Source organism: Pinus tabuliformis, chromosome 4_1, assembly GCF_031772625.1.
Source record: "Pinus tabuliformis cultivar Carrire ecotype Pingquan chromosome 4_1, CPIR1, whole genome shotgun sequence".
Classification (NCBI taxonomy): Eukaryota; Viridiplantae; Streptophyta; class Pinopsida; order Pinales; family Pinaceae; genus Pinus; species Pinus tabuliformis.
The window spans coordinates 555,055,586-555,199,764 of NC_142303.1; the positions used below are offsets into that span (position 1 = coordinate 555,055,586).

General features: G+C 39.3%; 1 protein-coding gene across 1 annotated transcript; it reads left to right on the top strand.

The window, feature by feature from the left end:
• The first annotated feature begins 31,807 nt into the window (after positions 1-31,807).
• LOC149177046 (pentatricopeptide repeat-containing protein DOT4, chloroplastic-like) lies at positions 31,808-97,322 on the top strand. The gene is made up of 3 exons (XM_089421654.1): positions 31,808-32,550; positions 52,286-52,439; positions 97,287-97,322. The coding sequence occupies exons 1-3, from the start codon at positions 31,808-31,810 to the stop codon at positions 97,320-97,322; spliced, it is 933 nt and encodes a 310-aa protein (XP_089277780.1).
• The last annotated feature ends 46,857 nt before the right edge of the window (positions 97,323-144,179 follow it).

Consider the following 144,179-nt stretch of genomic DNA (forward strand, 5'->3'; position numbering starts at 1 on the left):
GAATAGTGTGAAATCCAACTCGAATTGTGAGGCCAAAGCTTCACCTTCAGATCCTTCCACGGATCCCTTCTTGGATTTCCTCAGTGGACAATTTGTAGCAAAATGGCCCATCTCATGACAATGAAAGCATCGCACTTTCGATTTGTCAAACTTCTTCCCACCATGGGAAGAACTCGAATTAGAAAGAGAATCCTTCTCCTTCCCCTTCTTTTCCTTAGATGCTAAGGCACAGTTTTCTTCATCCTCCATGGATGGACAACCATCTTTGGTGCTTCTTCTTATCTCCTCCTGCATTAGATCTGACCAAAGTCATTCCCAATATGGCAGTTTCTCTCTTCCATTAACCGAGTCCTGGTAGCTATGCCAGCTCTTAGGAAGACTGAGGAGTGCAAGACTAACCATGTCATCATCAGGTGTCACGATCCCTACACTTCCAAGCTCATCCCTACATGTGGTGAGCTTGTTCAGATACATAGAGATTGTGTCACCCTTTTCACACTTCATTTTCGGAAGCTTGTCCTTCAGTGCCAACTTCCTCTGATCACTGCTATTCTGATATAGATCTTTCAATGTTTTCCACATTGAAAACGGTGTCTCCTTCCCATGGAGACTCGAGACTATCTGATCTCGAACTCCCTCCAGAAGGATTCTCCTTGCTCTAGCCATGCATTTCTTCCATTCAGCCAATTCAGTAGCACCAATCCGCTTGGGGACTTCTTGATCAATGAAGTCCTTTAGACCATTATCTTCTAGTACTGCTTCCATGCGATCCTTCCAGGCTATATAATTTGAATTGCCATCAAGGGCATATTTGAATCTCAAACCATTGAACACCATAGGTGAAATAGAGATGTGATAAAAGCTCGATTTCTATATTCAGAAATCACAAACTTCAAACTTCTACCTTCTTGTATATTGTTCTTCCTTAATCACCTTTGCTCTGATACCATGTAGAAATTTCACACTGTAGATCACCTGATAATGCAATATACTAAAGCAAAATACTTGATCTACTTCTACAAACAATTATGCGTAAGCTTAATTGAATATGAGAAACATCAATAAGAACACATATAACTAATATGGAGAAATCAAACACACATAACACAGAAGATATAACCAGGGGAAAGCACCAGCCTAAAACCCCATCTCTATATTATCATACAAGTGGAAATATAGCCAGTATTACAAAAAGAATTAGCTCAAAAGCTATCCTGCTCTCTCCGCAATACCTCTGTTGCTCATAGACAGTCAAAGGCCTCTATCTAACCTCTGGTCTGCCCTCCAAGCCTCCTATTTCTTTGCGCAATTCTGATTGGGATCCGGTGTAGCCACTTGTGTGAATTGGCCTCTTCACACACTCACAAACCTCTGATCCAACTACGCAGTCTTGAAGGAGATAAATCCTCATCATGGATGAGCTTCCTTTATAGGAAAAATATTCATCCAACTGATAGTACATTGTCCCTTCTCTGATCTCAACTGGGTCTCTGTCTGAACTGACATGCATGGGTTATTCATGAGAGAATATTCAATTATCTGAAGTGCAGCAGTTATATGCAAGCATGCATTAACTAACTGAACTCACATTAATTTAAACAAACTGTTTAAATCAATCTAATTGGACTTGACTCAGTTAACTGAGCCAACTAATTACTACTCAAATTAGAACTCATCATTATCTCTTTAACTAATAGATAAATCCCTCAATCAATGGAAAAATTGTTGCATGTCTTCACATAGACTTCATGTTTGATTTTTCACAACTAATTAACTCATGGAGAATTAATTAATTTATTTTCAAATAGCTATTAAGTTCAAATTCGAATTTTACTTCCTATGTTTAGTCTAGGGACTAACTAAAATAGGAATCCATCTTGAACTGCTAAAAATAGAACGCTATTTTTAGCACTTCCATTTTTCATTCCCTGTTGCTCAATCTAGCGCTGGTACCCAAACAGCTATTTCTAGCAGTGCTATTTTTAGCATTTCTTGTTGCTATTTTCAACACTAGGATTATATGTGTTATGAGGGACTATTAAAAATAATATGAAGCCATAGGGGTCATAGGGGTAAGAGTAATTAGTATGGATACCATAGGAGTCATAGGGGTGGAACACTAACCATAAGAATTATTATCACAAGGACCATAGTATTTATTAGCATAAGAACCTTATTATTTATAAGACTCATTACCACAAATATCATAAGCATATGGTACCATCAAGGCTAATGACATGGGGACTAAGGGATTGTATGTGTTATAGGTAATATTAACATGAAAAATAAAAATAAATATTATATAGGTTATGAACACAAAGACCATACAAGTCATATATATATTTTTTTGGTGCTTAAAGGAATCGACAACTAGGTCAATCTCATATTTTCATGGAACAAGGTCAATTCCTACTACTACAACTATAAACTCTAGGTATCACCACCTTCTCCAAAGATGACAACACATTTCTTCTCTAGGGAATTGAACATGAGACCTTGATTACTCATATTATTTTAAATATCACAAGCTTTCCACAGTGAGATACCCTAGCCCCTATTTTGACATGATTTTGAAGCTCATTTTACCTAATATTTTATAAATTTCCCTTTATTCGTCATTCATTATTACCTTCATTACCATATATTTTTCAATTATCATATCATAAAAAATTCATAAGACATATGAGCATTAATATGGTTGATTTCCATGATTTATGGTTACTGAGAAGGGTTATTGTTTTTTCCTAACTTTCTTCTAAAAGTTTGGTGTTTTCGAGATTTTTTATAGCTACAAAAACCTGTAGCAAATAGTTGAAGAGGTAGTTTTTCCACATCATTTATAAATTGATGAAGATGAATCAAGAAAATCTAAAACATGGGCTTTGTGTATAATATGGTTGTTTAGATGACTTGTGAGAAGAACACTTTAAAAGCACAAGATAGGGGATAATTGGATAAAGTTTCAAAAGGCTTTTTTATTATTAAAGTTGTCCCCTAAAACCTACGCCTCCATGTTTGACCAACAATTATTGTGTATAACTTTGGGCACATGGAATTTAGGAGGTTTGATGTCATTTTACCTTATTATGATCTCCACATGATCTGCATATGATCTCCACATAATCTTCAGATGATCATCATATGATCTCCATTATCCTACATCTAAGATAGACCGTTTGTAGATTCACTTATTTTTAGATTGGTTATATTTTGTTGTAACCTATTTCCTTTTATAAAGGATCAGTTATATATATATATATATATATATATATATATATATATATATATATATATATATATATATATATATATATATATATATATATATATATATATATATATATATAGATATAGATATATATATATATATATATATATATATATAGATATAGGTTATATCTTGTTGTAACCTATTTTCTTTTATAAAGGATGAGATATATATATAAAACCTATTTCCTTTTATAAAAGATGAGTTATATATATATATATATATATAGATATCTATCTATATATATATATATATATATATATATATATAAATATATATAATTAATTTGGGAGGATGGAGGAAGGCAAAGCATAAAGAAAGGTTGAGCGTTAAGCATTTGTTTATGAATCAAATGTAAAAAAATTATATTATGTTCCTTTGATTTATGTCAACATCATCTTTCTCTTTTTCATATGACTTGAGTTTGAATATGTGAGTCCTTATTCAAGTTTAATTTTGTAGCATATTAGCAGTGTTCACTAAGCCAAGAGGGCCCCTAGAGTGAGGAGTCTGTTGTTTTCTATTTTTCTACTATTTACTTGCTTATTTTAGTAGTGTGGTTTACTTACTTTAAATTCCTTTATGTTTTGCAACTTGTGATTTATGTGACTACGATGCATAGAAATATTATGCATAGGAATTGTTGACTAAATAAGATATCATTATAGAAATAAATGGTAAATTCTATAATTTCCCTATGACAAGGAATCTCCTAAGATTAATGATCTAAAAGTGTTAGAATCAATATTTCTCTTTTACTTCTTTACTTTCTTGGGATAACTAAGATTTGATCCTGCACATACTATGCATAATGTCTCGTAAGTTTACAAACTCATATTGATGATTTAAATGTGATATGATTCTAAACGCATTAGAATTGACTAATAGTTTTCGCATTATTTTCGGGGAGATACCAAATGGATTAAAAACTAGGTAGTGTTGTAACCACTACAACAACACCCAAAATTTGTAGCCTACATATCTAAATTTTGGGTCCCCTTGTGCTTTTCAAGGTCTTAATGATTATCCATGTGGCTTGAACTGGTCAAGATCCTTTAATAACTCAACTATCATCTAAGCTATAATTGTTATAGTTTCATGAGGCACATTTCTTTTGCTTGCCTATCTTGCCTCACCCTCAACATTACGGTTTATGGCATTTTGCATTCAATTATTTTTCAAAGGATGTTTCGACTCCACCTCTCCATTTTTGTTAAGTAGATTAAAGGAATTAGGTTTCTAAGAAGTTGTCGAAATTATTCTTATGTATACCTTTTGTATGTCTGGGGTTTTGAATGAATCTGCAAGTAGCCCTTAATGGGAAGAAGATTCTTAGGTCAATGAGTTTATAAGATGCATCATAAGCCAACTATGGACTAATTTCGGCTTATTGATCTAGCTTCATTCAATACTTGAGTTCACAGGTAACAATGAGTTTTGACTCCCCTCTACCTGGAATATTCCCTAGGCTCTTTCTCTTGTGATTTCCTAAGACTTAATCTCTCCTTTGGCCTAGTTATGGCTTCATTGAATTCTAACAAGCTTAGCTTTAAAGCTTTGAAACTTGTATTTTTCTACTTCTGGCACGTCACAATCGCAACTTGTAGATCTAATCTCCATAGCCTTTGAAAGAGCAACTTGTGACCTATAGTAAACATCTCACTCTCATAAGTTGCAAATCACATCCTTAACTTTTAGTGGTTTGGCATGGTCGACTAAAAGTGTGATCTGTGATCCATCTCTATCCCATCACAGAAATATAAGTCCCATTCTTAATGTGAAACTTGTCCACATGTGCCTCCTCTTATATATCGAAGTTGCCCCAATTTTTATTTTCACTCTCCCTTCAGTGCTAGATGAGAAAACCCCTCCTCCAAGTGAATTTTTCAACTGCAACCACCTAGCAAGTAACACGTGTCTTGTGTCATCATCACTCTCGTTTCATTTTCCAAGTTCCCAATCGTTTCAACTACCCTATCCATACATACTTATAATTACTCTCTTGCATATCGACTTATCTTTATTTACAATTGTTTTCTTAACTAAATCCCTACGCAAATACCCTAAATTTCACTCATCTCTTGACCCGAGACTCCATGTCCCAAACCCTTGACTACCATTCCATTGCCAAGGGTTTCTACCCTATGATTAGCTTGAATTTCATTCAGATTGCCTATAATGAACATATTGAATACCTCAAATCGTAATTTAATTGTATGCACCCATTAATGGCTAGAAACGTATGATTTAGTGGCTTGAAACTATGTAGATTCATTTGGAGGGGATTGTACTTGATTTTTGTGTTTTGAATCATGTGATATATTGATCAATGTTATTGTAATATTTATGTTTTAAAATAGTATTGAATTTATTTGAAAGGGGAACGTATTTTTTTCTATGGCATAAATCGTACGATGTACAAATAAAACCATCATACAGTTACTCCAATCCTTTCATCGATACATTTCAAAACCCCACATTGTTCTAGAATTTTGTTAATATGGAAGTTTCTTTCAGCCAATTGTAAATTGACACTCCCCTTGGTATGCAGACCCACTAAGACTGTGAAATGTGACTAGCATGGTATCTCCCCTATGGCAAATTACGAGTCACATTTTTAAGCCGTAATGTCACAAGGATCTAAATATATGACTAATGTATTCTCTTTTTCCCTTTGAGTTGTGAGTTGTGTTTCTAGTCCACACTAAAATGTGATTTCCATTGGAGATGTAATATGTGATTGTGCTAGACTATACTTTCCCTTCCCTTAGGTCACAAATCACAGTTACATTCTTTAGTGGCACTATGAATTTCAAATGTGGCTCGCTCTATGTCTTCAATTTGTGACTTGCATAGAGGCTTCATCCCTAAAAAGTGTTATCATCATAACCCTATTACCTTCTGGAATGCTCATATTTGGCAGCCAATGCACTAAAGAACAAGAATGATGGAGACTAGGTCCCATATGACAAAGGTTATGTTAAAAGCAATGATAGATATATTAAAGCAATGTGATGAAGGATAATACAAATGTTGTGATGGCTAATATATTGATATAGTAAATGGTGTAATAAAGGATCATGTAAGAATTATTACAAGCATTGCAGTGAAGCCTATGTGAAAGTGTTATTTTATTCATTACTTATCAATATGGTTGAGGAAGTCCACCATATGTTTTTGTTTTATCTTTGCTCATGGATTCTGGCATGTAACCAAGTATTAAACATGGGTAACCCATTTAAATAATGTTTTATCTATTTATGGACCCATTTTCTAGTCTATGGAACCTTGGAGCATTGAAGGATGGTCACACAGAAATGTCAAATGTTGCATGCAAAGGAGTACATATTAAACTCTACTAAAGGATCATTATATCCAACGCGATGCAACATAGTGCTATTAATGAATCATGTGACTGAGATAATACAATACAAGGAAATTTTGGATTGGACAAAACTACTTACAACACATTTTTGGCTTTTAGTGGGAGAGTGGGTAAATGGAAAGAGATGCATCTGTGGGAAAAATTGAAGCAAAAAATTGCAAAAGGATAACAATAACCTCTCACCATTTAATGAGAGATTATCAAATTGAGCATACAATGGAAGCATACCATATTATAATGTGTGGAAATCCAATTTGTGTGAAAAGAGGACATTGAGTATTAGCTACGAACATCATCCAAAACATGGTTGGGGAAGCTCAGAATGATCATGCACAGGATACACATACCTTCGCAATATTGCAATGAAAAAAAGGACTATATAAGGGTCCAAAATTGATGTTTTCTTTTTGTTAATATATCATATTTATAGTATTTTTCTTTGACTGCAAATGTGTATGACCAATGTAATTTTCTTGCAGGTCGAAAAGAGGGAAAAATAATGTGGAACTATGCATAAACAAAGGAATATGGGATCAAAATGGTGGAAAATTATAGGGTAGTGCCATGAGGATTGTGGACAATAATTAAAAATATTAGGTGAGATTGATTATCAAGAGGGAATGATGTAAATTTCCTTAAGCGAGTGGAGCCTAAAGAGAAAATATTTTCAGTGGTATCAACAACAAGGTCATGCTTAGTCTCAAGAGAAATTTAATAGGAAAATAATGTAGAAGTTAGTGAGCAAGTCTCCATCATAGTTGGCATATGTCCTAGTTCTTACCCAACATCTCATACAAGTTCAGAATTATCAATAGAAATATTTATCTCTCCAATATCACAATGTACTTGGGAGGTTCATGATTTACTATTATATCTTTTGAATCTTTATTATCATAATGTAAATATTCTTTTGTCACGTTTATAAAAATAATAAATGAAAATCCATGTAAAGTTATTAAGAGTGAAAGAGTCATTAGGGAGTTGAGTCATGAGGGTATCTATAAGGTCATGGTAGGTGAAAGGCCACCTCACTTCTATAAATATACCCCCGTGCCTAATTTGTAAAGGAATTTAACACTTGAGCTAGGCTAGGAATTAGATAGTTGATTTGTTCTTAAGGAGTTAGAGGCATTATGCTCTTGGTAGATAGTAGGAGGAGTTGTAGTGAGGCTGGGGCTTGGTCTTGGGGATGGTATGTATTTCTCCCATCCTACTATTGGGTTTTTATGGGCTTGTGGCACATGTATTTGAATTGGCAATTAATGTTATGAATGATAAGTTCTTCAATTCTCGCATAGATTCCCATGCATTCATTTGTTGTTTGCTAATCCAAAATGGATTTTGTATAGACTCCTAAGTCTAAGTGGTCCTCATTGAGGAAAAATGAAAGCCCAAGGAAGTTCTTGGAACTAGCCCCATTGCAGAGATCGTCTCATTCTGAATCTACTGCAACTTGAATGGGAAAAAGCTGACTTAGGATGCATAAGTTATCATAAAATGAAGTTGCTTCTATCCTTTGGAAAAACGAGCAAAATCCCTTTCAAATGGGTCCTAAAAACCCTTTAAATCGTCAATTCTTTTAAAAATCCAAAAATCCATCGCAAAAGGAGAAGTTTTGGAACAGGCGGATAACACTATCGGGCCTTAAAAACATGAAGAAAATCATGAAATGAGGCCTATCGAAGGCTTGAATAGTGGTTGAACAGGAGCTGTCAGATCTAGCCAATTAACAGTCCAGATCCGATCGGCAATCGCAATCGGCGAAGGTAGTCGGAGGCAATTGGAGGCATGCATGTGATGGTACCGGTCGATGCGATACCACGATCGCTGATATCGACAGATCATAATCGACGATCACAGTGGAGCGCACACTAAACGGCCCAGGGATATGTGCAATTTGCGATTGCGACAAGTCGCATCGCAATATCGCAATTGGCGAATGCAAAGGAGCAAGGCTGTTATATATATGTATTGCAATGCGATAGTCGGACCCGACAAGGATTATAAACATGATTTAAAAAGATTTGAGGTCTGTCAAATGACGAATTTCTGTGTATTTTTGCATATTTCATTTTTAAACGAAATACAAAGGGGAAGCGCAATGGGATGAAAAACGGACCTGAAAGGGTTCCGAAATGAAATTTCATAATATTTCAAGTCCACAAGAAGGCCATTTTAACGTATTTTCAATGTTTTAACGTGGTTTCCAGATACAAAGGAAAATCATGGAACGGGCCAATTGTGATTGCGATATGCAATGGAAGGTGGACCTGATGGGGATTTTAGGGGTGATTCCATGGACTTTCACGTCCAGATTTCACGCTCCATAATGTTTTTCTTGTGTTTGAACACATTTCTCTATGTAAACAAAGAATGCCAAAATTTGGTGATTTCAAGTGCCGATGCACTCTTCTGTTGTGGAATAGGTGGCATTCATCCCAGGAAGCATTTAGCAATGATTGCTAATGCTCAGAGAGGGATTCAAGCGGGACAATACAGGAAGATGAAGAGGCAGTGGCTAGAAGCATAGATCTCGAGATGGAAAATGAAAAGAAAATGCCGATTTGGCTTTAAAATCCATGAACAGAACGTTGCTGCGGTAGTTGGTTGCTGTTGGGTTGTTGATCAACATGGGGAGCTGTTGCTGAAGCCAAAGCAGGAAACTAAGGCCAAGATGCAGCGCAAAAGCCAAGAAGGCAGCGCTGAGATAACACAGAAGCAAAGGTGAATGCGCAGAAGCTGAGACAGAGCCAAAGAGCCAGAGCGCTTGACAAAGAGGAGCCACCAAAGGTTGGAGGTGTGGTAAAGGTAGAGCTGCAGAGACAGAGAGCTCAAAACTAACTTCTATGAGCCATGAAGCTACGAGAAAGTTGCAGAACAACAGAGAGACCAAAATGATCTAGCTATTGCTAGTGTTGTCTGAGTTGAAGATAGAAGAAGGAGTCCAGGGATAGTAAAAAATTCTGAGGAAGTCAGAAGCCAGAATCTCAAAGGAGTTCAGAGCATTGACTAAAAGAATCAGTCCAGAGAGGCCTAGATCTGTTTGCAACTAAAGGACAACCAGGGGTAAGATGGTATTCTAAGCCCATTGGTTCATTTGTAAACCATATGGAGTTGAGTCACGGACTTGTAAAAGAATTCAACCATAATCCCAAAGAGCCTAATCGAGTTGATTAGAGCTCAAGGAGACGTAGCCCAAGATATCAGGGTGAACTCCATATTACATTATTGTCTCATGTGTTTGTTTTACTGCTGCATTATACACTGTTATATGCATTTATATATATGTTCAAGCACATTTAAATATTAGCATACACAATAGATTTTAAAGCTCATAAATAACCAACAATAAATATAAGCATATGCCTATACTTTAAAGAATTTCTTAATTCTGCATTGGTTAATCAAATTCAAGCTTTGGAAGTGGGAGAGGTTCTTGTAAGCTAGACAAGAAGCCTAAGAGCCCCATTTTCAGATCAGGTGGTATCAGAGCTCAAGATTGATTAACCACACCTTCAAGGAAGGTTATATTAGAATGCTTGATTGACAAAGCAAAGATTGCTTGTCTGAAAGGTGTTTAAACAGTCAGAGGTTGATTGTATGCTTGTTTTGTAGACTAACTATTGTTTAAGTTTGCAGAGGTGAAGAGAAAGCTATTGATAGCTTAGTCCAGGAAGGACAAGAAGAAAGAAGAAGTCATTGGCATAATGACAACTTCTACAAATGAGTCCTCGAATTCTGCTCTCTTCACAAGATTCTTTGATGAAGACATGAAGCAAGAATTGTCCACCATGATGGATATGGTGAGAGAAATGTATGAGGATGGAAGGAAGAGCAGCATGCTTAGAAAGCAGCTGAATTCCATGAAGGAAGAGAAGCAGTTGCTTTCTCACAGATTGCAGGAAATGGAGAGGCAACTTCATATTGCAAATATGAACTTGAAAAGGATGCATGAGTTGGAGTCACAACTCTTTGTTGCCAAAGAAGCCTTAGTCAAGTATCAACTTGAAGAAGAGGTAAGCCATTCTAGTTTGTCTTCAAACTCTTCTAAGAATGCTCATATTGGTTCTTTTGAAAAACATACTAGAGGTATAGGTTCCAAGCTAATGTCCAAGATGGGCTATGAAGGCAAGGGCTTGGGAAAGCATGCACAAGGTATTATTGAACCAATAATGGTTGAGGAAAGGCCTAAATATTTGGGTCTTAGCTATGGATAGCCTTATGGGGAGAGTTCCAAAGCTTCCATGAAAGCCATTGAAACCATTCCAAGAAGTAGTTTCATTGCAAGTCCTCCATCTCAAGAGTGTGAAGATTGTGTTCAGGAGGAATGCAATGGCTTGAAACATCATTTGCAAGGTGTAGGTGTTCATAAGCACACCCTTGAACTAGAGAGTTGTGGAAACTCTGATAGCCTTGAAGAGATTGATGGTGTTCCAAAGGGAGCTACTTCTTCATTCAATTCACCTCGTCATGAAGGCAATAAAGGTGAAAGAGAAAGGTATAAATCGAGTTCTAACCATATTCATTTTGATTTTGCAAAGCATGGTAAATTTCCACATAGATATGGGAAAAGAGTTGCTTATTCCTTTTGTGGTTTGGATAACCATTATGTTTCTAGATGTTGGAAGAGAATGGCCACATATAGGAAACTTTTGAAGGAAAAGAAGCAAGTAGCCAAAGGCCCATTGGACAAGGCAAATCATGCTGTCAAGAGGATGCATATGTGTTGCACTTACTGCCATAAGCAAGGGCATCTTGCTAAAAGGTCTTGGACTCTGAATCCAGCAATGCTTCCACTAAAGCTGAGGGAGAAGGTGGAAAGAGAAGATGGAAGAAATGGAAAGGAAGATTCCATGACTGATGTGTCTCATAATGATTCACATATTGATGTTGATGTGCAGACAAAGGAAGGACCTTTGAAATGGATTGGTAAGAAATGGTTAGAGTTATTATCCAATTAAAGATTTCATGTCTATTGATGCATCTCGTTGCATTTCTCTGTTGAATGAATGCAAGTTGAAGGTTTCTACCAAGAAGGTGAATGGAGAAGTTGAGTGAAAAGCTCACTTTGTTGTTGCAACATTATATTTTATTTCAGCTTTGAAAGTACAATGTGCTTAAGCGAAAGTTGAAGGATGAAATGCATGCATGAGATGATGTGCATTAACATAGGGATGTTGATGTTTTCCTTGTTTTCGGAACATGTGTGTGATTGACTTGAAGGGTTTATTACTTTAAAGGCATGTTTTGTGGGCTTGTTATCTAGTCCATCATTTGTATGCAGATGTAAGACATGGAGATGTTCACGAGATGTGAAAATCTGTTTCTTTTTTTGAAGCAGGAGTTTAGTCCATCCAGTTGTTGTCTGTATGCCTATTGTTGTTAACAGTGTTGTTGGTAGCTTGTCAAACAGGTACAAATGAAAGTTTTGTGGAGTAGATGTACTTCACATTTGTTTGAGCCACCTTGGATCAATGATCAAGGCAAAGAAGTTCAAACTACCTTCTATGGCCATTTCAGTAGAAGTTCTGTAGGAAGGCAACTAGGAAGACAACTCTTCCCAGGAAGACCAACCCATTCAGGAAGGGAGGGGGTTAGAAACTTTGGTTCAGAGGCACTATGCAAAGGCAAGTGTAGGGAGGCTGAAAGAAGAGGGTGAGTCACTCTCATTTACTATTCAGATCAGCATATCAGTCTTTTGGAGACCAAAAGTTCTTTTAGTGGGAAGGCATGATCCAAAATGGATTTTGGATAGACTCCTAAGTCTAAGTGGTCCTCACTAAGGAACAATGAAAGCCCAAGGGAGTTCCTGGAACTAGCCCCATTGCAGAGATCATCTCATTCTGAATCTACTGCAACTTGAATGGGCAAAAACTGACTTAGGATGCAGAAGTTATCATAAAATGAAGCTTCCTCTATCCTTTGGAAAAAGGAGCAAAATCCATTTCAAATGGGTCCTAAAAACCCTTTAAATATTCAAGTCTTTTAAAAATCCAAAAATCCATCGCAAAAGGAGAAGTTTTGGAACAGGTAGATAACACTATCGGGCCTTAAAAACATGAAGAAAATCATGAAATGAGGCCTATCGGAGGCTTGAAAAGTGGTTGAACAGGAGTCGTCGGATCTGGCCGATTAACGGTCTAGATCTAATCGAAAATCGCAATCAGCAAAGGTAGTTGGAGGCAATCGAAGACATGCATGCGATGGGACCGGCCGATGCGATACTACGATCGCTGATTTCAATGGATTGCAATCGGCGATCATAGTGGAGCGCACACTAAACGGCCCAAGGGTATGTACGATTTGCGATTGTGACAAGTCGCATCACAATATCGCAATCGGCGAATGCAAAGGAGCAGGGCCATTATATATATGTATTGCGGTGCGATAGCCGGACCCGACAAGGATTATAAATGTGATTTAAAAATATTTGAGGTCCGTCAAACGATTGATTTCTGTGTATTTTTGCGTATTTAGTTTTTAAATGAAATACAAAGGGAAAGTGTGATGCGATGAAAAATGAACCTGAAAGGGTTCCAAAATAAAATTTCATAATATTTCAAGTCCACATGAAGGCCATTTTAACGTATTTTCAACGTTTTAACATGGTTTCCAAATACAAAGGGAAACCATGGAACGGGCCAGTTGTGATTGCGATATACAATGGAAGGCAGACCTGATGGGAATTTTAGGGGTGATTCCATGGACTTTCATGTTCAAATTTCACACGCGATAATGTTTTTCCTGTATTTGAACGCATTTCTCTGTGTAAACAGAGAATGCCAAAATTTTGGGATTTCAAGCGCTGATGCACTCTTACGTTGTGGAATAGGTGGCATTCATCCTAGGAAGCATTTAACAATGATTGCTAATGCTCAGAGAGGGATTCGAGCGGGCCAAGGCAGGAAGATGAAGGGGCAGTGGCCAAAAGCAAAGATCCCAAGAGGGTAAATGAAAAGATAGCACTAGTTTGGCTTAAAAAGCCATGAACAGAAGGTTGCTGTGGTGGTTGGTTGCTGTTGGGTTGTTTATCATCATGGGGAGTTGTTGCTGAAGCCAAAGCAAGAAACTAAGGCCAAGATGCAGTGTAGAAGCCAAGAAGGCAGCACTGAGACAGCGCAGAAGCAAAGGTGAATGCACAGAAGCTGAGACAGAGCCAAAGAGCCAGAGCACTTGACAGAGAGGAGCCACTAGAGGTTGTAGGTGTGGTAAAGGCAGAGTTGCAGAGCTAGAGAGCTCAAAACTGACTTCTATGAGCCATGAAGCTACGAGGAAGTTGCAGAACAACAGAGAGACCAAAATGATCTAGCTGTTGTTGGTGTTGTCTAAGTTGAAGATAGAAGAGGGAGTCGAGGGACAGTAAACAATTCTGAGGAAGTTAGAAGCCAGAAGCTCAAAGGAATTTAGAGCATTGACTAAAAGAATCAGTCCAGAGAAGCCTAGATTTGTTTGTAGCTAAAGGACAGCCAGGGGTAAGATGGTATTCTGAGCCCATTGGTTCATTTGTAAACCATATGGAGTTGAGTCATGGACTTATAAAAGAATTCAGCCATAATCCCAAAGCGCCTAATCAAGTTGATTAGAGCTCAAGGAGACATAGCCCAAGATATCAGGGTGAACTCCATATTACATTGTTGTCTCAGGTGTTTGTTTTACTGCTGCATTATACATTGTTATATGCATTTTTGTATATGTTCAAGCACATTTAAATATCAGCATACACAACAGATTTTAAAGCTCATAAAAAGCCAACAATAAATATAAGCATATGCCTATACTTTAAAGCATTTCTTAATTCCGCATTGGTTAATTAAATAGACTTGGGAAAATTCAAGCTTTGGAAGTGGGAGAGGTTCTTGTAAGCTAGACAAGAAGCCTAAGAGCCCCATTTTCATATCATTTTCACTAGCTAATTTGTACTCCAATTAAGTCTGCATGCATGATTTCATGTTGGATTTAGGTCAATGAACTAATTCGTGACTATGGATTATATGTTTTTTTGAGTCTTTTCTTTCCTTATTTCATGTAATGCTAGGAATTAGTTGTGAACTAATTTATAGTTAGTCTCTAGTATCTTCTCACTTGTATGTTTTAAGATGATGTTAGATAATTGGTCTCTATTAAGGCACATAATTCTTATTGTTTTGTTGTTAGGTCCTTATACATCATTTAACTAGATTGGCAATTGAGAGTCAATTTCATCCTCATTCTTTAGGCATATTGTACTTGGTCTCACACTCATCTCTACATTGGAGAGCCAAGAGAAAAACTTACATGGTGGTAGTCAGGCCCACATACCAGATGGGGCTCCTATCCCAAATAGTGTAAGGTCTAATTTGGACTTCACACCCGGGAGACCCCATAACTATTGGCAATGAATTCTTCACAATCAATGAAGGTGCTGCTAAAAGGAGAGTCAATTGACAAGCTAAGCCTGTGGAGCCATATCTAAACATCATATCTTCAAATGGCTCTATCCTAAATCTTTATCCCGAATTGTTTTTATAAAAGTATAAATCTTTCAATCCCCATCGAAATAGTTCATCACTTGTCACAAAATAAGTTTTGATGACTAGGGTGAAATATTTGTGCTAGAACATACATGTCAATTTCTTCAGTTTTGTGATTTTAATGAAGTACATTGTGAAGATGTTTCTTGCAAACTTTTCACCCTTACGCTTGGAGGTCATGTCAAAGAATGGTGCAAAATATTTCCAGTTACATTTATCCATTCTTTCAAGCAATTCATCAAGGAACTTCATTGTGCTTTTGACATGTATGATTGTCAAAGTTTGTTTAAAAGGATCAATGAGCTTAGATGGAACCACATGAATCATTGAAAGATTTTTTTGATAGGTTTGTCCATATTTGTTATCAATTTCCTAAGAGAGACATGGATTGGATTTACTTGGATGAAAAATTTTGACGATTGGTTTTCCTTTCTCTACAACAATTTGAATCTGAAATGAATGTTGATTCTGGTGATAATTCTAGTAATTTGTAAGTGACAAATCAGCCAAATCTTAACCCTAATTTTATCGCCCACGGGGCTTTGGATTGACGGTGAATGGGTGCGCTGTTAAGGCACTCCTTGCGATAGGTCACTGGTTCAATTCCCCGTGGGTACTTAGTTTAGTCTTAACCTAGAAAAATTTTATCTTGCCAATTTTTGTGAGTCGGAAAGAGTCTCAAGCCTCTAAGGAGGAAAGTGTGATCTTTGAAATTCCTCATCCTCCTTCATCTTCATTACCTAATGAAAATTTTGTCATTAATACTTTAGGTAATGAAGAGAGTTTTTAGAAAAAGGAACCAAGTTGTCTTTATTTCAAAGCTCCTATAATTTTTGTTGAAATAGGACGACTTGAAAATCAAGTTTATAAAACACCTCTTCCTATTGATGAGACCCAACTCAATCCTATTGAATATATTCTAATATTTATTCATCAATCTTCTCATAATATGCTCCCACCTTCATCTATTTCCAATGACCAAGGCCCTATTTTGGATGATATTCAATGTGAAATCAACCCCACTGAGCATAAAATAGATGTGAATTTGTTGAATCAAAATCTTGAATTAGATGTGGTAGAATGTAATATTTCTTCAGGGTATTCTTTGCATCCTTTTTCACTCATGACTCACTCTTTGTATCTTGATCTACTTGATTAATCTTATAACCAACAACCACTCAAGATCTTAAGAATATCTATTGGCGCATCCTCCCCTGATGATGGACTCACTTGGTAGTCCGAAACGTTGGGTTCATAAAACTCTACAACAGGTCATTCCTCCTCTACCTAAAACTATCCTCACCTGTATGGATTCATTATTTAAAAACCACTCCAAATGTTATTGATTCTCATTATGTTGGGTTAGGTAGCGACCAAGTATAAGATAGGAACATATTACATGTGGAGGAAGTAAAGAATATGAATAATCCTCATCCTTATACTAAATTTCAATCCTGAACAAGTCAGGATGATGACTCCCCCACTCAAGTCATTCATGAAAACCCTCTAATTAATGACTCTCCATTGATTGTCAACAATGAATCTCATGTTTTGCACGATCACTCAAGTGAAATAGAAATGCGTAATCAAACCAATGGTTATAGAAACTATCATCATGTTCACAATTACCTCACTAATGTATGGGATGATGGATGTCCGTAGTCATTTGTTGATTTGGGAATCCCTCGAGAACATGTGGATGTGCTAAATTTAGATCTAGAATCTAAATTGATTATAGAATAATTTTTTTATGGGAATTGATGCTTCTTCCCATTGAACCCACCACTCCTTGTGTCTTGCCTTGTTTAGTGAATTAGTTACCATTGATAATAATTTAAATTCTTAAGACAATTATTCTAGAAAATTTGATTTTAAGCAAGCACAAGGCCATAAATATCACACACTAAAGAGGAAAAGAATGAAATTATTTTCCAACACTCATTTGGTTTGAAAACTTTAGCATGGGAAAAGGACAACTCTTTCTATATCACTCATGAAACCCTTTCAGCTGAGTCATCTCCATTTATGGGAATAGGAGAATATTTTATCTTGAATGATCAAATTGATAATTCTAACAGTTGCCATTCAATCAATGATGATCTTGCTAATGTAAATGATGATGGATTACTACATACAACTGTTGATTTGACTGAGCCGCCAAAATTTGATCATCCTACATTTGAAGGTTTAGGGACTTTTCAAGAAAGTGAGGCACTTCGACCCTCGCTCATGGTTATGTTAGGTTCTCACAATCCTGATGATATACCTAAACTAGGTCACACTAGAGTTTCCTCACAAGATTCTCTTTTTAACACTGTCATACCAGATCAAAGCTCATATTTGAAATATTATAATTTGAGTGATGTTCCTTTGGGAGAATCTTTTCATATTATGTTAGCCATTATGCACTACTCCTTGTACTCTGATTTGTTTGTTGAATCAAGTGCACCAACAATTGTTTTAAATCCTTTAGCTTCTCACCTTACTAGCACAGATTGTGACCATGTACAAGTTGGTTCTATCTTACATTTAGAAGATGAAAAGAATAAGAATATTTCCCATCTTTCTTTTGCTTTGTAATCCATTGTATGTAAGGGAGGAAATCACATGAATCATCTCTTTCATGAAACTCATTTAGTTGAGTCCTCTGCATTTTTAAGACTAGAAGAATATTATGTCTTGGGTAACTAATTTGTCAATACTAGAACATCTGATCAAACCAAAAATATAATCAATAACGATTTTGATGTCACAACTAATAGTGATTGTATGCATTCATCAGTTGATCTTTTGAAGCCACTTATACTCGATGATCTACCATTTGAAGGTTTGGAGGTTTGTTAGAATGATGAGGCACTTCAGCCCTCATTGATGGCTATGTCAAGTCCTCACTTCCTTAACAAGAGCCATGAACAAGAGCGGATTAGGGTTCTGCACTAGATTCTTCTCATATTACAGTTACACCAAATGAATGCTCATGTTAGAAATATTTTCATGGTTTTCAAGTTGGGCATTTTGAGTATCATGATAGGATTGTTGACTGGTTGGAAGAGTCTTATTTAGTGAAATCCTCTGCAAATAGGTGACATCTTCTCTAATATTGTGCTTTGTTTAGGGTTAAAAAAGAATGAATGCATACCATGGATAAATGTTCAGGATTTTCAAGTTTATCATTCTATTTATCAAGACAAAGTTTCAACCTAGTTAGAACAATCTTGTTTGGCATGCTTTCATACTAGAAGGTGTGACCTTCTTTCTCTTATGCACAATTTAGAGGTAAATATCTTAGTTTTTGCAAAATACTTTATACTTGTCTTCATAGTTGTCATTTTTGTTTTTGTAGGTCAAGAAAAACTATGATGGTTGCATTGAAAGTTTGACTTCATATTACCTAATATAATATGAGGTTAAATTAGGGTTTAGGTTTAGACTAATTAAGGTTTTCTTGTTATAATAATCATGCATACAATTTTTTGTTGTATTTTCTTTATTACATGTATTTTTTTTCATTTCATAATATTATGCACTTATTTGCCACTCATCCTTGTATAAATTAATGTGTAGATTCAAAATTGCTCACGAAATTTACAAAATCACAAGACTTGAAGCTACTCTATTGATTTGTGGAAGTTAATTCACTATCTAGAGCACAAATCATAGACATAAAAAAAGGAAACATCACACATGCATAAATACTTATCTAGGGGAAAGCAACTTCTCAAAACCCCTTCCTATCTGCATTGCATTAATCAGAGAATAGATATGAAATACATATGCTTTCTCAAGCATAAGCACACCCTACAAGTGTATAGTCTATCCCTCTACCTGATTGACTGACTCTGGCCAACACTTAGCCAATTTTCAAGCCATCCAAGCTCCTATTTTCTTGCATTGATCCTTGAAAAAATTATACCCTATTATTTAGGAAATTCCCGCTATTGAATTGCACAATTCCTTTAAGTCCTTCCTCTGACTGCATGCACCACCAATACACATGGGAATATGCTACAACTGATAATACATTACCTTGGAATCAGTTAACTGGTTGATCATTGAGTGTGGTTGAAGTTCCACTTCCACAACTTGACCTCCACTAGTTCTTCTGACGGTTAGAAATAGTTTAATTGAAATATATTGCTACAAATTTGCAATAAATCATACTGAACTAAACTCAAGCTTCCCAAAATCAAATTAAATGAGTTTACTGAGGGACAAGTGCCATGTCACCTTAGTTAACTACCTCCAATATTTTTGCTGAAATAAAAATTTGAATTTTCTCTAGTTTGACCAAGGCAAAGTCAAACTGAGATTTTCTTGTTGCATTTTCAACACTCCCTATTAGAAAGAAAGGGATTATCAACCACCCCTATCTTTCACCTATGGAAATCAAACTTCCCTCTTGATAAGGCCTTTGTCAAAATGTCAGCATCTTGTTCCTTTGTCAAAGTGTATTGCAAGAACATTATCCACCTCTGCACACAATCCTGTAAATGGTGATACCAGATATCAATATGCTTGGATCGATCATGAAAGAATAGGATTTAAAGAGATTTTTTATGCAACTCTAATTATCACAGTAAATCACAGTTGGATCCATCATCTAACCAAACAAGCCCACAAGTATCTTTCTCATCCAGATCGCCTCACATGTTGCTTGACTTGCAGCGATGTATCCTGCTTCTGTCGATCTAAGTGCCACAGATCTTCACTTCCTATTGTACCAAGAAGCTTTTACGAACCCAACACTAAAAATTCCACTTGATGTACTCTTTTGGTCTATTAAAATTCCCACCCAAATTGCATATGTGAAGCCACACAACTTCACTTCCTCTGCCTATCTGTACCATAGTCCAAACTGGGTAGTGCCTCTGAGGTACTTTAGAACATGCTTAGATGCCCTCCAAAATAGTTTGATTGGCCTAAACATAGCTTGGTTCAACTGGTTTACTACATAGCACATATATGGTCGTGTGTTCACAAGATACATGAGTGAATCCATCAACTATCGACAAATAGTAGCATCCACTTCCTCAACTGAAGTGGAATCCTCTTTCCTCTAGTTGGTTGCTAGAGGTGTCTCCATGGGTTTTCATTTTTCCATGCAGAACTTCTGAACTATCTTGTTGGCATACTTTCCCTAAGAGACAAATAGTTCCCCATCACCTTTCCATACTTCAAATCAAAGGAAGTAGTGCATGAGACCCATGTCCTTCATCTCAAAATCTCTTGCAAGTTCCTCCTTGCAAGATTTGATCAACTACTCATCACCTGTCAAAATCAAGTCATCAACATATAAGACAATCATAAATAATTAGCCTTATAACAAAATATGATAGAGGTTTGGATCTGCTTCACTTCTAGTGAAGCCCAAACCAGTGAGATATATATTGATCCTAGTGTACCAAGCACGGGGTGTTTGATTGAGACCATACAATGCTCACTTGAGTTTGCACACATAGGACTCCTGATCAAAAGTATTGAAGCCTTCTGGTTGCTCAATATACACCTCCGCCTCAATAAACCCATTGAGGAATGTTGTTTTCACATCCATTTGGTGGATCTTCCACCCCATCTATGCAAACAGAGCAAGGATTGATTTGATGGATGAGTACCTTGCTATAAGAGAAAAGGTCTCCTCATAGTCACTCCCCTCAACCTGAGAGTACGTCTTGGCTACAAATCAAGCCTTGTACTTTTCTTTGCTTTCATCTATTGCATGCTTCACCTTGAAGATCCATCTCAAACCCACTATTGATTTCTATGCTGGTCTTGGGACTACTTCCCAAACACAGTTGTTTACAATGGATTTGTACTTCTCCAAAATTACATCAACCCATATATGTCTATCTACTAATTCCTCAAAAGAGCATTGCTCAGTCTCTACTAGCTTGGTCATTAGAGCCATGTAGCTATTGTAGTGATTTGGTGACCTTCTATTCCTATGATGATTTGAAGGAGCATCCACATTCTCCCTCATATCCTGCACAAGTATCTCAGCTTCCTTGGTTTGTTTCCTGCCTTCTCTATAAGGTTCTACTTGAGTGGATGTCTCCACTCTCTGCTCCTCAACTTGTGGCTACTCCACAACATCTTGAGGCTCCTACTTTGGAGATAAAATCTCCTCCTCTGGTGGGATCTGAATCTCCCTCTCAAGAGAGCACCGCATGGCTTTGTCTTCATCAAATTTTACATCCCTTTGCACAAATTTCATTCTGAGGGATGGAAAATACACACGGTAGTTGTGGGAATTTTCTGTGTAGCCCATAAAACCCCCAACTTTGTTTTTTACTCTAGCTTCTTCCTTGATTCTTTGGAGACATGGAAGTAGATAGAGATACCAAAAATCCTGAAGTGTGACACATCCAACTTTCTCCCTGAGAAATCCTCCTTCGTTGTAATCAACCCACAAGTGTAAAGGTAGGCCTTGGCCATGCAATGTTGGGTGTGGAGCCTGATTATCTTCTTTATTCAGAGGTATCACCACATTGGACCCCATTTCGTAATGTGGTGGCAATGCCACCCGTAATATTTGCATTGCAAAGAGGGTCTAGGGGGGTGGCTGCGATCTTTGGGAGCCCACTCCCCCCCCGGCGGGGGATCAGGGGCAGCACCCTCGAAGCTAAAAATAGATGTAAAATTGCCTTGTAAAATGTTGTAATTTCATAGTCAATCTGGGTTGTCCATTAGGCAGATATTTGACAGTAGAAGTTATGTTTAATTTAGGGTTTTCTTCCCTAGAAGGAAACCCCTCGCTATATATGAGGGAATTGTATTGCGTCTATGTAGATCTATATTTTGAGCGAGAAATAGAGAGGATATTGAGCGAGAGTGAAGAGGGTATTACAATGGATCCGTTATAGGTTGTATCTCTTCAATTTGTGGATAATATAAAAGGAAGGACTGGTTGTTTCTATGTGGACATAGCCCAAATTGGGTGAACCACGTATTTCTATGTCTCTCTTGTTTTATGTGTTTTTTGTGTTTATATTTCTGCAATATATTTTATGTGTTCCATTTCTTTGTAATATATAATTTTCTAATAATTGGTATCATAGCCGAAGGTCTACTTGGATGATAAACTCGCAAGAGAGAAGGTTTCCTGGTTCAAGCGGGAGCAATGGTAGAAGATGGTAGGTTTAGGGCCGAAAATTTAATGGCCAAAACTACCAGCTATGGAAGATGCAGATGGAAGATTATTTGTACTAGAAATGTTTGTACCAACCATTGAGCAGAAAGACAAAGAAGACGACAAGTATGACAGACACAGAATGAGATATTCTCGACAGAAAGGCACTTGGAACAATACAGTTGTGCCTAGCGGCATTGGTAGCCTTTAATATTTCAAAGGAAATGACAGCAGAGGGTTTAATGTCTACATTGGCCAAACTATATGAAAAACCCTTGGCCTCAAATAAGGTATTTCTTATGAAGTGTTTATTTAATATGAAGATGTCAGAAGGTGGATCTGTTGCTGATCATTTAAATGAATTTAATATAGTTACCAATTAGTTAAGTTCTGTAGGGGTAAATTTTGATGATGAAGTTAGGGCTCTATTATTTCTATGCTCATTGCCAGAAAGTTGGAATGGTTTAGTTATGGCCATTAGTAACTTTGTCTCTGGATCTAGTACTTTAAAGTTTGATGATGTTGTCAGTGCAATCCTTAGCGAGGAAATGCGACGAAAAAGCTCCAGTGTGACATCAGCGAATGCTTTGACTACAGAGACTAGGGGAAGAAAAATGGAATGAGGAAAGAGCTCAGGATATCACAGTAAGTCAAGGAAAGGCAGATCCAAGTACAAATCGGGGATAGTGTGCTGGAAATGCAGGAAGAAAGGACACCTAAATAAAGACTGCAAGTCTCAGAAGGGAAAAGAAGGAGATGCACAACAAGAAAACAATCATGAAGTGAATGTGACAGGCGATGTGTTGCAAGATTCTTTGATTCTTTCATTAGAAAATATTATTGATGCCTGGGTGGTAAATTCAGGGGCCTCATTCCATGCCACACCTCATAGGAAACATTTTCATAGCAATGTTCAAGGAGATTTTGGACATGTTCGATTGGGTGATGATAAAACATATAAAATCATTGGAATGGGTATAGTTTTCATAAAACAACATAATGGAAATAAATGGCTATTGAAAGAGGTAAGGCATGTTCCAAATTTGAAGAAAAATCTAATTTCAACAGGGAAGTTGGGAGGTGAAGGTTGTGTAACTACTTTTACAGATGGAACCTTGAAGGTCACGAAAGGAGCCCTGGTAATAGCAAAAGGAGAAAAGGTTGGTACATTGTATTTATGCAATGTTATTTCTAATTATGTTAATGCTTTAACTTCTACAGGAGAAGATATCGCATTGTGGCATCATAGGCTCGGGCACATGAGTGAGAAGGGACTGCAGATTCTTCACTCAAGAAATCTGTTGCTAGGTTTGAAGCAAGTTGATTTAAAATTCTGTGAGAATTGTGTTTATGGAAAACAGAAGAGATTCAAATTCCTCGGAGTTGGGAAAGAAAATAAGAGAGAAAAATTAGAGCTTGTGCATAGAGATGTATGGGGACCTACTCAGGTATCATCTCTCGATGGCTCTCATTATTATGTTACTTTTATTGATGATGCAACCAAAAAAACCTAGATTTATTGTATTCGAAATAAATATGATGTATTTGATCCTTTCAAGAAATGGAAAGCTTTGGTTGAAAATGAGACAGGAAAAAGGTTGAAGTGTCTCAGATCAGACAATGGAGGTAAATATTGCAGTAAATAGTTGGATAGGTATTGTTCAGAGAATGGAATTCGCAGAGAGAAGACAGTTCCAGGAACATCACAAGAAAATGGTGTCTCAAAAAAGATGAACAGGACAATCATGGAGCATGCAAGGTGCATGAGATTGCATGTAGGATTTCCTTTACAATTTTGGGCATGTGTTGTAGATACTATTGTTTATCTAATAAATAGAGGGCCTTCAAGTTCCTTGGATTGTGGTATTCTAGAGGAGGCCTGGATAGGTAAAAAGGTAAACTATTCATTTTTAAAGACTTTTGGTTGTGAAGCCTTTGTCCACATTAATAAAGAAAATAGAACAAAGATTTAGGAAAAATCAAAGAAATGTACCTTTACTGGATATGGTGTTAATGATTTTGGTTATCACTTTTATGATTATGAAAAACTTAAAATCATTAGAAGTAGAGATTTCATATTCAATGAAATGGTTTTATATGAGGATCATATGCAGGAAAAGAAATAGGAAAAAGAAAACAGAGAATACATAGTCCTTGATGACATCACAGAAAAATTGAAGGTGCCTAAAAATCATAATGATCAACACCCAGAACAACAAAAACAACCACAATAGCAACAAGCACCTCAAACACCTGAAAGTGGTGTTAGAATATCTACCGTGATAAGTAGACCCCCTGAATGATACTCTCCTTCATTATATTATGTATTGTTGACTGATTCTAGTGAAACAAAATGTTATGAAGAAGCAGTGCAGGTAGAAACTAGGAAGAAGTGGGAGCAAGCCATGAAAGAAGAGATGGACCCCTTAGCACATAACCAGACTTGGGACTTAGTTAGGTTGCCTGCAGGTAAAACAACATTAGAGAATAAATCGGTTTACAGGTTGAAGGAAGAAGATAGGGGTATAAAAAGTATAAATCCAGACTTGTGCTGAAGGGGTTTGCACAGAAAAATGGTATAGAATTTGATGAGATATTTTCTCCTATTGTTAAAATGACTTCAATTAGAACAATTTTAAGTCTAGTAGTAGCTGAAGATTTTCATCTTGAGTAGTTAGATGTAAATACAACCTTTCTCCATGGGGATTTGGAGGAAGAGATATATATGCAGCAGACACAAGGATATGAGGTAAAAGGGAAGAAGAAATAGTGTGCAGGTTGAAGAAGAGCTTGCATGGCTTAAAACAGGCTCCAAGGTAGTGGTATCTAAAATTTGACAAGTTTATGTCTAAACAAGGTTATACTAGATGTCACTCTGAACATTGTGTTTATCTCAAAAGGTGAAATGATGGCAGCTATATTATATTGTTATTGTATGTAGATGGCATGCTTGTTACAGGTTCTAACATGCAGGAAATAAATGTGCTCAAAATAAAATTGGCAAACTCATTCGCAATGAAGGATTTGGGTGCTGCAAAACAAATCCTTGGTATGAGAATATCTAGAGACATGAAGAATCGAAAATTAATATTGTTTCAGAGTGAGTACATAGAAAAGGTGTTGAAAAGATTTAATATGCAAAATGCAAAACCAATTAGTATACCTTTGGCTAGCCATTTCAAACTAAGTAAGGAGGTGTGTCCCAAGACTCAGGAAGAAATGGCTTGTATGTCTAAAGTTCCATATGCATCAACAGTTGGCAGCTTAATCTATGCAATGGTCTGCACAAGGCCTGATATTGCACATGCAATGGGAGTTGTAAGCAGGTACATGAACAATCCATGAAAAGAACATTGGATGGTGGTGAGGTGGATTCTCAGGTATTTGAGAGGTACCACAAATCAAGCATTGTGCTTTGGTGGTTCAAACATTGCTCTACAGGGATATGTTGATGCAAACATGGCAGGTGATAGAGATAACAGGAGGAGCAGAACAGGATATGTGTTTATTGTAGGTGGAACAGCTATTAGTTGGGTTTCAAAACTGCAAAGTGTTGTTTCACTCTCAACAACGGAAGAAAAATATGTTACTGCTATGGAGGCTAGTAAAGAAATGATTTGGTTACAAAGGTGTCTGGATGAATTGGGTAAGAAGCAGGAGTTGGGCAGGTTATATAGTGACATCCAGAGTGCCATACATCTTGCAAAGAACTTTTCATTTCATTCCAAGACTAAACATATACAGCTCAAGTACCATTTCATACGGTTAGCATTGGAAGATGGATAGTTGAAGACTTCATACGATCAGCATTGGAAGATGGATAATTGAATATGGAAAAGATGCACACTAGCCAGAACCTTGCAGATATGTGAACAAAAGTTGCAACTAGGGAAAAACTGATATTCTTCTCACTTTCAATTGGTCTTCAAGTATGATGAAGAAGATGAGAAACATCCAAGTCCAAAGTGGAGTCATTGTCCAGCAAATGAAGCAGCGGTGGAGTTGCTATAATCAGTCTCCAAGTGGGAGATTGTTGGGTGTGGAGCCTGATTATCTTCTTTATTCAGAGGTATCACCGCATTGGACCCCAGTTCGTAATGTAGTGGCAATTCCACCCATACTATTTGTGCTGCAAGGGGGGTCTGGGGGTGGCTGCGATCTTTGGGAGCCCCCCCTGGTAGGGGATCGGGGGCAGCGCCTCCCAAGCTAAAAATAGATGTAAAATTGCCTTGTAAAATGTTGTAATTTTGTATTCAAACTGGGTCGTTCATTAGCTGGAGATATGACAGTAGAAGTTATGTTTAATTTAGGTTTTTTTGCCCTAGAAGGCAACCCCTCACTATATATGATGGAATTGTATTGTGTCTATGTAGATTTGTATTATGAGCGAGAAAGAGAGAGAAGATTGAGCGAGAGTGAAGAGGGTATTACAATGGATCTGTTGTAGGTTGTATATCTTCAATTTGCTGGATAATATAAAAGGAAGGAGTGGTTGTTTCTCCGTGGACGTAGCCCAAATTGGGTGAACCACGTATATTTGTGTCTCTCTTGTTTTATGTGTTTTCTGTGTTTATATTTCTGCAATATATTTTATGTGTCCCATTGCACTGTAATATATAATTTTCTAACATGCAAATCACCCTTGTTGTTCCCATAATGCTACAGTTCTTCCTCTTAGCCACCCCATTCTGTTGTGGGTTGTGGGGTGCTATCGACTCTTGTCGAATGTCTTATTTTGCACATAATTTTCTAACTCATTCTACATGTACTAACATCCATTATCACTCCTTCAGCTTCTTGCACGTTTCTTTCTCAACCAGTGCTTTGAATTCAGAGAAAGTATCATCCTTCTTTCGCATGAAGAAGATCCAACACTTTCATGAGAAGTTATTAATAAAAATGACAAAATATTTGTGCTTTCCAGTGGATTTGTTGAGAAAGGTCCACAAACATCAGAGTGGATCATTACAAGGAATGCATGTGCTCTTTTGTGCTGATCATGGAAATTGGCTTTTGTGTACTTCCCCAAAGGACACCCTTTGAATGTATCTTTCTACTCTAGTGCTCCTTTAGGGAGGCCTATGGTTATCTATTACATGATCTTCAAGGTGCCATGATGAAAATCACAAATTATTTTATGCCAAAGTCCTCTGACATCATGGCTTTGCACCTTCTCTACCTTTATGCTCAATGCAACACAATCCTCCACATCTAGTTTGTATAGGTTCTTCACATGATCCCCGATCTACTTCACCTATCCTATGGCTATGTGTCTTAGGGATCTTTTTCCTTTGCTAAATATAAAATCATAACCATAGTCTTCTAAAATTGGAATGGAGACGAGATATTTCTTTAGACCCGAATCAAACATCACATCCTTGAGTCTGAGAGGGGAGCCTAACTCCCTCTGAAAGGTGATTGTACCAATCTGGGCCGCATTGTACCTTCCATCATCTCCCATCTCAATGTGCATCCAAATATCCTTCTCCTCCAAATCACTAAAGAATCCTCTATTCCCTATCATATGGAATGAGGAATAATTGTCCAGATACCAAATTCTTCCCATCATTGTTTTTTCCTTGCATGCAATGACAGTAAATTCAAGCTAGAACTGTGAAGCCAAAGCTTCACCTGATTCTCCTCATGAGGTCTTCTTTCTTTTCTTCTTGTGTGGGCACTTTTTGGCATAGTTCCCAAATTCATGACATTGAAAGCACTTGATTCTAGACAAGTCTTTCTTATTTCCCCCTTGACTAAATTCTACTTTGGATTGGGATTTCTTCCCTTTCCCCTTCTTTTCCTTTCTAGGCAAGGTACATTTTTCTTCATCCTCACCCTTGGATGAAGTCTTGTCTCTAGTATTCCACCTTATTTCCTTCTGTACCAAATTGGACCATACACATTCCCAATTTGTAAGTTTATCCCTCCCATTCACAAAATCTTGGTAGTTGTGCCAACTCTTGGGAAGGCCTAGAATGGATAGGCTCACCAAATAATCCTTTGCTACAGTAACACCACCTTGACCAAGTTCATCATGACATTGTTTGAACCTACTCAGGTACTATTGAATGGTCTCATTCTTCTGCATCTTGATATTTTTAAGTTTTTCCTTGAGTGTCATATTCTTGTGGCCACTACTATTTTGGAATAGATTTGTCAATGCTTGCCACATTTCATACATAGTCTCTTTCCCATGGATATTTGAGACAATATGGTCTCTCACTCCCTCCAATATGATTATCCCTACCTTGCCTACACACTTCTTCCATTATGCTTGATCTTGAGCATCAGATGTTGTTGTTTTCGGGATATCATTATCAATGAATTCATTCAGTCCATTATCTTCCAACACTGCCTCCATGGGTTCCTTCCAAGCAACATAATTTGAGCTTCCCTTAAGCGCATACTCAAGCCTGATTCCATGTAAATACATCCTTCTAGCTATGAAGAACTGATCCTACAAATTTGATCCTCCTGCAATGATAACTTTGAAATCTCTGCTCTACAATGAATCTTGCTCTGATACCATGTAGAAATTAATGTGTGTATACAAAATTGCTCATGAAATTTACTAAATCACAAGACTTAAAGCTACTCTACTAATCTATGGAAGTTAATTCACCATCTAGAACAGAAATCATAGACATGCAAAAGAAAACATCACACATGCACAGATATTTATCTAGGGGAAAGAAATTGCTCAAAAACCCTTCATATCTGTAAGGAATTAATCAGAGAATAGAGATGAAATACATATGTTTTCTCAATATTGAGCACACCCTACAAGTGTATAGTCTATCCCTCTTCCTGGTTGACTGACTCTATCAACCACTTAGCCAATTTTCAAACCCTCAAAGCTCTTATTTCCTTGTGTTGTTCCTTGAGGAAAATAGCCCCTAATATTTAGAAAATTCATTCTATTGAATTGTGAAATTCCTCTAGGTCCTTCCTCTAATTGCGTGCACCACCTGTACACATGGGAATATGCTACAACTGATAGTACAATGCTTTGGAATCTCCATCTCAATTCGGTAACTTGAATTCTCTGCATGTAACAATTATTTTGGTTTGATTGATCAGTTAACTGGTTGATCACTAAGTGTGGTTAAAGTTCCACTTCAACCATAGAAAATTTTAGGGGTGAATCTTAGCCCATGGATGAAATTTAAGGGGTTTTAGGTTTTGGAGGGGTGAATTTTTTATATTACACCAATTTTCTATAGTTAGCCCAAAAATTACTTAAAAAATAGATAATTATTATATTTGAGCCAATAGAAAATAAGCACAAATAAGCCATCAACCGTTGATTCGCCTAGTTTGTAGGTCATATTTGTTTCCATCCCTCAATTTCATGTCACATTTGTTTCTAATTGCCTTGATTTCCAAAAAATGAAACTGGTCAGGGGATATTTCTCCCTATACCTCTCTAGAAATCGAGGGTAGGGTTCAAGTTATTTTTCCTCCATAGAGAAGGGTTACTAAATCTTCTATTCGGTTTTCGAAGGTTATTGTTTCACTTATTCTTCTATTGGGTTTTCGAAGGTTGTTGTTTCACTTATTATTCTATTGGGTTTTCGAAGGTTTTTGTTTCACTTATTCTTCTATTGGGTTTTCAAAGGTTGTTGTTTCACTTCCTCTATATCTAGTTGGGGGAATGGTGACTGATGGTTCTTAATATATCTGTCAATCGACCCAGTTTGCAGGATCTTAACCAAGCAACAAATAATATTATCGAATTATGGAATCCAGATGGAATGCGAGTGATAAAATTCACCCTGGATTTTAGGGGTTTTTGTTTTATTCGTTTGTATAAATTTGTATGTTTAGACTAAAGTCCTCATTGTTGAGTTGCAGGTGTGTAGGAGTCCCCTTTAGCACTATGTTTTTGTAACATAGATGCTCCTACATGTGTGATATTCTTGTTCTCTGTATATTCTATGTGATTTGAGCCCAATTCAGTAATATGAAGGAAACATAGGACTAGTGAGCCACAAAAATACGAAAAAAATTTACAGTTTAATAGTCATCTATGAATTTCACTATACCTTGAACAAAGTAATTAGGGACCACACCTTGATCAGAGTTTCCTTGGAAGCGGACTTCCTATTTCTTGCATAGTAAAACCTAGACGAACATATCCAAATTGTGTAAGAAGGTTCCTATATGTGGTGATGTTGCATAGATGTGACGGAATTATGTTCATGTACTCGCATTAGAAGGGTTTACTAGACCTTGACCTGTAGTGATATACTTGTTGGACATCACCATCAACCTGGAAAAAGCGAGTTAGGGTTTAATACATGATAGCTAGGTTTTTGTTTATTTGTATTCATTGTTTAGTTGGTTTCTTGAAGGATTAATTAATAGCAGAAATTCAGAGTATCATTGGATAGTGGATTTTAGTAACAATGGTTGTAGAATCTTATGAAATCCATATCATATTGCTGAAATTTGAAGCATATTTTCGATTTGGAAAATTGGTTTTACATTGTATTTTCAATAATACCTTATGTATGTGATGAAAAAATTGGAAGTTGTAATTTGAGCAGAATTGTAATTATGCGGATGCATAGAATTTGCATGCCAAATGTTGGATGGAATGCCAAAACGATATGTAGTTTCATGGAATGAAATGCTTGTTAGATATGCCTAGATTGGGTATGCTAGCAAAGCCTTGGATCTCTTCAACCAAATGTGTCTGGAAAACATGACAACTAGTTCAGTAATGATGGCATCTTTAATGCAGACGTGTGCTCATTTAGGAGCCTTGCCACAAGGCCAATGGATCCATGAATACATTGTTCACAATACAAGGTTTGAGTGGGATGTGTTCGTGGGGAGTTCTCTAATAAATATGTATACCAAGTGTGGGAGTAGAGAGCTCGCATGCCAAGTTTTTGACAAAATCCCTGAAAGAGATGTTGTAGTATGGAATGCAATGATTGATGGATATGTTTCACTCTTCCATGAAATGCGAGTTGCACAAGTTACACCTGTATCAGTCACCATGTTGAGTTTGGCATAGGCATGTGGTCATTCAAGAGCCCTGTGGTGTTGTAAGTGGATTCATGCTTATGTTATTAAAAGGGGATTCAACCTAGATGATGCTTTGGGCAGTACTCTAATAGACATGTATAGAAAATGTGGGAGTATAGAAATTGCATGCCAATTGTTTTACAAAATGTTAAAGAGAAATGTTGTCTCATGGACTACAATGATCATTGGGTATGCCTATCTTGGATGTGTTAACGAGGCATTAACATTTTTCTATCAAATGCAGTTAACATACATGAAACTAGACTCAATCACCATGGTGCATGTTCTGCTTGCATGTCTCCAAGTGGGAGTTTTGTGACAGAGCAAGTGGGTTCATGGCTATATAGTCAAAAGTGGATTTGATTAAGATGTTGTGGTAGAAACAAACCTTATAAATCTCTATGAAAAAAATGGAAGCATAACTACTGCATGCCAATTGTTTGAAAAAATGTCTAAAAAAGACATTTTTTTCCTAGAATGCAATGGTTGCTAGCTATGCCCAAAATGGACATGCAATTGAGTCAATAGCACTTCTTAATCAAATGAAACTGGAGTATATGAAACCTAATTTTGTTACTATGGTGAGTGTGCTCCCAACATTTTCTGATCTAGCAATTCTACATCAATGCAAGTGGATCCATGGTTATAACATTAAAAGAGGATTCGAGTCAGATGTGCATGTGGGGAATTCCCTTATAGAAATGTATGGCAAAGTGGGAAGCATAGATTTTGCATTATGTTTCTACAATAAAATTCCTATAAAATATGTGGTCTCATGGACAACAATGATTGCAGGATATGGAATGCATGTCTACAGTGATGATGCCCTTGCTTTATTTTGGCAAATGCAACAGATAAGAGTGAAACTTGATGGAATCACTTTCGTGTGTGTATTGTCTGCATGCATCCCTGCCAGCTTGATTGATAAGGGACAGAAAATATTTGATAGCACGATTCAAGATTGTTGTATTACACCCAAGGTGGAGAACTATGCATGCATGGATGACCTTTTTGGCCGCTTTGGGCTTGTGGATAAGGCATACGATTTTATTGAAAAGATGCCATTAGAACCTAATATTAGTGTATGGGGAGCCTTGCTAAATGCTTACAGAATTTATAACTATACTGATCTAGGAGTACAAGTTGCAGAACACCTTCTTGACTTGAAGCCTGAGAGTTCTGCATGTTATGTGTTGTTGTCAAACATCTATGTTGCAATTGGCAGGTGTGATGATGTAAAAAAGGTGAGAACAATAATGAAAGAGAGGGGTCTGAAGAAGACTCTAGGATTCAGCTCGATTGAGGTAAACAACAACATGCATACATTCTTTGTAGGACACAAATTACATTCAGAATCTAAGAAATTTTATGGAATTGTAGATTATTTATATGGGGAGTTGGAGGCAGTAGGGTATATGCCTAATACAAATTTTTGTTGCATGACATAGAAGAGGAAACAAAAGAAAATTTTCTCTCTAGTCATGCACAGATAATTTCCGACACATGTTTGGCTACTAAGACTCACTAACTCAAAATCGAGTTGGGTAACAAGTAACAAGTATTATCTATAATTCTAACAAATTCAAAATCAAGCTTGATGACAAATAACAAATATTATATCCAGTTTCTACAGGCTTATGTATATTGCTTCCATAAAATCAATGCTTTTGACAATAGATGGTGTTTTTATTTCTAGTAAAATATCGATGTGCATTGGATTTGACTAGGTAAATTCTTGTATGAGATGACTATATTACCTACAGCCATGAGAAATATACATAGATATCCCGTAGCATACTCAGAGGATTGCTAGTAAAGTATTTTGGACCATATCTGTAATGTAAAGGTTGCATTCATTATCATTATGTAGTTTACTAATTAATTGTATATGTTAGAGTTCCAGAATTATTGCATATGATATTTCCAAATCAAATTTTATATGGACATATTATATATATGTATCAATTGTATCACAAAAATGTGAGTTGAATTTGAATTGAGATTGTTGCCAATTTAAATAATATTAGAGACTGCAAGTTAACTGATAACTTCATTAACATTTCTATTGCGCAAAATTGTTTCAATATATGCTTCTTTATATAATCGTCTTACAACTTGTATATTTTATAGAGAAGTTATCAATGGGAAATTAAATCATCTATTCATTGGAGTAATGATGAATCTCCAGATGGTATATTATGACATTTTTCTAAAGAAATTTTAGACAGTAGAGTCATGGGTGTTGTGGAGTTTAGATGTTCTCGGATACACACAGCAACTCCCCGCTTGTCAAGGCCAATGCAATTAACATCTTCACTCAACTTTATCAAGTCATCTGCATGCAAATAGTGAGTATGAAATAAAATCATCTTTATCATCTCCTTTTATTCCAAACTAACTCTTGCAATATCTAGATTTTCTGTAATGGATTTTCTTGGGTCCCATTTAAGAACCTCATGATATTGTAAAATGAAGCTGCCTATATTTTCCTTTCATAGTCCCAAGTTTGACATAAAATCTACTATAGAAAATAATTCTTTCTCTGAATTGTTGATAAAAAGTTTAGACTTGGTATGGTATAGCATGCTTATATCATCCCAAGGGGAACCGATACTTGCCAACAACATTAGCTTTTCTAGCATACCACTACATTTGAGTGGATTTTTTTCAAACAAACAACAAATTCTGTTCTTCTCAACTTGAAACCCATTTAGACCATTAGCAAACGTCTCAAATTTTCTATGTACATCATCATTGAGAAGAAAGAGGAAACAATTCAATATTATTATAAGAGAAAACTTACCAACTCCAAGGTTCTCATAGAATTGCAATTTTGTTGCAGAACAACTGAATAATTGTGGGTGTTCTTTATACAGTTTCCCTAGCACATGCCTAGGAAACCCATTATTCTTTAAAGTTGAGACATTTTCCAATAAAACCCCCTCTTCATTGAAGTATGTATTTTCCCCGGAGGCAAGAATATATGGACCTTAGAGGTCTCTACCCATATACTTTCAGAGAAGGGCTCAAACTCATTGATTGGATTATAAAGCAGAGATCTTTCAGGGACTTTGCTTAAATGCTCTTTTGCATTGACTCTGGATACTAAATTTTGTAAAAAACAACTATGTTTATTTTTGTTATTTTAATATTTTTACAGCTTGACATTCTCTTTAGACCACCATATGTTGGGAGAGGATCTTCAGTTTCTCTCATGTGTCGTAATGGTGGTGATGTAGTAGTGCTCTTAACCACTAAGGAATTCGTCTTGTACTTAGATGATGACAAAATTGGTTATATCTTATTTCTATGAATGACTTTTACCATAATGAATATGGCCTTATTGTCTTTTCATGTGTCTTTTGTTCCATAAAAGATAGCAGATTTCTAATATGTTTTATTAGATACTAACTTGTTGTCAATGTACCAACTATACAATATTGCCAATGAAAAAAGGAAAATTTCTGATATGTTTTATTAGCCTTGAATTTGTGAGGTATTTGTCAAAGTTCCCAGTGCCACCTTCAGTTGTACCTGTAATACCACTTGAACTCTCCTTCCCCATAAACACCAAATAATTCAATCATCACTGCTATAATTGTAGAAAGAGGCTTTATAATCATATATTGAACAATGCCAAATTTAACAACTTGGAAGAACCACTGCCCAAGCCTCCTTGGATTAAATAAATAATTTAGAGGGAAGGGTTGCTTTACAAATCCATTTTCACAAAAAGGCTCCAATAGGGGTGTTGTGGCATTTGAATTCCCCTGCCTCTTCGTGAACTCAATAGTTCTTTCCTCCCCACCCAAGCAAGCTATGAGATATCTTCCAACACAATACATGGCAAAGGACTCATAGCAGTCTTGTTGGATTTCAACATCAACATCAATTGCAGGTTTCGCTATTGAGAAAAACGATTCAACTCGAGATTCTTGTAAGCTAACAAATTCTCAAAGAGAAGGAACATTCAAAGGGAGTGCAACAAGTACTTAAGTGACAGTAACAATGATTTCCCATGTGTGGAACGTATTCCCTTCTCTACTGAAAAAAGAATTCAACAATCTTCAATGAATTTGTATATTTTGCAATACTTCCCTTAATTCTGTAAAATTGTCAGTCCCCCCTCCCTCGCATTAAATCAATTGTTCACAAGTCAATATATTTATATGCACAACTCAATTTCATCATTGATCATAAATATTTGAGTTTCCTTAAACCAAATTGTACACTGAATATTAAAAGGCGTCACCACAAATTTTTTATTTTTTATTAGAAAAGTTAGCCTTTATTTCAAAAAAATAGTTGGATTTTATTTTCGCCAAACCATCAATCTACAATAACCCTAAAAAAATTAGAAAATATGGCAACATCTATAGTAACCTTCTTGTGTACATAAGTTTAGTTTGGTTTTTTACTTCCACGATAGTAGGAAGGAAAACAATACAAATCACCTACAGAAAGAGGCCATGAGTCCACATCTACACGAACAAGGGAAATGGTATTACACATATAAGATAGGGAACAACAATCAATTGTTTCAGAGATACATCTTTTCCTTTCTTTACTTGGCATGAAAGCATGGATAACCGTGGAGTACTTCCACAAATCCACTTCTATATGACCAAGGAAAATGGTATTACACATATAAGAAAGGGAACAATAATCAATTCTTTTGGAGATATATATTTTGTTTTTTTTACTTGGAATGAAAGCATGGAAACCCCGCAGTACTTCCCCACATTTCATGGATGGTAAACCGGGCAAACCATTGGCCCTGATCATGGGATCTCCCTCCAAGGGAATTGAAGAGAGTCGGATCAACAAGAAATAGCAAAAATAGTAAAGAAATTTGTTGGGTTGTGTTAAATTTTTTCCACGATTAACCCTAGTATTAGGTGGGAGAACCTACCTATTAGGTGGGAAAAACTACCTATGGTTTTGTGCATGCATTTCGCACATGGTTTTGGGCCCGATGGTTTTTTTTCCATGGTATTTTGTAGATCCGATCAAGGGAACTACGGTTATGTTCTAATCCAGGGTTAATGGATTGGGGTTTATGGATACTTTGCCATGTATATATATGTATTGTAACATTGAAAGGAACATAATGAAAAATCAATCTAGTAGTCCCAGTTTTGGGATCCAGGGTAAAATCTCTAGGTATGTTTGTTTTATGTGTTATGCTCTCACTATTGTTTATTTTTGTTTTTAGAATTCGTATGCAGGTAATTTCTGAACGGGGATAAAACATACATTTGGTATCGTAGTTGTTTTGGCTTCAAGGGGACGCCTTTGTTGCTGAGGGGTTTTTCTCATGCCTGTGGTAGACCCTATTCAATGGGAGATCTGCGGGATGATTCTGGTGGTGAAAGAAGATGGCGAGTTGTGGAAAGCTAGAGATCGAGAAATTTAATGGTTAGAGTTTTGAGTTGTGGAAACTCAAGATGGAGGATCTGTCGGTGGATAAAGATCAGTGGATCGTGGTAGAACTAGGTACTAAACCAATGGAGTGTCCGATGAAGAATGCAAGAAGTTGGATCGGAAGGAAAAGAGCACAATATGGTTGTATGTCTCAGATTCAGTATTGTTGAATGTATCAGGGGAAGCTACGGTGAAGGCTTTGTGGGACAATTTAGGGACTTTGTACCAATCTAAGTCTCTGGTGAATAAATTGTTCCTACAGAAAAAGTTGTATAACATGAGGATGAAAGATGGAGACTCGGTGACAGAGCATCTAAATGCATTTAATATTATGGTAAGCCATTTATTGTTTGTTGATATTAAATTTCAGATGAATATAAGTGCATTAGTTTGTTGTGTTCTCTACCAGATTGGTGGGATAGTCTGGTTATTGCAATAGGTAGCAATGCAATTGTCTTGCAATTTGATGAAATAGTCTCATCCTTGCTGACAGAGGAGATGAGACTGAAAAATATGGAGAGCTAGAATGGTGATGCCTTGTCTATATGAGGATGGTCCCAAAACGGAAACAGAAATAAGTCCTCGAATGAGAGATCTAAATCTAGAGGGAGATCTAAATCTCCAGGAAACTTTGTAAATGTGTACTAGCGGAAAGGAAGAGCACTACAAAAGGGACTGTAAAAATAAAGCTCCTGATAAAGAAAAGGGATCTGATTATGCTCCTTCTATAGAGGCGAAAACCACCTCAGATGAAGGTGGGGATGTGTACTTGGCTTCTTCTTCAAGTACACATGTAGATCATGAGGCATGGTTGATTGACTTAGGTGCATCCTTTCACTTCACTCCCCATAGAGAGTGGTTCTGCGAGTATGAGAAATACAATAGTGGTGATGTCTTCTTAAGGGATGATAGGAAGGATAGAATCGTTGGTCACGGAAAAATAAAGTTGAAGTTGCAAGGTGGAAGGATTAGAACACTTCTGGGTGTTCTGCATATTTTTGCATTGGCCAGAAATCTAATTTTTGTAAGCAAGTTGGATGATGTAGGTGTAAAAAATAGTGTTCGTGAAAGATACTTGCAAGATGGTTTAGGGAGCACTAGTATTGATGTGGGGAGTCCAGATTGGAGCTCTGTACAAGATGCAAGGTAGCATTGTTATTGATGGGTGCAATAGTTCTGTGGTTCCTGAAAGTGGAGCAGAAAATCTAGTGGTCCTTGGAGAAAAGACCATGCTATGGCATCAAAGGCTTGTACATATTGGAGAGAAGGGCCTTCAAATACTTCACGGTAAAGGTATGGTAGAAGGTATGAGTAATAGCTCTCTAGATTTTGATTTCTGTGAAAACTGTGTATATGGGAAGCATAATCGGGTGAGTTTCCCCTCTGGTGGTAAGAGGGTGAAACAGATATTAGAGCTTGTGCACAGTGATGTGTTTGGACCTTTGAAGGTTCCATCACTGGGTAAGTCTGTGTACTATGTATCATTTATAGATGACTTCTCAAGGAATACATGGATATATTTCCACAAGAAGAAATATGAAGTCTTTGATAGGTTCAAAGAATTTAAGGCTCTGGTGGAAAACCAAATAAAGAAGAAGATATCTCTTTCACATCTAAGCGTATTTGGATGTGATGCATATGTACATGTTCCAACGGAGAAAAGAACAAAGTTGGATAGTAAATCTGAAAAGTGCATCTTTATTGGGTATAAGGATAGTTTAAAAGGTTATAAGCTTTGGAACCTAGTAACAAGGAAGGTTGTGTACAACTGAGATGTGGTGTTCAAAGAGGTGAAATATGTTATTAAACATGAAGTCCAATCAAAGGAACATGAGAATATAGAGTTTGAGCTTAAGGAGGAAGAATCAGACTCTACAGCAAAAGAGGAATCAAAAGATGAAGAGCCAGAAACTTATGTTGTTTGAAGATCAGTTCGAGAAAGAAGGTAGCCAGAAAGGTATAGACCATCTAATTTCTGTTCAAATTTTGCTTTATCTATTACTAGTGATAATCCCAGAACTGTGAAGGAAGCAGTAGATGCAAAGGATGGCAAACTTTGAAAACAGGCCATGGTTGATGAAATGGCATCTTTGCACAAAAATGAGGCAAGGGATCTACTAGAGTTGCCAGCTGGAAGAAAACCCATTGGAAGCAAATGGGTGTTCAAGAAGAAGACGAATTTAGAAGGAAAGGTGGAGAAATACAAAGCTCGGTTGGTAGAAAAAGGTTATTCCTAGGTGTTGAGAATTGATTTTGGTGATATTTTTTCTCTTGTTGCCAAGGTAGCTTCTATTAGATTACTTTTATCTGTTGTTTTTGCTTTTTATTTTGAGGTAGAATAGATGGATGTGAAGACAACATTTCTTCATGGGGATCTAGAAGAGGAGATCTACATGAAGCAACCCGAAGGCTTTGCGGTGAAGGATAAGAAATAACTATTATGCAAAAAAATCTTTGTATCTGTTAAAACAATCACCAAGGATGTGGTATCAGAAATTTGATACATTTATACAGGGACTTGGTTTCACCAGAAGCAAAGTAGATGTGTGTATTTTAAATTAATTGGTGACTGTGTTATTTATCTGGTCTTGTATGTGGATGATATGTTGCTAGTTGGAAATGACAAAGAAATTATCTAGTATTTGAAGACCCAATTGTCCTCCAAATTCGACATGAAAGATATTGGTGTTGCAAACTATATTTTGGCTATGGAAATTAAAAGAGATTAGGAAAAGAGGAAGCTTTGGTTAAACCAGAGGAAGTATGTCAAGACAATACTGCAGAGGTTTAATATGCAAGATAGTAAACCGATGAAGGTTCCTATTCCTGTAGGTGTAAAGTTAGTTGTTGAACAGTGTCCCAAGACACAAGAAGAGGAAGAGGACATGTCTCTTGTTCCATATGCAAGTGTAGTCGGTGGCCTGATCTATGTGATGGTCTATACTAGACCATACATTGCACATGCAGTGGGAGTATTGAGTAGGTTTATGTCAAAACCAGGGAAGGAGCATTGGACAACAGTGAAGCGGGTTTTCAAGTATTTCCATGGCACTAGTGATTATGGGTTGTGCTACCAAGTAAGACCACAATTAGACAGAGTTTTGGATATCCATGGCTTTTTTTATGCAAACTAGGCTGGAGATATGGATTAGAGAAGATCTACAAGTGGGTGTGTGTTTAACCTATTTGGAGGCACTATCATTCAGATGAGTAAGAAACAATTTATAGTGGCACTATCAACTAAAGAGGTAGAATACATGGCAACCACTCATGCAAGCAAGGAAGTAGTTTGGTTGTAGAGATTGTGTTCAAGTATGGGGTTAGTACATGGAACTATAAGAATAGACTGTGAAAACCAAAGTGCAATTTTCTTGGCAAAGAACCCTGCTTAACATACAAAGACAAGCACATTGATGTTCAGTATCACCTTGTGAGGAATATGATAGAAGACATAAAGGTGTTGGTGGTAAAGGTGGACACTTTGAACAATACTACAGATGCATTAACAAAATTTGTGAGCTCTGAGAATTTCTCTTGGTGTAGAGAAACAATGGTCATTGCAAGGCTGGATAAATAACTAAGCTCTCATGTGGCCCCATGTGGAAAGAAAACAACAAGTGGGAGATTGTTGGATAAATAACTAAGCTCTCCTATGGCCCCCTCAAACCCCCTATGACCCCTCCCCTCTACACAATCAGTGCAACGAAGGGGGGATTCGCCCCCCTCTAACCCCCTGGTTAACTACGTGGGCTAGTCGTGGAAAGAATATAATACAACCCAACATTCTCCCACTTGTTGTTTTCTTTCCACAGGGGGCCACAAGAGATCTTAGTCATTTTTCCAACCCTGAAATAAAAAGTGTCTCTCTACACCAAGAGAACTTCTTAGAGCTCATAGATTTTGTCAATGCATCTGCAGTATTCTTCAAAGTGTCCACCTTTACCAGCAACACCTTTTTGTCTTCTATCATATCCCTCACAAAGTGATACTGAACATCAATGTGCTTTGTCTTTGAATGATAAGCAGGGTTCTTTGCCAAGAAAATTGCACTTTGGCTGTCACGGTCTATCCTTATAGCTCCTTGTACTAACCCCACATTTGAACACAATCTCTGCAACCAAACTACTTCCTTACTTGCATGAGTGGCTGCCATGTATTCTGCCTTTGTAGTTGATAGTGCCACTACAGATTGTTTCTTACTCATCCAACTAACTGCACCTCCAAATAGGTTAAGCACATGCCCACTTGTAGATCTTCTTTGATCCAAATCTCTAGCCCAGTTTGCATCAACAAAGCCACAAATATCCAAAACTTTGTCCAATCTTGGTCTTCCTTGGTAGTACAAACCATAATCACTAGTTCCACGCAAATACCTGAAAACCCACTTCACTGCTGTCCAGTGCTCCTTCCCTGGTTTTGACATAAATCTGCTCAATACTCCCACTACATGTGCAATGTCTGGTCTAGTACATACCAATGCATACATCAGTCTACCGACTGCACTTACATATGGAACAAAGGACATGTCCTCTTCCTCTTCTCGTGTCTTGGGACACTATTCAACAGATAACTTTACACCTACATGAATAGGAACCTTCACCAGTTTACTATCCTGCATATTAAATCTCTGCAATATTATCTCGACATACTTCCTCTGGTTTAACTAGAGCTTCCTCTTTGCCCGATCTCTTTTAATTTCCATGCCCAAAATATAGTTTGCAACACCAAGATCTTTCATGTCAAATTTAAAATAACCAAATAAATAACACGGTCACCAATTAATTTAAAATACACACAGTGATCTGCTTGGCTTCCGGTGAAGCCAAGTCCTTGTATAAATGTATCAAATTTCTGATACCACATTCTTGGTGATTGTTTTAATCCATACAGAGACTTCTTTAACTTGCATACCAATTCTTTCTTACCCTTCACTGCAAAGCCTTCAGGTTGCTTCATTTAGATCTCCTCTTCCAGATCCCTATGAAGAAATGTTGTCTTCACATCCATCTGTTCTACCTCAAAATCAAAAGTAGTAGCAATAGATAAAAGTAATCTAATAGAAGTTACCTTGGCAACAGGAGAAAAAATATCACCAAAATCAATTCCTGACACCTGGGAAAAGCCTTTTGCTACCAACCGAGCTTTGTATTTCTCCACTTTTCCTTCTGCATTTGTCTTCTTTTGAACACCCATTTGCTGCCAATGGGTTTCCTTCCAGCCAACAACTCCACCAGATCCCAAGCCTCATTTTTATGCAAAGATGCCATTTCATCAACCATGGCCTCTTTCCAGAGTTTTCCATCCTTTGAATCCACTGTTTCTTTCACAGTTCTGGGATCATCATCAGTAATAGATAAAGCAAAATTTGAATAGAAAGTAGATGGAATATACCTTTCTGGTTGCCTTCTTTCTCGAACTGATCTTCTCATACCCAGATTTTGTGGCTCTTCATCTTCTGATACCTCCTTTGTTGTAGAGTCTAATTCTTCCTCCTTAAGCTCAAACTCTGTCTTCTCAGGTTCCTTTGGTTGGACTTCATGTTTAATAACATCTTTTAACTCTCTGAACACCACATCTCGGTTGTACACAACCTTCCGTGTGATGGCGTTCCAAAGCTTAGAACCCTTTAAACCATCCTTATACCCAATAAAGATGCACTTTTCAGATTTACTATCCAACTTGGTTCATTTCTCCTTTGGAACATGTACATATGCATCACATCCAAATACCCTTAGATGTGAAAGAGAGGGTTTCTTACCAGTCCATACCTCTTGTGGAGACTTATCCTCCAACACTGATGGAGGTAACCTATTGACCAGGTAACATGTAGTATCCACCAACTCTGCCCAGAATTCCTGTCCTAACCCGGCACCACTGAGCATGCTTCTTTCCCTTTCCATCAATGTCTTATTATTTCTTTCTGCAACTCCATTTTGCTGAGGTGTATATGGAGTAGTCTTTTTTCGTGCTATACCACACTTCTTACAGAATTCTTCAAATTCCTTGTTGCAAAACTCTCCACCATGATCTATACTCAACACCTTTATCTTCTTCTCTCTCTGATTTTCCACGAGAGCCTTAAATTCTTTAATCCTGTCAAAGGCTTCAGATTTCTTCTTAAGGAAATGTATCCATGTATTCCTTGAGAAGTCATCTATAAATGATACATAGTACACAGACTTACCCAGTGATGGAACCTTCACAGGTCCAAACACTTCATTGTGCACAAGTGCTAATATATGTTTCGCCCTATTAATACTAGAAGGGAAACTCACTCGATTCTACTTCCCATATACAGAATTTTCACAGAAATCAAAATCCAGAGAGCTATTACTCATACCTTCTACCATACCTTTACCATGAAGTATTTGAAGGCCCTTCTCTCCAATATGTCAAAGCCTTTGATGCCACAACATGGTCTTCTCTCCAGAGACCACTAGATTTTCTACTCCTCTTTCAGGAACCATAGAACTATTGCACCCATCAATAACAGTGCTACCTTGTAGCTTGTATAGAGTTCCAATTCAAACTCTCTGCATCAATACTAGTGCTCCCTAAACAATTTTGTAGGTATCCTTCTCGAACACTATTTTTACACCTGCATCATCCAACTTGCTTATAGAAATCAGATTTCTGGCCAATGCAGGAATATACAAAACACCTGGAAGTGTTCTAACCCTTCCACCTTGCAACTTCAACTTTACTTTTCCATGACCAATGATTCTAGCCTTCCTATCATCCCCTAAGAAGACATCACCACCATCATATTTCTCATACTCATAGAACCACTCTCTATGGCGAGTGAAGTGAAAGGATGCACCTGAGTCAATCAACCATGCCTCATGATCTACATGTGTACTTGAAGAAGCCAAGTACACATCCCCACCTTCATCTGAGGTGGTTTTTGCCTCTGCAAAAGGAGCATCATCAGATCCCTTTCCTCTATCGGGAGCTTTAGATTTACAAACCCTTTTGTAGTGCCCTTCCTTTCTGCATTTCTAGCACACCACCTTTACAAGTTTTCCTGGAGATTTAGATCTCCCTCTAGATTTAGATCTCCCACTTGATGACTTATTTTTGTTTCTATTCTGGGACCATCCTTGTATAGACAAGGCACCACCATTCTGGCTCTCCATATTTTTTTGTCTCATCTCCTCTGTCAGTAAGGATGAGACTATTTCATCAAACTACAAGGCAGTTGCATTGCTACCTATTGCAATAACTAGACTATCCCATGAATCTGGTAGAGAACACAACAAACTGATGCACTTATCTTCATTTGAAATTTTAATATCAACAGATGCTAACTGACTTACCACAGTATTAAATTCATTTAGATGCTCTGTCACCGAGTCTCCATCTTTCATCCTTAGGTTATACAGTTTTTTCCGCAAGAAAAGTTTATTCACCAGAGACTTAGATTGGTACAAAGTCCCTAACTTGTCCCACAAAGCCTTCATCATAGCTTCCCCTGATACATACGGCAATACTGAATCTGAGACACAAAATTGTATTGTGTTTTTGCCTTCCGATCCAACTTCTTCCATTCTTCATCGGACACTCCCGTTTGTTTAGTACTCGGATCTACCATGATCCATTGATGTTTATCCACCCACAGATCCTCCATCTTGAGTTTCCACAACTCAAAAATCTGACCATTAAATTTCTTGATCTCTATCTTTCCACTGTTCGCCATCTTCTTTCACCACCAGAATCGATCTTGTAGATCTCCCACTAAAAAGGGTCTACCATAGGCCCAAGCGAAACCCCTCAGCAACAAAGGCGTCCCCTTGAAGCCAAAACTACTCTAATACCAAATGTAGGTTTTAACCCTGTACAGAAATTACCTGCATATGAATTCTAAAACACATAAAATAAACAATGTGAGAGCATAACACATAAAACACATATACACAGAGATTTTCCCCTGGATCCTAAATCCGAGACTATTAGCTTTATTTTTCATTATGTTCCTTGCAATGTTATAATACATATTTATACATGTCGAAGCATCCAATACCATGGACATAAAACCATCGCGTCCAAAAAACATGTGCCAAAATCATGCACAAAACCATAGGTGGGTCCACCCAACCTAACATAGGGTCCAAAACCAAAATTTTCTGGGGTGTTGACCCGGACCCCATAAAGTGGGGTTACGGGTAGGCCTCAAACCCCCTGTGACCCCTCCCCGCTACACAATCGGCACAACAAAAGGGGGCTTCGCCCCCCCTCTAACCCCTTGGTTAACTACGTGGGCTAGTCGTGGAAAGAATATAACACAACCCAACATGTCATTAGGGACTAGGAGTTGGAGTAGACAACTTCAGACATCTACTTCATCACTAGGCTGTCTCGCAGAGGTGAGCCAGTGAATTTGTATGGGTCACGTTCTGTCGGGGTAAGCAAATCTTCCCTGCTTGTCGCGCATTGTCCTAAGGCCCTGAAATCCAAAAGTGGGAAGATTGAGATTTCTAGTGTGCAGGATTTGACACTGAGGGTTCTTCTATTCACCATCAATAGAGTGGTGGGGTGCAAGGCGGAACATGAGACTAATAAGTTAAAGTTCCTTCATGCTATTGACTGCACAGCTCCTATGATCTTCAACTGGGCAGAGGCTATGAAGATGAATATCAAATGCTAGTTGTCGAAGGTGAAGGCAGAAAATCTAAAGCAATTTGGCTTTAGATTGATACTCGTGACCTTTTTCCTGAAATGAGTGTCATTGTTCCAGTATCAGTTGACTGAGGTTGATCCTCCTGTGTCATGCGATCCACAGATTGCCCGCTAGAGTCGTTTGATGCCCAAGATCACTGGGGTCAGCAGATGTCCTACTGAACAACATTCTTTTCTTGGCTATGACAACAGAAAATCATCATGGAGGACTAGCTATAAAGCAACACTGATTTCCATGGAGACCCAGATATGCCCTTGCCAGATGGGGAGGACTTTGATGACGAAGGTAAAAACCAAACCAAATTTTTGATTTTGATGTTTTTTTTTAGTTGTTTTTAATATATGCATGCTTATAACATTTCTCTTGTGTATGTAGATGTTGGACCAGAGTGACTAGTTGGGATGTCCCCGATAGCTAGGTGTTATCCCCATCCTATTGATGTTGTTGCCCCTTATCAGGAAGGGAGCGATAACGAGGAGGAGATTGCGAGGAACCTCAAGGGGTTGACTCATGGTATCCCTGAGTATGCTCAGATAGGAGACATGCCTCGGTGGTACTAGAGGCACACAGTGGGAGTCTTAGATCAGATCCATCGATTGCTGAGTCGTGTAGTACGAGCTATCTCGTGCTATCATGACCACCATGCTGAGTAATTCCTAGGTCCAGTACTTACATATTTTTTGAGGCCTGCGTGCCACGGATGTGCAAGGCCTGCGAGCCACCGATGTTATTATGGACATACATATTATGTTTTGGGGTTTTGATGTATCAAACATTCTCACATATGTATATATGTTATAATTTCCTGTCTATTATGGTACAAATGGTTTTTCTTATCTTTTACATGTTTCATAAATGTATATCCAACACATAATTAGCTAATGCATCTGTTAATGTATTCATGCGTCTAGGAATATGATGATATGTAATATAGTCAAAATGTTTTTCCAAAAGATGGATACGGAGATACATTCATAATATTTGAGGGTTCCTGGTGCAATATTTCCTATTGAGTTGAAGGACGACAAGCTATGAATCCAAGTTGACAACCAATTCTCCGATGCCCAGAGTGATGGCTTCTGAAAACATTTTGATGATGCACTGTATTCAGCAATGTTGTTGGTTGTACGACCTAGGAAGATACCTTGAAGGTCGATCAACTCATCGTTAGGGTTGTAGATAGCCCATGTCATGGATGATAAGTTCCAGGTACTTCGGCAAGCACCATCGGCGAAACTGACGTGAGGAGCTGCAGACATCTGCAAAGCACAAAAAGCATAGTAAACAGGAGAGTTGTTTGAAAACTTTCACATAAAACCACATTGTATAGAAATGAATCACACACTAATGTACATAAGTAACTATGCAAGATTACCTAAGCATAGTACTTTTTGAGGTAAAACCCATTTCGGGGCTTATCGAGAGGATTTCCTTCATAATCAATAAGTTCATAGGCTCCTTTCTGCAAAACACGTTTTACAATATAGGGCCCATGCCACATAGGTTCGAACTTGCATGTCCCCAGCTTGTCATTAGCTTGGTCATATAGCAAGACCAAATCACCCTTAGAGAAAGTGTGAGGGGAGACCGACTAGTCGAAATGGGATTTGACCCATTTCTTTTGTGCCTTGATGACCAAGGCAGCGAGATGGCGAGTCTCGTCCAGTCGTTCTAAATATAAGAGGCGTTCCTCTTCAGGTAATGTTTCAAGGAGGAGTTCAAAAGCTAACTTAAGTGAAGGAATCTCACATTCTATCGGCAATGTTGCTTCTAGGCCATAGACCAACTGGAATGGTGTAAAACCAACGGCGTCTTTGGTTGAAGTTCGATAGTCCCACAGAGCTAAAAAAAGCATGAGATGATAATTTGACTTGTGCATCCCAATATTACACTGAAGCATGGTGACCAAAACTTTGTTCATGGCTTCAACTTGGCCGTTGGCCTGAGGGTAATATGGGGTCGCACCATTGTGGTGCAAGCCCAATGCAGATGTCAGTTCTACCATCATGTAATCTCTGAAATGGAAACCATGATCAATCACAATGGCTTGGGGTATGCTAAACCTAGAAATAACATGGTTAAAAAGGAATTGAGCCGTCATCCTACCATCTGCCGAATATGTAGGCATCACTTCGGCCCATTTGGTGAAGTAATCCATAGCAACGATAATGTAGCCATGCCCCCTGGCCGAATGAGGGTTACATGTCATATAATCAATGCCCCATTTGGCAAAGGGACCAATGGTAATGATGGGGTGTAGGTGAGTGGGTGGGGTGTGCATCTTGCATTGGTAGATTTGGCATTCGTGACACTTGTAGATAGCAAGAATGCAGTCTTTGAAGATGGACAGCTAGAAATAACCAGCGCGAAGGATTTTCTGAGCTGTAGCATAACCAGACATATGACCACCACATGCCCTGGAGTGGCAATCATTGAGAACTCTTTCAGCTTCCTCAATCGTGAGGCATCGACGAAGAACAGAATCGACACCGACACAGTATAAAGTATCACCAATAATGTGGTAGGGTTGAGAATGATGCCAAATCCTTCGACAATCATATTTGGTCAATGCAGACCAAAACGTGGAGGTTTGGAGATACATGATGATATCACCGTACCATGGATCAAGGGTGCTAATTAGGAAAAGGGTCTCATCTAGGAATTGTTCATCTGCACCAGCAGGGAGAGATTTGGAGGGAAGGGAATAGATCAATTCCGTGAAAACAAGTGACTTCTTAGATTTGGCCATAGTGAAGACCAAATCAAATTCTTGTAGGATAATGATCCATTTAGAATACTTGCCCCCCAGCAACTAACAAGTCAGGATGTAGGTCATAGGGTTGCATTTAGAAATCACTATAGTCATTCGTAAGAGAATATAATGCCAAAAACATTGAACAACCTAGACGGTGGCCAAAGCCAACTTCTCAACATGTGCATAATGTGTTTTAGTGTTGAGGATATTCCAATTCAGGTAGTAGATCACGTGTTTAGCACCTTCGTCGTCATCTTGAACCAACACCATAGCTATGGTGCTAGAAGCTACGCCTAGGTAAAGGAAGTAATCTCAATAATAGTCTAGTGGATGCAACAGAGGAGCATTTATGAGGACAACCTTAAGATCATCGAAATATTTTTGGGATGTCTCATCCCATGTAAAGGGTGTTCCTGGTTTGAGCAACTCGGTAAATCCTATAGCTAGCTTGACGTAGTTGGGTATAAAACGACAAAGAAAATTGGCTTTTCCCTGGAGGCTTTAGAGCTGGTGTAGTGAAGATGGAGGGGGTAAGTTTAAAATGGCCTTGAGTTTTAGTGGATCCAAGAAAATCCCATCCTTGGAAATGATGAAGCTGAGAAGTCATCCTGATTCTACGTAGAAAACACATTTTTGTGGATTTAATCGGATGTTATAGTGCCTATAGCGTAGAACAATCTATCGAAGGTGGTTTGGGTGATCTTGTCGCTTACGAGGATGGGTTGGAAGGTCATCCAAGTAAGGTTGGAAAATGTTGCGAATATCATGAAACACATAGGACATTGCCACTGAGATGTGGCCCTATGTTTTTAGGCCGAAAGGGAGCTTCTTGTATGCGTACATACCCCATGGGCAGATAAAGGCTGTCTTCTCTTGGTCAGCCGGTGCAACATTGATCTAGTTGTAACCAGAAAAACTGTCCATAAAGGAAAAGATCTTGCTCCCGACACATTCATCAATGATTTGATCAATGAAGGGAGTAGGATAGTTGTCTTTAGGATAGGAACGACTAAGATCTCGATAATCCACGCAAATGCGGATCGTGCCTTACTTTTTATTCATTAGGATGATATTGGACACCCAGTCTGTAAGGGGAATGGGATAAATGAATCCAGCTTTGAGAAGCTTTTCAACTTCGTCGTTAATAGCAGGAGCCTTTCTAAGGTGCGCTGGACGAAGCCATTGGCGAACGGGTTTTGCATCCAGATACGTTGGTATTTCATGCACCACGATGCTGGGATCAATGCCAGGCATTTCTTCATAAGACCATGCAAACACATCACTGAATTCCTTAAAAAGACGAATATATGTCTTGATCTCATCTCGAGAACAAGATACTCTAATATGAACATGTTCAATGACACCGGGTTTGATAGAAATGTCAATCGGCATCGTTTGCGTAATATTACCCAAATTTCCTTTCTACCATACTTCATGAGCAATAGTCGATGGTGGATATGGAGAAGAGGACTCTTCAAAAGAGGTAGACATGACCGTCGGGCGAGGTAGGAACGAGGAGCAGTGATGGGTATCAATCCATGGTGGTTCCTCGAGAGACATGATTTCCATGATACCTTCGTCGGTGAGGAAGGTCTTGGCTAAGGGATCGGATGATTCCAAAGTGCCAAGCCAAGGGGAGTGAGAATACATGTCGAGAGAGGTCTTTGCGATATGAGAATCAAAGGATGAAGAGTTCACGACCGAAACAACTTCCATGTAGTTGACCTCGGCGGGACTAAGTGGCATGATGTCGCCCCAAGCATCAACCAAACCTAGCGTGGGTATGATCCAGGGATCATATTTGACCGAGATCATGTTGACGGAGGCAACATGAGGAGGTGGGAGTGGAAAATTTTCCATTAAGGCAGAATCTTTGAAGAGACCTACCCTCACACTCTCAAAGGGAGCACAAAAGTGCTTGACATAAGGAATGTTTCCATCAGACGAGGAAGAGGCAAAGAAATACGGTTGATCAATGGTGATAATCCTCTCTTGATGGGGAAAATGGATCACACGAAATAAAGAGGAGGCCATGGCATGCATGGCATGGGTCCAACTTTGGCTGAGTAGAAGATTATAATTGAGATTGGCGTCAACAATGTCTACTTTGAATTGCATTGTTTTGCTTTCCAGGGTGATGGCAAGGATGGGTAAGACACTGAAGGGTCATGAATCATGCCCATCAAAAGCTTCCAATGTGTTCGAAGACTGGTTTAGTGTAGGGGAACCAATAGCCTTCCAACACGCAGTTGACATGATGTAGGTAGAAGCACCTTCATCGATGACAGTGTGATGGATGGTGTTTTCATTAATGATTTCCTGAATAAGAAAGGCAATCTGATGAGGGAGTCTTAGAACATGGTTCTCTAGATCGAAATAGACCAAATTAGAATTTGTGGGATCAATACCCATGATAGTTGAAAGCAAAAATTTTCATTGCGATGCGCAGCTTTAGAGTACCTCAAGAGCCGACATGGCTGATGGCGCCTGAGCCAAATATTCAACAATATTGTAGCGTTGAGCCAGAACCTGGGGCAGAAGAAGAAGGTGGAACTTCTTTTTCTTTCCTTGTTGTGGGAGCTGGAGTTTGATAATCCTTTGATCAGGAAGCCACATTAATGGGTGTGCTCATCATGAACACTTGAGATCCATAGGAAGCAGACCGGGTTGGTCTACCATCTGAGTTTGCTGAGACGGAAAAGGCTCTTTGAGGACAGTAGGGGTCCCCTTGAGAAATCAACTAACTTTGGATCATCGTGGACAATCCTTAGTATAGTGATCCTCCTCGCAAATGAGGCAGGGATACTTAGGTTTCTATTGCGATGATTCGCCGGCAGACAATTTGGGAGGACCCTGTTTCGGGGCATCAGCTTTAGCTTTGCCTTTGCCTTTCTTTTTTCCTTTCGAGGATTTGTCCGCGGCAATAGATTGGATAGCGTGGACCTTTGAGGTTTTACCAAGGCTTGGAGTGTTTTGAGATGAACTGTTGGGTTCAGTATTCGAGACCGACTTCTATTTGGAAGAATTTTTGACAGGGTTCTGGGATACTGAACCAATAACTCCATCAATGGGAGGGACAGCGGGTGACTTCGATGTCGCAGGATCAAATGATGGCTGTGGAGCATTAGGTAATAACTCATATAAGGTGCTAGACTGAGAGGTGACCAAGTCCAAGTACTGGGCACGAGCGATGGCTTGCTCTTCAGTGACGCATTCTACCATGGCTATATCGCGAGCAATTAGGGCTATGAACAATTTGGTAAACCATTCGGTGAGCAACTAATTAGCTATCTCGAACTTGTTTAGTTGACGTCTACATCTCCATTCATGGATATGATCAAATATGTGCATTGTAGTGTCTTGCTTAAGCGATGTGAGTAGATAGGTACCTGTTTCATAACAAACCGGCAGTTGAAAATGCGTGAGAAAGGCCATGGCTAACGAATTGAAGTCATGAAAAGTACTTCGAGGTAGCTCGATGTACCATTTTGTTGCGGCACCTGTAAGGGTTCATTGGAAAAGACGAAGATGAATGGAATTGTCCACGTATGAGTTCAAAAAGCACCAGAGGTGATATGTCATCACGTGGGTTGAAGGATCTTCTTTAGATTTTCCACTGAACTTTGGGCAATCACTTGGTATCTTAGATGGCACCAAAGGCCATTATGGTGAATGAAGAATCAGATCATTCGTAATATGCGATACATCTGGCAATTCAAGTGTAACCAAGAAAGGTAATTGAGTGTTAAAATTCATGGGAGGTAGATAGGTGGGCCCATAAGGAGGAGCCCATCCATGCTAGTAAAGATTTGACCCCACAGTGGAGGATTTTAACCATATGGCATCTGACGCTGCCCCCATTATGGATTACCTTGACAAAAGGGAGGATTCAGAACTTGAATACCTTGAAATTGTCCATGCACATGTTGTTGATGGGAAATGTATGGGTTAAAAGGCTGTTGAGCCTATTGACCTTGGACATATGGGTATGGGACTTGTTGTCCTAGAACATAGGGTTGTTGGGCCTGTTGTCCCTGAACAAGAGGGTTCTGGACCTACAGTCCTTGGGCATAAGGTTGATATGCTTATTGCCCTTGGACATAGGGATTTTGTACCTGGTGTCCTTGGCCGGCAGGATTCTGAACCTGTTGGCCTTGGACAAGAGGATTCTACACCTACTGCTGTAGGACTTGACCTTGAACCTGTCCCTACAAGGGTTGCCCTTGTTGATAGGTATACAAGGGTTGCTGCTGCCCAGGTTGGTTTTGCTGACCTTGTGGTTGCAAAATTTGTCCCTGGGTTTGCAGAGGTTGGCCCTATGAGGGTATGGGTTGAGAGGTATGCAGAGCATATTGCATCTGCTGTTGTGTGGCCTGCTGCAACTATTGGAAGGGCTGACCTTGCATTTGTTGTAGGTGACCTTGCTGCGGGATAATTTTCCCTTGCTGTTGCATGGAAAGCCCTTGTTGCAACAAAGGTTGCCCTTGCGGTAACAAAGGCTACCCTGGTTGTTGTAAAAGTTGTCCTTGCTGTTGCAAAGGTACTTGAACAGTGCCTGGGAAAAAACCAAACTGAATCTGGCCATAGCTAGGCTAGATGTACTGCCCATACAAGATGGTGTAAGGTTAACTAACCAATCCTTGAGAACCATATGGAATGTAAGGATTTTGGTATTAGACCTAAGCCCCATAGGGCTGTTGATACTGAACATTGTTCAATCCAGACAGACCACCAGGATTCTGAACGTGTTCGTACTGGACATTGCTTGATCTAGTAGAACCAGCAGGGTTGTAAATAACACCAGAAGAGGGTTGGCTTATACCAAGCATGTGAACTTGTGAGCTGCTCACATTAGTGGCACCTGACACCATAGAGACATTCAGGTTCTACCACGAGGCAGTGGCACAATCTGGCCACTGACTAATGGAACAGAGGAACTTGCAAAGACAATCTTTGAAACCATTGGTTGCGACTGTTGCGTAACTAGGATTGATGGTACAAGAGTGTTCGGGATGGTAGGTTGCACCAGGACTGAAGTAACAACTGGTTGGGAGGTCATGTTTGTGACAAACGGACCTGATGTAGGTCTGACACCTGACGCCCAAACAGAGTTCTGTCAAAGTGATGAGGCACTCGGTGTGCCCAAAACTAAGTGCCCTAAAGACACATAGCCAGGTGGCAAGTTGGCAGGAATACCTTCTGAATAAGGGAAACCCTCATGAGGGAACTGCAACTACAATTCTTCCCCCTCAACAGTGTGTGTAGTTGAGACTTCAGACTTGTCCGGGAAGTGACCAAAGCATCACCTTCAGGTTACATCTCTGGAAACAAATGACGGTGAACAGCCAAACGCGTACTTGGGGATAGTCCCAAAGGAACACCCAGTTGATCGTATAGATTGTAAGGGCGCTATGGTGATATTTCAACAGCATCAAATAGATGGTTTAGAGGATAAATAACCAGTCCAAGCTGACCATCAATGGTTGGCAAGTTCTTTGGAGTTCGAACAGGGTTATCCAAATATTCCGGGTTAAGACCAGTAGATGACACTGAATCAAAAGTAGGTGGACGATGAGATGATAATGGTTGAACACTCAAAACAATTGCAAGTTCAACATTTTTGTCCTCAAATGGCTCTGATAACTCAGGAAGTGACTCCTCGAACAATATTTCAGATGGAGGAGAGGAAAAGGAAATGGGTGAACCAGATGGTTCAGCCATGATGAGCTTGTCTTAACTGACAGAACAAATAACTTCAAGACTTTAAAATTTCGTTTTAAGGGAACTCACATTTTGGTCAAAAATCTAACAAGATGTTTTGGATCACGGGCAATCAATTATTTAAGACGCATAAAAGGCTAATGTTCTTTCATTTTTTAAGAGTCGAAAAAAAACTAAAGATGACTCTATTACTTTCGATTGGAAACGAGCTTGAAAAGACAAGTGCTTAGATGATCTTCTAAGTTTAATGAGTCAAAAAGATCAAATGACTACTCTGGATGATCTAGGTAAATAGGATTACCAGGCAACCGTGAACTGCAGAATCTCTCCTGGTGAACCAAGAAGTACAAGCAGGCAATCTCCCCGAATGCTATGTTCGGTGTATCACGTTCGCAAGGTAGTCGACTCGGCTTCCTAAGGATAAAAGGGTTGTAGCCTAGTGGGGTCTCCCATTATATACATGATGGTATGGGGAGCACAAATCCATGCTAGTACTGTCTAGTGTCGAAGCTAATGACAGATGTTAGGTTTACAAATGCCAGAACACATCTCTAGTCTAGACCTTCTAGATGTGATCGTTAATGTCAAATGTGCCTTAAGTAAATTGAATTCATTTTAGAGTTGATCTTGAGTTAAATTTCAGTTTTTAGGTCTTAGCGATGGTACTCGAAAAACCTAAAATGCAACTAAATGGGACAAGACCCTTTTAATTCGATGAAATGCCTACACTAGATAGGGTAGAAACTACTCAATCAAATGCAAACAATCAAGCAACTGAAAACGAAATGATTTTTCACTACTTAACTTTTTCGAAAAATAAACTAATGAAAAAAGCATTCCAATTCCTAATTTCCTGACAAGCACTTATCTATTAGTCTCTTCGAAATGAAAAAATTTATCTTCCTTTTCAAATGTTGGTGCAATTCTATTTTTTAAGAGATGCAAATCATAATGATGCAACAAGCTAGAATTTCATATTTTCTCATGAAACAACGAAAACAAACTTTCACATACAATCTTTCAATGAAAAAAAAAAAATCGAGCCTACAAGCTCTTCAAGCAGATGAGAAAATGAAAAGAGAAGTTCATTCAGATTGACGAAATACCGACTTTGCTAAACACAAGACTAACAATGTAATCTATGTCAGGAAAATACGTTCAAACTAGTAAACAAAACTTTTTCAAACTTGTGCAAAATGAGGTCAGAGTCGTAAGAGGGACCAAAAACAAATGCAAGGAGAAAATACACCCACAACTGGAATCGATGAGTCCACAAGTTGCCAAATGGACGACTAGCTAGATGTCCTAGTGTCACTGAAATCAAACAGCAAGATGACAAGCCTACAAGAAAGCAAAACCAAACGAAAAGTAGCTTTCTAATCATGGAGAAAAATAGTCAAAAGACTCATAAGGTCAAAAACAGAAGAGCAGAACACACTGGCCAAGAGTGAGTCTAGCCCTAATCTTCACTTACAGGGATCGATGCGACTGCCTAACTGACAACAAGTGCCAGAGGTGAGTCGGCGCGATTGTTCCTCTGCAATTTGCACTGATTGGCACGACTGTCGGCCAATTAAATGCATTGTTCAAGGAAACTAAGAAAAAAAAAAAGGGACCAGATCTGCTACTATGGATTTTAGAATTAGGCCAGTAAGTAAGAGAAAAGCAATAGAACAAAAGGGAAAATTTTGAAACTAGCAAAGTTCTCACGAAATCATGAAATCTAAAACAAACAAAAGGATGGGGATCTCCCCAGTGGAGTCACCAATTTGTGGTGAAGTAAAATTATAAGTGTGAACATGAACGAACTCCTCTAGCCTGATAATGGCTCTAGCCACAACAGATACATTCTATGGAATATTTCCTTAGGTTAGAATCAATCAAGAGGGGCTACCTCTTAGTTTCTTATCCTGCTTGATGATGTCCTTGCTTGCTCGCTCCAGCGATCTCTTACTTCCTTCTTCAAGCTCCTGAAACAAGTAAAAAACAATAACACACAAAGATAACAATAGACAAATTGCAATTCAACCTACTTAATGAGTCAAGAAGCATTAAGACACGAATATGTAATATTACAAAACATCTAGGAAATCAATTGATAGTTGCATATATTAATATCAAAGAGAGATTACAACCATTCGTCTTGACGTCGCAATCTTCCTCTAACAAGACCAGGTTCCCACACACTTCTACTAGCACTTCATGATGGCTTCAAACAACAATAGTTTAAAGACTCTTCCCTTTAGGCTTCACTCCAAACCAAACACACTTCTCCCTCACACAACTAGATGGCTACAACTAGTAATAGCTTGCTTGTCTAATTCTAATTTTCACACTAATCACTAGTTTGTGCTTGGGAAGAAGGGAGGTTTATATAGGAAAGATGGATGGGAGATGGATCCTCTTCTCATAGGAGAAGGACTTATACCTTGAGGTAGTTCCATCATTGTAGGGGAAAGGAACTCAAACTATCATCCTCGACCCCATCCGGCCAAACCATTTACCAGACTTCTGTTACAGAGCTTCTAGAGATGGAAGCTTCAACTCTAATTTAAAAAAATTTCCATAACAAGATCAAAATTACTGGAACACAACTCAATCACACTGATTAGCACAGGAAATAGTGCTAATCTCTGCACATCGGCGCGGGAATAAAATGTCATTAGCATTGATCTTGTAAATTGGGCAAAACAGAAGTTTAAGGGAAAATTGTGCAAAAGGGAAATGATCTGCTCATGAAGAGGGACATGATGGGAGTTTCTCTATGAAGGCAAAGCATGCGGGTTTCACTATAGAGGTCCTCCAAGATCAAGGAATAGGGAGTACAGGGACAGTGACAAAATGTTGTGTAACAATTATCGGTGTGCAAATTTCATATTCCCATATTTAACATTTATGTCAATGAGTGTATTCTTGGTGAAAACATTCAGCTTGATCCTATTCTTCAAGCTAATTTGAGAGGCCACATGCCCCTATAATATGGCAGACCCCATGGAGGGTAGTTGATAGCTTTCTAGTATTTGAACATGTTGTGTCGTATATCTATTGAATCTTAGCCTTTTTATTGTGGGGTAGGAGGGCATTGAAGTATTCTTTCCAAACAGGGTGTGCTCAGGAAGATACAGAGGGTAAACACTAAGATCTGAGCAAGGAATAGTGGTATTAGCTAGGTCAATGCAAATTATGTATTAATTTCTTGCAAGCTACAACAAGGAAACAACAATTCTTGGTACAAATTGTTCTTTCCAAGCAGTCTAAGTTCCACCTAAGTTCAGGAAGATATGAAAGGTAAACCCTGAGATCCAATCTAGGACTAGTGGTATTAGTTAGGTCAATGTAAATTATGTTGTTGCATGCTATAGATAGGAAACAATAATGCTTGGAAAAAATTGTGGCTACATCTGAGAGGCCACATGCCCCTGTAATATGGAAGACCCCATGCAGGGTAGTTGATAGCTTGTCAGTATTTGAACCTGTTGTGTTGTATATTTGCTAAACTCTGGCCCTTGAATTGTGGGGGAGAGGAGGGAATTGAAGTAATATTTCCAAGCAGTGTGAGTTCAAGAAGATATAAAGGGTAAACCCTGAGAGCTGAGAAAGGTCTAGTGGTATGAGGTAGGTCAATGCAAATTATGTATTAATTGCTTGCATGTTACATCAAGGCAACAACAATTCTGGGTACAAATTGTTCTTTCCAAGCAGTCTGACTTTAGAAAGATATGAAAGTTAAACCCTGAGATCCAAGAAAGGACTAGTGGTACTAGGTAGGTCAATGTAAATTATGTATTAATTGCCTCTACACTATAACAAGGCAACAATAATGCTAGGCACAAATTGTGGCTACATCTGAGAGGCCACATGCCCCTGTAATATGGCAGACCCCATGCAGGGTAGTTGATAGCTTGCCAATACTTGAACCTGTTGTGTTTATTGGATTGATAGTTTGTATCCATAGCAAATTTTGGGGGTAAATCTTAACCCATGGGTGAAATGAAAAACACTCTAACTTGGAACTAGACCACACATTGCCTTACCAAAATTATGTGTGTTGGTTCCAAGTTGTAATAAACACACAATAATTTTAATATAAAAATTAAAACGATAAATGAATTGACACATACTAACTAAAGTACATGACTAACCTCTCAACCATTATGATTAGTCAATGCTAAGCACACCATCACACGAATTTGTAATTATATCATTCATCTCATATCCTCCTTTTTCTTTTTAATACATGAGAAATATCTTTATATTCCATATGAGGAATACACATATTTCATTCCTCAAGGGACTACTTAGACAACAAGGCTCATAGCCATTACAATAAATACTCATTATGAGTTCAACACATTGTCACATGTAGGATTTCTCCCTACCACCTGCGATAAACCTAGTTCACTTTCTGTGAGAAATATCTTTATATTCCACATAAGGAATATCCTTGTTTCTATTCTTGATGGATTGATTAACAAGTCTTGAAGCCATTACAAGAAATACTCATTATGAACTTTGTTAGCCCTTTACAAAGTTTTTATTATTCAGTGAAAGGTTCAGCAAGATTTTATAATTCAATGAAAGATTCGCCATGATTTTACAAGATAATATAATATGTTGAGAGATTTGCCATGATTTTATAATATAATATAATCTGGTGAGAGATTCGCCAAAAAAATTAATATACACATTATATTATTCATAAAATCGCTTTTCATTTTTCCATGTATCATGGGGATTCACCCATATATTACACATAAATTGAGAGGGGTTCTTAAAGTTTTCCTTGACACAGTTAGAACTGGTTTAACTAACAATAACTCAATTTAACTTAAATATATTGCTACAAATTAGCAATCAATCATACTAAATTGAACTCAAGCTTCCCCAACTTGAATTAACTAAGTTAATTGAGTGACAAATGCCATGTCACCTCAATTAACTACCTCCAAGATTTCTGATGAAATAGAAAATCGAGTTTTCTCTAGTTTGACCAAGGCAAAGTCAAACAGAGATTTTCTTGTTGCATTTTCAACAGTCGTCCCACATTACTCTTGAATATATCACATTCAGAAATTGTCTGCATAAGCATTCCATGACCCTTTTAGTTACAGTTAGCTTATTTCTATTGCATTGCATTGAATTTCTCCACATTTCCTTCCTTTATCACATGTAGATTTGTTTGTTGCATTGAATTTGCTTGTTTTTTACCTAACATTGCCTCTGTTCTCTACTTTTCATGGCACTGCATTAATTTTCACACTTTCTTTAATCCTTTTTCTTTGCATGTTCTTTTCAAACCTTTGATGTCGTGAAGAGCTCCCCTTATGCCTCTTTGCACATGTTGAAACCCTAAAAGTGCTTCTTTTGTTGCTTTTCCCTAATGCTGAAATCCTAATCAAATAGTTATGTGTGGCTATGGTGGTTACTCAAAGAGGAAGCCTCTCATAGATCTAGTTATTAAAACTATGTCCCGAACATACTTCCTATGAGTCTGACCCATTAACGAGGAACATATGAAGAGGTGATCTTGGGGAACCCTAATTAGTTCATATGAAGTATTTCTGTAACCTGAACCTAATGTTTGGCATGGTCTTGAATATTTCATGGTATGTTTTCACTGTCCACCTGTCAGTTGAAGATATGATGTGGAAATGTGTCATGAGGGAAAACCTAAGTCAGAAAAATCCTTTAGTTTATGAAAATAAGAAACAACCTCTCTTTCCTGTAAAATAAGTCAAGATCCCTCATTTTCCCTAGCACAGTAAATGCCTAATGAATGATGCTAATGTGAATAGAAAAAAAATTAATTAAATAGAAGGTAAAGGATTGAGAAAGGCTTGCTATGTAGAGAGGTGATGCAGGAAAATTCATCAGGGTATTGAACAAGCCTGTTGGCAGCGAAGCGATGCCTGTGATTTCTTGAGTGACTATGTCGGGGTACTAAACAGGGCTACTGGCAACTAAGCAACACCAAAAAATCACTTTAAATTTCTGACTATAATAAGCCCTATGTCATGTTCTATGCATCATCGTCAAATACTTACACATGTGAACAACTGTTTTATCATGTAAAGACTGACAGCGCCTAGCTAAGGAGACATAGGAAGGTCATATCTATAAAAGGTCAAGTAACCCAAGGGGTACCCATAGTGTTTATTCAATACTTCCTTGCATTATTAATAAGAATCTATCTATTGAAGGGACTAAGGCAAAGATGTTGGATTCTACCAGTGGTTCACCAATTGTTGTAGCCGCTACAAAAACACCCAAAATGTTTAGCCTACATATCTAAATTTTGGGTCCCCCTCTGCTTTTCAAGGTCTTAATGATTATTCGTATGGCTTGAACTAGTCAATATCCTTTTATAGCTCAATTATCATCGAACCTACAATTATGGTATGTTCATGAGTCACATCGCATGTGTCGACTTGTCCTACTTCATCCTCGACATTAGGGTTTATGGAATTTTGCATTCATTTATTTTGCAGAGATTGTTTTGGATTTTCCTCCTCGTTTGTGTTTGAGTAGATTGAAGGAATTAGGTTTATAATAATGTTAGGTTCCTATACTACTAGTGTAACACCTTATTGTTATTAGTGCAACCCCCTTATTATATTGTTGTGCCCATGTAGTCCCCATATTATTATTATTGTGCCCCATAGAAGCCCACTATTGTTATTCTTGTGCCCTTACATTATTATTATTATGTCCGCTTTGATTATATTATGACCCCTTAAACTCCTATAAATAGAAAGGAGGTCTTGTCATTTGTATCATCCAAGAATTATTCATTTGTGTAATGTAAAGTAGGTTTCCCCCTCGAAGAGGCTTATTTTGAAGGCGTTGATCTCTCTTTTCTATCTTTTTGTGAGCTGGTTTCATAACATTTGGTATTAGAGCTTTGGATTCTAGGGTTTCGCTGCTCCAAAAAGGTCATCATGGAATTTTCGCTATAACTTTTTTCTGCAACATTTCAGAAGTTAAAAAAAAAACATTTGAGAACACATCCTGCTAAACCTCAGGTCCAAATTTTAGATCTTGTCTCGCTATAGTTTCGGTGATTTGATCTGAGGAAGTTAGGGTTTTTTCAAGCTCTAGAATTCCATCTCAAACAGGCCATCATGGAATTTTCGCTATAATTATTTTTCTACAAAGTTTCAAACTCTGAAATTAAAACCCATTTGAGCAAAAAACGTGGTGAAGCATGGACCCAAATTACAGATCTTGTTTCACTATATTTTTGGAGATATAGTCCAAGACAATTAAGGTTTCTGTAGGCTCCTGAATTACATCCCAAACAGGTGACCTTGGGACAAGCATCATAATTTTCTCTCTGAGCATAAGATTTAAATTTCGTAAGAAGTTACATAAAGAGGACAGGCTGTAGTTTTTTGTTTATCAGTTTCATGTCCTAAGGTCGAAACAGGGACATGTGGAACTTCATATAAGTTTGCTCTACTGAACCAGTCTATAATCAGGTCACCGTGGGAGATTTGATATAACTCTTCCTTGCAGAATCCAATCTTGATCAGACTTGTGGGGTTAGAAAGAGGACTTAGAGGGCTATTGCAGGACACAATTTCAAACCTTGGAGATCCAAAATTATGGAGATACATTAGATTCAATATCGAGATCCTAAGATCAAGAAAAAACGATATGAGGAAGTTTGATGGCAAGGATCCGTTAAATTGGATACTACAGATGGAGAAATATTTTGATCTATATGGTGTACAACTGTTACAAAAGGTACATATTGCATCTTTATATTTAGAACCGAATCAATTTTTATGGTATAAACGGCTTTTTTCTATTAAACCACTTGTCACTTGGTCAATTTTCATGGGGGAAATGATAACACATTATGAGGATACAAAGAGTAACACCTTCTTTAGCCAATTGATAAATCTCAAACAAAAGGGTTCAATGGCAGAGAACATTGAGGACTTCCAAAAATTGAATGTAAGGGTAAATGATATTCTAGAGAAGTAAAGGGTTGATGCCTTCATAGGGACTTTAAAGGATAACATTCAACATGAGGTTCGTCTTTGGCAACCTGATTCATTGGAGAAGGAATTCAGGTTGGCAAGAACAATTGAAAGCGGAATTATGGAAACAAGGAATCCTACCACTCACAACTATAAATATGGAAGTGTTTTTGCTCCTAGCCTTCCACAACCTACAAGGTTTACATGAAAACAATTGGAAGAAAAAGAAGAAAAAGGGCTTTGTTACAGTTGTGATAGCAAATACACTAAAGGTCATAAGTGTGTTGAGAAGAATTTATTTTACAGAGATTGTAAAGAGGAGGAAGAAAAGGATTAAGAAACGTCAAAATAAGAGGATATACACCAAGAACCAACCCCAAAGTAAGAAGAAATGAATTCGGCCATATCTTGTAAATCATTAGATAGAATTACCACTCCTCAAACTCTCAAGATAGAAGGACATATCAAGAAGAAAAAAGTTCAAGAAGTGAAAGATCACATCGAGCATCAAGAAATGAATCTGACCATATATTTTAATGCATTGGTAGGAATTACCACTCCTCAAACTATCAATATAGAAGGACATATCAAGAAGAAAAAGGTAATAGTGTTGATTGATTCGGGCAGTACCCATAATTTTATTCATTGTGAGATAGCGAAGGAATTGAATTGCTTCCTATATCCAGCACCAGAGTGTCAAGTGATGGTTGCAAATGAAAGAACCATAAATTTCTTTGGAAAGTGCCATAATATCAAGTTATCCATGGGAGAGTATGTTTTGAATGGTCCAATGCTTTCCATTCCAATGGATGGTGCCAATGTTGTACTAGGAGTCTAATGGCTACAATCTTTGGGTATGCTAACTTTTAATTTTCAAGAACTCTTCTTGAAAAAATTTTCGGAAGGAAAGGAAGTTAAATTAAGGGGTATCGTAGGGAAACCAGGAAAGATAATCATCTCTAATGGCATGGAAAAGCTTCTAAAGGAAGAAAAATGTGACGTAGTTGCACAACTATGTTCACTATAGGTTCCCACGTCGAAATCATCTATTTCTCGAGATCTCCAAAAAGCCTTGGACAATCATTCTAAGGTATTTGAGACTCCCAAAGGCCTCCTACCTCTTTGTGATCATGATCATGCTATTCATTTTCCAGGAAGTGTTCCTCCAAACACCAGGCCTTACAGATATCCCTTTGCAGAAAAGAGTGGAATTGAATGTATAGTTGCAGAAATGCTAGAGGCTAGTATAATTCAACCTAGTCAAAGTTCTTTCTTTGCTCCAGTAGTATTGGTGCATAAGAAGGATGGATCATGGTGCATGTTTCTAGATTATAGAGAGCTGAACAAGCTCACTATTAAAGATAAATTTCCCATTCCTCTCATTGATGAATTATTGGATGAATTGCATGGAGAAATTTACTTCAGCAAGTTGGACCTTCATGCAGGATATCATCAAATCAGAATGAAGACTAAAGACATTCTGAAAACAACATTTAGAACTCATGAGGGTCATTATGAATTTTTGGTCATGCCTTTTGGCCTTACCAATGCACCTTCTACATTCCAAGTTTTGATGAATTCCATTTTCAAACCCTTCCTTAGAAAATTTGTGTTAGTATTTTTTGATGATATACTAATCTACAGCAAGTCTTGGAAGGATCATGTTCAACATGTTGATAGAGTGCTCAGACTATTGGACGAGAAACAATTATATGCAAAAACCTCCAAATGTTTCTTTGGAGTACCTCATGAAGGTGTTAAGGTAGACCCTCAACAACAAAATGTTCTCCAACTCTTAAAGGATAACCTCACTTTGGCACAAAATCGAATGAAACAATAGGAAGATCAACATCGCAGCAAAAGAAGTGTTGATATAGGCGACTGGATATTTTTATGAATAAAACCATACAAACAAATGTCCCTCAAGCAAGCTAAGAAGGATAATAAATTATCACCAAAGTACTATGGTCCATACAAGACGCTGCAAAAGATTGGTACTATGGCATACAAATTGAAGCTTCCTGCATCTTCCTGAGTGCCCCCGGTTTTCCATGTTTCATGCTTAAAGAATTTTATAAGTGACAAGATCCCAGTTCAAAAAATATTGTTGGAACTTGACGAGGAAGGAAAAATCATATTGGAACCTGAAGAAATCATGGAAACAAGAACCCGACAGCTACGAAATTGGTCAATTTCAGAGTATCTCATCAAGTGGAAGAACTTACCCGCTAAAGACTCCACATGGAAGGACAATATTTTTATACAGAAGCATCCATAACTATTCAAGCATTGAGGACAACACTTTTTGAAGGAGAGGGGCATGTTAGGTCCCTATACTACTAGTGTAACCCCTTATTGTTATTAGTGCAACCCCCTTATTATATTGTTGTGCCCATGTAGTCCCCATATTATTATTATTGTGCCCCATAGAAGCCCATTATTGTTATTTTTGTGCCCTTACATTATTATTGTTATGTCGGCTCTAATTACATTATGACCCCTTATACTCCTAGATATAGAAAGGAGGTCTTATCATTTGTATCATCCAAGAATTATTCATTTGTGTAATGTAAAGGAGGTTTCCCCTCCAAGAGGCTTATTTTGAAGGCGTTGATCTCTCTTTTCTATCTTTTTGTGAGCTGGTTTCATAACAAATAATTTGTCAAAACTATGCTTATGTATTCCTTTTGAATGTCCAGGGCTTTGAATGAAGTTGCAAGTAGCTCTTAATGGGAATCAGATTCTATTAGTTCAATGGGTTTATAAGATGCATCATAAGCCATATTTGGTTCAATGTTTGCGTATTGATTTGGCTTCATTCAATACTTGAGTTCACAAGCAAAAATAAGTTTACACTCCCCTCCACTTGGAATATTACCTATCCTCATTTTCCTAAGACTTAATGAGCCTAGATTTAAAGCTTTGAAAGTGGTGTTTTTCCACTTCTGACGCAAGTTGCAATTGAAACTCGTAGATCTAGTCTTCATAGCCTTTGAAATAGAAACTTGCAACTTATCTTAAACATATCACTCCCATAAGTTGCAAATCACATTCTTAACTTTCAGTGATTTTTTGTTTTCAACTAAAAGTGTGATCTGCAACCTGGTCTACTTATATCACATGCAATAAATATAGGTTACATTCTCAATCTACAACTTGTCCACATGTACCTCCTCTTATATATTAAAGTCACCCACCTTTTTCTTTTTACTCTTCCTTAAGTGTTGGGTGAGAAAACCTCTCCTCCAAGTGAATTTTGCAACTGTGACCTCCTAGCAAGTAATGCATCACTTATGTCATCATCTCTCTTGTTTCATTTTCCAAGTGCCCAATCATTTTAGCTACCCTACCCATACATAATTACATCACTCACTTGCATATTGTCTCATCTTCATTTACAATTATTTTCTTGATTGAATCCCTACACAAATAACCTAGCTTTCGCTAAGCTCTTGACCCGAGACTCCATGCGCAAAACCATTAACTACCATTTACTGCCAAGGGATTCTACCCTATGCTTACCTTGAATTTAATTTATATTTTCTATAATTACCATATCTAATACCTCAAATCATAATTTAATTGTATGCACCCATTGATGGCTAGAACCATATGAGTTAGTGGCTTGAAATTGTGTAGATCCATTTGAAGGGATTTCACTTGTTTTTGGCTTTTGAATCTTATGATACATTAATCACTACTATAGTATGATTTTGGTTTTGAAACTATATTTCATTCATTTAAAATCTAATCATATTTGTTTTATGTGGCATAAATCATATGATGTACAAATAAAACCATCATAGAGTTATGCCACTTCTTTCATTGATACATTTTAAAACCCCGCATTTTCCTTGCATTTTTTCAATAAGAAACTCCCTTTCAACCAATTGCAAATTGACACTACCCATGGTACCTAGACACACTAAGACTGTGAAATGCGACTAGCATGGTATCTCCCCTATGGCAAGTTGCAAGTTGCATTTTTAAGTCATAATGTCATTGGGATCTAAATATGTGACAAAGCTATTCTCCTTTTGTGTTTGAGTCACAAGTAGTGTTTCTAGTCCACACTGCGACTGGTATCTCAAAATGTAACTTGTGAAGGAGATGTAATCTAAGCTTGCACTAGACCATACTCGTCCTTCCCCTAGGTCACAAATCACAGTTACATTCTTCATTAGCACTGTGACTTTCAAATGTGACTTGCTCTATCTCTTAGATTTGCAACTTGCATAGAAGCTTCATCCTTAACAAGCATTATCATCATAACCATGTCACCTCCTGTCATGTTCATATTTGGCAGCCAATGCACTAAAGAACAAGAGCGATGGGAACCAAGTCCCATATGAAAAAGGCTAAGTCAAAAGCAATGATAGATATATTAAAGCAATGTGATGAAGGATAATACAAATGTTGTGATGGTTAATATATTGATATATTAAATGGTTTAATAAGGGATCATGCAAGAATTATTACAAATGTTGTAGTGAAGCATATGTGAAAGAATTATTTTATTAATTACTCATAAATATGGTTGAGGAGATCCACCATATGTTTTCGTTTTATTTTTTCTTGCAGATTGTTGTATCTTAAGAAACCAATTTCCTGACTATGTAGAAATTGTGCTTAAGACATTAATTATTATAATGATTGTCACTTGTTTGTCACTTAATTTTATGTTGTGTTCTCAAATGAAGAACCTGGGAGACTTGGTTTTTAACCTTCAATACTTACGTGACATGAAAATATCAGAATGCCATTTGATTGCTGAATATAAATGATGAATGAAGAAAGATTGAAGAAGTTAGAGACAATATGTTGTTTTACACATAATCTACTATCTGTGACACTTGGAGAAGTTAAATATAATATGTTGTCTTACATAGAAACTACTATCTATAACTTAGAAGAATTGCAGAGGTAAGAACTTCAAGTATAAGAGCGCTCTTTTAAGGGAATTTAACTTCATTTACATAAGCAAATAAAGACCTATAGCTTCAGTACCATACATAAAGGAAGAAAACATATGATGACACATCACAGAGAAGTCACAAAATCGTACCCAACAATGTGTGGAAAACTTCAGATTCTTTCATTAATCAACAGTTGTATCAGGAATACAGTGGCCTAGTATCCGAGTTCTCCAAAGTTCAAACCTCTTCTCTATAAATTTTCCTCTTTTTATACATTATGAGATAGTTGGTAATCACCAAAACTGTCAAACTACTTAACTATTCTCCTAACTGTCTAAAGTGAAAGTTATTATAGAATATTACATAGAGGATAAAAGACACCTCATAAATAAAATAACAAGAAGTAGAAGAATTTACAAATATGATGATGATTGTTCACTTTTTAGATTGTTGCTTGGCTGTTGATGAAGTTTCTCTATAGATTCTTTGATAATGGTTAAATTGTTTTAACATAACAAATTGTATTTGACAAAACCTCGTGTGTGTACTTGGGCCCACGTATGTATTGGGAGTGTTTTGATTAGCCAAAACACAAGGAAACTCGACCAATCATCGTCCCTTTGAAGTTTTGATCATATCCCTCTAACTTTGGTTATTTTGCTTAAACAGTGGAATTGGCTAATTTACGCGGAACATAGTTTACCATGGAACTAAAAAGGATTAACAGTTTGGTTCATAAACTTGTCGAGTCCACCTGAGCTATACGCGATCACCGTCTGATCACTCATTCAATAAATGGTCCGATCCTTAGGAGGTCTCGAAACTTTAAACTTGTTTGAACTAAACCTTATCGAGTCCACTTTTTCAACGCCCCTTCGACTCCCATATGGACCCGATAAGAAATAAAAACTGTTAGTTAATGATCTATCGGGTCTGATTTTAATGATAAAACCTAATTAATTTTCTACCCGATATCCATCGGATCCCATCTCTTTCGATGGACGGCTAAGATTGGCCTAGACTTCAACGAATTAAACTATATTTCATATGCCATCATGTCTAATTTACGAAATAAACTTCATTCTAGTTACCCACCCGATTGTCGTCGGATCTGTAGCCTATTAATTGGACGACCCAGATCTTCTCGCAAGTTTCTCACATTCAAAAGTCGTCAATCAAACAAAATAATTTATTTCTTTTAAACTTTGCAGGGGTAAAGAATGTACGGGAGCTTCATTGAGGTTGAACCCCCGCAGTAATTTCAGGCCACACATTGTGGTCAACCATGCTAATGTCACGGTCAACTGCGGGGGTTGAGCTATAATTAATCTTCATGTTCATTGCTTCCCTGCAACATAGCTCATCGTACTCATCAAGCTATCACTTGATCACACCTCTTGAACCTGCATGACCTTTAGACAATGGTTTGATTTTTCATTTTTTTTTTTCTTTCATTTTGTGATAAAACTGAAAATAATACTTAAATAAAAATGGAAGCTACAACATCTGGCTCCACTTGGGGATATTGCTTTTTCCACAAAAGCACTAAGAACCGCAAATCAGTGCCTTCACCTCGGGCATGGAGTCATATATTGTTTAACCAATTCAAATTCTATGGCATTTGTACACTGAATTCACTCTGGTATCTACAATGATAGGATGCTTGTGCTTTGATAGAAAAGTGCTGAGAATCATAGATCAGTAGCCTTAGTTGGGCATGGAGTCCGAAATTCTAAAAACCCTGAAATTTGAAAGACTAAAACCTGACATTCTTGAAATCTAAAACCTCTGCAAACTGGTTTCCAACTGGGATAGTCACCCTTATTTATCAGCTAAAATTAAACTAAAGAACTACAACTAGAAACCAAATGCTCAACACCTGAGCTTATTTATGTACATGTTCCTACCTATGTACATGAATGATGTCAATCAGGTGAATCCAATCTTCCAATGGTACCAGGTTAGCATTTGAGTGCCTAATCTGGAACCATTTTGCAGTGAATTTTGAAAATACAATTCATCCTGAATAGAAAATAAACTATGCATAAGGGCAACTCACAATAAAAATCAAGAATATATCCACAAAATGGATGTGTAGGCTACTAATAAATTTCTCCATGTAATCTGCCACAGGATCTTCAAAAGTATAAGAAAAAATATGGTCCTGGTCAGCTCCAAAAAAGAAAGTCTCTATGTATGAAGGTTCTTGCTCGAATAAACCTTCTATTAGGATAATATGCTCAATAGAACAATCAGCAACATCTTTAAGAAAATGATCTATGCCACTTTGATGTCTCCACTTTTCATCTTTGAGCTTTGATTGAAAATAATTTGTAATTATGACCTCAGGAAATAAAAGAAAATTTTTCACATCACTATATGACATATGGCCAACTTCAAATAGATTGTTTACCTCTGATCCATGGGAATCATTGTGTTCTTCAATGCAATGATAAACAATCTCTTTATCAACTTTATTTTTACATAAGATAGCCTCTTTTGCTATGATAAATGGCTCAACATATTGTTGTCCAACATTTCCCACTTGCTGGTTTTCTTCTCTATGCCCAACACCCAACTGATGAACTTGCAGACCTTCACCTTGTGAAAGGAAACGATCACCTATTCTTTCTTTGGAATAGGCTCCATCAAAGAAGCCCTTCCACTCCCCTTTTTTTTGCAACTTTGTATATACATAGGCTGAAGTAAGTTTCCTCTGGTTACCTTCAGCCAATTTTGTATTGTCATGTAGCATGAAGCAAGAAAAGTCATCTTTTTCCTAGCTATATACAGGTGAATTACTTGCTTCTCTATATAGCCTCCTTTCTTGCCCACCAAAAATTTATGACAACATAATAAAAATCTAGTTTCAAAACACCACCCAATTTAGCACCCCATGACCTAGATAGTAACATTCCAAACCTAGCAGGGATATCTGCTACCACTACATCCATTGCCAAACTTTTGGCTAGAATCTGGGCTAGTGACACCACCACATATTTAATCCCCCTAGACACTTGAATTTTTTTGAATCAAAAGAATACAAGTCTCTATAAGGTTTAGTAACTTGTAGATTTAGCTGTTTCATCACTGATAATGGAATAAGGTTATGTGAGGCTCCTGAATCAAACATACAATTATGCAAGAGTAAATCATGAACCAATAAAGAAATGTAGAAAGGAGGTGTTGAAGAATCTACCTCCTCCACATGTGAACCAAAAACCACTACTGGTTTATCTTCTTGCAAATTCACAATGTCATTTATATTCACATTCTGAGATAGATTGATAAACTCTATAATTTCTCTTTGATAAGCTAGTGTTTTAACCAACTCTGTGAGGGGTACCTGAATTCTGGTCTTTTCTAACTCTTTGGTGACACTAAACACATGGATCTGTTTAGTATTCCTTTCATTCTCATCTTCACTTTTCTTCATGACTGAAATTTCTTGTGGAATGGAAACAAGTTTCTCTAAAGGAATTTTTTCACTTTTGTCTTGAGAGGACTCACCTTGAAGCATTTGAGTCTTGCTACTTATATTCTATTATGGCTTTCCTTTATTCAATTGTTTTGCAGGTTGTGGTTCATGTTCTTGTGGAGTCACCTTTTGTAAGGGAGTTGGAACTTGCTGCTCACCTTCATCTTCTTGACTTCTAGATCTTTTCCTTGATCTCAAGTCGTATTTCTTATGTAGTTCTGCCTGCATAAAATTAGAAAATCGCTTCCAACATTGATCAATTTCATTATCATCATAAGTGACATTTGTTTCACTATATTCTCCTCCCTCAACACCTAGTTCATCTTCATCTACTTCATACAATGTGAAAATATGATCATCATGATCCTTGGAATGCTTTGGTACTCCATCAAGATCTGCTTCTATATATAGTGGTGCTTGAATATGATCTTGATCTTTTCTCTCTCTCTATAAAATTTGCAGAGGTTGTCTTCTATATTGAGGATTAAAATTTCTATTTTTGTTGTACTTGTCTCTGAGAATTCTTACTCTCTAATTCCAATTTAATCAATTTATTAGACAAATTCCTAATTACATTATTCATATCCTCTAATGTTTGATCTTGAGAGGATTCTACTTTAGCCTTTCCCTTATCTTGGATAGGTTGTGTATCTAGTGTTTTACCTGCAGCCACCAGATTTGCTTCTATCTCTAATGCATCTATTTGGATCTGATCAAGGGTTAGGGATCTCCTCTCCCTCAATGTGAATCCAAAATTTGACTCAAAAGCCCCTGCAAAATTTATTTTTGCACCAGCAGGAGGGGCTTTAATCTCCATTGGAAGACTATTTACAATTTATTGAACCTTCTGATGAATTCAACAACACCTTCATCGGATTTCTTCTTGATAGCATTAAACTCTGTGAGTGAATACCCATGATCTTTTTTTTCTCCCCATCTCTGGGTGAATAGGCCTACCATCTCCTCCCATGTTGTAATAGAGCTATTAGGAAGCCCTTTAAACCATTTTCTTGCTTCTCCATCCAAGGATTGAACAAAAAGTCTTAGAAAAACATCCATATGTTCAACATTTAGGTTTTCTGCAAAATCACAAAATAATGATACATGATTCTCTATTGTTTGTTCATCTTCCCCTGTAAAATGAGGAAGAATATTCAAGTATTCTTGTGGCATTTGATTCAACTATTGTGGCAATTGAATAGGTGAATACCTATTCATCAAAAATGTAGGTGCTGCCATATTTGCTCCTGAATTTACTGAACCTTGATTACCAGCAGATGTGGAACCTGACTGAGGAGTAAATTGTTATGAGACCAGCTCAAGAAAATATAGAAAAGATAGATCAATGCCTTAGAATTCAGCTTCTTCGAGGGGGCAACCTCCTTTACATTACATAAATGAACAATTCTTGGATGATACAAATGACAAAACCTCCTTTCTATATATAGGAGTCTAAGGAGTCACAATATAATCCAGCCGACCTAACAATAATAATATAAAGCCACAAAAATAACAATAGAGGGATTCTATGGGGCACATTAATAACAATATGGGGGCAATAGGGGCACAACAATATAAATAAGGGGTATAACTACAATAGTAATGGGGTAATCACTAGTATTATAGGGACCCAACATGCCCCTCGCCTTCAAAAAAGTGTTGTCCTCAACGCTTGAGTAGTTTTGGATACTTCTGCATAAAATTCTCATCCTCCCATGTGGAATCTTCAGCGGATAAGTTCTTCCACTTGATAAGATACTCTGAAATTGATCGATTTCGTAGCTGTCGAGTTCTTGTTTCTATCACTGCTTCTGGTTCCAATATAATTTTTCCTTCATCATCAAGTTCTGGTAATATTGTTTGAACTGGGAGCTTGTCGCCTATAACCTTCTTTAAACATGAAACATGGAAAACTGGGTGCAATCGAGAAGTTGCAAGAAGCTCCAATTTATATGCCATAGTACCAATCTTTTGCAACACCTTGTACGGACCATAATACTTTGGTGATAATTTATTATCCTTCTTAGCCTGCTTGAGGGACATTTGCTTATATGGTTGTAGCCGTAGGAATACCCAATCACCTACATCAAAGCTTCTTTCACTGCGATGTTGATCTGCCTGTTGTTTCATTCTATTCTGTGCCAACACAAGGTTATCCTTTAAGAGTTAGAGGACTTGTTGTTGATGTTCGATGTGATGTTCCACTGCCTGAACCTTAGAATTTTCTCTCAAATATGATGTGATGGATGGTGGTTGATACCCATAAAGTGCCATAAATGGGGTCATTTTTGTTGCTGTATGGAAGGAAGTGTTATACCACCATTCAGCTAGAGGCAACCATTTGACCCATTGTGTCTGTTTATCAGATACAAAGCAACGAAGATATCCTTCCAAACATTTGTTTACTATCTCAGTTTGCCCATCAGATTGAGGATGATAAGATGAGCTATGAGCTAACTGAGTACCAAGACAAGAAAATAATTCTGTCCAAAAATTTCCAGTGAAAATGGGATCTCTGTCACTTACAATAATCTTTGGGTTTCCATGTAGCTTTTGAATTGTTTCCATAAATGCAGTAGAAACTGTACTGGCTTTAAATGGATGTGATAATGCACAAAAGTGTGCATACTTGGTAAGTCTGTCAACTACCACCATGATGACACTCTTTCCCTCAGACTTGGGTAAACCTGTGATAAAATCCATTGAAACCTCCTCCCAACATTGGCTTGGAATGGATAAAGGTTGTAATAGACCCGGTGTCTTAATTGTTTCAACTTTATTTTGTTGGCAAACCAAACATTTCGCCACAAACTTTTGAATATCTGATCTAAGGCCATCCCAAAAAAATTCCTTCTTAACCCTGTGGTAAGTTTTTAAAAATCCTGAGTGCCCTCCTAAGGGAGAAGTGTGCAATTCCAAGAATATTTTGTTTTAGCTGGGAATTCTTACAGAGGTATAAGTGATCTTTGTACCATAACGAATTATTTTTCCAGCTAAATGTATCAGACGTACTGGAATCTTGTTGTAGCTTTCGAATAAGTGCCCACACTTGTTCATCATTATTCCATTCCTCCCTTGCTTCGTTTATCCAATCTGGTTGGGTAATAGAAATGGCGCACAACAATGCTTCCACATCCTCATCCTTTCTTGAGAGTGCATCTGCCACCATATTTTGCTTCCCTTTTTTGTAGATGATTTCAAAGTCATAACCCAACATCTTTGTGACCCACTTTTGTTGATCTTCAGAGGATAATCTTTGTTCTAAAAAGTATTTAAAGCTATCATGATCCATTTTTACCTTGAAGTGTCTTCCCATTAGGTAGGGTCGTCATTTCTTAAGTGCATGGAGTATTGCCAACATTTCCTTCTCACAAATAGCTTTTCTTAAAAACTTTCCCTTGATTGGACGACTTTCAAAAGCAATGGGTCTTTCATCTTGCATTAGAATAGCACCAATTCCATTAACTGAAGCATCTCATTCCACAATAAAGGTTTTTGTGAAGTCCAGTGTAGCTAAGACCAGTGCTTGGCACATTGCCTCTTTAAGATGTTCAAAGGCCTTTGTTGCTTCTGGAGTCCATGAAAATGCATCTTTCTTCAATAATGTTGTTAGAGGTGCTACTATTCTCCCATAATTCTTAACAAACTTGCGATAATACCCTGTCAACCCAAGAAATCCTCGCAGATGCTTTATGGATGTGGGGATTTTCCATTCCTTAATGGCTTTAATTTTGCTAGGGTCTACCTTAACTCCTTCATGAGATACAATATGACCCAAATATTCCACCTCCTGGACTCCAAAGAAACATTTGGATCTTTTTGCATATAATTGTTTCTCCTCCAATAGTTGTAGCACCCTGTCAACATGTTCAACATGATCCTTCCAAGACTTGCTATAGATAAGTATATCATCAAAAAATACTAACACAAATTTTCTAAGGAATGGTTTGAAAATTGAATTCATCAAACTTTGAAATGTTGAAGGTGCATTGGTAAGGCCAAAAGGCATGACCAAAAATTCATAATGACCCTCATGAGTTCTGAATGCCGTTTTCGGAATGTCTTCAATCTTCATTCTAATTTGATGATATCCTGAACGAAGATCCAACTTGGTGAAGTAAATTGATCCATGCAATTCATCCAATAATTCATCAATGACAGGAATGGGGAACTTGTCTTTAATAGTGAGCTTGTTGAGCTCCCTATAATCCTTACACATGCTCCATGATCCATCCTTCTTGTGCACCAATACTACTGGAGCAGAGAAAGAACTTTGACTAGGTTGAATTATACCAGCCTCTAGCATTTCTGCAACCATACGTTCAATTTCACTTTTTTGGACATAGGGATATCTATACGGCCTGATGTTTGGAGGAACACTTCCTGGAATCAGATGAATAGCATGATCATGATCACGCATAGGTGGGAGACCTTTGGGAGTCTCAAATACCTTGGAATGATTGTCCAGAACTTTTTGGAGATCTGGAGAAATAGATGATTTCGATGTGGAAACATCTAGCGAACATAATTGTGCAATTACACCTCTTTGCTCCTTTTTTAGAAGCTTTGTCATACCATTAAAGCTGATTATCTTTCCTGGTTTCCCTGCAATACCCCTTAATTTGACTTCCTTTCCTTCCGTAGAAAATTTGATGAAAAGTTCTTGAAAATTAAAAGCTATTGTACCCAAGGATTGTAGCCATTGGACTCCTAGTACAACATCAACACCTCCCATTGGAATGGAAAGCATTGGGCTAGTCAATACTGTTATAGACATTTTTGTGCCTTACAGCTCTAAGCATGAAATGTCCATAATCCAAGGGATCCAAAGTCCCTAAATATGTTGTTCCTACCCCTAGAGGAACAAGGCTGACAAACCACAGCAATTCACAAAAGTTCTCCACCAAAAAACACTCAGAAACAGTCAATTCAGGATCAATTCAGAGGCTCCACTAGCTACCTGCGTTGAAATGCAGAGGCTACACTGGCTAGTTGCATTGCAACGCAGGTGGAAGCACTACCAGGGTGCGTTGAGCGGGAAATGAAAAATGGCAGGGTCCTTTGTGCGAGGTGTAAAGACTGTGGAAGCTTCCAGAATCTTCCTCCATGACACTTGCCTTGCTGAGTTCGACTAGGTGATGAGTAAGAGGCTCTTAGTCTCCAAGTGGAAGCAAGAACTGACAGAGGGAGAGGACACTAGTCAGATCTCAATTTGACTCATCCTCTCTCCAAACATCTATATATGGATCTCTCCTCCATGAGATTGAGAGGCTGGAATTTTGTTATTGCAAAGAATTGCTGTTGGTTTGAGATTGAGACCATTGGGTGCTTAATGCTTTGAAGGGAGGTGAAGGAAGGATTTCGTTCGCTGGGAGGTAGATGCTGGATTGGAACTCTCTTGGTTGTATCTCCTCCTGAACCTTGTTATTTCATCAATAAAGCTATCTTGGTTTCTCCTATATGCTGATGTGTCTTTGATGTATGATTGCATTAGTATGTTTAGTTTATTTCTAATCCTGAACTAGTTATGAATATGAATCTATGTCTTTGTGTAGTGTTCCCTTCTTGTGATCTTGCAGGAACCTGTTGAAGCTGGGCGAGCGAGAAGGCAAGTAGCTGGGAGCTCTCAAAGAGAAGAGAAACCGGATCGAGGGACAAACGGAAGACATCGGTTAGTCCATCCATCTCTCTTCATTCTTAATTCATAAATGAAGAATACTAGAATAACTGTTTTTGTTTGTTGCTAAGGCACTGTCACACCTTAGGTGGATAGGATCATCCTGCATAGGAATTTTTCCCCACAACAAATTAGCGACTCCACTGGGGAGATCTGTTTAGTCATTTTATTTATGTTTCTATCATTGTTTGTTTCATAGACCCAAGTGCAGCAATTGAACTGCATCTGCTATTTTCAGATGCAAAATAGACAGCTGCTGCTTTGATCCAATCACTGGATTTGTCTATGATCTGAACGATGGACTCACAAATGATTTGATGATCCTTTGTGATAGATCTTAGCCCTCCTTCAAATCATCCCTTTTATTATACCTTGCTTGTTGCTTTTATTTGGCCTGAAACTGTAGATTAAATTGCAAACCGTGACCCAGAACCCGGAGAGAACTCTTGTTTCTGCTCCAGCGCAGGCTCTGTGAAGAGACTCTGCATTTCAATGCAGTTCCCGTGAAGGCTACCTGCGTTGCAATTCAGTTTCTTTGTTATACAGCTGCGCTGAACTAGCTTATGCCTTGTGCAGCTGGGGTTCTTTGCTCTGTTTTGCCTTGTTTTGATCTCTGATTTTTGCAGCCTATAACCAGCATAGGTACCTGTCTGATAACCCCTTTTCTCTGCCTCAATTCCGCCTCCTTTTGTACAAAAAGACTGTGAGTGTTTTTATGTGTTTGTGGCGTCATTTACAGTTTTCCTTTGCAAGAGTGAAATAGTCGACCTGTAGCCCTTGATTCAGATCCGTTGTTTTGATCTTAGGAGAGAGTTCATTGGCTGTTTACAGTTGATTATACATTTACTTTTGCTTTTGGTTTGAGTTTGTCTCTTTTAAGTGTTGAAACAAGTGTTCATGTCGAAAAATCGTAAAGTGTTGTATTCTCTTCTACCCTTTTTGATTTCGAAAAAGTAAACTTGTTTGTATTTGTCATTTAAAAGCAAATTCAAAGTTGTGCAAAAAGCTTTCTTTTTAGGCATCAATATTAAGAAAGCGGAAAACAAACACTTGCATTGTGCATTTGCATCTTGATAGTTTGCATGCTTGATTTAGGAAAAGTGCATTTAGAGTGTGTTGATTGCTCTTTGAGAAAAGATGGTGTCTTTCTTTTCCCTTTGTAGCTAGGATTTTCATTGTTGAAAAAGAGATAAAATTTGCTTATCATCTTTTAGATTGCATTTAGGAGTTGTATCTACATCTCGTGGTGAACCTCAAAAGGCAAACTTCTAAGAAAGATCAACATAAAATAAACTGAATGAACTTAATAACGCTTTGTAACATAACGCACAACATAGAGGTCTAGGCTAGAGACGTGTTCCGGCGTCGTAAAACCTGGTATCTGTTGGCCTCGCTGACGGTTGGGTGATTCCTCCTGAGAGACCAAAAGTGCCAGTACGGATTGTGCTCCCACGTACCGTCGCGTATATATTGGGATACCCCTATAGGCTTAAAACCTTTATCCTTAGGAAGCCGTGTCGACCGCCCTACTGATCGCAATGCACCGAACACAGCATTCGGGAAGATTGACTGCCATACCGTAAAACGTATTCTGCAGTTTTGTGATTGGTTTGGCACACCCTCTGCCTAGATCTCCAGAGCAGTTCCTTTTGGCCTTTTTCAGACTCTATAACGGAAAAAGTCCATCCGAGCATTTGTCACTTCAGGCTCGTTAAAACATCGAAGGCGAATAGAGTCATCTTTTGTTTTTTCTCGACTCTTTAAAACTGAAAAAACAAGTTGTGTCTAAAGAGTCATTAAAACTTATTTTAAACGGAATAATAAATCACCCTTATTCCCGCGTTGATCTTTCAGTTGAGAAAATGGAGCCCTCCAACCAAGGAATTCCCCTTGGTGGAAGTCCTAGTCCCTTCTCCTCTTGGGGAGATGTTGGAGCGCCCCATATGGCCACATTGTCGCTTCCAGGACTGACAATCGGCTTACCTGTCTGGCTCTTCTCAACCAATGTTGTTCAAAACACCACTACTCCTGAACAATCGAATCAGCAGTTAGACCAGTCCAGGGCTGCCCACCAACCTTCCACTTCCTATAATTCTTCCTCTCCTCCTTCCTCTTCGCTTAACGGAGCTGGCAAAGCCAAAATCCAAGCTCCTAAGGAGAAGAAGGAAAAGAAGAAGAAAGAGAAGAAGAAGAAGGAGCCAAAGGCGACTGGGGGCAAACGAATGGCGTCTAATGAAAATCCACACACTGCACTGACCAGGCCTAAATCGCCATGTGTCATATGCAAGGGAGACCACTTTCACAGAGATTGTCCTTGCATCCCTCGGATACTAAGGGACTGGTCTCCCCGCTTGCACAATTCGGTGGCGTCAACCTCTGATAGCCATGTTGACAGCACACCGTCAACTAGTGAAAGTGAAGCCACAGAACAGAGAGGGAAAGCTAGATTTCCTTGCAAACTGTGTGAAGGCGACCATGCCATCCACCGTTGTCCCTTCTTAGATGAGGCTAAAAGAGTTTTGGAAGATCGCCCGGTTTTACCAGCACGACTTCCTCCTGGATATCAAAAACTCCTGCCAAGTCCTTCACCAGTTGAGAACCCGGCTGGCCCGCTCAGGTGGTCAGCCGAAGCACCTATCATTGAGGATGAACCGTCTGAATCCATACCTGACGAAAGTCAAAAGGTCGAGGCGGCAGTTGACCCGGTCTTGCCTTCAGAGGTTCTATCTTCGAATGATACTATCACAGAAGAGAATAAAGATGACACCGTCCAAATTCTCTTCATCAACACAGACTCCGACGAACAAGGGGGCAATTTGCCCATTCCTTTATCGCAGGAAGGAACTTCGTCAGAGTCATACCCGGCCGTATATTCGGTCCCACCTCCAAGCAACCTAGTTGTCTCCTTCGACTGGAATCAACTAGGCAAGCCCCGTTTACTAGCAAGCATACCATTCAGAATTATCGTCCAAATATACAGAATGGTAATGGCTGGCACCATCATTGATGAGGGGGCATCTATGAGTATCCTTTCCTCTATTGCTTGGAAAGCGCTTGGTTCGCCATCGCTTTTGCCTGAAATGAGAAATCTGACAGGCTTCGATAAAGGAACCAGTCGACCTTTAGGGATTCTTCCCAATGTGCCAATAACATTGAAAGGGAAGACCGTTCAAATGAACGTGATGGTCGTTCAAGGACCCTTGGATTATAACCTACTCCTTGGACGAGACTATATTTATTGCATGGGAGCTATAGTCTCCTCACTCTTTAGAGTAATGTGTTTTCCGCATGAAGGAAGAATGGTCAAGCTCGTGGACCAACTTTCATTCCCCGGATCACGCATCGCAAATAGTCATATACCATCCCTAAATGGTCTCTTCACTAAAGAAATGTCTCAACCCATAGTACGTCCTCCTGATGAGCGCGAGTAATCCGGGAGGATATGACTGGAACCCAGGGAGCATGCATCCTGGTCTGCTTCGGCAGGAAAACTTTGGGTATAGAGTAGGTTTCCGCGGGAGAATATGACTAGTCTGTACCCCGTCTGTGGTTGGAAGAGGGGTTATTCTAGAATAAGATTCTCTTGTCAAAGTTATGTGAGAGGGCGGGCGTCGTCACTCACCTTTGTTTGTTTCTAGAAACATCGCCGAAGAAGTGTTTTGTTTGAAAGATTAACAGAACAATCTTTGGGTAGCCTGAAAGAGGTAGGCCTTTCCCGGTAGAACAAATGTTCTATCTGCAAATTGAGGGGTAACCTTGAAATCATATTTTATACTTGGGGGCATGCAAACCTTTTGGAGTGCAAGCAAAGAGCGGTTATTTATCTGTTTTTTGGATTAGTCGTTTCCTAACTTGCATAAAGAAAGGGGTGTGGGGCAATGCTCGAAAGATTGCCTGGTTTTGCAATGAGACATTCTTATCATATGACTGGATAAGATCGAGCAGTTTTAGCACACAGTTCATGCTCGTTAAAAAATAAACGCAAGATCCGAGCAGTTTTAGCGCATAGTTCATGCTCGTTAAAAAATAAACATAAGATCGAGCAAATGTTTCCACCCGCGTTTAAGCTCATTAAAAAATGAACTATTCCGATAAATAACCACCGTGAATGTAGCGACATCAGCCATTAAAGCCTTGGTCGTGTTTTCCCATCACCTCCACTTTTCCATTGGCCGATCATTCACCTCCATATGATTGTTTACCCATTTTGAGGAACAGCTGCGAAGAGTGATTTCACTAGCCATCCTTGTGACACTGCCGTGATTTGGAAATTCCAATCCTTCCCTGGAATCAGCTGCTACCCTTTTTATCACTCGTTCCTCAAAAGACGAGTCTTCTTTAAGCTCTTTTCATCTGACTCGTAAAATATGAAAAGATTGCCGAGTTTTGGCCTTCCAGCTCGTTAAAGTGACCGGAAGAGCTATCCCTCCTTTAGATTTTAATCTTTTTGGACCTGAGGGATTATTGCACAAAAAGATCGAGCGCTTGTTTTGTTCGGCTCGTTAAAACTATCGAAAATCCATCCCTTCTGTATTGTTTTATACTTTTTCGGACTTAAGGGATTAGATGACGAAAAAGGACTTTTGGATTTAACTTTATGTACCTTTTCAGACTCTCTAAAAATGAAAAGGACCGAGTTATCCTTGTCGTTAGACTCGTTAAATGCATTAAATAGCGACAAACTTGTCTTTAGACGAGAACGAGTTTCACTATCGCTAGGCTCGTTAAAACATAGCGATGGGTTTGCTCGAAGGGCAAATTATAGAATAAGCATATGTTATCCTCCTCAAGCTTGACAAAAATAAAGAGGTACTGGTCAGTAATGACTGGGGAAAAATTGGGAGAAACTCAAAGAAACTTTGATGGTAGCAAGTCGCTCTTGAACATGACACTTTTCCTCCGTACCACAATCGGGTTGGGTTGTTTCATTCACCGGTCACATCACCATGGTCTCGCCATACCATCCATATTTGGGGTAATGCTACCGATCCATCACATAAGTGTCGCCATATGTTCAAGAGAAGTCGTTCAGAGAAGTCACCTGTGTCCCATCCACTACCATACATTATACTCTTTCATGACCACCACCCTGAATCATATGTCATCAGATCGTTTTCACCTCCATTAAAATCATTAGCTCCGTTCCGTGTCATCGATGTGGGATTCATTAAGGCCCTCCTTTGACGGATCGCTTCTTGTCGACATCAGCTCATTATCCAAGAAGTTGATCTAGGAACACCCCCTTCAGTACTTTGAAGCTTGCATGCCTCAATGGCAAGTTTCTCACTTCCGGTGACAGGTATACATCAATGACCTTCGACCGAAAGATTTTGCGTGGTGTTCGACGCCAAGTCCTCTATTCACACCACGTGAATTGTACTGCAGTACCTTGAGGGTCATCATCATTATCGGTGATTCCTCTCGCGGTTGTTAACAGTTTGCATCATTGACTGGTAATCAAGCGATGTCTTTCCATGTTCGACTTCAGAGCAATTCTCACATGGATCGACTTGTACTTAGAGTGAAGATCGGACGAGATTGAAGACCCCGGATCTAGTTTCATCCATCCGGGCTGCGATATATATTCAGAAAATAAAGACATGGAAATGTACAGCTTTGCAGCACAGATAATCATCCTACCAAAAGGATGATGGCTCTATCGGAATCATCAGTCTATCATCAGACGATTGTCTGTTATATGTACATGAAAATGAATTTATAAAGCTGAGCATGGGAATGCCCGACTCAGCTAGATCATGAAAAAAGTATGAAAATAATGTATTGTATTGTATTGTATTACAGGTCTCCTCCCAGCATTGAAAGAACTTCGGATCCTCCTAATAAAGCATTTCACCCGATAAACGGCCTCATACTTTAGGGGGCAATTGTTATAGACATTTTGGTGCCTTACAGCTCTAAGCATGAAATGTCCATAATCCAAGGGATCCAAAGTCCCTAAATATGTTGTTCCTATCCCTAGAGGAATAAGGCCGACAAACCACAGCAATTCACAGAAGTTCTCCACCAAAAAACACTCAGAAACAGTCAATTCAGGATCAATTCAGAGGCTCCACTAGCTGCCTGCGTTGAAATGCAGAGGCTACACTGGCTAGTTGCATTGCAATGCAGGTGGAAGCACTACCAGGGTGCGTTAAGCGGGAAATGACAAATGGCAGGGTCCTTTGTGCGAGGTGTAAAGACTGTGGAAGCTTCCAGAATCTTCCTCCATGACACTTGCCTTGCTGAGTTCGACTAGGTGATGAGTAAGAGGCTCTTAGTCTCCAAGTGGAAGCAAGAACTGACAGAGGGAGAGGACACTAGTTAGATCTCAAGTTGACTCATCCTCTCTCCAAACATCTATATATGGATCTCTCCTCCATGAGATCGAGAGGCTGGAATTTTGTTATTGCAAAGAATTGTTGTTGGTTTGAGATTGAGACCATTGGGTGCTTAATGCTTTGAAGGGAGGTGAAGAAAGGATTTCATTCGCTAGGAGGTAGATGCTGGATTGGAACTCTCTTGGTTGTATCTCCTCCTGAACCTTGTTATTTCATCAATAAAGCTATCTTGGCTTCTCCTATATGCTGATGTGTCTTTGATGTATGATTGCATTAGTATGTTTAGTTTATTTCTAATCCTGAACTAGTTATGAATATGAATCTATGTCTTTGTGTAGTGTTCCCTTCTTGTGATCTTGCAGGAACCTGTTGAAGCTGGGCGAGCGAGAAGGCAAGTAGCTGGGAGCTCTCAAAGAGAAGAGAAACCGGATCGAGGGACAAACGGAAGACACCGGTTAGTCCATCCATCTCTCTTCATTCTTAATTCATAAAGGAAGAATACTAGAATAGCTGTTTCTGTTTTTTGCTAAGGCACTGTCACACCTTAGGTGGATAGGATCGTCCTGCATAGGCATTTTTCCCCACAAAAAATACATATTCTCCCATGGATATCTTGATATTATGACACTTTCCAGAGCAATTTATTGTTCCTCCATTTGCAATCATCACTTGACACTTTGGTGCTGGATATAGGAAGCAATTCAATTCTTTTGCTACCCTACAATGAATAAAATTGTGGGTGCTTCCTGAATCAATCAACACTATTACCTTTTTCTTCTTGATTTGTCCTTCTATCTTGATGGTTTGAGGAGTGGTAATTCCCGCCAATGCATTACAAGATATGGTCGGATTTATTTGTTCTTCATCTAGGCTTTGTTCCTAGAGTATATCCTCTTCTTTTGACCATTCTTGCTCCTTTTCTTCTTCCTCTTCACAATCTATGTAGAATAATTTCTTCTCAGCACACTTATGACCTTTAGTGTATTTGCTATCACAACTGTAACAAAGCCCTTTTGCTCTTTTTTCTTCCAATTTTTGTGGTGTCAACCTTATAGGTTGTGGAAGACTAGGGGCAACAACACTTCCGTCTTTATGGTTTTGAGTGGTATGCTTCCTGGTTGCCATAATTTTGCTTTCCATTTTTCTTGCTAACCTGAATGCCTTCTCTAATGAATCAGGTTCCCAAAGGCGAACATCATGTTGGATATTATCCTTTAAAGACCCTATGAACACATCAATCCTATGCTCCTCTGGAATATCTTTTACCCTTATGTTCAATTTTTGGAACTCCTCAATGTGCTCCATTATTGAACCCTTTTGTTTGAGACTTATCAATTGGCCAAAAAAAGTGTTTCTTTTTGTATCCTCATAATGTGCTATCAATTCTTCCGTAAAAATTGCCCAAGTGATAAATTGTTTACGAGAGCAAAGCCATTGATACCATACAAACTGATTTGGTTCCAAATATAAAGTTTCCATACGTACCTTTTGTGTGTTTTGCACATTATTGAGATCGAGGAACTGCTCCATCTGTAATATCCATGTGGCGGGATCCTTGCCATCAAACTTCCTCATATCGATTTTTGGAATATGGTGGGTCTTCGATCCAACATTAGAGTCTATGGAATCATGATTAACAATTCTTTTGTTCACATCATGAGTTTCCTTTACAACTTTTTCACCATTAGTAAGTATTTCTTGTAGAAAATTTGTCAAATATGTCTTCAAATCTGCCATGTCTGTCTTCAAATCTGTCTTCAAATCTGCCATGTCTGTCTTAGCTTCCACGTCAATCATCTTAGCTTCTACGCCTTTCTTTAAACAGTCCATCTTAGCTTCTACACCTTTCTTTAAACCATCCATCTTAGCTTCTACATCTTTCTTTAAACCATCCATCTTAGATTCTGTTCCTTTTTGTGCAAGGGACAGTTGTTGCACTTGGTCTTGTAGTTTTGATATATCATGTTGCATTTCTTCCTCTTCTTCATGAGTCATGCTAGAGCTTTCAGGTTCCTTACTAGGTGTTTGCATTTTCTTTCCTCGGGGCATCAGTTACCGATAATAATGCTTTACTATGCCCTTTGAATTCTTTCAAACCAAGCTTACGCAAAAATTTAAAAAAAAAACTACACACCTTTTTTCACTTTGTAGAAGCCTGATATTGAATCTTGAGCTGTACATGATCACCATCCGATCACTCATTCAATAAACAGTCTGATCCTTCGAAACTCATGAAACTTTAAACCTGTTTTTACTAAACCTTATCGAGTTCGCTTCTTCAACGCCCCTTTGACTCCCATACAAACCCAATAAGAAATAAAAATTACCAGTTAATGATCTATCAGGTCCAATTTTAACGATAAAACCCGATTACTTTTCCACCCGATATCCATCGGGTCCCATCTCTTTCGATGGACAGCTGAGATTGGCCCAAACTTCAGTGAATTAAATTGTATTTCATATGCCATCATGTCTGATTTCCAAAATAAACTTCATTCTAGTTACCCACCCCATTTTCATTGGATCTGTGCCCTATTGATCGGGCAGCCCAGATCTTCTCGCGGGTTTCTCACATTCAAAAGCTGTCAATCAAACAAAATAATTTATTTCTTTTAAACTTTGTGGGGGTAAAGAATATACAGGAGCTTCATTGAGGTTGAACCCCCGCAGTGATTTCAGGCCACACATTGTGGTCAACCATGCTAACATCACGGTCAACTGCGGGGGTTGAACTTTAATTAATCTTCGTGCTCATTGCCTCCCCACAACACACCTCATCATACTCATCAAGCTATCGCTTGATCACACCTCTTGAACCTGCGTGACCTTTAGAAAATGGTTTGATGTTTCATTTTCTTTTATTTTTCTTTCATTTTGTGATAAAACTGAAAATAAGACTTAAATAAGAATGGAAGCTACAACACAGACAGTGGCACATAACCAAGTATTAAACATGTGTAACCCAATGAAATAATGTTTTATTTGTTTATGGATCCATTTGTTGGTCCGTGGGACCTTCCAGCATTAAATGAAGGTCACACATATATGTCAAATGCTGCATGCAAAGAATTACAAATCAAAATCTACTAAAGGATCACTATATCCAACGTGATGTAATGTAGTGCTATTAATGAACCATTTGATGGAGATAATAAAATATAGGGCCATGTGGGACTGGAAATAACTACTTACAATAGATTGTTGTCTTATAGTGGGAGAGTAGGTAAATGGAAAGAGATGTGTCTGTGGGAAAAATTGAGGCAAAAAATTGCAAAAGCATAACGGTAAGCTATCACCATTTTCTGAGAGATGATAAACGTGAGCATACAATGGAAGAATACCATGTTATAATGGGTGGAAATCCAATTTGTGCGAAAAGAGGAAAATGATTATTAACTATGAAATTCTTCCAAAACATGGTTGGGGAAGCTCAGAATGTTCCTGCATGGGCTACACATACCTTGACAATATTACAATGTAGAAAAGAACTACACAGGGGTCCAAAATTGGTGTTTGCTTTTTTTGAATGTATCATATTTCTAGTATTTCTCTTTGACTGCAATTGCATATGACCAATGTAATTTTCTTGCATGTAGAAAAGAGTGAACAAGAATGTGGACCTATGAATAAAAAAAGGTAGATGGGATCAAGTTCGTGGCAAATTATAGGGTAGTCCCATGAGGATTATGCACAAGACTTAAAACTATTAGGAGAGATTGATGATCAAGAGGGAATGATGCAAATTTATTTAAGCAAGCAAAGCTTAAAGAGAACATGTTTTCAGCGGCCTCAACCTCAAGGTCATGGTCATGTGCAATGTCAAGAGAAATTTAATACGAAACTAATGCAACAGTCATTGGAAAAATCTCAATCATATCTGAAATATGTCTCAATTCTTGGGACTTCGTTTAGAATCGAAACATCAACAATAGAAATGTATACTATGGAGCAATTTTAGACATCATAATTTCAAGATCATCGCCACAAAATATGCAAACACTAAAGTTGAAAATTATCAACAACAATATTTATCTCTCCAAGATCATAATGTACTTGGGATATTCATGATTTATAAAAACATATTTTGAAGCTTTATTACCATAATGTAAATATTATTTTGGCACATTTATAAAAATAATAAATGAAAATCCATGTAAAGTTATTAAGAGTGAAAGAGTCATTAGGGAGTTGAGGAGTCAGGAGGGCATATGAAAGGTCATGATAGGTGAAATTTCACCTCACTTATATAAATATACCCTCATGCCTCATTTGTGGAAGACCTTAGCTCTTGAGCTAGTCTAGGAATTAGATAGTTGATTTGTGTTTAAGGAGCTAGAGGCATTCTGCTCTTGGCAGACAGTACGATGATCTATGGAGAGCTAGACTTTTGTCTTGTGGATGGTATGAATTTATCCCATCCCACTATTGGGTTTTTATGGGACGATGGCACATGTGTTTGAATTGGTAGCATTATCAATGAAAATTTCTTCATTTTGGCATAGATTCCTATGCATTCCTTTGTTGGTTGTACTAGCTAACTAATACTCCAATCAAGTTTGCATGTGTGCTTTCGTATTGGCTTTATGTTGATGAACTAATTCGTGGCTATGGATTATATGTTTGTTTCGAGTCTTTTCTTTCCTTATTTCATGTAATTCTAGTAATTAATTATGAACTAATTTACAGTTGGTCTATCTTATCTTCTCGCTTGTATATTTTAAGATGATGCTACCTAATTGGTCTCTCTTAATGTACATTGTTCTTTTTCTTTGTTAGGTCCTTATACATAATTTTACTATCTTATCAATTAAGAGTCCATTTTTTCCTCATTCTCCAGGCATCTCGCACTTGATCTCACACTCATATCTACATTAGATAGCCAAGAGAAAAAATTGCATGGCGGTAGTCAGGCCCACATACAAGATGGAGCTCCTATCCCAAATTATGTGAGTTCTAATTGGGATTTCACACTAGGGATACCCCTAACTATTGGCAGGATATTTTTCTTCGTCTCTAGGTAGGTAGATTTCCTTTAAATTAAAAAACATGGAGGAGGAGGAATTGTAAGTTAGAAGGTAAAAAGAACCAATGTCACTCAACCACTATTGTTAGTTTATCCAAACCCTTGATTGTTCCTTTCATGAAAATATGTTTCTTTTCATGCATGTGTGTTACTTTTCATTCAAGTGTGATGCCTTAATTTTGAAATTAGTTTTAATTAATTTTCTTTCAAACTTAAGATTTTAATCTACTTTGGGTATTGTAAGCACTCCCACGTACTAATCCATGTTCTATACAGGGATTGTCAGTCAAAAATTCAAGCATGTTCAAACATTCGTTGAGTAAAGAAAAATTTTACTCTAAGAACTTTCTCAAATCCTTAGTAGCAACTAGTGTCACTGCCTCTTATGAAGAACAAATATTGACTGCCATCAAATGCACACCTACACCACAGGAAGAAATAGAAAAGAAAAAAATTCATTAACAACATCTGGAAGAAGATCTAAGGGAGACCAAAAAATCATGGAATGCATTTGATGGAGAGTATCAATTAGAACTTGAGATCAAGGAGTCTCTAACATACCTATCATCATATCCTTTATGCATCCTAGAGATCGACCATCCAATAAGAGAAGATATGAATGGCATGGAAAAAGAGGACATTCAGAGTGGTCTAAATGAGAAAGTGAACCAAGGGCATCATAACTATATTGAACTTTGGTTCCAAATAATTATTAGGTTGGAGCATCATTCTCTTCTTCAACAACTCTTTCCTTCGAATCAATTAAAGAAACTAGTTCCTCATGTTCCAATATACATTAATGCATATCATTTAAACTTAAATATGGGCACATTTGAAATTGTGCTATGCACTTGGCTCTGTTGAAAATGCTCCTACACTTAATAAAAGGTTTATTTTTCCAAGTAAATTAGGATAGTAGAATAAATAAATGAATAAAATAATAAGGAGAAAAATAAGTTCTATTGTGAAAACCAGTTTACTACCACAAGTGGACGCGAGCTTCCCTTGAAAACTAGACAATTGGTAAGAAAAATTCATAGCAAGCTCTATAATTTCAGGTTGGTTCCAATATTTTATTATGGTTCTTCAAAATATTTTTGGTTTTATGCTCGAGTTGGCTAATGTGTGATTCCTTAAATCCCACCTTCCATCAAATCTTGTGCCATCAACTTCAACACCTTATTTTAGGACAAATATCAAAGATTATTTTGAGTGCCTAGGAATTTGTATACATCAATGGAAAAATTCCTTGCTAACAACAAGGGAATACCTCTTTTCCCCGATGGGGTTGAGGAGTCAGGCACACTAGGTAATGCGTGGGAAATTATGAAATCCACCTAGATGGTGGTATGAGGACTGACCTCCTTATTCTCTCATAACTACTTGTGGACTGGAGCCTGTTATCACCTGGTTTGACCTCAAGCTGAAGGAAGGCTATTCCCAGGGTAACCACAAACCAAGCTTATCCTGGTAGCTAGCCCTACCAAGCCAGAAGAGGGCTCTTTCCTTATTGATCTCAGTCAAGATGATTGGATCAGAGACAAGATTTTATGCAAGGTATAGTAGCTCTGGGGTTTTAATTGAAATTGTTGGTGTTTTTGCCAGATCAGGAGGAGCTGGGAAATTTTGGGTCTGGGAAACTAAGTCAAAACTGCAGGGGATTCTATGGGGCAAGATAGGTATGAGCTTCAGCACCTTAGGCTTGATGGAGTGAAAAGCTAGACTGGTGAGGAGCTAAGAAGGGCATGAGCAGGTCATGAGTCCTTCCTAAACAGTAGAAAAACATGAAATACTGGTGTTTTCCCAAGTTAGAGCATTGAAACCTAATGTATTCCACCTATCTAACTTGAAATCAACCAATCAGAAGATATTATATGGAAGAGGCATACATAAATGACATGAGAACATAATCACATAAGAAAAAACATATGCTAAAGGCCATACCACGGGGATCCCATAAACATAGCTGCAACTTTATTAGTTTCCTGCCAAAATTGCTACAAAATGATATGTGTTCAGTACATGAGCATCCAACTGAATCCAACCTCAACAAATGTCTAAGAAAATACATAATAAAGGCATCAAAACAACCCATCCTAGCCTCAGGGGTTGAATCCATGAGAGGAGGATCAGTTGCACAACAAACTGAACTGAAATCTAAAGACTAGGGAGGTCAAACTAACTCATCCCTAAGATGATGAAAACTGATTCATTTCATGCCATCTAGGCTATTTATTTGATGTATCTACCCTAGGTAACCAAAATATACATTAATTACATCATGATTTCACATTTCATCAATGAAAAGATCAAAATCCCATAGCTGAAAAGTAAATTCTAGAAGAAACAGTGAAAAAATAGGCAATATGTCAAGTGCGCAGCACCAGTGTCAAACATGCAGTGCTTGAAGGGAGTGCGCAGCGCCAACTTCCAGCTGATTTTTGACTACCTTCCTGATCTCCAAATCTGGCTCATGATAGCTCATTGGAAAGCTTGTCCTGTCTAGTTTCCAAAACTGCTCTTGGTTCCAATTTGAGATTGATTGGCCCCTCCAAAATTACAATCTCCCAATACTGCTCAAACATGCAACGCCAAGCTCAAAAAACAAGAAGAAACATGAATTTTAGGTGGATTTTTGGCCTTTTCACCTAGTAAATTTGACTTTCACACCTGGAAACATGGTTTTTCTGAATGTACATGGCCTTTTGAATCCAATGGTGGTGGCCATTTCTCCAAAACGTGCCCCAAAAAAGTGCACAGCGCCCTAGGTGCTACGCGTTTGACCAGTGAACTCATAGAAAAATTACCTCAAAATGACGGAAAATGCTAACACTTTAAGCCAACTTTTGACTGCCTTCCCGGTGTCCAAATTAGGCATGGGATAGATCGTTGGAAAGCTTGTTGAGTCTACTTTCCATAACATCTTGAATTTTTCAATTTGGATTTCATTTTCCCTATCAAAGCCCAATCTCCCAAGACTGTTTAAACGCACAGCGCCTGAAGGGAGTGCGGAGTGCCACTTTCAAGACAATTTTTGGAGGTCTTTCTCAACTCCACATTGAGCTCATGATAGCTCATGTAAAGGTATCTGTGTCTAGTTATCATTTTACTCATCAAGCAAGTCATTTGGTCACCCTAGCTAGGAGAAATATTGATTTTCCCAAGGTCACACTAGAAGTGCATCAACTCTCCTGAGGCAAATGATGTTTTGGACATTTCTCCCTCACCATGAGACCTGTGTAAAAACTTAAAAAGGTTTTTCTTCTTGAGTCTATTATGGACAAAAACCTCTCTCATGTTTGTCAAATGCATCTTTTCTTGCTCAGAAACATCATTTGAATAAAACTTATCCCGATGTGTGGAATAGGGGATTTGTAGAAATGAAGGGAAATGAAGGGGATGAGGGGCTTCTAATTTCTTGAGAAAATTTTTTGGAAGTAAGGAGGGATGTTAGGAAGCAGGGGAAAGTGGAATTTCAAATATTGAGTGAGGGGAAGGGGTCCAAAAGGGAAAAACATAGGCCTAACCCTAAAAAGTGTCAAATTGTAGCAATAGGCTAGGGTTTGTGGGAAAATGATGAATTTAAGGGATATCAGTGATGGAAAGTGTTTAAGAAGGTATTTTAAGGGTAGGAGAAGGTGTATGAGCATCAGGATACAAGTTTTGTTGATGATTTGATCATCCAAGAAAAATTACCTTCAAAACCCTAGGAGAGGAAAATGAGCCTTGCCTAAGTACAATTGAAGCACGAACAAGGTGTAAAATGACCCATTGGAACTTGAAATAATTATGAAAACTCTTTGAATGATGGTACACTAAGCCGAATGGTGACATGGATTGACACTTAGAAAACTTTGGAAGGAGTGAAAACAATCCTAGACCTAATACCTAGTGACCAAATTTTACTTGAAGACTCAGTGAAATGACAAAATTTTGACTTTGACACCCCCAGACCACTTTATAAGAGCATATTTTGATCACTGGTGGAAGGCTGCAAAGACTGACACTAACATTGGCTCCAACGAGGATGATAGCTCCTTGGAGGTGCCAATAACACCATAGACCAAGTAGCCTTATCCATTGGGCATGGAGTAAAAAAAACTCAATCTGAAATACATGACTAAATACTAATGAATCAAAGACACAAACTGACTTTTACTCAACTAAAAACTGACTCAATACTAAAACATAACTGACAAACTAGAAAAGATGTTCAAAATGGAACTTATTCAATAAAACCTACTCTAACTGTTCCATTCTTCACTTAGCTAATGAAGAAGGACTTTGACTATAGACATCATCCAACACATTAGCTATTGGATTGTGAAAAACTTGAAAAGACTGTTGCAACCCATTTTCTATTGGTCCCAATGAGATTGCATGATTTTCTATAGGCTGCTCATTTGAAGATATACTATGAAAAATTCCCTTCAAAAATTGATTCAAAACATAATGGTACAAAATCATCTTACATCATTTGATCATATGTTCCAGATTCCAAGTCTTCATCTGCAACTTGACAGTCAATGGCATTCGGAGGTTGCAAATATAGATATGGGAAGCCTTGAACAAGGATTTCATTGCCCTCTAGATGGTCAAGATCAAAACTTATCGACGGTTGATTTCTGATTGCACGTAAGTTGTCTCTGATGATCTAAAACGAAGTAAAACAAAAAGGCAAAGATCCTTCACTTACTTCATAATTTTCTGCACTTTCCTCCTCACTTCCATCGCTGATATGCAATGGCTGATCACTGTATTTGAGCTGCTGAAAGTGAACTTCCTCCTTCCACAAACCAGTTCCTAATTTGTCTGCTAGACTAGATTCTGTTTGGAGAACATAACCATCATCATACTGATCAAACTTAGGAAAATCATCAACATAAAACACATCATCAAGCATACATGTCAGATCAACAGATCTCTCTTCTCCAAGATGATCTATAAAACAATCATTATCAGATCTATGACAACTAGGATAAGAAAGGAAATGTTTTGGATCAACCACTTGTTTTTCTTCAATCAGCGAGCCATGGTCTTGAACATCATACTCATTCCTTGTGGTGATCTTTTGCATCATCTCTTCCACTGCACTTACCAAAATGTTGAGCTTTACCTCTAAAGATGTCAATTCCTCTAGTTCTATGTTCTTCCTCTCTTCTTCCTTCAACTTTGCCCTTCGAATCAGCAGATTAGCCTCTACATCTACTGCATTGTTTTGCATCTCTTCAAGTGTCGCAAGGTTCCTTTCCCTCAGCTGAAACTCCATTTCCGAATCAAAGGCTTCTAGATAATGCAACAGAGCTGAATCAGGAGGAGGTCTTATATTAATAGGCATCGAACAATAAACTTGGTTAAATTTGGCAGAAAATTGTTGTACTGTCTCCCCTAGCTGTATTTTCAGCTGGTTATATTATTCTAGAATCGAGAAAGGGTTCTGTCTGACCACCCACTTGTCGAGGAAAAATTTGACAAACTGCTGGAAATCTGAGATGCTCGCATCAGGCAGGATTTTGAACCAACTCTTGACTTTGCCTTCCAAAGAAAGAGCAAAAAGCCTAATACTGACATCCTCTTCATCAACTTCATAAAGGTCAAGAAAAGACTCAAAATTCAGTACATGTCTCTCAGTAGTGATGTTGTCACATTCACCATCAAATCTTGGTAGATATAGGTAATGATTTTTAGGGAAAGCATGGAGTATAGGAGGTAAGATGAGTGGTTTGTATCGATCTGGAATTTTACAAGGTATAGGAGTATGTACAGAAGTTGTAGAATCAGTCTTTGTCTCTTGAGACTCATCAGTTTGAAGACGCTCATCATAAGATTTATAAGAAGGGTCTTGATCAAGATCAAAGGCATGTGAATATTTTGTAATCTTCAAAGGGAAAGAATCAAATGCAGGTCTAGGATATTTTCTCAAATACAATATACTTTGTAAAGCCTTCTTGACATTCTCGGGAAAAGAGAAGAAATAATTTATAACAAAGAACATAATGTCTTGGATGAAATACCAACTTGAATACCTGATCTTTCCATGTTGTCCTTTCATGTTTTTGCTGGTTGGGTTCATTCTCCAGTGGAGTCCTTGGATCTGATCTCGAAACTAATTTAGAGTTGCCAGGTGAATGATTTTAGCCTTCCGGTGTCTGATCATTGTCCACCATCAAAAATCATATCTAAACTTGATACATTTTTGCTGAGGAACATAAAACTACGTTCCCCAGTATGGTCACCACTATGTTATCACCTATTTTGACCACAGGCTGAAGGAAGGCTATTCCTAGGGTAACCACAAACCAAGCTTATCCTAGTAGCTATCCCTACCAGGCTGGGAGAGGGCTCTCTCCTTATGGATCTCAATCAAGAGGACTGGATCAAAGACAAGATTTTATGCTAAGTATAGTAGCTCTAGGGTTTTGATTGAAATTGTTGGGGTTTTTGCCAGATCAGGAGGAGCTAGGCAATTTTAGGTCTGGGAAACTAAGTCAAAACTGCAAGGGATTCTATGCGGCAAGGTAGGTATAAGCTTCAGCACCTTAGGCTTGATGGGGTGAAAAGCTAGATTGGTGAGGAGCTAAGAACGGCATGAGAAGCTCATGAGTGCTTCCTAAACAATAGAAAAACATGAAATACTGGTGTTTTCCCAAGGCAGAGCATTGAAACCTAATGTATTCCACCTATCTGACTTGAAAACAACCAATCAGAAGATATTATATAGAAAAGGCATACATAAATAACATGAGAACATAATCACATAAGAAAAAACATATGCTAAAGGCCATACCACAGGGATCCCATAAACATAGCTACAACTTTATCAGTTTCCTGCCAAAACTGCTACAAAATGATATGTGTTCAGTACATGAGCATCCAGCTAAATCCAACCTCAACAAATGTCTAAGAAAATACATAATATAGACATCAAAACAACTCATCCTAGCCTCAGGGGTTGAATCCATGAGAGGAGGAGCAGTTGCACAACAAACTGAACTAAAAGCTAAAGACTAGGGAGGTCAAACTGACTCATCCCTAAGATGATGCAAACTGATTCATTACATGCCACCTAGGCCATTTATCTGATGTATCTACCCTAGGTAACCAAAATATACATTAATTACATCATGATTTTACATTTCATCAGTGAAAAGATCAAAATCCCATAGGTGAAAAGTAAATTCTAGAAGAAACAGTGAAAAAAATAGGCAATCTGTCAAGTGCGCAGCACCAGTGTCAAACGCGCAGTGCTTGAAGGGATTGCGTAGTGCCAACTTCCATCTAATTTTTTACTACCTTCCTGATCTCGAAATTTGGCTCATGATAGTTCATTGGAAAGCTTGTCCTGTCTACTTTCCAAAACAGCCCTTCGTTTCCAATTTGAGTTTGATTTGACCCTCCAAAATTTCAATCTCCCAAGACTACTCAAACGCGCAGCACCAGGCTCAAAAAACAGACAGAAACATGAATTTTAGGTGGTTTTTGCCCTTTTCACCTAGGAAATTTGACTTTCACACCTTGAAACATGGTTTTTGGAATGAACATGGTCTTCTGAATCCAATGGTGGTGGCCATTTCTCCAAAAAGTGCCCCAAAAAAGGGCAATGCGCATTTGACCAGTGGACTAATAGAAAAATTGCCTGAAAATGACAGAAAATGCTAACACTTCAAGCCAATTTTTGACTGCCTTCCCGGTGTCCAAATTAGGCATGGGATATCTCATTAGAAAGCTTGTCAAGTCTACTTTCTACAACATCTTGAATTTTTCAATTTGGTGTTCATTTTTTTGTCAAAAGCCCATTCTCCCAAGATTTGTCAAACGTGCAGTGCTTGAAGGGAGTGCACAATGCCACATTCAAGACAACTTTTGGAGGTCTTACTAAACTCCAAATTGATCTCATAATAGCTCATTGGAAAGGTATCTGTGTCTAGTTATCATTTTATTCATCAAGAAAGTCATTTGGTCACCCTAGCTAGGAGAAATCTTGATTTTCCCAAGGTCACTCCAGAAGTGCATCAACTCTCCTGAGGCAAATGATGTTTTGGACATTTCTCCCACACCATGAGACCTGTGTAAAAACTGAAGGAGGTTTTTCTTCTTGAGTCTATTCAGGACAAAAAAATTCTACACTTTTGTCAAATTCATCTTTTCTTGCTCAGAAACATCATTTGAATAAAACCTAACCCGATATGCAGAATAGGGGATTTGTAGAAATGAAGGGAAATGAAGGGGATGAGGGGCTTCTAATTTCTTGAGAAAATTTTTTGGAAGTAGGGAGGGATGTTAGGAAGTAGGGGAAAGTGGAATTTCAAAGATTGAGTGAGGGGAAGGGGTCCAAAAGGGAAAAACACAAGCCTAACCTTAAAAAGTGTCAAATTGTAGCAATAGGCTAGGGTTTGTGGGAAAATGATGAATTTAAGGGATATCAGTGATGGAAAGTGTTTAAGAAGGTATTTTAAGGGTAGGGGAAGGTGTATGAGCATCAGGATACAAGTTTTGTTGATGATTTGACCATCCAAGAAAAATTACCTTCAAAACCCTAGGAGAGGGAAATGAGCCTTGACTAAGTACAACTTAAGCATGAACAAGGTGTAAAATGACCCATTGGAACTTGAAATAATGATGAAAACTCTTTGAATGATGGTACACTAAGCTGAATGGTAAAATGGACCGACACTTAGAAAACTTTGGAAGGAGTGAAAACAATCCTAGACCTAATACCTAGTGACCAAATTTTACTTGAAGACTCACTAAAATGACAAAATTTTGACTTTGACACCCCGAGATCACTTTCTAAGAGCATATTTTGATCACTGGTGGAAGGCTGCAAAGATTGACACTAATAGAGACACTATGGCAGTCTATGCAATACCTCCATCAACCTCAAATCAAGTGGGAGGAGCTGAACGACGAAGGTTTATGGAGGGTGGTGTGCATTGCAAGGTATGGTATCAGTTCAGTGAATGCGATTGGAATTCTATGAGTGGGAGGTGGAAGAGGCGAGGGGTTCTTGCTTGGGAGAGGTGGTGACTCCGACGTCAATGTCCCCTCCCTGACTTTTGGGTCTGTAAATTGGTCACTTTCTTCTTTGGTGTGTGGAATTTAGTATCTTAGCGCGAGAGTGGAGTGGAACCTTGTTACAGATCCATTTGGGCACATCAACCCCAACTTATAGATCATTACTATTAGGGCCCATCAACCCCTAATTCAATTGTTACATGCCCTAAAGAAGTCAATCATCAGAATGCCTAGCTTCCCAAGAAGTTCCATGAATGAAATCATCCAGAAACAGCCTCTAAGAAGATCAACGCAAGTATGCCTTCGTTAAGGTGCATTGCAGTGCAGCCAATACACTGTCAGTGTGCATTGTAGCACACTTGGTCCCTATTTGGCCTACACTAGGCAAATTTGAGCGAATTTACGTGAGGGTTTGAAAGATTCCTTATCCATTGGGTACCCCTAAAAGTTTCTCAAGGCTATCCACTCCTTTGGGTTCGTATTTGGATGAGGAAGGGAGTTAAGGAACATAAATCCCTTTATACCTTCCTCCATGGAACTAAATTCTAAGTTTGGGAGGGCATTCATTATCACCATTTATGGCATAACTTCCTTCATTCACCTATAAAAAACCACTCATCTAAGTGATCAAGGGCTAGCTAGGCTGGAAATTATTGAATTATAGGGAGATGTTGTTCATATGAGACTTGAGTTTATTGCAAGTGTTGTAATGATGTCAAAGTGTCTTGCTTGTTATGAGGAGAGGATGGGATTAAACTAGAGGAGTGATGCTAAATCAAGCAATGGGTTGTAACTCTTCCTTTTACTAATAAAGTGTTCAAAGCTTTTTCCATATGCTTATGTTATTCATTGATGCTTTCATATGTTTATCATGTACTTGATTCCATGCTATGTTTAATCAATAGATCATTATCATATGCTTTGATGGATTCTTGTTTATGTTTGTGTGCAGGTAATTCTCAAGCAGCTTAAGTACGGGAAGGAGTGACAGAATCGATCAGGGGAGATAAGGAACAAGCAGAAGCTACAAGTAGGTTCTATGTACTCTTATTTTATCTATTGCTTATAGAAAGGGTAGAGAATACTTTAAACTGTTGTTCTAGACTTAGCTACTAGTCTAGGGGTTTAAGCATTTATCCATAGACACTAAAACTTCCCAAAACAAATTGGTGACTCCGCTGGGGAGCGATCATCCATCTTAGTAGCTTATCAGCCTCTTAAGGCATTTCTACATACTGTACTTGTGGTCATTGATTGAAATTCAGTCTTCTTTCATTGAAAATTGAGCCGAAATTGTGTCAAAATTGCCTTCAGAATGGCTTACTGTCACCAGCATAGTCCAATGAAGGACACAGTGCACTTCCCACATAGAACCAATGCACTTCAGCACACTGTCTCTAATTGCTGCCTACGCTGATCCCTTGAGGATCAGTTTCCCATCTAGGAACTGAAAGTTTTTACCAATTTTCTCTTGTTTGAATGAGTTGCTGAATGTCAATGATGTTTTGTCTCTGAAAATAGTTTTTCATCTCCTTAATTTGGCCCTACTTAGACTAGGATTGATAAATGTTTCTTATGTATTTAATTTATCATTTTCAATCTATAGTCGAAAGTTAGTTTTGATCGATTAATCTTTAGCCAAAGAAAGTTTCGTAAAATCGTATTTTCCTTCGAAAGTTGAATTGTCATCAATTCTTCATTCATAAAAGATCAATTGATTGATATGTGCATATGATTAGCCTTTTCGTTGAAAGTGTCGTAATTCCTCATTTCTTTGAAAACGAAAGTGTCGTAGAGTCTTCCTTTCCTTGAAAAGAAATTGTCGCAAAATCATCATTTTTATGAAAAGAGTTTATTGATCGATGATGCATTAGTTTTCCTTTTTGTTCATTCACATTAAGGGAAATCAAAAAGAAATACATGCATGTTGCATTGAAAAAGTTTGTGAATTCTTGAAAGGAATATCTAGGGAAATTGCATTAGATGTGCTCTTTGCTCTTTGTCAATGTTCTGATTTCTCTATCCCTACTAGCTAAGGGTTTTCATTGTTAAATTGAATGGAAAGAATACTTATCATATTACTTTTAGTTTAGGAATTTCAAACATATATCACGTGGTGAACCTTGAAAGGCAAATTCCTAAGCAATATCAACTTAAAATAAACATCAATTTACCTAATGAAGCATTGTCATTAACAAGAACATTTAGTGGTTCTAGGCTAGAGACATGTTCTGGCGTCGTTAAACAAAGTAGTTGTCACTAACTTGTCTGCAATACATCCCGAGTGTGATACCTCATTCCACGTACGTAAGTATATCATAGCTCGTCCACATACCTTTGGGTATATAGGGTGGTGTTACAGTATGTAAAGTATATGGGAATGCTCTCACTGTGCGATTTTGAATTAGACAGCACTTATGCGGACTGGGCCTCCACGTACCTTCGGGTATATATGGGAGGAAAAATCTAGGTTGCTATCCATCCTTAAGTAACCGAGTCAACCACCTTGTAAACTGTGATACACCGAACACAGCATTCAGGGAGATTTCCTGCCTGTACTTCTTGGTTCACCAGGAGGTATTCTGTAGTTCACAGTTGCTTGGTAAACCTTTTGCCTAGATTATCCCTCTTTTGTTTTTTTATGTTACTTTGATTAAAATAAAATTAATTGACCATGGATAACATCCTCCATGCTTGCTCCTTAGTTGATCTTAGGTTGAAACATATGGCGACAAATCCGAAGTCCACTGATCAAGGAATTCCTTTTGATGGGAATCCTAGTCCTTTTCCTCCTTTTGGAAATATTGGTGCTCCATATATGGCTACATTGTCCCTTTCGGGATTTACCATTGGCTTGCCAGTATGGTTGTTTTCAACCTCCTTGGTTCAAAATGTCGTGATTTCTCCGCAATCGAGTACTTCTCCAACTGGACAAAATCAACCTCCAGTTGATCCTAAAGTTGACCCTTTGCCTTCTTCCTTAGTTGTTTCTTCCTCCCCTTCTTCCTCTTCACCTGGTGAAAGTATTGGTACTAGTAACTAGGTGGCTAAGAAGAAGAAGAAAGGGAAGAAGAAGAAGAAGAAGAAAATTCAGCAGAGGGGCAACCAAGCAACCATTGCCTTGAATGCAACATCTGACGAGAAATCGTCCATCAAGCCTCACAAAGTTTGATATCCATGCAAACTTTGTATGGGAGACCATCTTCTTCGAAGTTGTCATGATATTCCTCAGATCTTAAAAGAATGGTCTTCTTGTTCACATCATCGTGTGTCATCAACTTCTGGAGATCATGTTCGTGACACACCATCAACTAGTGGTAGTAAAGATCATGGAAAGAAGGGTAAATTTAAGTTTCCATGTAGGTTATGTGAAGGGAATCACCCCATTCACCTTTGTCCTTATCTGGATGAAGCCAAAAAAGTGTTGGATAACCGTCCTACTTCACCACAGTGACTTCCATTTGGTTACAGGAAACTCTCCCTAAATCCATCATTAATTGATGAATTGACTGACCAAAATCCACCGTCGGTCAAACCCACTCTCTCTAAAAGTGAATCCTATGAGTCTATACCCGACCCAAATCCATAGGTCGAGGTAACAGCTGACCTGATTTCACCTTCAATAATTCATACCTTTCCCGAAGAGAGTGAATATGATACCACTTAGGTTCTTTTTGTTTCTTCATATTCAAATGAGCTTGGGGGCAATTCTCCCATTCTTACGGGACCCCCTCCAAGTAGTCTAGTCACTTCCTTTGATTGGAACCGACTAGTAGGATTTCATCTTCCTTCTTATGTGCCTTTCTAGATCATAGTACAAGTTTGTAATATGATTGTATCTGGCACTATTATAGATGAAGGTGCATTAGCGAGTATCCTTTCCTCAACTACTTGGCAAGCGCTCGGTTCGCCACCGCTTGTGAGAGTTACCCAGAATCTGTTGGCTTTTAATAGAGGAACTAGTCAACCATTAGGGTTCCTTCCTCAGTTACCTATTACTTTGGGAGGAAAAATCATTTATTTGAATGTGATGCTAGTCCCAACACCTTTAGATTACAATTTACTTCTTGGGCGCGACTATGTTTATGGCATGGGAGCTATTGTCTCCACACTCTTTCGAGTGATGTGTTCCCTGCATGAAGGCAGAATTGTCACCATTGACTTGCTTTCATTTCCCGGTCCAAATATGGCTTCCAGTCAACCATCTTCCCTAAGTGGTCCTTTTGTACCAATGGTATCATCCCTGCCACAGGTTAATTATGTGGCAACCTGTTCCATACCTACATCAACTGACGATCAATTCAATGATGTTGTACATCATGTACTGGGGGCGTTGGAATCAGATCTCCCCTTCATGACCTCTTATGAGTTGTGATCCAAGGAGTATGAGGATAGTTCTTGGTCTTGTGTCAACCTCATTAAAAAATGAAACAAGGAACATGAGGATAGTTCCTTGTCTTGGGTCAACCTCATTAAAAAAATGAAACAAGGAGTGTGAGGATAGTTCTTTTACTGTGTCAACCTCACTAAAAAATGAAACAGCCCTTATGAGGATAGTTCTTTTACTGTGTCAACCTCGTTAAAAAATGAAATAGGCCCATGAGGATAGTTCCTTGTCTTGTATCAACCTCATTAAAAAATGAAACAAGGAGTATGAGGATAGTTCTTTTACTGTGTCAACCTCGTTAAAAAATGAAACAAGCCCGAGGATAGTTCGTTGTCTTGTGTCAACCTCGTTAAAAATTGAAACAAGTGTCTCCGAGGATAGTTCCTTGTCTTGTGTCAACCTCGTTAAAAAATGAAACAAGGGTTATATGAGGATATTTCATGGTCTTGTGTCAACCTCGTTAAAAAATGAAACAGAGGATATGAGGATAGTTCTTTTATTGTGTCAACCTCGTTAAGAAATGAAACAACCCCCATGGGGATAGTTCTTTTACTGTGTCAACCTCGTTAAAAAATGAAACAGTCCAATGAGGATAATTCCTTGTCCTGTGTCAACCTCATTAAAAAAATGAAACAAAGGGTATGAGCATAGTTCCTTGTCTTATGTCAAGCTCGTTAAAAAATGAAACAAGGAATCAAAGTAGAGTTCCTTGTCTTGTTTCAAGCTCTTTAAAAAATGAAACAAGTTCCCCTGGAGAAAAGTTCCAAGTCGAATCTTTGTGTAGATCTCATAAAATCCCAATCGAGTTTTTCACTTGATCTTGTAAAAGAACCTTCATTCCATCCACCTGATAGCCACGAGTAGTCTACTTAGGTAAATGTAATGAAGCTTGGGGGGCATGCACCTAGTGGTAAACTTAAGTTTTCCTGTAGGTTATGTGAAGGGAATCACTCCATTCACCTTTGTCCCTATCTAGACAAAGCTAAAAAGTGTTGGATAACCATCCTGCTTCACTGCAGAGACTTCCATCTGGTTTCAGGAGAATCTCCCTTTCATCATGCTCGGGGCATGTAAACCAATCTCAAGCATAGTTCTTCATTTCAAGATTGTGTAAAAATGAAACTGAATTCAAGCATGGTTTTTCGTTTTAAGTTTGTGTAAAAATGAAATTGAATCCAAGCATAGTTTTTCGTTTCAAGCTTGTGTAAACATGAAACTGAATCCAAGCATAGTTCCCTACGGTTCAAGCTTGTCTAAAAATGAACCCATTTCCATTTGAACCCTTGTGATTGCCATTCTATCAGCCTCTTTCATCAGATGAGCCTTGGTTGTTTTCATCCCATCACCACCATCCCTTTGGCTGATCATATGCTTTCACTTGGTTGTTTGACCTTTTTTGAGGAACAATGGCAATGAGTAGTCTTACTAGCCAGCCTCTTCACATAAATCAACTTGTTTTGAGAAGTTCCAACATCACCAAAACCTGTTGCTACCCTAGACACCACTCGTTCCTCAAAATGGAGTCCTCTTTAAGCTCTTTTCAGACTCTCTAAACATGAAAATATTACCGAGCACTTGTCTTTTCCAGCTCGTTAAAGGATTGGAAACGATATCTCTCTTGTATTATTTTACGCTTTTTCAGATTTGAGGGATTATTTTACAAAAAAGAACTTGTGGAGTTTCATTTTCGTCCTTTTTCAAACTCTCTAAACATGAAAAGGACTGAGTTATGTTTGTCGTTAAACTCATTAAAAACATCAAATAGCGACAAACTTGTCCATCTAGACAAGACCAAGTTTCACCTTCGCTAGACTCATTAAAGTACCAAATAGCGATGGATTCACCTGAAGGGTGAAATTATACAACAAGCATATGTTATCCTCCTCAAGCTTGATAAAAAATAAAGAGGTACTGGTCAACAATGACTAGGGAAAATTGGAAAAAGGGGAAAAACATTTTATGGTAGCAAGTCGCTCTTGAACATGACACTTTCACCTCATCACCGTGACTATTTGGGTTGGGTTATCTGCTTGATGGTTATCATACCTATGGTCTATCACACCATCCATCACCTTTGTTTTGGGTCAATGCTGCCAATTCATTCAAACTATTTGGGTTGGGTTATCTGCTTGATGGTTATCATGCCTTTGGTCTATCACACCATCCATTACTTTGTTTTGGGTCAATGCTACCAATTCATCTTAGTGTCACCGACATGTTCAAGAGAATTCATTCAATCAAAATTCATCCTTTGCAATACCGTAAACCTTCATTTTCATGACCACCATTCCTGAACTTTCTACCGTCAGTCGATTCTCATCTCCAAAATCATTTACCTCGTTTCATGTCATTGATGTGGGATACATCAAGGCCCTCCTGCGACAAGTCGCTTCTTGTCGACATCAACACATTATCCAAGAAGTTGATTTAGAAACACCCCTTCAGTACCTTGAGGCTTTCATATATCAATGGCAAGTTTCTCGCTTCCGGCGATAGGTTGACATCGCTGGCCTTTGACTGAAAGACTTTGTATGGTGTTTGACATCAAATCATTTACTCACACCATGTGAAATGTATTGTAGTACCTTCAGGGTCATTATCATTATCGGGATTCCTCTCGCATCTATTAATGGCTTACCTCATTGGCTGGTAATCAGATGATGTCTTCCCATGTTCGACTTCAGAACATCTATTCACATGGTTAGACTTGTACTTGAGCGAAAGATTGAACGAGATTGAAGACCTCAGATCTAGTTTCATCCATCTAGGCTGCGATATTTTCAGGAGTACTAAATCAAATGTACAATGGCCTTACATTCATTGTCATCCATTCATGGGTCTATATTTGTAGACAACTATATTTGTACATGTAATGAAAGTTTATAAGCTAAGCATGGGTATGCCTTCCCTCAGCAAGTTCATGAGAAAAAATCAAATTATCATGGTATATGTATTGTAATTTATGCAGATCACCTTCCGCTTCGAAACCTCCTCTCCACATGATAAAGTATTTCACTCGACATATATATTTATGACTTCATGCTTTAGGGGGCAACTGTTACAGATCCATTTGGGCACATCAACCCCAACTTACAGATCAGTACTATTAGGGCCCATCAACCCCTAATTCAGTTGTTACATGCCCTAAAGAAGTCAACCATCAGAATGCCTAGCTTCCCAAGAAGTTCCATGACTGAAATCATCCAGAAACTGCCTCTAAGAAGATCAATGTAGGTAGGCCTTCATTAGGGTGCGCTGCAGTGCAGCCAATACATTGTCAGTGTGCATTGCAGTGCACTTGGTCCCTCTTTGGCCTACGCTAGGTGAATTTGAGTGAATTTCCATGAGGGTTTGAAAGATTCCTTATCCATTGGGTGCCTCTAGAAGTTTCTCAAGGCTATCCACTCCTTTGGGTTCGTATTTGGATGAGGAAGGGAGTTAAGGAACATCAATCCCTTTATCCCTTCCTCCATGGAACTAAACTCTAAGTTTGGGAGTGCATTCATTATCACCATTTATGGCATAAATTCATTCATTCACCTATAAAAAGACCACTCATCTAAGTGATTAGGGGCTGGCTGGGCTAGAAATTATTGAATTATAGGGAGATGATGTTAGTATGAGACTTGAGTTGATTGCAAGTGTTGTAATGATGTCAAAGTGTCTTGCTTGTTATGAGGAGAGGATGGGATTGAACTAGAGGAGTGATGTTGAATCGAGCAATGGGTTGTAACTCTTCTTTTTACTAATAAAGTGTTCAAATCTTTTTCCATATGCTTGTGTTATTCATTGATGCTTTCATAAGTTTATCATGTACTTGATTCCATGCTATGTTTAATCAATAGATCATTATTATATGCTTTGATGGGTTCTTGTTTCTATCTGTGTGTAGGTACTTCTCAAGCGGCTTAAGCATGGGAAGGAGCGACAAAATCGATCAAGGGAGATAAGGAACAAGTGGAAGCTACAAGTAGGTTCTTTGTTCTCTTATTTTATCTATTTCTTATAGAAAAGGTAGAGAATACTTTAAACTGTTGTTCTAGACTTAGCTACTAGTGTAGGGGTTTAATCGTTTATCCATAGACACTAAGACTTTCCAAAACAAACCTCCGGTGGTGCAGGCTAGTCAGTGGTTATGCTACAAGTGGGTGGGTTCGCACCTGTGTCTATGTGGAAAATGACTCTCCCTCCTTTACATCTCTTCGTTGGCATTTTATATGTTTTAGTGGTTTCTGCGTCAAGGGTGTACAAGCTTTTGGGAGGCTGGACCAGTGGGCTTCCAGCAAAAGGTTGAGGGCGATGAAGTGTGGGCTTGGCTCTAATTTGTTGGTTGGAAATTCTTGTTTTGGTTATCAGCAGCCCAAGAGAAGTGGGTGGGGCAAACCCTAGTGGTTGAAGCTTTCATTTGTATACTAGTTCATTGGTTTTCTCTGTCCTCTCAAACCAGTGTTGCTTCTATAAAAATGCACTTTGTTCCTCATCGTGGTCGGTCCTCTTCCTTGTCAAAGCCTATCTCGGCTCAACAGGGGGATTGGGAGTCTCCAACGCAGGTGACAATGATGGAAGGGGTAAAAATTGGAACTAGGCGGGTTGGTAGGAGTCCACAGTGGTCATGGTCATGCTAGCTCGAGGGTTGGTCATAGGGGCATTTCGCATCCACACCAGTAGTATGGAGTGGTGTGACGTGGAGTTTTTGGTAGACAAGGGAAGGCAAGGCGTGTGGGACATGGACAAAGCGATGACCATCAGTGTTATTTGGAAAATTGCAGGGACTTGATCCAGTCGGTCCTTAATCGCTTGGAAACCTCCAAGTGAGTACACTAAGAAGAACATCCTGAGCTCATAGCCATGTCCGAGAGTGAGTAGCGTTGGTCTAGCATGGCTAGAACCTATTAGTTGAGAAAGTAGAGAAGCTGGAGTCTTGGATGGCCCACTTCAAGGAGCATGTCTAGTGTTCTTTCTTCCCTCCACCTCCTCCTGGAACAGCCCCACATAACCCATCTTCAATAACTCTAGATGACTAGCATGGTTGTAGGTGTTCTGCTTGTTTTATGTGTTTTCTGGTGCTTTTAGCCTCCTAAGTTGTGCATTGTATCTTTGGTTGTCTTTATGTTTCTTTGTCATAAGCTGATCAAGGTAGTCAACAAACCTGGTTGGGGTGAGACTACCTGCATTTTGTTGTTGGTGTACTTATTTTTTTATGAATGAATATAACATTGATTTACAAAAAAAAAAAAAAAAAAACAAGGGAATACCTCAATGTCTCTTGATTTTCAAATATTTCAAGTGACTTGACTTGAACACATTTATTCGTACCTATCAAAATGCAGTCTTGTGCCTTGAAACTCAATTACATTATTGATGGGTTTTCTTACATTGGTTAAATATTGTCATCAGTTGTTAGTAATCCAATGGTGTTACACTAAAAAATGTCACCTTGACTACTTACAGTTAGTATGGCTCAAATCAACAGTCATGCTACCCTCTTAGGCAAGTCTCATGCCTCTGTTATCCATCTCAAACTCAAAGAAGAGAGAAAGTCTTGTAAAAACTATGTTTATCTCTGGGGTCGCAGGTTCTCTCTAGCCTTACCTGCGGGGACGCTGACCATGTTCACAAAATCTGCGTCCATGGACGCTCTGTATGTTAAGGGACAGGTGCGTCCCTCTGTAAAAGGCAAAATGCGCGAGTTTTATCTTGAAAAAGTTACTTGTGGTTACTTCTAGAACATTCTAGAGGTCGGTTTGATGAAATGGATGCGCCTCCAGTTGGTTCATGTATCTCTATTAAGGGGGAACTTATCCCATCAATAAGGGAGCTATCCCACCCAAAGAGGGGGATGATCCCATTGATAGTGGACCTGAATAACCTCTTTACAGCACTATAAATAAAGACATTGAGCCAGAGGGAGAGGAGGTTGGAGCTATACATTTTCTTTGGGTAAATGCTGCAGGATTTAGGTCTTCCATTAGAGCCTTTGTGAGGAGAGATTGTCTTTACTTGATTCTACTTGGAAGAGGGTGAGCTTTGTCAAAGTAGAGGAAAACCCTTGATGGACCCTGGGAGGAACTTGCACAACACCAAGGCCAGGTTGTAAGAGTTTCTTTGTTTCGTTATTAATACAAACTGGTTTATTTTTCTCAATAGCTTGTGTTAATGAGTTATTTCATGTGTTCCTTGGTCTGCATGTTGAATATATGTTTTATTATATGAAATGCAAGTGCTTGGTAATTGTTTGATTGTTTGTGGTTGCAGGAATTGACTTGAAGGAGGAGCTCATCCGGATCGTCAAGAACGGACTTCAACAACAGCGTTTTGGAATAAGGTAAGCCTAAACACTTGTAGTTTTCATGTTGTAAAAGGTGTATTTAGAGAAAGATCACTCCATTTTGTCTTGTTTGTCATTAGAATGTCTTAGACTTCTAGGAAGGTCAGTTGTGTCCGCACCCTTGACAATTCCGTGTGACAAATTGGCGACTCCGCTGGGGAATCCATTAATGAGAGAGTCTTTTCCTTTATATGAACTTTGCTTTGAGAAAATCATTTTTATTTTCTGGTTTTTGACTGTGAGAATTAGTATTTGGGTGGCTTAGCTTTAGATTTAGTTAGATTTGGTTTTTCTTCATTTTTCCAGAAGGACGCACCCTCTGAGTACTGCACAGTGCGTCTTTGGACGCGCTGTTGCCGTTTGCACAGAGCGGGGCCGCACCTGTGACAACGGGTTGCCTGCGTCTTCCTGTAAAATTTAAGAAAATTCCATTTTTGCTTTAAATTGCTTTTAGATTTTGTTTTTCCTTAGTGTTTTCTGCCCAGATCCTTTAGTACCCTGTCAAGAATTTTCACCTGAACTTGTTTTGTGAGCTTTGAGTGTTTTAGTGGTTTTCAACGAAGTTTAGACCTAGGGTTTGATTTTTGGATAGGTTTTGTAGTGACTTTGATAGTAGAAAGTTGTCCAGCCTTAGATCTCTCTGGTTAGTCAACCTTCTTAGAAGTCGGGCCTGTCGTAAAGTCTCCTTTTGTGAGCAACTTGCCATTTGAGTTGTTTTGGGTCAAATTTCGAATTGCTTGTTTATAAAGTATTGATTTCCATTTTACAAAAAGAACAAAAAGATTAGAGTTTTGTTTTGACTAGTTTTTGGTTCTGCAATAAGCTAGTCCTTGATTTGATTGTGATCAAGTAAAACACCTTAGAAATAATCATTGTTAGTTTTGGCCTCGTTAAGATTGCTTAGAATAAATTTGCCTTTAGTTTGCTTATGAGTGCATTTTCATAGATTTTAATAGTTGTTAAGATTGATTTTTGGTTATATTAGATTTATTTGCTTTATTAAAAGAAAAATACAAAAACATCTTCTTAAAAAGTCTTGTTTCAAGTAGCTTTTTGTTTTTGAAAGAAGAAAAGAGTTTTTTTCGTGCATGTAAAGAGAGGTTATGTTTTTATGCTTGGAAAAGAAAAACGAATTGTTTCTTTGATTGTCTTCAATTAAGAAGTTGCTTTTATAAAGATTGCATTCTCTCAACTTTTTAGTTAAGCAATTCATCGAAAAAGTAAAGTAGTGGATAAATCATTCTAGGTGCATTTTGTAGTGGTTTCGAGTCGAGTCAACACACCACTGGTTTCACTTCCATCACCTTTTGACTTAAGAAACAACCTTAAAAGTAACGCTTAAATTAAAATCAATCTAGTAATCTTTATTTTTCTAGGGCTCTGAAACACCAACATAGCTTAGGCTAGGGTCTTGGAGTAGGTGAGTACTTAACTCTCCAAGACTACAAAACCAAACAGATAGTCTATCTTGAGTAGAACAAATCCAATTGTTTCAGTTACATTCTGGGAAAGCTCCTCTTAAAGGAGAAGCACGAGCTCGTGTCCGAACCAGTGAGGGGATCATTCCTCCCTCGTTGGGAACGACGCCAGGCAGTACGTATTACAAACGGTAAACCTCGGATTAACCATTGTCGAGGAGCCAGGGGTCACTTATCGGTAAACCTTGGATTGTTGTCAAGGAGCCGGTAAGGGGATTGGAGCTTGCTACTCTGCCCTTGCGTGCTGTCGGAGTTTAGACTGTTCCCCCAGGTGTAATTGTTGTGATTGGTAACCTTAGTGGCCATAATATCTAGGATTCTACCCAAGGTGACGGTGGAGGGAAGGTCCCACTGTACCTGGAGCAGACGTCGGTTATACTCACTTGGATTTTCTGGGGGGTTCGCTTCACTTCGAGACGGTTAAAGTGGAGGAACTTGTGCCGGTCTATTCATTAAGCAGGTTGCCGGGGTAACTGTTCCACCCGCCATTTCTGTACTGAATCCTGCGAGGTTGGGCCTAATCACCAACTAGCGCTTTTGGTCCGGAAGACTACTGTTTGTGTGTGGTTTGACGCTCTAGATTATTTAGGCGTGTGCTTCAAATTTGTTTGGTTCTTTAGAAGACTTTAGGTGGTTTGATTTGAAATTTTTACTTTGTTTTCGTGTGTTGTAGTTAAAATCTTTAATTGTGGCGGAATTACCGAGAAGGTCCCGTCGAATTGCGGGCCAGTCTCCTGAAGTTGTTTCTGTGGCCGAATTGTTGAGAAGATCCCGTAGACTTAGGGGATCCCCTCCTCGAGACGACCCAGGTAATTTAGAAGGGTTAAAGGTCCTTGTAACTCCTCCTAGTGGCAGTAGAGTAGGTTCACCTGAAGAAGGAGAATCTTCCTTGGTAGTCCATCCAGATTACCAAAGTTTAGAAACAGGTTACAATCCCGAAGCTGTTACAGTTTCCGAGCTTGCTGGTAGTTTTTCATCTGCCAGTGAAACAGGCGAAGAACCTGAAATTTCCGAACCTGTTACTCCAACTCCTAGTGTTCCTGATTCACCAAGAATAGAAAGAATTATCACCGAAAATCTTCCTGTTGGATTAATTGCTATAGAAGAACTTGTTCCAGAGGAAGAAATAGGCGTTTCTGATTCTGAAGATCTAATTACCCTTGATCTAAGGGAGCGTGAATCCATCTTTTACAGTCCTCCTAGAAGTGAATCTTGGTACCTTGCATTAACCAATTTTTTAGACAACTCAGTAGGTTTTTCTACACCTCGTACTCCTTTTCCACCTAGAGGAATTCATTCTCCTGTAAATATGTCTGGTCAGTCATCTGTGTTTTCGCAAAGTCCTGAATCATTTTTACATGGCGGTCCTTCTGTTCCTACTGGGTATCAATCACTTTCTGGTACCTTTGCGGGAGCATCTCCTCAACCCATTGATCATGGGTTATTAGTTGGAAACAGTGGTAATGTACCATTGAGTATAGGTGACGTTTATATGATGTCAGGTTCAACTCCCATTAACCAACCTCAAGGTGGCCAATTACCGCCTGGGGGGCAACCTTCGTTAATGCCTGGGGGGCAACCTCAAGGTACTTCATTCGTGACTGGGGGGCAACCTCAAGGGTATCAACCCCAAGGGTATCAACCCCAGCCTCAATATGTACCCCAAAGTCAACCTCAGTATCAATATCAACCTCAAGGATGGCAACCTCAAGGATGGCAACCCCAAGGGTATCAACCCCAAGGGTATCAACCTCAAGGATACCAACCTCAAGGTCAAGGTCAACCCCAGTATTCGTATTTACCTCAAGGTTATCAACCTACGGGTCAATACCCTGGTCAAGGTTATCAACCACCTCAAGGGCAATCATATGGGACTGCACCTTACAGTTATCAACCCTATCCTCAATACGGCTATGGATCTCAGTATCCTCAACCTGTTACGAGTCAATACCCTGGAATGTTAACATGGGATCCGTCACAGGGTCAACAGATGTCGCAACCAAGTATACAGTCGGTACCTCAAGCAGGACAACCTGCAGTTCCTGGTCCACCCCAGCAACCGCAACCTGTCCAGTCAAGTGTTCAGACCCCTGTAACTTCCGTAGTTACTCAGCCGCCAATTGCACCTGGTACTCCACCTCACACGGCTGCAGCAACTACCGCTTCATCTACCATGCTTACTTCTGGAGTATCGGCAGCTCCGGTTTCTACTGTCCCTGTAACCACTCCTCAGACATCTGTACCGTTGTCTGGACCTACGGTTCAAACCACAGTCCAGATGCCTGCAGGCCAACCTGGTACAAGTACGGTTGTTACTACTCAACCTCAATTTGTTCAACCTCCGTACCAGGGACAGTATCAACCTGGGCAAGCTGCCCAACAACCGGTTTACCAGTATCAACCGTATCCTGGGTACACTTATCAACAACCTCAGCAACCCCAGTACGGTCCGGTTAATCCTGGTTTTCCAGGAGGATATAATATCCCAAATGCGACTCCTGTTCCTAGTTATCCTGGATATCCTCCTCCTGGGGCTGGTATTGTGACTCAGAGTTTTAGAGATCCTAACCGGCAGTTACCGTTTATTGCGACTTTAGATTTACCCGACTTGACGCGCCTAACGAACGATCCAATTCAATATCTTCAGTTCTGGCCGCCAATGCCAAATAAGTTGCCCAGCGATATACCCAAGTTCGAAGGTAAGTCTGGAGAGGATCCGTCTAATCACGTGATGACTTACCACCTCTGGTGTGCATCAAATTCCATCTCAGATGATTCCATCCGCTTACGTCTTTTCCAGCGTACACTCATTGGTCTCGCAGCCAAGTGGTACATTGAGTTACCACGGGCCTCTTTTTACAACTTTAGCCAGTTAGCTACCTCGTTCTTAACTCATTTTCAGTTACCAGTCAGATACGATAATGGTACAGAATTATTAACTTCGCTAAAACAATCGACATCCACGTACATTTCTGATCACATCCATGAGTGGAGACGTCGAAGAAGATTAGTGAAAGTTTTTATCCCGGACCAAATCTTAGCTGAATGGTTTGTCAAATCATTATTACCAAGAATTACTGAAGATGTAGCTAAGGCCGGAGTAGTTACTGAGGAGCAAGTCATTGCTCAGGCACAATACCTTGACTTAGTTTACACTCAGTCGGGTACGTTACACGAGAAAATTCCGGATCTTCCAAAGTCAAACCAAATCGCTGCTGCTCCTTCGGGATCTCATGCCGCTGATGGTATGATTGGTATCGTGACTACGAAGAGTAAGAAGAAGTCTTCCAAGGCCTCCAATACTCCAATTATCACTTTGCCTGATTCTCCGACAGGAGAGTCTTCTCCTCCTGAACTTACCGCCGACATTCACGCTGTAGAGTCATCTACGGCCAAATCAAAAAACGGTGGAAAGAAGAAAGGAAAGAAGAAGGCTAAAGCAGACAAGGCTCCAAAGGAGAAAACGGAAAAGTCGGAAACCAATGACGAAAAGCGCAAACCTCGATATCCTTGTCTCATTTGTGAAGAAGATCATTTTACGAGAGACTGCCCTCATCGGGCCGAGGTAGTGAAAATAGTCAAAGGTTCTCCCACTCCTGCTGTGTTAAAAAATCCATTTCCAGAGCAGGAGAATAAGATGATAGGTTCTTCTTCGAATGCCAGTGAAGAACCCATTTTGATGATGTCTCATGTCAGGATTGCGACTCGATCGCAAGATTATGGTAGTAAGGCTCCTGTTGATGGTAAGGAAGCAGAATCTTCTCACTCTAACCCATCAACCTCAGCTCCTGGTTCCGATCCACTACAGATCGAAAAACCTAACCCAGACTTAGTGATTAAGCCGCCCGCCAAGGGTGTACTTCGAAGGTCTGCTTTCAATCCACATGCGAGAGCAGCCCAGAATTACAACATTGTTGAAGACTTAGCTGTTTCACCTTCAGCAATGTCGGCACTCGAAGTGCTGCAATCATGTCCAGCGCAACGAAAATTGCTTTTGTCGGCTATCGGAGCTGTCGATGTTCAGGACCCGAACCTAATGATCTTTGATCTAGAAAATAGTACACCGCGTCTCCCCCATCAAATGGCTTTCCAAATTCCAGTGATAGTCAAAAACAGGCCTATTCATCGGACTGTGATTGATGAGGGAGCTTCTACGTGTATTATGTCGATTCAATGTTGGAGATCGCTTGGTTCTCCTTCGTTGAACCAATCCCCCACCATCCTTAAGGCCTTTGATGGCCGTGGGTTCCGTCCGTTTGGTATTCTACAAGAATTGCCTATAGGGGTCGAAGGTAAAACCGTTAGTCTGGATGTGGAAGTGGTTGATGCCCCTCTAGACTACAACCTTCTTTTGGGTCGAAGTTGGTCATATGCTATGACAGCGGTCGTTTCATCGGTCTTCAGAGTCATTAAGTTTCCACATAACGGTAAGATCGTGACTATTGATCAGCTGACATACTTTTCATCCGACCCAACCTCTTCAGAAACTATCCAGCATGTTGGTAAAACGACAATCCCTTATAGGGACATTGGTGTAGGTTTAGTTAAGGATTCCGGTTTACTGGGAACTTTTCCTCTCCCTCCACTCAATGCAGACCCTTCGTTTGCAACAATTCATATGATCACGTCAGAAAACATTATTTATGATGATCCTTGGTATGTTCCATCTGACTCTGAGCTAGACTCACTCGGTGATGTTATGCCGTTGAGTCCGTATGAGATTGCTTATGAAGCTCTTATGTCTTTTACCGACTTTCATTCAACCGAAACCAACCAAATGAATGTGGTCAGTGAAGAGTCACTTTTCACCTCACCCTTAGAACGGATAACGTTTCCCGAAGAAGTGTCATCTGACGAACAACTTCGCGAAATCCTAAGTGTAGATGATCTACCATGGGAAGATCTCCATCACAGATCTTCGTTTTTACCTAAGGATGATGCATTTGAAAATGATTTTTCATCTATCTTTACCGCTGAATATGTCAAAGACGCTCAGGATCCAACGAAACATTCTGATTCAGAGCTGAATTTAGGGAATATTTCTCGTACTATTCCCATTGATATTTCAGTGAAGCCCGGAATCGAGGAGAACATTCATATAGGTGCCGCATGTACTGAAGAAGAAATCCAAACTTACAAGGCCCTATTCCAAGAATTCCGCGACGTGTTTGCCTGGTCTTACGAGGAAATGCCAGGAATCGATCCTGCCATTGTTGTTCATGAAATCAAAACCTACCCGGATGCTAAACCCATTCGGCAACGGTTGCGTCAGATTCACCCTCGAAAAGCGGCTGCGATTAAAGCAGAAGTCGAAAAGCTGTTGAAAGCAGGTTTCATTTATCCGATCCCGTTAACGGATTGGGTATCGAATATTGTTCCCGTCAATAAAAAACAAGGAACAATAAGAATCTGTATCGACTATAGGGATATCAATCGAGCTTGTCCAAAAGACAACTATCCTACGCCTTATATCGATCAAATTATTGATGATTGTGCCGGAAGTGAGATGTTTTCCTTCATGGATGGTTTCTCAGGCTATAATCAAATCAATATTCTACCTGCCGATCAACCAAAAACGGCATTCATTTGTCCATGGGGGACATTTGCTTATTGCAAATTACCTTTTGGGCTTAAGAATGCCGGCGCTACTTTTCAACGGGCGATGTCTTATGCATTTCATGACATCAAGCACATTGTGCAACCCTATCTCGATGATTTGCCTGCTCATTCTTTACATCGAGCTGATCACCTTGTCCACCTACGAGCAATCTTTATGAGGTGTAGGCATTATCGAATTCGGTTGAATCCCCACAAGTGTGTTTTCTGTATAGAAACAGGTCGATTGCTGGGATTTGTTGTTTCAAAAGCCGGCATTCGCGTCGATCCCTCGAAAGTCGAGGCTATCATCAAATTGCCTCCTCCTTCGAGTTTGCGCCAACTCCAAAGTTTGCAAGGGAAAGCGAACTTTTTACGCCGATTCATCCCAAACTACGCCGAGGTCACTAAAGGTTTTACACGGTTGTTGAAACAGAACGCACAATTCTTTTGGGACGAGATTGCCCAACAATCTTTTGATGCATTAAAACACGCGTTGACCCATGCACCGTTATTGCATCCTCCCAACTACAACCAGGACTACTTCTTATACCTCGCAGCTTCGCATTCCACCATTGGAATGGTGTTAGTTCAAGAAGATGAATTCAAAGCAGAGCATGTGATATATTATCTTAGTAGAACCTTAAATCCCACTGAGTTAAAATATTCGCATGTGGAGAAATTGGCCCTGGCAGCCGTTCAAGCTGTCCAGCGTTTTCGTCACTACATTCTTCTCCGCAAAACTACAGTTATTTCGGATTGCAACCCTATGATTTATATTTTGACAAAACAACTGCTAGGGGGCAAGTACTCTAAATGGATTGTTATCCTGCAAGAGTTCGACTTGGAGTTCGAGAAGTCCAAGTCTAAGAAATCTTTAGTTTTTGCGGAATTGATGTGTGATTTCCCGAGTGCTGACACAGAGACTGTGGCAGAGGAGTCCATTGCGGACGAATCTTTGTTTCTTATTAGCACTTTAGATCCGTGGTATGGGGATATAATCATCTATCTCCAAACCCAAACCTTTCGGCCTGAAGCTTCCAAGGAAGACCGTCGAAAAATTCGGTTTCGATCCCAGCAATACAGAATTATTGGAGATACACTTTATCGCCGGGGGGCAGACTTAGTTTTTCGACGTTGTTTAACTCACGAAGAGGCTGAGAGAGTTTTGAATGATTGTCACTCTGGAGCATGTGGCGGTCATATGTCTGGGTATGCCACAGCTCAGAAGGTGTTGCGCGCTGGCTATTTCTGGCCGTCTATGTTTAAAGATTGTATCCTTGCCGTCAGAAAATGCCACAACTGTCAAGTGTTTGATCGAAAGATGCGCGCTCCACCTGCTCCTCTCCACCCTATAATTGCCGCTGGTCCATTCGCCAAATGGGGCATTGACTTTATTACTTGTAACCCTCACTCGGCCGGGGGGCATGCGTATATCATCCTCGCGGTTGATTATTTTACAAAATGGGCCGAGGCGATGCCTACATTCGACGCAAGCGGCAAGACAGCTGCAGTTTTCGTATTCAATCATATCATAACTAGGTTTGGTGTCCCACAAGCAATCATTACTGACCATGGGAGCCATTTTCGAAACGTCATGATGACTGAGCTTACAAGCCAGCTTGGTTTGCGCCACGATAGCTCTACTCCTTATTATCCGCAAGCCAACGGTTTGGTTGAGTCAATCAACAAAGTTCTAGTCATCATGATTCGACGGATCATTGGTATCCATCGAACGAATTGGCATAACATGTTATTTTCGGCGCTATGGGCATATCGAACTTCAGTGAAAAATTCAACAGGTTTCACCCCTTTCCAGCTAGTTTATGGCTTAGAAGCTGTGTTACCTATTGAATGCGAAATCCCATCACTTCAAATGGCTGTCGAATTACTTCCAGCTACTTCCGAAGAGGAGAAACGGTTATTATACTTGGCTAAATTAGATGAGACTCGACGTGACGCTACTTTAGCTATCGAGACTCACGCGAAACGAATGAAAGCTCAGTACGATAAAAATGTAACCCCTCGAAGTTTTTCGGAAGGAGACCTAGTACTATTATATGATCAAGCTAACGATAAGCTAGGTGCCGGAAAATTCGTTCCCATGTGGCATGGGCCCTACATTGTAAAGCGAAAGCTAGCAAAAGGGGCTTATGAGTTAGTTGATTTTGATGGGGACTCTTTGGGTAAACCCAGAAATGGACTTTACCTAAAGAGGTATTATGCTTAAAATGATGGGTATGGAGAAATTTTTAGATAGGTTAGATTTCCTTTCTAGCTAGCAAGTGTGTTAGTTTAGTCAGTGTGCTTAGCTTAGCGAGTGTGGTTTTTCGTCATTATTCTGGCTTATCTTGGTTTTACTCTTGATATTGTAGATGTCGACGCCTCTCCAAACATACATTGGATTTGCTGATGGTGCTTGTCGTAATACACGGAATATCTCTTCCGCAGCTTGGGTTATCTATTCGCCCTCTGACGAGTTAGTTTCTATGCATGGGGTAAGCCTCGGTCAAACAACGAATAACATTGCAGAATACAGTGCAGTGGTTGAATTATTATCCGAATCTATTTCATTTGGAATTCGACGTTTGATAGTGAGGTTAGATTCTGAACTTGTTGTATTACAGCTTAATAGAGTTTATGCCATTAGAAATCCTGTGTTATTAAGGTTGTTTTTGAGAGTGCGTCTCTTGGAACGTGAATTTGATTACATTGAATATCAACATATTCCAAGGTCTTTGAATACATTAGCAGATGCAATTGCTTCTCGAGTGTTGGACAGACATTTATAATAATCATGCAAGTAAATTTAAAAACATTTCATCATACATGTTAAACAAGATAAGCCGGTAATAGTGATATATATAGATAGAAGTGTGTCAAAAAATATATACATCGTCTTCGATCATAGGTTGAAAACACCTTATGATCGGCAAAATGATAGTACAAAAAGTCAAAAATGTCACATGTGACTACAAAAGTGACTAGTCAATCACTGGTGGTGCTCTCTGTACGACACCACTGCGCGGGCTACCTTACGCAAAAATCTCCTAAACGGTCCAGGGACCGCGACTACGAAGCGCTGAAGCCTGATAGGAATGTCGTCCATAGTAGTCTCAGGTATATCTGCCGTGAGACGCTCTAGATCATGCTCCAACTCAGCTAGTACTTCTGCTGTCGCATCCTGTGGGGCCGGTACCGGTGCAGCTGGATGTAGTCTATCATAAGGCCGGAGGTTGGCTGGACGCTGTGGACCAACATCTGCATTTTGAAAAAGTTTTACTATTAGTTTTGAGACGATATATATAAAAAATACAAAAAATACATAACTAGAAAACTTGTGAAAATAAAAGTACCTCTGTCGTCCCATTGTTCTCCCTGTGGAAGAACCATGTCCGGATCACCTCTGAAATCCATTCCGGCATACGGAAAGTCCTGTATCACAAAAAGCTGGCCCTCTAACCAGTCAAAATAACTATCTGAGAATCGAACTACTGTCGCGCCCTCGTCAGGATGCCGGGCCATCACCGCAACCCATCGTATCAGCTTTGGCTGCTGAGGACCCAAGATATCAACAGTGAGTTGCTGAGGGATCAGCATTGGAATTCTCTCCAAGGCAAAGCTCACGACTATAGGCCCATATCCAAAAGTCTTTAGTCGTCCGTTCTTTGCCTTGGTCAGTTGGCTCTTCATATGAGCCGACACAGCTTCACACCAGTTGAAAATGGTGCCTTGGTAACAGTCAATTGCCATCCGCATTTGGGATCCGGAAGCAATGTGTAAAGCGGCCGCGCCGCAAATTCTGGTAACCGTGAACGCTATGACTTTGAGTTCCGGTAGAGTGATGTGTTTTATCTCTATGCCTTTTGAATGGTGAGCCCCACGTGTGCACCAATCCTCGCGGAGACTATCAAGGGATTGGCCACCCGGCCTAGTCCCCGCAAGACTGAGTTGCTCACCTCTGTTTGGCAAGCCAGTGAGAAAGTATACATCCGAGGGCTCTATCTCGAGCTGGTGCCCTCCTATGTAAAAGCATTGTTCTTGTACGTTCCATCGCTCAACCAGCCATTCCAAGAATCTTACCTGGCCCCTCATGCCCGGTATGGTCCAATATTTGTATAATCCGCATGCTCTTAGGGCATCCAGGGAAGGTTGATGATTTATTGCAGCTTCATCTTCCTCTACATGCTCTCTTTCTCTCCAGTCTAACATGATTAATGCCCTGCATATCAAAAATAGCAATTAGAAATTGATTTGGGAATTTTTGGTGGTTTTTTGAGAGAGTTGGGGTTTTGAAATGCGCGTTTCTCGGAAGACGCACCCCGGCTTTGTAGCACAGGGCGCCCGGACGCAGCTGGCCTGAAGGCGGGCTGCGTCTTCCGACCGTTTTCCCGTATGAGAAAAAGTCGGGGGACGCAGGTCACCCGAAGGGCACCTGCGTCCGCCGAGAGGCGCATTCCAAAACCAAAACCCTCCCAAAAAATGAAACTAAAACCTAAAAATTAATTCTAAACGGATAGAAATGCAGAGTAGGATGTGTAAAATACCTGGATGAAACGGCGTTCGATTCCGACGGTCAGATTTTCCGCAGCAACCACGGGAAGTTTCTTGTCAAAAGCTCCTTTTTCAACCTCAACAGTGAAACGGTAAAAATGACATGGTAAAAGGTCTTTTTATAGGTTTTTTGGATGAATTAGTTCATTTTTTACCATGAAAAGATGTTTTCGATGTATTTTTGCCTATTTTAAACAGGTATGAGTAATGTGTCGCTTTTGTGCAGGACAAAGGGATTTCGAGGGAAATTGTAATTTTTCACAAACAAAAATATCAGAGTCATCTTTTAAGCCCTTTTCTGACTCCTAAAACATGAAAAGATCGCCGAGTGTTTCTTTTACACTCGTTAAAACGGAATTAAAAGACGGTCCCCTTTTAGCTCTTTTCTGACCGTAAAATCAGGAAAAGATTGCCGGGTTTTTGTCGTTTCAAACTCGATAAGGAAATAAAACGACGTGTCCTTGATCGCTTTTTACTTTTCAGGTTGACGACACTATTATGAAAGTACTCCTTGGTCGCAAGATCAAGCGGTTCCCCCAGGTATTATTTTATACTTTTTCGGGCTTGAGGGACACAAATATACGAAAAAGTTCAACGTGGAGTCTCCTTTAGTTTTTTCAGACTCTCTAAAATTGAAAAACGCCGAGTTTCTCCTATACTGGGCTCGTTAAACTTTTACAGTAGAGGACCTGTTCAATTACAAACAGGAACGAACCACTCCTTCCTAGGGTTCGAATTTAAACTAGGTTGGACTCGTCCGAAGGATGAGCTTATAATCAAGCATATGTTATCCTCCTCAAGCTTGTTAAAAATAAAGAGGTACTTGCCAGAAATGGTGGGGGAAAAGAGAGAAGAATGAACCTGTTTGTCACCTTTTGTCTCAAAAGAAACTTTATTACCGCTCTTGAACACGACACTTTTCATTCACCTGGGTTGGGAAATCTTTTACCTCACAGTTGACCAAACCACTTTGAAAGTCTTTAACCGGGTTCCGGGGATTAACTTTGAGTTATTCGTCACCAAGCCATCTGTCGTGTCGTTATGTGTTCAAGAGGTCTGCAAGAAAAACTTTCATCTGCAAAATACTTGTCATCCATTTGACCATCCCTGAGTCAGTCCTTACAGCAACATTTCTTCAACTTGAACAATGATTTCGTGTTGTGGGCTTGCCTGCAACGGGTCGCTTTCTATCGACATCGACACATTATCTAGAAAGATGACTTAGGAATCGACAGTACCTTGAAGTCTGCATGCATCAATGGCAGGTTTCTCGCCTTTGACGTCAGTTTACATCATTGACTTTCGATCAAAGGATTCCGTGAAGTGTTCGACATCAAAACATCTATTCACATTTCACGGGTTGTGCTTGGTACTTTGAGAACCATTGACATTACTGGTGGTTTCTCTCACGCTTGTTAACAGTTTACATCATCGACTGGTAATCAAGTGGTTTCTAACATGTTCGACATCGAATCATTTAATCACATGGCTAGAATCGTACCAATTCGGGAAGTAGAAGTGAAGACCCTGGATCTAGTTTCTACCATCCAGGCTGCGAGGAGTTTTGTATTCATTATCTATGTAGACTAATCATAAACAGATGGCTGCGTCCATACTGTGTCTACAAAAGTCTATAAAAATGATGTACTGCAAGATCATTCCTGTATCAGAATAGTTAGTCCATTAGTTAAAGTTTTGAATCTGAGTATGGGAATGCCTACCTCAGTGATGATATAATCTTATCCATGTATTTTGTGTTGAAAATTGCAGGTTCCAACCAGGCCATCCACAAGACAATCCTTGAAATGATAAAGCGCTTCACCCTTCCTAGAATTACAAAACCCTACTCTATTCCAGGCTTCGCACTTTAGGGGGCAATCTGTTACACTAAAAAATGTCACCTTGACTACTTACAGTTAGTATGGCTCAAATCAACAGTCATGCTACCCTCTTAGGCAAGTCTCATGCCTCTGTTATCCATCTCAAACTCAAAGAAGAGAGAAAGTCTTGTAAAAACTATGTTTATCTCTGGGGTCGCAGGTTCTCTCTAGCCTTACCTGCGGGGACGCTGACCATGTTCACAAAATCTGCGTCCATGGACGCTCTGTATGTTAAGGGACAGGTGCGTCCCTCTGTAAAAGGCAAAATGCGCGAGTTTTATCTTGAAAAAGTTACTTGTGGTTACTTCTAGAACATTCTAGAGGTCGGTTTGATGAAATGGATGCGCCTCCAGTTGGTTCATGTATCTCTATTAAGGGGGAACTTATCCCATCAATAAGGGAGCTATCCCACCCAAAGAGGGGGATGATCCCATTGATAGTGGACCTGAATAACCTCTTTACAGCACTATAAATAAAGACATTGAGCCAGAGGGAGAGGAGGTTGGAGCTATACATTTTCTTTGGGTAAATGCTGCAGGATTTAGGTCTTCCATTAGAGCCTTTGTGAGGAGAGATTGTCTTTACTTGATTCTACTTGGAAGAGGGTGAGCTTTGTCAAAGTAGAGGAAAACCCTTGATGGACCCTGGGAGGAACTTGCACAACACCAAGGCCAGGTTGTAAGAGTTTCTTTGTTTCGTTATTAATACAAACTGGTTTATTTTTCTCAATAGCTTGTGTTAATGAGTTATTTCATGTGTTCCTTGGTCTGCATGTTGAATATATGTTTTATTATATGAAATGCAAGTGCTTGGTAATTGTTTGATTGTTTGTGGTTGCAGGAATTGACTTGAAGGAGGAGCTCATCCGGATCGTCAAGAACGGACTTCAACAACAGCGTTTTGGAATAAGGTAAACCTAAACACTTGTAGTTTTCATGTTGTAAAAGGTGTATTTAGAGAAAGATCACTCCATTTTGTCTTGTTTGTCATTAGAATGTCTTAGACTTCTAGGAAGGTCAGTTGTGTCCGCACCCTTGACCAATTCCGTGTGACAAATGGATTCTTTCTATGTTAGACTTCAAGCAAATTCATTCACATAGATAGAATTGTATGTATATGGGTTAAATGTGAAGACTATATGGTTTATGATATCAACAACATCTTGTAGTAGCTCATTTTTGACCAGCAAGTGTTGTGTATGAATTTGGGCATGTAGACTTTAGGAGGTTTGATCACATTTGACATTCTTATTATCTCCACATGATGTGCACATAATCTTCATATGATATTCACATGATCCCCATTATCCTACATCTAAGATAGGTTTGTTTTAGATCCACTTATTTATGGATTCGTCTATCTCGTTGTAACTTCTTTCCTTTTATGAAGGATGAGAGTTATATGTATAAATATAAGAGAATATCAGTCATTTTGGAGGTTGGAGGAAGGTAGAGGATAAACAAAGGTTGAGTGTTGCTTTGATTAATATCAAGAATAGCTTGATATTAATCAAGAATAGCTATATTTTATTTTTATGAATAAAATATAGAAAATTTCCACTTTGTTGCTTTGATTAATATCAAGAATAGCTTGATCTTTTCCATATAATTTGAGTCTAAATGTGTGAGTGTTGATTCAATTTTAATTCTATAGTGTATTAACATTGTTTGCTAAGCTAGGAGGCAATGCTAAGCTAGGAGGTTCGCTTGAGTGAGCAATTCATCGCAATCTATTTTTATGTTATTTACTTGTGTATTTCAGTTATGTTGTTTACTTACGTTTTGTTCCTTTATTTTTGCAACTTATGATGTGTGTGATTACAATGCACAGTAAGACCATACACATGAATTGTTGACTAAATAAGAGATTATTACATAACCGAATGGTAAATTCCATAATATTCTTACGACAAGGAATCTCTAAAGGTTAATGATTTAAAAGCGTTTATAATCATTAATATTCTTTTATTTCTTTATTTTCTTAGGATATCTAAGCTTTGATCTTACACATATTGTGCATAGGATCTCGTAAGTTTACAAAATTTGATTGATGATTCAAATGTAACGTAATTCTGAAATAAACCGGATTGGCTGACACCCTCAGGGGGTGTATGAGTCATATTATTATTACTATATAATTCCTCCTATTTTTTAATCTTTAATATGATGTTTAAACTTACACATGAATGTTACTTTGTCCTAACAAACGTGTGTTTTTCTAGTCACAAATATGTGTTTTATAAACAGATAGGAACTTTAGTTTGGACGTCATTAGATTCATTGTTATAGATATTAAAAAGACCAAATTTAAAGACATGATACATCATAACAACCAAACTTTGGACATTTATATTGACAATTACTAAGATGCAATAAGGATCATAATAACATGTAGTGGTTGCAATAATGCCCTTTTCTGGAAAATTTTCAAGAGAGAGCCCATATATGGATTTTTTTTCTTAAAATTCTTAATATATTATTGTTTTTTTATTATGTTATTTCTTATTGGTATTATATTAATTTGAAACATGATAAAATAAAATAAAATGTGTATGGCTACTAGTTTGCCACTAGGGAAACGAAACCAATAGCAAAGTAGTAGTTTCTTTGTCCAAAACACATAGCTTCCATAATATTATCATATATAAACTTTGATATATCCAACATAGATGCTAAAATAGACTAGATTTCTCTCATATTACTCTCATAAACAAATTTAGTTTTATCTAGCTTAGTTGCTTTACTAGGCTAAGTATCAATGACACCATGTAGTAAAATTATATCAAAAAAGAAAATATTATTCATGACTAGTTAGATACTATAACTTCATTGGCATTTTATGGTTCCTCCTCTTCTTTTTCTATCTTAGTGCACTCTAGGCTAGCTACCTTCTTAGAAGGTTGAGTGATCTTGTTGTCTAGCTTCTATATCTGTAGTTGTATTGCATCTATACACAATAGAATATCTTATTGTGCTGTGCTTCTTTCAACTAAGTATTTTCTCATGATTACTTTTATTTGCTAGTAGATTTCAACCAATTTTCCTTTGTCAATTCCTATGTCTGTAATCCATTAGCTTACATTACCAATGACCTCTTCATCCTATATAAATCTTCTCTCTATTCTTACCTCCACTTTGATATTTCTATTTTTTATCTGATAGCTTGGGGGTGTTTCTCCAATAAATGTTGTTAGAAATATGTTGTCATTGATGGAAAAGGCAGAGATAGATGATGAAAAAAGCAGAGATGATTGCAAGTAAAATGACTAAGGAACAAGATCATCCCAATTATGGCAATGGCAAAAATGATCAAGGAATATAAATTTTAGAGTCATTTCTATTATAGAAGATGATCTCAAGTACTATTGGAAACTACTCAGATGGATAGAGCTCTAAAAGAGATTTCCAGTGATATATATAAGTTTGCAAATAGCCTCCTAGATCATAAGTTATTTCCAGTCAAAGGTGGAAAACCCTAAGGTCAAAGTTACATCCCTAAACATGGTGGTAGGGACAAATTGGTGAGTGTTTTGGTGTTTTTCCAAACTTCGCGGAGCAAAGCAATACTAGATGGTGGGAAACTTTGTGTGATGGTTTTGTGCAATGTGTCCCCTTAACCCCATCAGATAAAATGTGCAAGGCCATGCCCACCCAAGGTTAATGGTAAGGGGTGTTCCACTATGGGCAATATTGGCAAAACAGACGATCAAGTTGATTGATGGCTCTAATTAATAACGTGAACCCCTCCCCATTTTACATGAAACCACTAAGGATGGTTTTGTGCAAACCACCAGTAGTATTGAGCCTATTTGTTTAGATAATCTTCGGCGAAATCACATAACCAATCTTTTGTCGACGCGTTTCGAACCAACCAGTGTGGTTCTTCGTCAGGACAAGTTGAAGAACCAATCCGGCTTAGCTTGTTTAAATAGAGTGTGCAGAGACTCCAACGGCTATATAGCCGTTGGAGTCTCTGCACACTCTATTTAAACAAGCTAAGCCGGATTGGTTCTTCAACTTGTCCTGACGATGAACCACACTGGTTGGTTCGAAACGCGTCGACAAAAGATTGGTTATGTGATTTCGCCGAAGATTATCTAAACAATGTTATGGATCACAGAAGTCTAAATTCCTTAGTATTGAGCCTAGTTGAAGGTTGAGAGTTGTAGAATAAGGTTTGACCCCCAACCCTTGACATGTATCGGCAAATTTATTTATATAAATAAAATCAGTGGAAAAATCAACTTTCTGATACCTGCTTAATTGTATGAGGTGAACATGGACTAACCAAAGGTTGACACATGGTAGTTTTTCATTGGTTGATAGAGGTGACATGGATGCACAGGTGGATGATGATGTTAGCATGACGTCAAAATGGCATTGCACCAATTGGGGTGTGACACATGGAATGTTGATTTGGACTTTTTGGGTGGCCAAGTGGGATAAATACAAGTGACACATGGAACTAGTCAGGAGCATCCATGTGGCACAAATGACATTAGCAAGGTGATTTGGGATTCCCTCAAATTTCAGGCCAAGGGAAATCAATGGAAATCGGTTTAGTCAGGACTTTAGGGTAGTTAGAGGGAAACACCTTCACGCAATAGGTTTGCAAGTCAGCCATTGACTCCCGACCTAGATTAAAATTCATGATAGGAATCATGTTTTTGTGAAGTTTACATTGTTAATAAATTTGGCAAAACACCAAAGGTTTTCAGGTAAGTTGGTACTTTGCGTAGTCGGAAGAAAATTGAGAACAAAATTTGAAAGATCTTTGACCTCATTTAGCCCCAACCTGATAACGACTTAGTCATAGAAATGAGTCATATGGTGGAAAGTGCTAATGTACAGGTGCTCCAATAGTAAGAGGATTTCTAGGAGTAGCATTGTTACACAGTAATTTGTCACCATTGGTCACCGTCCCTATCGCCCCGTTTCCGTACATTGGAGGACGCATTCTGGGACCTGTGAGCAGTGACATAACCCAAAAACACTTGCATTATGTTCCCCTGAGTATGTACTTCATGTTCCCTGAAGACACCTTCTGCAAATTATCTCTGAAAAGTACTCGTTTTCCATTGGCGCAGGGCCACAGTATCTTACCCGCGCCAATCACTGAGATCCTCAAAAGAGGGCGCGACCATTGGCGCTCTGTCACAGAACAACACCCGCGCCAACCCAGTTTGGTAATGATTTTTGACAAACGCGCGCCCATGTGTTTTTTCCCTTCAGATCACGAAGTCTTTTGAGGGTAAAATCCATCGGATAGAGGTCGGGAGTCATCATCTATCCTCATCATCTATCCTTTCAGAGATAATGCCAATCCACAATGGGTGTCCTGGTTCATTGAATCTTCCTCCCTTCTCCATCTATAAATGTCTGTCCTCATGCATTAGGCAAGCTAGTTTTTGAGTAATGCTAGTTGTGATCATGCTTGTCATGAGTGATAGTGAAGCATAGAGAGGTTATGCTGCCGGAGAGGAGGTATATTGCAAGACACACATAGCTGCTCACCCAGCTAGAGGAGAGGTTCAATGTCAGAACCTTGGTTGTATCTTTTCCCGTCTATTATTTATTAATGAACGACTGCTGTTATGGTTCCAATCTCATTGTCTACTATAATGATGTTTGATTTATTTCCTTTCTAACTGAAATATAGTTGTACTATTGGTGGATTTTATGCTTGTATCTGCTTTGTCCTTTGTGTGTGCAGGTGTCCGTTCGCGAGGATCGCTAGGATTGTGACCTGCTGGAGCGAGGGAGCGAGAATATCAACTCTGCATCGACTTTAGCGTTGGACTCCAGGTTGGTCTTCTTAATTCACCCTTAGTGTACAACTAGGAACTTGCGTAGCAGCATGAATCGATTGTGGCTAGTTCTGTTTTAGGCTAGTGGGATCACCTCTGCCCGCAGAGGGGATTTACCTATCCAACAATTTGGCGACTCCACTGGGGAAAGCTATTTGGAGTTTGTCTTGCATGTTAATTTTCTCTTACTTGTTTGAGTGAATGAGCTTTCTGGGTTAGTTCTGAAATTGTTATTTGTCGTTGATCTGTTTGAACACTGTCGGCCCGACCTTGGATCGTTTTATTTATTTTTTAAGCCGGCAAACTTAGTTGGCGCGGTTTTTTATCTGACAGTCGCGCCAGTTGGCGCATGTTGCCTGACCGCAACTCGCGCCAATTCACTGTTAGCGCAAGTTGCAGGCTGACAGTCGCGCCAGCCCTGTGAATTTTGCCTGTGTGTTGGTTGGAAGCTCTTTCAACTCAGATTTTTGTCTTTTTATATCTCTTACAGCTTCTGGAAGTGTGTTGAACCTCTGTTTGACTGGTTTTGCCTTTATCCTTCAGTCGTTTGCTTATTTCAATCGATTTTGTATCCTAGCCCTAGCACATCTAGTGGCTTTGCATGTCGAGCCTTCTGTGGGAAGTTCTGGTTTTCTGATTTTCCAGTCAACTTGTTGGTTGTGTTCCACACCTATCTAGTGGTTTTAAAGCTTGGTCTTCTATGCTTTGAGTGATTCACTTCTAGCTTGTTTGAATTTTGCTTGACTTCATTTGAACTTAGATCACATGGTTCATTGAGAGTCTTTGTGTTTTTCCTTGCTTGGATAGTTCATTTTGGTGTTTCAGAGTTGGTTCTATTTCCATTGAGTGAATTTTGTTTGTTTATACTTGTGAATATCTCTTAAGATTTGTTTAAATGCATCATGCCATCTTAAAGGAAAGAAAAACAAAAGATCTTTTGCATCATATTAGTTAGCATTTATTGTTATTTGTTGCTTTTAAAAAGAAAAGAAAAATTTTATTTCTTGTTATTAGCTGCATTAGGATCTTTGTTGTTTGCTGAGTGATCATTTCGTTTGTGTAAAGATCTCAACTCTCCTGTAGATAGAATTCATTGAATGAAATGATATAATTTTGGCATGTAGTTTGCATTTAGGAAGTTTTGAGAGATCACATACGGTAGGACCAAAAAACTGAAACATAATTGAAGATAAACTTTAAAATCAACTGAATGAACATAACAACGCATTGGAACCTAACGTGAACATTCTAGAGGTCTAGGTTAGAGACGTGTTCCGGCGTCTTTAAACCTGGTAGCTTACCGTCGAGTGGTTGGGTGATTCCTCCACGGTGAAACGATAGGTGCCAGTACGGATTGTGCTCCCACGTACCGTCGCGTATACATTGGGAGACCCCTATAGGATTAAAACCTTTATCCATAGGAAGCCGAGTCTGCCGCCTTACAAGCCGTAATGCACTGAACACAGCATTCGGGAAGATTGACTGCAGTACGGGAAGTCCTTGGTTTTCATCTGATTGCCAAGGTGTATAAGCAGTTTTACGGATTGTTTGGTAAACCTCTTGCCTAGTTCTCCAGAGCAGTCACTTTTGATCCTTTTCGGACTCTCTAAAAGAAAAGGTGCCAGTGAGCTTCTTGTCACTTCGTGCTCATTAAATATTCGAAGGAGACTAGAGTCATCTTTTTGTCCTTTTCTCGACTCTTAAAAAATGAAAAGGTCAAGTTCAGTGTCTTAAAATTTATTTGCCACGATAATACTACCTGGTTAGATTTTGTTTGCGTTAGTCTGAGTAGGGTCTTGTCTCGTTAGATTCCCTAGGATTTTGTGAAGTCCCATCCTGGCGGAATTACCAATTTCGTCTTCCGAGATACTGGTTGTGAGCGAACTTTCTATTGTTCCAAGTATACAACCGCTCAATTCTCGTGCTCCAGGCGACGAGACTTATCAGTTTCATTGGAACCCTATTTGGGAACCTTCTAAAAATGGTATCCCTTTTTGGGAATACACTTCTCCTCGGGTTCCACCACCTCCATTTCCTTCCGACATGGAAGACACATCCCCTACTACGACTGACGAATCCGGTATGCCAGGTGGTGAAAATCCCACCTCAATGGTCTCTACACCTGTCAGTGGCACTCCTACTGCTGAGAGGCTACCTCCAGGTTACAGAGCAATAAGCCATGTTATGTCTTCTCCCTTTCCGACCTCTATTTGGTCACAACTCAGTTTTTCCAACACGGGGCTCTTAACTCCACCAAGTTACAGTACATCTGTTACCTCAGTCACAACCGCTCCAACGGTATCTGTGGCTTCGTCGACTCCTATGTTTAGTCAATCTTTATTCGGAGGTTTTGATCCTACATCGAATGCCCCACCTGAAGGTCAATACGATCAGTATTTACCACCTCATGGGTATTTGACGGGTCAACCGAATGTTGAGGTTTCAGTTCCATTGTCAATCGATTGGAGTTCCACCGTTTTTCATGGTGGTCAAGCTTCGTATGCACAACCCGACAAACCACCTCAGCAAAACCTACAAGGACAATCCTTCCAAGGAAATCCTTTTGCCTCTGGTGGTCTGTTTTTCACCTCTCAACCTACTGGTAACCCAGGTCAACCTTCTATGCAACAAGCCCAACCTGGTATCCAGCAAGGTTCCCCTACTGGACACACTGGTCAATCCTTTGTTAATCTAAATCAACCCAATGTCCAGTATGGTCCAATATCTGGACAAGTTACTCAACCACTTGGTCAGCCTACTGTCCAGTATACTCAACCTTCTGGGCAAGCCGGTCAGCCTCAACCACAGTTAGGCCAACCAACTGCCCAACCCTCTCAGCCATCTAGTCTATTAGGACAACCTTCAGCTGCGCAACAACAGCTCCAATCCCAGCAGGTCGGCCAACCTCAGTATCAGCAGGTACAACCTTCCGGGCAGGTAGGCCAACCTCAGTATCAACAAGGTTATCCTTCTGGCCAGATAGCCCAACCTACAGGACAGCCTACTGGCGCTGCTCAATCCGGTCCCTGGCCCCAAACAGGACTCCAAAACCCATCTGGTCTTCAAATGCAGGCTGGAACGCAGTCCCAAACTTTTTATCAAACCCAGCCTGGTGCTCAAACTCAATTTGGAGCCCCACCACCGTATGGTTACCAGCAACTTGAAGGGCAACCTTTGTTCGCCCCATACCAGAATTACCAACAACTGCAGGCCAATCCTTCGCAGATGTATCAACAGCCATATGGCGCATCCGCAACATCATTTGGTAATCCTTATGCCGGGGGGCAAAATACAAATCCCTACGGCCAATACACTATGGGGCCAAATCCGTCCGGACAAAACCCATGGGGGCAACCTCCACCTAGTTGGAACCCTGGTGCTCCATCCTACCAGCAGCCCCAGATGTCCTTCAATCCTCAATTACCATTCTTAGCGACTTTAGAATTACCGGATGTGTCCAAATTGACCAATGATCCTATTCTTCATAATCCTTATTGGCCTCCGGTTCCAACCAAAATTCCTGGTGACTGTCCAAAATTCGATGGTAAAGCTAATGAAGATCCGCAAGCCCATGTCATGACTTATCATTTGTGGTGTTCGTCCAATTCATGGCTTGATGATTCAATCCGGCTTCGCCTTTTTCAAAGGACTCTCACCGGCTCTGCCGCTAAGTGGTATATTGAACTCAATCGCGGATCCTTTCAGGATTTCAACTCTTTGGCTATGGCATTTCTCACTCACTTTCAGTTACCCATTCGATATGAAACGGGTACGCACCTCCTCACATCTTTAAGACAAACGACGGCTACGCATATCTCTGATCATATCCATGAATGGAGACGGCGTAGACGTATGATCAAATTTTGGATTCCCGACCAGCTTCTTACTGATTGGTTTACGACTTCGTTCGTTCCTCCAATAGCTCGGGATATTGCCATGGGGGCGTGTGTCACTGAAGAGCAAGCTATTGCGCGCGCTCAGTACCTTGATTTAGTTTATTCTCAATCAGGTACATTATATGATTATTTGCCTGATGCCCCAAGACCAGGAACGTCTAAAGCCCCGCCAACACCAACTGTTGACGGTATCATTGGTTCAGTTAGTTCATCCTCAAAGAAAAATCCCGCGAACCCTGGGAAGCAAAAATCGATTGCTTCGAATGAACAACCTTCCCAGGTACCACCTATTTCAAATGTCACTTCCGAGGTTAATGTCGTCCAATCCAATACGGAAAACAAGGCCTCGAAAGAAAAGAAGAAAGGGAAAGCGAAAAATAAACCAGAGCAACCCAAACAGGAAACCCCTAAACCTCCATCCGAGGACGGCGCTAAACGCAAACCCAAGTATCCTTGTCTTATCTGTGATGAGGATCACTATACCAAGGACTGCCCAAGGCAGTCCGAAGTTAGTCGTTTGTTGAAAGGTGCCCCTGGGACTCCTGCGGTGCTCAAAGAGCCCTTTCCCACCCAACAAACTCAAAAAACTCAAATGGTGGCTGACCCTTCTCAGCCTCCCTCTTCCTTTGGTTCTCAAGTGTTTATGGCTGGTACAGTACCTATCAATATCAGTACTTGCACGAAAGATTATCCGCCATCTGCCGGGAAGGAGCCTGAGGTTCCCTCTAGTGCTCCACCGTTCAGTTCAGGTCCACTCCACATTGAGAGACCTACCACTGAGACGCCTCTTCGACCCCCTCCAAAAGGAGTACTCCGGAAATATTCTTACAACCCGAATGCTCGTGCTGCACAGCACTACAATATCGTTGAGGACTTAGCACAGACTCCGTCGGCTATGTCCGCCTTAGAAGTTCTCCAGAGTTGCCCTTCTCAGAGGAAGTCCTTGCTATCCGCCATTGGTGGCATAGACCCGACTGATTCGGATTTAATCACTTTTGACTTAGAACGCCATACTCAGAGACTGCCTCCTCAAATCGCCTTCCTTATACAGGTTATTATTGATTCCAAGACGATTCATCGTACAGTCATTGATGAAGGTGCCTCAACTTGCATCATGTCTGTTGCCTGTTGGAAGGCTATCGGATCTCCAACCCTGAGCCAGTCTCCTACTACCTTAGAAGCTTTTGATGGAAGAGCGTCCCGTCCCTACGGTATCCTCCAACGTTTACCCATCTCTTTGGAAGGCAAGACGGTCGAGATGGAAGTTGAGGTTGTTGATGCTACTCTAACCTACAACCTCCTTCTCGGACGTAGCTGGATATACGCGATGCAAGCTGTCGCTTCGTCTTTCTTTCGTATCATTTGTTTCCCTCATCAAGGGAAGATCGTTACCGTTGACCAGCTGTCCTTCTTTGCTTCTTCTTCCGAAGGCACCATCCCGTTTGTGGAGCATACCTCCAAATTATCTGAGAGTCTGGGAGCCGGACTTTTCAAAGATCCTGCTCTTATGGGTGTTTTTCCGCTCCCTCCTCCGAATATCGCCTCTGTCAATATGATCACTACTGGTTCTGACCCATGGATCATCCCTCCCGCAGACCAAGTAGATTCCTGGGGCGACAGGATGCCATTGAGTCCTGCCGAGCTTAACTATGTTGAAATCATTGCTGCCTCGGCTCCCTCTTCCACGCTTACTCCATCCTCAGGGCTTCTAGAAGAGGCTTCTTCGGATTCCTTAAGAGAGATATTCCTCTCCGACGAAGCCATTATTGAGACCATGTCTCTAGAGGAACCTCCTTGGCACGATTCTCACCATCGTTCCTCCTTTCTACCTGCCCTGCAGAATTTTCTGACTTGCCTCGAGCGGTTTGCTCCTTGCCTCCCATCACAAATCCTTCAAATGCCTATTCAGATTGATCAGGTATTTTCTGAAGGAAATATGGCGAACATTACGCAAACCCAACCCATCGACATCTCTGTCAAACCAGGGATTGTCGAGCATCTTCACATTGGAGTCACTTGTACTCCAGAGGAGATTCAACTTTATTCCAACCTTTTTCGCGAATTTCGTGATGTCTTCGCATGGTCCTACGAAGAAATGCCCGACATTGATCCTAGTATAGTGGTGCATGAAATAATCACGTACCCAGGTGCTAAGCCTGTTCACCAACGTTTACGCCCTGTACACCCACGCAAGGCTGCAGCGATTAAGGCCGAGGTAGAGAAGCTTCTTAAAGCCAGTTTTATTTATCCTATTCCTCTCACAGATTGGGTTTCTAATATTGTACCTGTGACCAAAAAACAGGGTACAATCCGGGTTTGTGTCGATTATCGTGATATAAACCGAGCCTGTCCTAAAGATAATTTTCCCACACCATTCATTGATCAGATTATTGACGAGTGTGCGGGAAGTGAAATGTATTCTTTTATGGACGGTTTTTCTGGCTATAACCAGATTAATATTGCTCCCGCTGATCAACACAAAACTGCCTTTATTTGCCCATGGGGTACTTTTGCCTATAAGAAGCTCCCTTTCGGTCTTAAAAATGCCGGTGCTACCTTCCAGCGTGCAATTTCTTATGCATTTCATGACATTCGACACATTGTACAGCCTTACCTGGATGATCTCCCTGCTCATTCAGCTAAACGTCAGGACCACCCTAAACACCTTCGCGAAATCTTTCTTCGCTGTCGATACTACCGAATTAGGCTTAATCCGCACAAATGTGTCTTCTGCGTCGAATCTGGCCGACTTCTCGGGTTTGTTGTTTCCCGAGAGGGCATCCGTTTGGATCCCCTTAAAGTTGAGGCCATCGTGAATCTTCCTCCCCCTGCTTCTTTACAGCAATTGCAAAGGTTGCAGGGTAAAGCAAATTTTTTACGTCGTTTCGTTCCCAACTATGCCGAGGTAGCCAAAGGTTTTACACGGTTATTAAAACGCGATGTCCCTTTTCATTGGGATACTATAGCTCAGGAATCTTTTGAGCATCTCAAGGGTCTCCTTGTCTCTGCTCCATTACTCCGTCCTCCGAATTATTATCGCGATTACACGCTGTATTTGGCCGCCGCCGACACCACTATCGGCATGGTTCTTGTTCAAGCTGACGATGATGGCACTGAACATGTTATTTATTATCTCAGCCGCAACCTTCTAGATACGGAAATTTGATATGCTTATGTCGAAAAGTTGGCTTTAGCCGTGGTTTGTGCTGTCCAACGTTTCCGTCATTATATCTTGCTGCGAACAACTACCGTGATTTCTGATTGCAACCCCATGACGTATATATTGTCACGCCAGTTGCTGGGGGGCAAATACTCAAAGTGGATTGTTATCCTCAAAGAGTTTGACTTGGAATTTACCACTGCCAAGTCTAAGAAATCCCTTGTGTTTGCTGAGTTAATTTGCTCTCTGCCATCTTCTTCCTTGACCTCGCATATAGAGGATCAAATTCTGGATGAGACCCTGTTCCTCATTAGCACCCTCGATCCATGGTACGGAGATATAATCACATATCTGCAAACGTCCTCCTTTCGCCCGGGTGTGTCTAAAGACGCTCGGCGAAGGATTCGTCATAAATCTCAATCATACCGTATCATTGGAGATACATTATATTGTCTCGGCGCAGACTCTGTTCTCCGCCGTTGTCTTACTCTCGAGGAAGCTGAGCGGGTTTTAAATGACTGCCACTCCGGTGCCTGTGGCGGACATATGTCCGGATATGCTACGGCCCAAAAAATCCTTCGTGCTGGTTACTTTTGGCCCTCTATCTTCAAGGATTGCATCCTTGCCATCCGTTCTTGTCATGAGTGCCAGATATACCAGCGCAAAATGCGAGCGCCTCCTGCTCCATTGCACCCTGTTGTCACTGTCGGCCCTTTTGCAAAATGGGGCATTGATTATATGACCTGTAACCCTCTCTCGGCCGGGGGGCATGGGTTTATCATCGTTGCCATCGATTATTTTACTAAATGGGCCGAGGCGATGCCTACATTAACTGAAGACGGTCACACAGTGGCGCAATTTTTATTCAATCATGTTATTTCGCGATTCGGCGTCCCTCAAGCCATTGTCACTGATCACGGAAAGCATTTTCGTAATCATATGATGTCGGAATTAACAACCCAGCTAGGCTTGCAACACGATAGTTCAACTCCATATTACCCTCAGTCCAATGGTCAAGTTGAAGCGGTCAATAAGATCTTGGTTACAATGCTTCAACGTATCGTTGGCGTGCATAAGTCTAACTGGCATTTGATGTTGTTCCCTGCCTTGTGGGCCTACCGAACCTCTGTGAAGGATGCCACTGGTTTCACTCCATTTCAACTGGTTTATGGACTGGAGGCTACCCTTCCAATTGAATGTGAGATCCCTTCATTAAAATTAGCTGTCGAGCTACTTCCCAACACCACTCCGGTAGAAGAACGCCTTCTTTACTTAGAACGGCTAGATGAGACTCGTCGCCTGGCCTCTTTGGCCATTGAAACACAGAAGAAGCGAGTCAAGACTCACTTCGACCAAACTGTACGACCACGTTCTTTCATTGAGGGAGACTTAGTCCTGCTCTATGATCAGGCAAAAGATAAGCTAGGAGCAGGAAAGCTCGAGTCTATGTGGTTAGGCCCTTACATTGTCAAGAAAGTTCTACAGAAAGGGGCCTACGAGCTGATTGATTACGAAGGGAACCCTCTTGGGAAGCCCCGAAATGGGCTTTATTTGAAAAAGTACTATGCGTGATGCTAGTACATTTTATTGTGTACATACATGTACTTTAGTGTGTTGTGTGTGTGTGTCTGTTTTAAAGGCATAGCAACCACTTATTGTGTTTTTCGCTTCTTGTGCAGATGTCAGATGCACCTTATGTTGGTTTCGCTGATGGTGCCTGCCGCAGTACTCGCGATTTGTCCTCTGCGGCATGGGTGATCTACGATCCTCATGGCGGGCTAGTAGATTGTCAGGGTGTGTGTTTAGGTCGTACTACTAACAATGTAGCCAAATACTGTGCTGTAATCGAGCTACTTGCTAAAGCAATTAATTTCGGCATTCGTGCATTGGTAGTGAACCTGGACTCTCAACTTGTTGTCCACCAGCTCAACGGGCAATATTCCGTCAGAAATCATCATATTCTAAGGTTGTATTTACGTGTAAGATTGTTAGAAAGGCATTTTGATTTTATCACATATCAACATGTTCCAAGACAATTAAACACATTATCTGATGCATTGGCCAATCATGTATTAGATAGACATTTGCATAATTTGTAATCAAAACAGTATATAAGCAAGCACATGAAAACACAATAATGAACCATAGGCATATGTATATATATACGTGTGTGTCATAATGTTTGCGCCACGCGCATTACATAACCCAAAAAATAATACATGTCCAAGTCCCATACGGCCGCTGACAACATGTCTCTCAAAAATGTACAAAAATGAAACCTAGGCGTCTAAGCACGGTGATGCTCATGATAGCATGTCACCGCTCGCACCACACGTCTCAGCAGACGATGGACGCGAGTAGATACTCCCACCGTGTGCCTCTGATACGCTCTGGGCATGTCTGCCAATCTGCCATAATCTGGGATCCCTCGAGTAAGTGCCTCGAGGTTCTGTACTAGGTCATCATCCGCATCACCCTCTACCTGAGGGTCGGCAGCAGGTGCCCTCCGTGCTATATGAGACAAGTCAGCTGGTCATTCTGCACCAACGTCTGCATACATATATATATTTGTTGTCAGAGACTGGCATGTATTACCAAAAAAAAAACTTAAATACATAAAAACATCAAAAACACAGAAAGTTCTTACCTAGCTCCTCGTCCCAGTCTTCCCCCACAGGCAATGGGAGATCTGGGTCTCCAGTGAAATCAGTGCCCGCATAGGGCCAGTCCTCCACGACGATCATCTGGTGTCAGAGCCAAATGAAGAACTCGGGCCTCCAGGCCATCTACTGGCCCCCTCCTGCTCTGGGCATAAGTGCTGCCCATCGAGCCAACCTCGGCTCCCGTGGCACTAGATCTGCCACTAAACCTCCCTGGATCCGGAATATCGGTAATCGCTCCAGAAAGAATGATACTAGATATCATTTTTGGATCCATATCCAAACTGCTTGTTACCATCACGCTTACACTTGGTAAGCTGCCTCTTTATATTTGTTGTCACTGTCGTTGCCCAATCAAACAGTGTAGGGTGCAGACACTCGGTCGCCAGCAGCAAGTGATTCTTGCTGGCCTCATGGGGTGCCTGTACCCCAGCAGTCCGGGTGATAGTAAATAGTACCACTCGTAGCACCAGATCTGGAATAGTGACAATATCTACCTTGGCACTGTTGGATCCAAACTGTGCCTCTGGACAAACCCTTGCCATTACCTCACCCATCTTTTCCCCGGAAGGCCTGCTACCGGTCAAGATGGGCCGTGCACCCCGCCGTGATAATCCAGTAATAAAGTAGACATCGGAGACATCCAACTCCAATGTCTGGTCCTTCAGGCGGAATACCTGATCCTCTGTGTCCCAAGCATCCACAATGAATTTCAGTAACTCAGGTTGTGCACGTAGGTATGAGGTAAGGAAGAATTTCTTCAAGCCGCAATCTCTCAGAGCATCCATACATGCATCATCCTCCAATGGCATGGCATCTATGGCCTCATGTTCCCTTTCTCTCCATTCTACAGCCATTCTGACCAATCCCTGCAACCAAAAAGTCGAAGATGTCATCAATAGATCAATGGTTAAACCAAAAATCAAGGAAAATTGCAAGTTCAACGGTCAAAATCATGTGCAAAATTGGTTCATGTCCCTATGTCCCTATCGCCCCGTTTCCGTACATTGGAGGACGCATTCCGGGACCTGTGAGCAGTGACATAACCCAAAAACACTTGCATTATGTTCCCCTGAGTATGTACTTCATGTTCCTGAAGACACCTTCTGCAAATTATCTCTGAAAAGTACTCTTTTTCCATTGGCGCAGGGCCACATTATCTTACCCGCGCCAATCACTGAGATCCTCAAAAGAGGGCGCGACCATTGGCGCTCTGTCACAGAACAACACCCGCGCCAACCCAGTTTGGTAATGATTTTTGACAAATGCGCGCCCATGTGTTTTTTCCCTTCAGATCACGAAGTCTTTTGAGGGTAAAATCCATCGGATAGAGGTCGAGAGTCATCATCTATCCTCATCATCTATCCTTTCAGAGATAATGCCAATCCACAATGGGTGTCTTGGTTCATTGAATCTTCCTCCCTTCTCCATCTATAAATGTCTGTCCTCATGCATTAGGCAAGCTAGTTTTTGAGTAATGCTAGTTGTGATCATGCTTGTCATGAGTGATAGTGAAGCATAGAGAGGTTATGCTACCGGAGAGGAGGTATATTGCAAGACACACATAGCTGCTCACCCAGCTAGAGGAGAGGTTCAACATCAGAACCTTGGTTGTATCTTTTCCCGTCTATTATTTATTAATGAATGACTGTTGTTATGGTTCCAATCTCATTGTCTACTATAATGATGTTTGATTTATTTCCTTTCTGACTGAAATATAGTTGTACTATTGGTGGATTTTATGCTTGTATCTGCTTTGTCCTTTGTGTGTGCAGGTGTCCGTTCGCGAGGATCGCTAGGATTGTGACCTGCTGGAGCGAGGGAGCGAGAATATCAACTCTGCATCGACTTTAGCATTGGACTCCAGGTTGGTCTTCTTAATTCACCCTTAGTGTACAACTAGGAACTTGCGTAGCAGCGTGAATCGATTGTGGCTAGTTCTGTTTTAGGCTAGTGGGATCACCTCTGTCCGCAGAGGGGATTTACCTATCCAACAAGCATGGACAAACTTGGAGTTATATTTTCCGATTTTTCCAAATTTGGTGATGCGCTAAAACTAAAAGCTCTACTAAAACCTATAAAAATTCAAGAATTTGATATTTGGACATATTAACTCAGTTTTTCTTACAAAGATAGCATAGAAGAGTTAGAATACTTAAAGATCAAATTCAGAAGACTTGACAGAAGTGGTATATGAGAAAAAATAAAAATCCATTCATGGAGAAGAGTTGAACTTAACTAAAAGTTCAAAAAATAAAATTATCAACTCAAAATTCTATATAAGCATAAGTGAATTTGCAAGATGTGCATGAAGATGCATTGGTGTATTGAGTTGGTGTGTAGATTATGGATTGATGTTGTTAATGTGTGTGGTGGATTGATCAACGATCAGATATTGCTAAAGGTGATTGTATGGTGTTTGTGGCGAGTGATTGAAGTGAGAAATTTATTTGCTTATGAAAGGAACTGACCTTCATTATTTGACTTCGAAAATGGAGTGAAAGATGAATCCAGTAGGTCAAGCAAGTAGAAACTTGCATATTAGGGATTGTAACTCCTTCCAGTAGTAGTTGGTAAATAGTTAGGGGTTATATCTCCTTTCAGTGGTAACTGATAAACTAGGGGTTGTAGCTCCTTTCAGTTGTAGCTGATAAATTAGGGATTAGTAGCTTCATTTTGGTTGTAGCTAGAGAATTTTGTAACAGAAAGTAGAAGCTTGCCTTTGTGAAGTAAATAGAAGAAAATTTTGAAGAATTTGTGTGCTCTATTTTTTCTTCCAATGATTGATTCTTGTGATACTAATATGAATTGTTGCTAAAGTATTTATTGGTTCCCTAGTAATATTTACTAGTGAAAAGAAAATTTTAAATTTTTCCAACATTGATTCACACCCCTATAACTAACCCTCCCACATTAACCTACTTTTACAAGCTCCCTAGGGTAAATGTGAGCTGAGAGCTACTATGCCATGACCTAACCTCCAAGTTCCAGTGATGGAAGTGGGACCTATAATCTAACAACTTACTAACCTCCCTAGGGGACTACTGACCACTCACAGGGCTACCAACCATCCCAAGCGATTAATCCCTAAGTTGGTGTTAGCCTCCTGTTGCAACAGGTGTTCATTTTTCATGATTGACATTTTTACATGCCAAATATGTCATACTTTGCAGGTTGCAGTGTTCCATATTTCCACAAGATGCCATGAAGTGTGCTAGTCAAAATGGCACTGTTGTATTCCAATTTTGATGAGTTGTTCCAGTTTTGAAGATTTTTTTAAAGGGAGGTCCAAACAGTTTAATCTTGGTCTCCCCAGGTTTCAATTTCCTGTTTTAGAATATAGAGAATGCATCTGTCCAAACAGTTTAATCTTGGTAGATTTTTAGATAGGTAGAGAATCAAAGGGACCCAACTGCTTAATCTGGGCCCTGACAGAAATAAGCGTAGATTTAGATAGGAAAACATTCAAAAAAAAAAAAATTGTAAATCCGAGTCTGCAAGTCTAAGTGCACCCAAATAAAAAGAAGAAAAAATGTTAGGTGAGTAGGCTGGGTAGGTAGCTGTGTGGTTGCAGAATGATAATTTATGATCAATTTTGTGTTACAAAGTGTTTCATCTTTTCAGATCACAGTATCAGGCAGTTTTCATCTGGAGAAGCTCAAGCTGGACATCACTAACTCCCCCTTCTTCTAATTCCCCAAGTCACTTACTAATTTCCCCAAAGAGGTCAAGATCTGCTTGATTCCTCTTAGTTTCATCATTCTCCATATCAGATTGCCTGGGTGAAGATCTGCTTCACTCAAGGATTGCTCATTTTTCTTCTATGACTCACTTTTCCCCAAAAATTAGCCTAAGGTCCCATACCTTAGTGCCTGCTTACCATCTCCATATTAACTACTAACTCTAGTATATAACTCCCTATCAGTTCTCCCCTTCCCCTACTAAAACTATGTATATAAAACTCCCCTATGTAAATATCCCCTCCTTGGCAATATAGCCATATTTCTTCTAAGTCAGGGAAAAAGCAGTCTATCTGGGGCTGTTTTTAGCCCATCCGTGTCATAGCAGGAGTTAGATGACACCTGGTCATGCTAACAACCTCTCCCCTAGCCCTAGAACCATAAAAAAACCCATATTTCGCCCCATCCCTAAGTCCCAATTGTAAATATATGAACCCGCGCCCGTTTATAACCCCCAAAACCCATGTAAGCCATTGTTTTTAACCCCTCACCGTGCAACATTAAAATGGGAATATTCCCTGGATCCCCGCCCTTATACCTCCGCCGCTTCACATTCGCCGCCAACCGTTAGATCGCCCACCCCACAGATCTACGGTGGGCGGGCCTTCCCGTCTCCCAACGCGCCCGAAGGTTAGCGTCCGGGAGATGGGCGGTATTCCCGCCGTACTCCCGCCACGCGTCACCTTCTGGGCTGTGGCGGAGCCCCCCCTGACAAAACCACTCTTCCCCAAAGGCGGTGCGCCCCAAAACCGGAAACCGCCTCCTGCCCAGTCACCATGACACGTCATCCGCCTGCGTGGCCTCCTGCCACTGTACCGCCGAGTCACCCTGCCACGTGTCCTGCCACTGTGTCCCCTGCCGTACTGCCATGTCACCTCCGTACGTGATGACGTCATCATGCTGATGTCATCCTGCCACGTCATCCACCATACAAAGTCCCGTCATGCTGACGTCATCAGCAATTTTGGCGCGAAGGGCGAAAATCGCACTCTGGAGCCCCGGAATCAGTTTCTGAGGCAGTTTTTGATGCGCAAATCGCGCATCGCTGGATAAAATAGGCCGAAGTGGGGAATCTTTTCATCGCGCAGCCCCCAGCAAGCCCGAAAGGTGCCGAATGACCCATTTTTCTTCACAAAGCATTCAGAAAGGAGCCGAAGACAGTTTTGAGGAAGACAGAGAGCCGAACAGCGGCCATTAAATGTTGATTTAACGCACAGCACATCAGAGCAGCAGCCCAGTTTATTGTCAAAGAGTATCAGAGGAAGAAGAAGAGCCAAAGAGTATCAGCCAAGATTTTTTAGGGGCTCGAAGCACCTGAACAACATTAATGAGTTCCCAGAAAGTCAAATCAAGAGTCGTAAGCCCATCCCTGCTCTCAAATCACAGTTAAAGCTTTAAATGCAGGCGAACAGCTAAGAAGCAGAAACCCATACACATTTATTTCAGGAAGCACTGCACCAAGCCACCGAGGACAACATAATTTATTCAGTTTTGATACGGCCGCCCTCAGCGCAGCCCGAGATATTTTCATGCATTTATTTCTGATAGAATTAGGTCAATTAATCATTTTTTATGACCTGTTTAGGTCAAGATGTAATAAAAGCAGTTGTAGAGAGTTTTTCCCTATATATACCGCCCTCAGCATTGTTTCAAGGGTTGGTCAATTGAGAATTTTCACTAGAGACTCGCATTGTATACCTGAGTTTTTCTATAATCAAAGATTGTTGAAAGCTTGGAGAGCAAACTGTCTGTTGTAAATGAATGTTTTGAAGATCTGAAGATGGAATTCTTGTGCTGCAGCCCGAAGCAATAAGTGCATCTTACCTCTGTTTTATTGTATACCACTATCTAAATAGCAGAAAGAAAAAATAGCTTAGAATTTTTTTAAATACACTCTATGCTCAATTTCTGTTGTTTCTTTATGTTTTCCTCTGAATGAATTGGTTATGAATATGAATTCCTCCTGGCTCATATTTACCCCGATTCACCTGTGTTTTCCAATTATCTAGGGATTCTTCACTGCCCCTAGGTAGAGCTCTGTTACCTCCATCCGTTAAGCTGATTGAGAGATTCTTAACTGCCTCTCATTGCTTAGCATTCTTTCCATCATTTAAACCTCAAACATTGTTTCATGCGTAGCTATCTTGCTCCATTTTCTCCTATGGTGACCAAGAAAACGCACCAGCAGTCCTCCTCCCTGACTCCACGCCCAATGGTTTGAAATTTTCATATTATGTTTTGCCTCTCTACCTGAAAACATCAATTGTCCCACCAAAACAAAACAAAAACCCTTCGAACTAAATACCTAGCCTAAAATCCCTTTTCAACAAAGCTAAATCTGAAAGAGAGAGCCCTCTCTGACTGTAGGTGGGCTAGAACCTGCAGTCGAAAGTTGGTCTATGGTTACCTCGGCCGTATCCCTTATTCCAACCTGGGGACAACCTGAGTGATAACATAATGGCGACTCCACTGGGGAACATCCTCAGTTAATTTCACAAAGAAGGTTGGAAGAATCCCCTGCGAAAAAATCGATTTTCTAATTGTTGTATATTTCTTAAAACTACAGATGAAGCCTGAATGTCAGCCAGGAAGCCTTTGAAACTATTTTTGTTTTACATTAACAGAAGTAAATAAAAGCTGCTTCAGTCAATCTTCATGCTAGTTTTAAGCTATATACAACCATTCCAAAATCTGATCAGTCCTTGTTAGTTACAAAAATATTCCTAGAGAAGTACCAAAAAAAAAAAAAACAAATTCGGAAGCTGGCTCCCAAAAAGAATCCACGATATACAAGGTCAAACCCAGATCCCGACCCTCTAGCTGTTTTTGAAAACCCTAACATAATCCCAAAAATCCTTAGGAAGCAAGAAAGACTGGAAAATTTTGCTGATTTGAGTCCTGAAACAGCTCACCCAAGCTGTGTTCTGACTCCTGTGAAGGTTTTATTTCGTTCAACCCCTGTTTCCCCTAGTTCATCATCTACATCTCGAAGTACTCCTTCCACACCTTCATTCACTGCACATACTACCACTACTATTGTTCCCACCGTTCCAGTTACTCCTGTTATTCCCATTATCCCTGTTATCCCAGTTGTTCCATTCGTCCCTGTTATTCCTGCCAATATGGCTAATAGATATGCACCCCTGCAATTACCTGCTAATGCTGGGGCTTTACCTCAAGATTACCAATCGAAAATCACATATTTTGATTCCACTGGTCCTTTCACAGCCATTCAGCATACCAAAAAGATGCAAGATTATTTTGAAAACTACGAAATAGATGATGATAGCGTGAGAATGAGAATTTTTGTTCAGAGTCTAACAGGTGATGTGAGAACTTGGTTCAGATCACTTGCTGCAAATTCCATAACCACTCCTGATGAGCTTTACCAATCCTTTACAAACAGATGGGAGAAAAAGAAAGATCCCTTGCACATACTAGCTGAATATGATACAATTAAACGAGGTCCTCAAGAGACTGTTTTGGAGTATTGTGCAAGATTCAATAATGTATATAACACAATACCACAGAACTTAAGGCCTCCCCCTGATCTCGCCTTGTACAAATTCCCGGATGGTTTTGACCCTGATATGGCATACCAGTTAAAAGAAAGAGCTCCTCAAACCCTTGCAGACATGAAAAATGTTGCTGTTAGCGTAGAAGCCAACTTAATTGCCAAGAGAAACAGAGCTAGAATGGAAAGAAGAACCACCTTTAAGGAAGAACCCTCAGCCTTTGATCAAAAGCTTGACGCTATTATCAATGGCCTACAAAGGCTGGGAGAAAGAGTAGAAAATGTGGAGAGAAAAGCATCATGGGAAGGACAGCAGTCCAACACCATAAGGAACCCAAATTTCAGAAAAACACAGAACACAAATGCTGGTAGATCCACCCAAGACCATGACATAAGACCCCCTTTTCAAGATAACTATGTTGAAGGATCCACCTCTAGTCAACCCATAGAAGACACTCACATGAATTTGATGGATCTAAAGGGTGAGCATCAAACTTTCCTGACACAAGAAGACCAAAATGAACATGACTGCAATCAATTTCAGACTAAGACTGGTGAGTCTTTTGACTTTAAACAGGGTTATGATACTGCTGTGTATGAAGTACACAAACAATATAAGCTGAGAACTAGGACCATTGACATTTCTGAACCTAGCAAAACAAAGGATGGCAAACAGCCCAACAAGATTAAAAACAAAGCTGTTATAACAGAACCAGCTGATATACCTGTCCCAAACCCGCATCAAGTGACTGTCGAAGACATAACAGACACACAGCCTTCTGTTAAGCAGCCTCTGCCACCTTCTTCCTCAAAATAAAATTCAAACAGCGTTCCAAAGAGCAATCCT

What these genes read in the sequence shown, in the direction of transcription:
- LOC149177046 (XM_089421654.1), top strand. Translation starts at nt 31,808, where the DNA reads ATGGTTGCTAGCTATGCCCAAAATGGACATGCAATTGAGTCAATAGCA. An exon ending in ATCTATGTTGCAATTGGCAG is followed by an intron (nt 32,551 to 52,285) that starts GTGTGATGATGT and finishes CCTTGGACATAG; the next exon opens with GGATTTTGTACCTGGTGTCC. An exon ending in CAAGGGTTGCTGCTGCCCAG is followed by an intron (nt 52,440 to 97,286) that starts GTTGGTTTTGCT and finishes GTTTGTGTGCAG; the next exon opens with GTAATTCTCAAGCAGCTTAA.